The sequence below is a fragment of the Panthera pardus genome, unplaced genomic scaffold (genome assembly GCF_024362965.1).
Source record: "Panthera pardus isolate Hobbes unplaced genomic scaffold, ASM2436296v1 HiC_scaffold_2, whole genome shotgun sequence".
NCBI classification, from domain to species: domain Eukaryota; kingdom Metazoa; phylum Chordata; class Mammalia; order Carnivora; family Felidae; genus Panthera; species Panthera pardus.
The window spans coordinates 102751040-102880320 of NW_026526765.1; the positions used below are offsets into that span (position 1 = coordinate 102751040).

Here is a 129281-nt window from a genome sequence, read left to right on the forward strand (position 1 = left end):
CTTTTGAGTATACTGGTGCTACATGTGGCCACGGTAATCTTTTAAGTTTGAATGTTTAAACTTAAAAAGACCCCTTTTGGGGCGTCTGGGTGGCTCAGTCGGTTGAGTGTCCGACTTCAGCTCAGGTCATGATCTCGCGGCCTATGAGTTCGAGCCCCACGTCGGGCTCTGTGCTGACAGCTCAGAGCCTGGAGCCTGCTTCCGATTCTGTGTCTCCCTCTCTCTCTACCCCTTCCCCACTCATGCTCTGTCTTTCTCTCTGTAAAAAATAAATAAACATTAAAAAAAATAATAATTTTAGATGCATGAATTCTGTAATTATATTCTAATTGTTTAATTAAGCCTAAAGAAACCCCTCAGGTGGGTGTAGCCATAATAATTTCCTAACTACTGCTTAATTTTCTTTTTTAATTTTTTTTAACATTTATTGATTTCTGAGAGACAGAATGTGAGAGGGGGAGGGGCAGAGAGAGGAGACACAGAATCCGAAGCAGGCTCCAGGCTCCAAGCTGTCAGCACAGAGCCTGATGCAAGGCCTGAACCCATGAACTGCGAGATCGTGACCTGAGTCGAAGCTGGACACTTAATCAACTGAGCCACCTAGGCGCCCCTAACTACTGCTTCATGTGAGACGAATCTCAGTGAATTCACACTTATACTTTTCTTTTTACACTAAAATTGAATAAAAATAAACTACAGATTCTTCATTTACTTTAATTATAAGGCAGTAAAACTGTCATATCAATTTAATAATTGTAAATAACTTAAATACAATAATGTATAATGACTGAAAACATTGTTAACTCAAAATAATAGAAAACAAAATTGAGTAAAGTACTATTGAAATCTGGGCATTTCTATGACAAGACATAAATTTTAAAATGTAATAAAATCCTACATTTTATTTTTTACTTTTTTTTTTTTTTAAGTTTATTTTATCTTTTAGTAATCCAACATGGGGCTCGGACTCAGAACCTTGAGATCAAGAGTCTCATTCTCTTCCAACGGAACTAGCCAGGTGCTCCAATCCCTTATTTTTTCAGCAAAACCTTCTTAAATCATATTTTCCTTTCAAACTGGTCTTCATATTTTAACTGGAACTTCTTTTAAAGGATCATTTCATTTACAGTTGCAGATGTCCTTTTAACACATACAATGTGCACTATATGCTGGAATCAAATCCCTGAAGAAGTTGGAATCTTATGAATACAGCCAGGACAGCAGTGGAGAGAATCGTGAACAAAAACATCACAGTCCACACAGAAAACATTTTGGCACACAGCACAAACATAGACCTGCAGTGAAAAGAAGAAAAGAGATTTTAAAAAATAGTTTCCCAGAGTTAAGTGCAGCATAGCTAGAAGACATTCACACTGCTTTGCTCTTCCATTATCAATTTGCAATTATCCTTATCAATTTGCCCCGCCCACCTACCTATTATTTCCACTGTACTATTTATTCTCAAATCTCAGATGGTTATTTTTCCAAAAAAACCCTATTCCTTAGAAATCAGAAAATTACTTTGTTTTGACTCATTACAGTCTGTTGTATTGTAAGACACTGTCAATTGCTTCATTTTATGTAAATGTCTGGGGAAGACACATGAACTTGAAAGCAGTGCTGGTTTCAAAGGCTTAGAGTGGTCATTTCTCTGATGCGAATAAAAAGAAAAGCATGGGAGCACCTGGTGGCTCAGTCGGTTAAGTGTCCGACTCTTGATTTCAGCTCAGGTCATGATGATCTCACGGATTAAACACCCAGGGCTCTGGGCTGTCATGGCACAGACTGCTTGGGATTCTCTCTCTCCCTCTCTCCCTCAAAATAAATAAACTTAAAAAAAATCTTAAAAAAAAATAAAAAGAAAAGCACAAAATTGTAACACAGATTTAGTTATTGCTAGGGAATGACCTCACAACTGCACAAATTATATTCCCCTTTTACTTAACTATTGAACTACTTAATATGGGAAAAGACACCAATAAGATAAAATTTAAAAATCTATAATTCTATCAGTATTACATATAGGGATACTTGTGCCATGGAGTAAAATTGCCAAGGCAGCACCATACACAGATAAAAAAATTACTAAATCTCAAAAAGTATACAAGTAAAGATGTGTTCTTAAAAACAGTCAAGGGGCGCCTGGGTGGCGCAGTCGGTTAAGCGTCCGACTTCAGCCAGGTCACGATCTCGCGGTCTGTGAGTTCGAGCCCCGCGTCAGGCTCTGGGCTGATGGCTCGGAGCCTGGAGCCTGTTTCCGATTCTGTGTCTCCCTCTCTCTCTGCCCCTCCCCCGTTCATGCTCTGTCTCTCTCTGTCCCAAAAATAAATAAAAAAAAAAAACGTTGAAAAAAAAAAAATAAATAAAAAAAATAAAAACAGTCAAATGATGGCACAAAAATAGATGCTAAGATCAATGGAACAGAAGAGAGAACCTGGAAATGGCCCCACAAACGTATGGCCAACTAATCTTTGACAAAGCAGGAAAGAATATCCTATGAATAAAAACAGTCTCTTCAGCAAGTGATGCTGGGAAAACTGGACAGCGACATGCAGAAAAATGAACCTGGACCACTTTCTTACACCACAGACAAAAATAAACTCAAAATGGATGAAAGACCTAAATGGAAGACAGGGAGCCATCAAAATCCTTGAGAAGAAAGCAGGCAAAAACCTCTTTGATCTTGGCCACAGCAACTACTTACTCAACACGTCTCTGGAGGCAAGGGAAATCAAAGGAGAAATGAACTATTGGGACCTCATGAAAATAAAAAGCTTCTGCACAGTGAAGGAAACAATCAGCAAAACTAAAAAGCAACCAACAGAATGGGAGAAGATATATGCAAACAACATAGCGGATAAAGGCTTAGTATCCAAAATCCATAAAGAACTTATCAAACTCAACACCCAAAAAACAAATAATCTGGTGAAGAAATGGGCAAAAGACATGAACAGACACTTGTCCAAAGAAGACCTCCAGATGGCCAACTGACACATGAAAAAATGCTCCCTCCACATCACTCATCATCAGGGAAATACAAATCAAAACCACAATGAGATACCACCTCACACATGTCAGAATTGCTAACATTAACAACTCAGGCAACAACAGATGTTGTCAAGGATGTGGAGAAAGAGGATCTCTTCTGTATTGTTGGTGGGAATGCAAGCTGGTGCAGCCCCTCTGGAAAACAGTATGGAGGTTCCTCAAAAAACTAAAAATAGAACTACCCTATGACCCAGCAATTGTACTACTAGGTATTTATCCAAGGGATACAGATGTGCTGTTTTGAAGGGACACATGCACCCCAATGTTTATAGCAGCACTATCAATAATAGCCAAAGTATGGAAAGAGCCCAAATGTCCATCGACAGATGAATGGATAAAGAAGATGTGGTGTGTGTGTGTGTGTGTATATATATATATGATTACTCAGCAATCAAAAAGAAGGAAATCTTGCCATTTGCAACTACATGGATGGAACTAGAGAGTAATAGGCTAAGTGAAATTAGTTAGAGGAAGACAAATATCAATATGACTACACTCATATGAGGATGTTATGATACAGCACAGATGAACATAAGGGAAGGGAAACAAAAATAACATAAAAACAGGGAGGGGGACAAAACAGAAGAGACTCATAAATATGGAGAACAAACTGAGGGTTGCTGGAGGGGTTATGGGAGGGGGGATGGGCTAAATGGGTAAGGGGCATTAAGGAATCTACTCCTGAAATTAGTGTTGCACTATATGCTAACTTAGATATAAATTAAAAAAAAAAAAATTAAAAAAAAAAAAAGCACATTTAACAGCATAGTCTAAGTTCAGACCTTCAGAAGGACAGTCTGGTAGCATATATTAAAATGTCAAATATGAATGCTGAATATGAATACCCTTTGACCTAACAATTTCTGTTCTGAGTCCCCAGAGAAACCACTGTGTATATGCAGAAAGAAATATGTACCAGATGTTCCCTGCATCATAGCTTGTAGCAAAAAAACTGTAAGAATCAAACCCACTCCCTGTCCAAAAAAAAGTCAAAAGATTCAATGGTGGTTATAATGAGGATGAAGCTACCAATGTCAGAGGCACGCAAAAGTTAATAAAATTGTTTTATCAAATATGAGAGTAAAACAAGCAAGCAATCCTGCCAACTAATATTTTATATACTGTATAATATATATATATTATATATATAATATATAATATTTTATATAGTGTATAATATACAAGTACAGTTTTAAATATGGACACATTACCAATAAAAATAAAACTACACACTGATCTTATCTGCATCTTTACATCAGTGTATACATTCAAATTGCACCCTTCAAAATTTTTGAAAATATTTTCTAATTGGCACAATCGGGGAACAACCTCTGGTCTGAAACCACCTTAAATGGTAACTTCAAAGTACACTGTGACAGAGCCTAAAGCAAGGTATGGAGAAAAAACTTTTAATACTTTCCATCTAAATGCATTTTAGCTTGCAAACTAAAGACAGTTTAAAGTACTAAAATATTATTACAGGAAAATTAGAATGGAGAATTATAAAAAAAAACCTAATTTTTAAAAATTTTATTTATTTTTGGGAGAGAGAGAAAGAGAGCATGATTGGGGGGGGTGGGGGTCAGAAAGAGAGGGGGACAGAGGATCTGAAGAGGGCTCTGTGCTGACAGCAGCGAGTCTCATGCGGAGCTCAAACTCACGAACTGGTGAAATCATGATCCGAGCTGAAATCAGATGCTCAACCAAGTGAGCCACCTAGGTGCCCCTATTTAAACTAATTTACTTCCATTTACCCTCTACCTACTGTTATCCCTTCTGAGGGATAACCTGATAAGAGCCTGGTTTTTAATAATATATTGTAAACTTCTAATGCTATTTCCTCAGTATTTCTTAGACAATACTTAGCATTTAGAAAGCACATGAACTTACGTGCTGGTCTTTTAACTCCCCCTGACATCCATAACAAAATCTGAAAAAGAAAGTTTAAGAATTATTTGTTAGGAACTCACTTGTTAATACAGTTCGGCAAAATCTCAGTAACAAGAATCCTGTAATTAATAAGTAATTATCTTTACATATGACTTTTGTGAGAAAGACAGAATCAAGAATACCAATAACTTAAGAAAATTCTATAGTCCCAAGGTCATCTCACAAAGCAAAATTCTACCTTAAAAAATTTTTAATTTTTCAGATAAAGACAGGTATCATGTTTTCACTCATAGGAGGTAGTTGAGAAACTTAACAGAAGACCATGGGAGAAGGGAAAGAAAAAAAATATATATCTATATAGTTACAGAGAGGGAGGCAAACCATAAGAGACTTTTAAAGAGAACAAATGGAGGGTGGAAGGGAGTGGGGGATGGGGAATGGGTGATGGGTACTGAGGAGGGCACTTGTTGGGAGGAAGCACTGGCTGTGGCATGGAAGTGATGAACCGCAGGAATCTACAACTGAAGCCAAGAGCACACCATATACACTCTATGTTAGGTAGCTTGAAAAAATACATATGTACTTCATTATATTTTATACAATTATATACATAATTATATATAAACTGGAAAAAAAAATTGAATCACTATGATGTGCACCTGAAAATAACAGGATCTATGTCAATTATACGTCAATAAAAAATTGTTTTGGCTAAAAAATAAAAAATAAAGTCGTAAGAAATTTTTAATTTTATTTTCATCAAAGTTAAATACGAACACACCTTTCCTACTGGGATTCTGCCAGGGAATTAAGCCCTACAGAAAATAATCTGAGTGACTATTTTGCAACTCTCCTGAAGACAGCAGACAGCTGGTACAATTCTAGGTGGACAGAAGAGAAATTAATTTATATGTGGATGCCTAAGTGCTTAATTTTCAAGGAATGGTTTAAAGAGTTACAAGATCCCAAAACAGGGGCACCTGGGTGGCTCTGGCATCTGATTCTTGATTTAGACTCACGACCTCAGGGTTTGTGAGTTCCAGCCCTGTGCTGGGCACCATGCTCATAGCATGGAGCCTGCTTGGGCTTCTCTTTACCTCTCTCCCTCTGACTCTCTCTCTCTCTCTCTCTCTCTCAAAATAAATAAATAGACTTAAAAAAAAAAAGAAAAAGTTCTGGGCACCTGGGTGACTCAGTCAGTTAAGCAACTGACTTTGGCTCAGGTTATGATCTCGTGGTTCCCGAATTTCAAGCCCAGTGTTGGGCTCTGTGCTGACAGTGCAGAACCTGTTTGGTATTCTCTCTCTCCATGCCTCTCTCTCTCTCTCTCTCAAAATAAATAAATGAACTTAAAAAAAAAAAGAAAAAAAAAACCTGACTACAAAAAAATAGAGGCCCTCTCCCCATCCACCCCCACTTCATTTCCAGTTCCCCACTTGCAAAACTTTTAACTGTTTGATAGTTACCTACGCTTACAGTGAGATCTCGTTTTTTTCTGGCATTGGCTATAGACCTCCTACTATGGAAGATGAGAATTTAATTCTCTTTCAACCTTCTTGAACCAACAGCATGTATACACACAACAAATTCTCAATTCTTTCTACGTAAGGACATAATTTTGAATAGAACAATATTAAATGTTTGGTTTTATTATGACTACATAAACATATTCAGCTGAGTCATGTAATAAAACTCTTCTTTTCTTCAAAATATTTCTTGGGGCACTTCGATGGCTCAGTTGGTTAAGCCTCTGACTTTGGCTCAGGTCATGATCTGGTGGTTCATGGGTTTGAGCCCCACGTTGGGCTCTGTGCTCACAGCTCAGAGCCTGGAGCCTGCTTTGGAGTCTGTTTCTCCCTCTCTCTCTGCTCCCCTCCGCCCTTGCTCGTGCTCTGTCTCTCAGAAATAAACATTTAGAAAATAATAATAAAGTACATTAAAAAAATATTTTCTCACTGGAGGCATCAGGGTGGCTCAGTTGGTTAAGCATCTGACTCCTCTTGATTTCAGCTCAGGTCGTGACCTCACGGTTTGTGAGATAGACCCCTGCATGGGACTCTGAGAGCAGATTCTCTCCCTCTCCCTCAAAATAACTAAATAAACTTAAAAAAATATTTTTTTTCCTGGAGTTAATAACTATATTGTGGTCCACAACCTTAGTTTTCTATGTAATTATCACCAACTCAGCCCCAACCTTTCCCTGAGAAGTCTCAAAGCCTTCTCTATGTTCGCCTCCATCAGGAATTCATCCTCCAGGTGACATCTCTCCTGGCTGGAGCATTCAGACCTTCTCCAAATTGGATTATTTATTCTCCATATCTGATACACAAGTGTCATTCTGTAATCTCCCCTTAGCATCATCCTAGGGCTTTCTTTAGATAAATATTCCTAGGGCTTTCTTTAGATAAATATTCCTATTCTCTTCTGGTTATTCTCTTTCTCAGTTCCTTTGAACCATCTCTTCCACAGCTTCCCCAGAAAGTCTTGTTTTGCGGCCTTACAAGTCTGAAAATGTCTTTATTCTACCTACATTTACTTGATAGGTTTGCCAGGTATGTAATTTAGGTTGGTAACAATTGTCACTCCAAATTTTGATGGAAATTGCTCCCTGGCAGCATCCAGTATTGCTGAAAAGCAAAATAATTTTAATTCCAGATTATGTAACCTAACTTTCCCTCTCCAGAAATGCTTACAGTTAGTATTTTGTTGCATATTCTAAAATTTCACAGCAATAAATTTTAGTGTGGGTCTATATTTCCTAACTATGTTAGGCACTTGGCAATCCATTTCAATCCACCAAGTTCTGTCCTTCAAAAGTAGAAAGTATCCTTTAGGAAAGAAATAGCTAAAGAACATTAGACCACAGTATTAGACCTTCTGGATAAATCCTTTGGTTTTACACCACAGAAACTGGCTAAGGCTACAAATCAGGGCTCTTTTGTTGTTTTGGAGAGCTGATGTATCAGCATACAACTACACTTACTATATATCGATGGGTTTAGGAAAATTAATTTCTGGAAATCCAGATCTCTCTAATAATGAGTCATTTCAGTCATAACGAAGGCATTCTACCATCTTATTCTCTGTATCAGAAGTAATCTTGCCCAAATTAATATGACTATCTTTTTATATGTAGTGACAATGCATTCAAACATTACCACGTATAGTAGATACAAATTAATCAAAACTCATATACCTTTCTCCATTATGTTCTTCTAGAGGAATCTCTTGAAAAGCATCCAAAGGAAATAAATGATGATAAGACCGTGCCAAATGGGGAGCAGACACCAAAGTAAGACCTAACAAATAAAACACAGAGTCATATTTAATAGCCCAAACCTCATTAAGACAATGGCTGAGGGGCACCTGGGTGGCTTAGTCGGTTAAGCATCCAGCTTCAGCTCAGGTCATGATCTCCCAGTCTGTGAGTTTGGGCCCCGTGTCAGGCTCTGTGCTGACATCTCAGAGCTAGAAGCCTGTTTCGGACCCTGTGTCTCCCTCTCTCTCTCTGCTCCTCCCCCATTCACGCTCTGTCTCTCTCTCAAAAATGAATAAATGTTAAAAAAAAAAAAACAAAAAACAGACAACGGCTAAAATGTGAAATGATAGGCTAAATATTTTCAAGGTTTTTTTTTTTTTTTTTTAGGACTGCTGGTATTCATTTCTTTATTTACATGTCTCTTAAAAAGGAGATTCCAGGATGGAGTCTTACTTCTGTCACTAATTGTGTGGACCTCTCTTGGCCATTAGCCAACTTATAAATGAAACAAAATGCTACAATTCTATTACTTTTAATTCCTCATTCTCCATATATATATATATATACACATATATATACACACACATATATATACACATATATATACACACACATATATATACACACATATATATACACACATATATATATACACACATATATATACACATATATATATATATACACACACATATATATACACACATATATATATATACACATACACACACACACACACACACACACACACATATATATATTTTATGAAAGTAAGAGCTGCGGGGCGCCTGGGTGGCTCAGTCGGTTGAGCATCGGACTTCAGCTCAGGTCATGATCTCACGGTCCATGAGTTTGAGCCCCACATCGGGCTCTGTGCTGACAGCCTGGAGCCTGCTTCAGATTCTGTGTCTCCCTCTCTCTCTGCCCCTCCCCGACTCACGCTATGTCTCTCTCTTTCTCTCAGTCAAAAATAAATAAACATTAAAAAAAAATTTGTTTTAGTTTAAAAAGAAAGTAAGAGCTGCAAAAACGTCTACCAGATCTACTGCAATACCTTTAAAGAACATACTCATTTCAGAAAGAGAATCAGAAAACTGTTCTAGAATGCCATGGTTATTCTTAGAAATGAAGTACTGAGCATTCAATTAAAAGATATACTCTTCTCACAGATTAAATACAGAAACATAGGCAGAGCTTAATACTAACATTTACTTTAATAGCAATATATGTAAGAAGCTATTAAAGATTAATTTACTGGATAAAGGATAGTTCGTTTCTTACCACAGATTTTACATTCAACTGGAAGTTCACAGTACTTTGCTCGACACTGTGGGCAGAAATACCCTCCTAATGTAAGTCCTGGCTCAGTGTTGCTATCCAAGTGCCTGTGGGAGGAAACATTACTTTTAAAATGATATATGACAATGTGAATGGTTACAGCAAAAGAGAGTATCCTACCCTGTAAAATCTTGAAGTTGTTTCATAGTTTACTTACGCAAGGTTCATTCTTTACTTTTTTTTCTCTCTGCATTTGTTTTGAATAGTGTGCATTAATGTCTTTGTTTTCTGGGTTTTTTGAAAAGTAATCTCTACACCCAACATGGGGCTCAAACTCACAACTCCAACATAAAGAGTCGTATGCTCTACTGACTAAGTCAGCCAGGCACCCCATGTTTTCTTCTTCTCACTCATGTTTTCTTCTTCAGGGACTCATCTGCTGTTAATCCCATCCAGGGTATTTCTCATCTCAGACATTTGTGTCTAGAACTTTGATTTGGGTCTTTTTTGTAATAGCTGTTTTAACACCTTAACCACTAATTCCATCAACTGTGTTGTTTCTGGATATGTTTCTATTCAATGATTTTCTCCTTGTTATGGGTGATATTTTCATACTTCTTTGCAGGCCTGGTCATTTTTGATTGGCTGCCAGGCATTATGAATTTTATGTTTTAGGTGCTGGATTTTTCTGGTATTCCCTTAAATATACTGGGGCTTTTTCTAGAATGTACTTGGAAATGAAGTATAGAATATTCTAGAATATACTTGGAAATAGTTTGATCTGTTCAAAACTTGCTTTTTATTTCATTAGGCTGTCCATAATAGCTGTTAGTCTGGAATTAATTTGGTTCCATTGCTGTGAACACTGTTCAATGCCCATTGTTAAAAGGTTTCTCCACAATGACTGTGAGAACATGAAATATTTCCTGCCCCGTGTGAGCTCCAGTGACTATGCTGCCTGTTCCTCTTCAGTGGTTCTTTCCTGGGCCTCTAGTAGCAGTCATAGGAGTGGGATAACCATAACTCAGCTGATGACTCCAGGGAAGTCCCTGCAATCCTAAGAGTTCTCTGTACAGCCCTTTACTTTCTAGTACTGTGCCTAGAAAATTCTAGCCATTTCAGCCTCCCCAAACTCTGAACTTTGTTTCTTCAACTGATCAAGACCTCTAGGCTCTGTGTGGGTTTCCCCTCCTACAATGCAGCCTAGATATTTCTTCTAGGCAGTAAGCTGCACTCACAGGGCTCACCTCATTTGTTTCCCTTCTTTCAGGGATCATTTACCTGCACTGTCTGTTGTCCATGTCTGAAAATCATTGTTATATGTTTTGTCTGGCAGGAGGGAGAAAAGTAAATTCAGTCCCTATGGTACCTTTATAGCTGGGGACACAAGTCTTACTTGTGATTTTTAACAATTATTTTAACTTTGCTTTATAATTATGTAAAATATAAAGTTCTACAGTTAAAACAAGGTATGTTCAGAAAAGTCTAGGGGCCATCCCTTTGCCTTTCTCTACACACTGCTCAGGTAAACATTTTTTTAGTGTTTACTTTTTATTTCAATTAGTCTTTTTATCATTAATATAAACATACTGTATATCTAGTCAAATCTCTGCCTTCATCTTAGAGGACTGGCAGTATACTATACACTTTTCTCTACTTTGCTGTTTTACCTAATAATATATCCTGAAGATTACTCCACAGGAGTAAAGGAGATAGTCCTCACTCCTTGTTATAGCTACATAGAAGGTAACCTTTTACAAAAGCCGATACACTGCAAGCCCATATAACTTTAGCATTTTTTTTTTAACTTATAACTTATAGGAAGGAATTTAAAATGTAAAAACATCATCACTGACAGTTTCAAAGTTTTTACTTACGCCATGCTGAAAGAGGGTTTTGCATCTTGATCAGACAGAGAAGCAATGGTATGCTGAGGAAATCCTTCATAGAAGAAAATGTATTACTTTCTTTTTCCAAGCACATAGCAAAATTCTAGGACTAGGAAGCTAAAAATGTTCCTACCAGAAAGCCCACAAAGTTGTACAAAAGTTCTCTCTCCTGCCTTTTAGAATGGATTATAGTATGTATAGTAATACCAGGTTATAAAAAAATTAAAAGTTGAGAATATGGGGGAAAGATCGGTCCATACATATGGCCATAGATTCTAAAGTTTATAATTTTCTAGTTCAGTAACAACACGTGCTGCTTTTTAAAAAGAAAATGTTTGTAATTTTTAAATCCTTCTGACACAATTGAGAAGTCTATTACATAGCTGTCCACTTTCATTTTATATAAGAATATACTTCTATGTTTAAAATTTTGGAATGCCCAAACCCATGTAATTTGCTTTCCATACATATTTTTTTAAGGAAGTTCTTTTTTCTTTTTTTAATGATTATCTCTTTATTTTGAGAGAGAAAGAAAAAGCACGCGAGCACAAGCAGGAGAGGAGTAGGGATAGAGGGAGAGAGAAAATCCCAAGCAGACTCCATGCTGTCAGTGCAGAACCCGATGTGGGGCTAAATGTCATAAAACTATGAGATCATGACCCGAGCCAAAATCAAGAGTTGGCGGCTAACATGAGGCACCCAGGTCCCCCTCCATACATATTTTTAAATTCTGAAAACAAGTCCAAGAGAAGCAGAAACCATAAAAAAAATTTCATTACATAAAAAATTTAAGTCTATCTACAGATCAAAACAAGTAAAGGTAAAGGTAAATGGCCAAATGAAAAAATATTTGCGGCAGGTGACAAAAATGGGTTGATATTCCTAAATGGCTCTAACAAATCAATTTGAAGAATACATTACTATAAGTTTAAATAACTTTAAAATGGGCTAAAGAAATGTTATCAGTAAATTAAAAAAAATTAGCCAACCATAACATTTAAAATATATTAACTGTTTATGGCAAGTATTATTCTGTATGCTTTAAGCGTATTACGTTAATTGTTGCAACACACGAGATAGACACATCATTTTACAGATAAGGAAACAGGAGAGGTTGACCAGTACTAGAAATGGACTAAAAAAAGACAGAAAAGCATTCCATCTCACTAACAGTTAACAAATGTGTATTAGCAAAGAAAACAAGAGGTGCTTGGGTGCTTCAGTCAGTTGAGCAGCTGATTTCAGCTTAGGTCATGATCTCACAGTCAGTGAGTTTGAGCCCTGCATCAGGCTCTGCACTGAGCGCTCAGAGCCTGGAGCCTGCTTTGGATTCTGTGTGTGTGTCTCTCTCTCTGCTCCTCCCCCACTCACGCTGTCTTTCTCAAGAATAAATAAACATTAAAAAAAAATTTTTTTTTAAACACAACAAAATAAATCAAAGGGCACCTAGGTGACTCAGTCACTTAAGCCTCTGACTCTTGATTTCTCAGTTCATGATCTCATGGTTCCTGGGATTGAGCCCCATGGGCTCTGCGCTACAACACTGAGCCTGCTTGTGTTTCTCTCTCTCTGACCCTTCCCCAGCGGCATTTGCAAGCGCTTGCTTATGCTCTCTCTTTCAAAATAAATAATAAACATTTTTATTTTTAACTTATTTTTTAATGTTTGAGAGAGAGAGAGAGAGAGCGAGCACATATGCGTGGGAGGGGCAGGGAGACAGAGAATGGGTGGCTCAGTCAGGCATCCAATTCTTTATTTCAGCTCAGGTCATGATCTCACCAGTTCATGAGTTCAAGCCCCACGTCGGGCTCCATGCTGATAGTGCAGAGTCTGTTTGGGATTCTGTCTCTCCCTCTCTCTTCTGCTCCTCCCCATCTCGTTCTCTCTCTCAAAATAAATAAATAAACTTTAAAAAAATGTATAAAGAAATTCTTTCTCATACTTAAAAAGTTTATGCCTTTTTCCATTGTAAACATGATAAGTGTTCATTATAAAAGTTTTGGAAAATAGAAGAAAACGAAAAATTGTTTCAGACGATGCAAAACCCATCATTCTTCTTTTCTTGAAAAAAAATCCCTTTTAAAAAAAATATTTTACTTTATTTATTTTAAAAGATTTTAAGTAATCTCTACACGTACAGTGGGGCTCAAACTTATAACCCTGAGATCAAGACTCACAGGTTCTACCAACTAAGGCAGCCAGCTGCAACCCCCCAAAATCCCTTTTAAACAATGTGATGTACCTCCCTGCAACCTTCTGTGTTTGCAGTTTGTATTACATAGCTTTGATCAAACAGTACAAAGAATTTTGTAGCTTATCTTTTAAATTTCTTAACACAATAAGAGTTTTTCTATAAATGCAGTGTCTTTGTACCTTTCTAGCTTTAAAAATAAAACAAAATCAGTAATGGCTGTTGTGACAGGACAACAAATGGTTTTATTATTTTTTTTAATGTTTTATTATTTATTTTTGAGGTACAGAGAGAGAAAGAGAAAGACAGAGAGTGAGTGGGGGAGAGGGAGAGAGAGAGGGAGACACAGAATCCGAAGCAGGCTCCAGGCTCTGAGCTGTCAGCACAGAGCCCCACACAGGGCCCAAACCCATGAACTGTGAGATCATGACCTGACCCGAAGTTGGACACTTAACCGACTGAGCCACCCAGGCACCCCGGTTTTAGTTTTCTTTTAACTTCTTTGTACTTTCCAAGATTGCTTCAACAGGATAATTTTCTCTAATTATAAAATATTTAAGTTAAAAGAAATAAATTCTTAAGCATTAAAATAAATTTGTACAAATGAAAACAGCAAGTCTAATTTGACCCCAGTCATTTTTAAAAATCCATTTTACAACAACATAAAATAAACACTTACCCATACGAATAAGTGAGCATTCAGAACCTGAGCTAGCAGGTGGAGGACTGACATGATGTGTCAGCAATTCTTTGTAATGGCTTTCATCTAAGATAACATGGTATGTGCCTAGGAAGACGAAAAGTAAAAGAAAAAAAAATCAGCTTTCCAGATATGAGTATCAATTGTAATTTCTACATAATTATGTAAGTTATACCATCTGAAAATGTACATTTTCAAAATTAAGTATTTAAGTTAAATCATCATTTTTCAAAAACCTCGTTTAACTGACATCTCTAAATTGACTTCTCTAGGAATAACTATAACTACAATTTAATTAGAGCCAAGTTATAAGATCTTTATTATTATTTTTTTAAATGTTTTATTTATTTATTTTGAGAGAGAGAGAGAGAGAGAGGTTGAGCAAGGAAGGGGCAGAGAGAAAAGAAGGGAGAAAGAATCCCAAGCAGGCAAAGCCTGATGCAGGGCTCGATCCCACAAACAGTGAGACCATGACCTGAGCCAAGATCAAGAGTCGGACACTTAACCAACTAAGCCACCCAGGCGCCCCTAAGATCCTTACAAAGTATTACACGTTAGTGAAATTTCTAGCATTTCAAGAGTCATAACACTTCCTCTAAATACTGCCATAACTACTAAAAAGTTCTTGCATTTTGAGATGATATCTTACAGAATCAATAATACATTTAAGATGACTATCGGGGCGCCTGGGTGGCTCAGTCGGTTGGGCGTCCAACTTCGGCTCAGGTCACGATCTCGCAGTCCGTGAGTTCGAGCCCCGCGTCAGGCTCTGGGCTGATGGCTCAGAGCCTGGAGCCTGCTTCCGATTCTGTGTCTCCCTCTCTCTCTGCCCCTCCCCCGTTCATGCTCTGTCTCAAAAATAAATAAAAACATTAAAAAAAAAATTTTTTTTTTAATTAAAAAAAAAAAAGATGACTATACATATTACAGACTTCAGGACATGAAGTGATTCAAATTTAGTAGCTTGAAAATATCCTAATTTATAATTTTTTCCCATGTTTATTTATTTAATTCGAGAGAGAGTCAGAGAAAGAGCAGGGGAAGGCCAGAGAGAGAGAGACACAGAGAGAGACAGAGAGAGACAGAGAGAGAGAGAGAGAGAGAGAGAGAGAATCCCAAGCAATCTCCACGCTACCAGTGCAGAGCCCCACGCAGGGCTCTACCTCAAGAACTGTGAGATCATGATCTGAGCTGAGATCAAGAATTGGACATCCAACTGACTGAGCCACCCAGGCGCCCCGAAAACATCCTAATTTAATTAATCAATTGTTATTTCTTACATAGTAATTATGAATAAATACTGAAGATTCTAGATATATACCACCAGTTTCACGAGCAAGTACAGTGCAAACCCGAACCTCTGCAGACAATCCGATAACAGACACTCTAATTTTAGTTGCCTTTAGGGTCTTCATAAAATCCACGTAAATGGAGCATTTGGGGGGGAAGAAAAAAAACATGCAAGAATTAATGTGCTTGAAAAACAAGTTTCTGAAAACTAGTAATAAATTCACTACAGAATTCTCCTCTGGCTTTTATTATAAAGAAATGTACTGATTCTACCTTGATTAGATCATAGATATTAGATGGATCACAAGTTGTGAGGCTGCTAAAGATGATTAGCACTTCTCTACTTGTATGTCCAGGCATGTGTCTACAGAAAGATAAAACATATTCCAATTAGGAGATTAATTAATTAATTTACCTAGAAAAAACAGTATAGGTGGTTTATTTATTTAGACTACTGTTTTAACACCGCAAAGGAATGAATTGCGAGTATACTCTAAATACGTCAATGTAAATTTTTCTAAAATTAGCTGCACAAAAAATTGATTCATTCATTCATTCCATAAATACTGACTGAATACTGTTTTTAGGTTCTGGGGATAGAGTAATAAGCAAGACTGAACAACATTCCTGACATCATGAAGCTTACAAACTAGTAGATTCATTTCATACAAAGTCTAAAGTGTACATTGGAAAGTATGAAAATACCATATAGATCGACTTTAAGGTGTATCTTGACAAGAGTAACATACTTCTTTTTTACACTTATTGATTGACATATTGATCAATTTATCTATCTATTTATTTATTGAGAGAGTGCAGAGCAAGCAGAGGAGCTGAGGGAGACAGAGCATGAGAGAGAGGGACAAAGACTCTTAAGCAGGCTCCACACCCAGCACAGAACCCAGCGCAGAACCCAGCATGGGGCTTGATCTTAAATCTGAGCCAAAATCAAGAGTCAGATGCTTAACCAACTGAGCCACCAAGGCACCCCAACATACTTCTTTTTTAAGGCTATAATTTAACCTCATATTTGATTCAGACTCACAGTACTCACCAACAGTAGTTTTTGTGTATCAATTACACAATAATTCATGGGACTTTAAGATGTGATGAGCTGTTTTCCACTCTATTAAACAGATTTTTATGCTTTTGGGGGGCAATTTTGTCAGTTATTTCTAGCTTTCTTGCTTTTATCTTTATTGTTGGGCTGATTTCATTTGTGGATGTTGCTATTGTGCCTACCTTTAATATGGGTGTTACCTCCTCACCTACTTCAAAACTAGAAAAATACCTATTATATAAAAGTACAAAAACCAGGACGGACAATCCAGGAATAAAATATATGAGCTAATACTAACTGAATATTTCTATTAGGGTCTTAGCTACATTCCACATACTTGAACTTGCTGAAAAGTGTGCTATTGATTTGCAGATATACTACAAAACAAGAAACGTCAATAAATGTACAACAAGCTCACAATTAATTTCACATTAAATTCCATATATAATCAATTTTCAAAAAAACATTTCCCATCAACATTTTCTTTGTACTAATACTGCTACAGTTTTAGTTATATTTTTCTAAAATCTTTAAGAATCTATCTTACCAGCTAAAATGTAAAATAAAAATTACAAATCAATACCACACTAAACATCATCAATGACATTACATATTTCTCTTAATAAGAGTTTCGTTACAGCTCAGTTTATGGACACACATATCAAAACATTATCATCTCAATTCACTCAAAAAGCTTGAAATGAATTATAAATTAAAAAATGTAAAATACCAACTTTAGAGTTTGCATAGCCATGCTTAATGAGTTATAGAGAGATGGTTCTCCATGGCAGGTCATATCTACAGCTTTCTTCAAAGATGTAATGTGTTTCCTTGGGTTTCCTAAAATAGAAATGTAATAATCTACTTATAATAAAATTTTATTATACATTATAGAAATTTGTGTTTTCCCTAAATTTACTTATCCATGTTGTTAAAGAACAGAATCTCCTCAATTTACATTTTTATAGCAAGTTACTCTTTTATGAGGAATGTTTGTTATATAAACTTTTACTTCATATTGAAAAACAGAATAAAAATAACCTGCTTCTATCTATTAGCACACATTTTTTTTTCTTATAATTTAAGTAGGCTCCAAATCCAACAAGGAGCCCATGACCAGCCTGAACTCACAAAACTGAGATCAAAACCTCAGCTGAGATCAAGAGTCAGATGCTTAACCAACTGAGCCACCCAGGTGCCCCAACACACATTTCTTTTTAACATGGGGCTAGAACTCATGACCCTGAGACCAAGAATCGCATGCTTTACCAACTGAGCCAGCTTGGCGCCCTATTAGCACATACTTTAAATGTTATTAAAGTGCACAACTTTTTACTTTTTTCCCTATTTCATCATTTTAGAAACTCATACATTTTAACATTTTAACATCTCCGAAATCACACTGTGTCTTACAACCAGTGGCAGCCAGGCAGCATCACTGCCCGGTTACATGTGAACCTATGAATGGCTACTGGTATGTTGTACCAACTGCATTACATACACTGTCCTATTCATGTTCAGTTTAACTGCCATTTAAAGTGTTTCTAGGGCCCTGGGAGGCTCAGTCTGTTGAGCATCCGACTCTTGATTTTGGCTCAGGTCATGATCCCAGGGTCGTGGAACTGACCCCCACATCAGGTTCCGCGTGGAGCAGGGAGCCTCTTAAGATTCTTTCTCTCTCTCCCTCTGCCCCTCTCCCCTGCCTGTGTGCTCTCTCTCTAACATAATGTAATGTAACATAACATAAAGTGTTTCTAAAAAAGGTTATAATGCAAAAGGTGATATTTTTATGTAGAAAGGCAAAGAACAGAGCAGTGAAGTATAAATTTATTATTAGTGAAGCAAAAATGCATTGAAAGAAGAATGACTGTAATTTCCTATTTTTATTCAGGGGATAAAAAAGGAATTTTATATGACCTAAGAAAGGAAGATTTCCACAAATAAACATAGCTGTGTTATCTCCTGTTACTGAAGCAACATCTGAAAAGATGGTCTATTTCATACCAAGCAGTACATATAAAGTGAGGAGACATTGCCAAGTTCTTGAGAATAGGTATCAGACATGTCAAATTATCAAGGAGCTAGTGTAAAATATAATTTTTTTCTTTTTTTGGTATGAACAATTTACATCATCATCGGATACTATGTCAAAGTTTAACTGCTAGAGTGTTTCCTTCTTGATGGCTCATAAAATAAAGGCATCTTACAAATGATGTAATCTGAGATTCAATGAAATATAGTTAGACATTTTCTATTTCAACACGGTCTTCACTTTAATGAAAATCAAAACATTATTAAATTGATTTTACCATATACTTCATCCAACTACCTCCATACTGTTGAACAATTCTTCCCAATTTGTCACTAGTATATTTGTAAAATGAGGCTTTTTCTTCTTTCATAATGTTTCCTAAGTATAAATTACAAGGAACAACCATTTTTATGTCTTTTCCCAAAAATGTTAAAAAATTAATCAGCCCATAAGCACTATAAGTACCAGTTTCTCCGTGGTTCAACAAGCAGTATACTGCTTCTCAAACTTCATTCTCCTCATTGAAAATACATAAAACAACTAAATGTTGTTGAGTGGTTTTGCTTTGTTTTTTGATCATTTGTTTGTCTAAAAATTTTTTTAAAAAGTTTATTTCTTTTGAGAGAGAGAGACAGAGTGCATGTGGGGGCAGGAGGCAAAGAGAGAAAAGGAGTCAATCCCAACAATCCCAAGCAGGCTCCATGCTGCCAGTGCACAGCCTGACATGGCGCTCAATCTTATAAACCGTGAGATGATGACAGAGCTATTTAGTTTTTCTTTTTATTCTGGTATGAATTATCTGTCTTCTTTGTCCATTCATCTCCTTGGAGCTTCTTGGTGTTCTTATTTATCTAAACAGATTTTAAAATACTAAGCATTTGCCATTATTTAATATATTTTTCAAGTATTTATTCTTGTAATCATAAAATTTAAAAAATGAAAATTACCAGGGCATTGGGATGACTTAGTCAGTTAAGCACCCGAGTCTTGATTTTGGCTCAGGTCATGATCTCTCGGTTCCTGAGTTCCTGAGTTCAAGCCCTGAGGCAGGCTTTGTACTGTCAGCACAGAACCTGCTTGGGATTCTCTGTCTCCCTTTATCTCTGCCCCTCCCCTGCCTGCACACATACACACACACACTCTCTCTCTCTCAAAAATAAATAATAAAGATTAAAAAAAAAAAAGAAATAGTGGTACCTGAGTGGCTCAGTCAGTTAAGCGTCCAACTCTTGATTTCTGTTCAGGTCATGATCTCAAGGTCAAGGGATTGGGCCCCGTGTTGGGCTCCTTGCTGAACATGGAGCCTGCTTGGGATTCTCTCTCCCTCTCTCTCTACCCCTCTCCCTGATTAGCACTCTCTCTCCCCCTCTCAAAATAAATAGACATTAAAAGAAAGAAAGAAAGAAAGAAAGAAAGAAAGAAAGAAAGAAAGAAAGAAAGAAAGAAAGAAAGAAATGCAATGTAACTCACTAGGTCCAAATTCCTCCTTTCTTAAGTGAGAAACAAACCTAACAAGTTAAATAATTGGCCACAAGACAAACACCTACCCAGTGGCATGACCAGAACTTAAACCTACATTTCCTGGCTCTCCATCCACTTCTCATTCTACCATACCATACAAAAATATTTTGTTCATCTCCTACTATATTGTGAGTACAGGAAAAAAGCCTACTACATTACTGTCAGTGTGGTTTATAACAGTGATTCTAATCAGAGAGACAAAGGGTGCCCTCAAGAGGCCTATCAGAATATCGAGAGGATTTTTTTAATTAAAAAAAATTTTTAACGTTTATTCATTTTTTAGAGAGAGAGAGAGACAGAGTGTGAGCGGGGGAGGGGCAGAGAGAGAGGGAGACACAGAATCCGAAGCAGGCTCCAGGCTGTCAGCTGTCAGCTGTCAGCACAGAGTCCGACTCGGGGCTCAAACCCACAAACTGTGAGATCATGACCTGAGCCGAAGTCGGACGCCCAACCGACAGAGCCACCTAGGCTCCCCTCCTGAACTTTTAAGATGATAAAATTCAGTTAGGCATGCCATATAAGCAGAAAAACTGAGTTATTAACAATATCTACAATTCAATTTTTAAACTCTTTGTTCTTTAGAGGTTTAAATTAAAAAAAAAATTTTTTAATGTTTATTTATTTTTGAGAGACAGAGAGACAGAGTGAGAGCAGGGGAGGGACAGAGAGAGAGAGGGAGACACAGAATTTGAAGCAGACTCCAGACTCTGGGCTGTCAGCACAGAGCCCGACACGGGGCTCAAACCCACGAACTGTGAGATCATGACCTGAGTTGAAGTAGGTCGCCCAACCGACAGAGCCACCTAGGCGCCCCTAGAGGTTTAACTTTTAAAAAATTAATTTTAAGACTAAGTGGATTTTTAGAATGGTTACAATAATTTTATCTTAATTCTTTCGAGATAAGACTGTATGAATCTTAAACATTTACATTCACTGCAGTAGTATTCATTACTGTACAGAACTCAATTTAAAACAGTTCATCTTAAATACCAAGAGTTTAATGGAGGATTTAATGGAGGGTTTATTAAGTGTTTCACAATGAGAGTATAAAAGAAGTCTTCATTTTACTTATTAGGCAACCTTATAAACAGGGTTACAAACAAGGTTGAGTAAATAGAGCCAAGTCCTTGAATCCTATGAAGGTAATTTTATGCATACCTGAGAGTTCGGTCAGTTTTTCAGCTCTTTTACTCTTTGTTACAATTATTCCAATCTCAAAATAAAAACAAAAATGATCATTAATTTAACAATTTATTTTTTCTTGAAAAGAATGTACATAACCTAAATTAGTAATTACAAAAGAAATAAGAGAAATTTTTTCTCATGATGCTTTTGACATAAATTTAGCTATGATTTCACTGCACATTATTTAATTTCTAGAGTTACCTTACTTTTCATTGACAAATGTACCAGAAACTGGTACACAATCTGGATCACTTAATAATCCACAGAATGTATGCCCAATGTTCTAAAAATAAATTATAATTGGCAGTAATATCAGGAATCTAATTGTGAATTCTATCACTTATCTACATACCTGACTAATGGGATTTTGATCAAAATACTCTTCTACGAAGTATTCCAACAACTGTTTAAAGAAAACAAAAACACTAGTTAAGGGCAAAATAATAACCATACAGAACATGTTTGGTGAAACCTATTTATCAAGCATCACTTTATGATTTTTAAAAAATGCTTAGTAAAAACATTAAATGAGAATAAGTTTAAAAATATTAAAAATAAAAATCACAACACTAAATAAGCCTGAATTTAAAATGGTAGATGGTGAGACAGAAACCATCTAATCTAAACATGGAAAGATCCAATGAAGCCAAACACAGGAGAATGAGCAGAAGTGGGGATGGGTTTTGACAAATTAGGAATAATATGAATATGTTTATAAGCTAAGGGGACTGATTTGAATTAAGTCCAGAGACAGTGAAAATTCGGTAAGGAAAAGGGATAACTGACTGACAAAGCAAGATGCTGACTGGAGTAGGAGGATAGAAATTAAGAGCATAAATAATTAGCCATTTTGGCGTATCATTTTTCAAAATGATGTGGTAGCACTTCTACTTATAGTTTATAACTCAAAAAAAATTACATTCTTTAAAAAAATTTCTTCATGGGAATGTACGATATTTACTCAGGGGAAGAGGATAGAAAGAAAAAGAGTGACCAAGTTCCAGGGCACTCCAGCATTTGAAAATTGGAGAGGAGCCTGAGAAGCAAATCAAGAGACTATCTATAACCAAAGTCAAAAGAAGAATGGGTGGGGCGCCTAGCTAGCTCAGTCCTTAGAGAGTGCAACTCTTGATCTCGGGGTCAAGACTTCGAGCCCCAAATCAGGGGTAGAGTTTACTTACAGCACGCGCGTGCACACACAAACACACACACACACACACACACACACACACACACACACACACACACACTAACCAAAAAACAAAAGAGGGACACCTTTCTGGGAGAAGTGGTCAACTGTTTCAGTTTCTGATAAAGATAAAAAGGCACTGAATTTCACATCCTGGAGGTTATGGTGGACCTTTAAAATGTAGTCGTGAAGACAACATTCCAATTGGAGTATGTTAAAGAGAGAATGCTGTGGATATTAAACTGTAGAGAGCTGACTAATATTGGAATAAGCGCACACAAATTCACTAAAAGAGAAGGTAAAGGACAAATCGAATCTAGTAAATTTTAAGAACTTGTGTACAAAAAATGGAGCAGAGGATTCTGAAGAAGAATGGCTTCTCCCTCACCCTACTCCTCTGAAGCCCCATTCATGACTCATACAAGTCCCACAAAATTTCACCAATACACTTGCTTTTGGGAAAAACTAAAGAGAAGAAGTATTTTTATTTTTTCCCTCTTCTGCCAGAAATTATGAATGCATAGGGAAAGAAATCAAAAACAGACTTTCCTTGTCAGAAGATAACAATTCAAACTTCACGCTTAATTGGGGGGAAGAGTTCAAAGTATATCTCCTCATGGAAATGCATTACACCCTCCCTCCCTTGCCCATTAGTTAAGAGTAAACAAGAAACAGGACAACATAATCTCAAAAGAGAAAAACGGATCCCCAGAAACCCAACACAGCCTGCACGCCACCCAAGCTGAGCTCCCTCCTTGCATGCACACACTCCATCCCAGTTGCTATTCTCTTAGGTCACGGAAAAGTGCATGAAATACAAAACACCCAGGCTAAAATTAAGCATTAGAAAAGAAAAGATGATCCACATAAAAATCTGTTCATGAAGGTTCACAGCAGTATTATTCATAAAGCCCCCCAAAAGTGGAAATAACCCAGTGTTGTATATAATGGAATATTGTTTGCAAAAATAAAGACATGAAGTACTTGAAATGCTACAACACAGATGAATCTTGAAAACATTATACTAAGTGAAAGAAGTCAGTCACAAAAGATGACATGTTGTATGTTTCCATTTATATGAAATGTTCCAAATAAGAAAATCTATAGAGACAGAAAGCACATTAGTGGTTGCCTCGGCCTGAGATGGATTGGGGGAAAACAGGGGGTGACTGTTAAATGGTACAGGTTTTTTTTTCTTAGTAATAATAAAAATGCTCTAAAATTGACTGTGGTAATAATGTTGAATAACTGTAAATTTACAAAAAACTTTAACAGTATACTTGAAATAAGTTAATTTTATGGTATGTGAATTCCATCTTAATAAAGCTATTATAGTAAAAAAAAAATTTATTTTAGAATTCAGTGTCCTTTCCCACATTTAGTATAAATAAGAATGATTTTACTATACCTTTAAAGTACAAGTCAATCTATTTGGCTTTAAATCTTGGTCTTCCATTGTTCTTGATCCATCTACTACCACATAAAGATGACGCATCTACCAAAAAAAAGGTAGACAATTCAAAAATGAAGACAATTTTCAAAAACATTTTTGACCAAGAAATAAAAATGTCATTTACTATTTACATATTATACACACACACACACATACACACACACACTTTATTTTTTTTAAGAGTGGGGGTATGTGCGGGCGAGCGGGGGAGAGGGGCAAAGGGAGAGGGAGAATGTTAAGCAAGCTCCATGCCCAAGGTGGCGCCCAAGGAGGGGCTCAAACTCACAAACCCATGAGATTATGACTTGAGCTGAAATCAAGAGTCAGACACTCAACCAATTGAGGCACCCAGGGAGCCCTCTTAACTTATATTTTTAATATATCCTTTTAAAAGGTCTGTTGACTTAGTATTGTTTATTCTGTCAAGACAAAATGTTTCTGTAACCCAGCTAGTTCTGTCCTGGTAAAGAAAAAAAAAATAGGGGCACCTGGGTGGCTCAGTTGGTTGAGCATCTGACTTTGGCTCAGGTCATGATCTCACGGTTCATGAGTTCGAGCCCTATAACGGGCTCTCTGTGTCAGTGAAGAACCCGCTTCAGATACTCTGTCTCCCTCTCTCTCTGCCCCTGCTCCACTCGCTCTCTCTCTAAAATGAATAAATAATAAAACAAATTACATAAAAAAATTAACATACCATTCCAAGTCGAACCTGTCCATGGTGCTCAAACACTCTGTTAAAATTATGCAAACATTTTAATAGAATGTCCTTTATTACCCTGAAAATCAATATAACTTTTCAAGTAACCAGAATTTTAGTGAAATAAATTATTAACTTATGGGATCCACATAATTACAGGCATTTGGATAGTCCCTGAAGACCCAATTCCCTGCTGAGATGCTAGGTTGCTGGTTCCTTCCCCCTATTCAAGAGTTTAAAGGTCAGTTTCCCTGGAACACAGCTGTAATGAAATACTAAAGAGTGGGTATAGGTGGAGAGAAAGACTTAAAGGAGTCAGTTTTACCTTTTATAACACACTTACAAACAGTTTACATACCTTTTTCTCTTTGCTTTGAAGAGAATATCTTCTATTGTAGCTTTAAGTGATCCTGATTCATCTTCTTTAAGAATCTCCCTATAAGGAATAATGACTCATTTGAAAAGAAAAGCTAAAAATTTATTAATCCAAAAGAAATGAAAATGTGTATCTGCACAGATATTTGCACATGAACATTCACAGTGGCATTATTCGTAAAACCAAATGTTGTAATCAATCTAAATGTCCATCAACTGGTGAATAGAGGAATAAAAACATGGTATACAATATAATGCTATTCAGCAATAAAAAGGAAAGAATTATTACTACTGCTACAACATGGATGAACCTTGAAAATATTGTTATACGAAAGAAGCCAGACATAAATGACTACATATTATATGATTACACTTATATGAAATATCTAAAATGGCGAATCCATAGAGACAGAAAGTAGATTAGTAGTTGCCTAGGGCTAGAGGTACGAATGGAATTAATCACAAATGGGCATGAAGGATCTTACTGGGGTGGTGAAAACATGTGTTAAATATATTTTAATAAATGTGTTAGAAAAACCAATCACCAAGGAGTGCCTGGCTCAGTTGGTTAAGTGTCTGACTCTTGATTTCGGCTCAGGTCATAATCTCACAGGTTAGTAAGTTCAAGTCCTGCGTTGGGCTCTGCACTGACAGCCTGCCCGGGATTCTATGTCTCCCTCTCTCTCTGCCCCTCCCTTACTCATGCTTGAGCTCTCCCTCTCTCAAAATAAATTAACTTAAAATAAATAAATATTAAAAAAAAAACAGTCACTGGAAGAGAGATAAAGCCGTAAAACAACACTGAGAAACAATGTTTAAAAGAGAAAGAGAACAAGAACGCCCTACTCACCATGTCCTTTCATAGCCTCCTTCCCATCGCTTAGTTCTTTCAGGTTCGTCATCCATTTCTTCTCTTAAATGTATTATTCAATATCCTGTAAAAATCACTAGATCGTGAATTTTCTAAAAATATTTGCCACCAAATTCATACATTTCAATTTGAAAAGTAAAGAGAGGGAAGCAAACATATAAAGTAAAAAATAAATAAATAAAAACGGAGAATGCAAGATCATTGAATTCTTAGCAATTTATTCACTAATTGTTGTTGAAAATACTTCACAAAATTCTCATGAAACCTTTTCCCATTCTTAGGAAAAAATACAAACATTTATGCACAAATCTGGCACCAATGGAGATAAGCATCTTTTTACAATTTTTAAAAACAAAAATGCATTATAGATGTGTCATAGGATAAGGCCACAGAATTAGGGGAAGTGAGTGAAGGAGTAGATGAAACAAGATTAGCTGCAAATGATCGTTATTATAGCTGAGTGACGGATTCATGGTGATTCACTGTATTACCTGTCCACTTTTGTGTGTGTGAACTTTCTCATTATCAAAAATTTATTTTAAGTAAGCTCTGCACCCAGTGTGGGGCTGGAACTCACAACCTCAAGATCAAGAGTTACATACTCTATTGACTGAGCCAGGCAGGCAGCCCATCATAATCAGAAGTTTTAAAATGAAATTTATTGACAGATCCAACATGGCAGAGAAGGAGGGGGACCCGAAGATCCCTTGTCCGTCAAACACAGCAGTGTTTAGACCAAAGGACTTTGAATTCCAAGAGTCCCGGCTGCAGAGTGACAGAGCCATCTCCAGGGGCCCACGGGGACAACCTGGAGGGCCACAGGTGGGGCCTCAGGGAACCAACAGCAGGCCCATGGTGGAGGCAGGTCCCACCTACACCAAACCCCGCTCCTCCATGCCTGGTAATTGCTTATCTACTGGAGCAGAACTGATGTGCTGATGAACCAGACAGCCCCTCTTCCAGACCAGTGCTGCCACCAAGATTCCAAGGCACTCAGTGTTTTTGCATTTTCTGATTTAATTCTTGGACAATTCTTATTATATATATATATTTTTTCTTCCTTTTCTCCTTCTTATTTCTTCACTCCTCTAGTCTGGTTATTCTGGTTGTTGTTTTGTTTAAGCATTTTTTTTTTTTTTTTTTACCTTCTTACTTTTAAAGTTTTATTTTTTATTTTTTAAAATTTACATCCAAATTAGTAAGCATATAGTGAAACAATGATTTCAGGAGTAGATTCCTTAATGCCCCTTACCTATTTAGCCCATCCCCCCTCCCACAACCCTTCAAGTAACCCTCTGTTTGTTCTCTATATTTAAGAGTCTCTTCTGTTTTGTCTCCCTCCCTGTTTTTATATTATTTTTGTTTCCCTTCCCTTATGTTCATCTATTTTGTGTCTTAAAGTCCTCATATGAGTGAAGTCATATGATATTTGTCTTTCTCTAATTTCACTTAGCATAATACCCTCCAGTTCCATCCATGCAGTTGCAAATGGCAGGATTTCATTCTTTTTGATTAAGCAGACATATTTGATCTATTCTCTTTATACTTGTTCTATATCTCCTTTTTTGTTTTCCTCCCTCTCTCTCTGGATTAACCCATATAGTTTCTCTGACTGGTCAATTTTATTTTCTCTTCTTTTTCTCCGCCCCTGTTGTTTCTCTCTTTGTATGGGATAAGGCCTCTTCCACCAACACCACCCCCCCCCTTTGATATTTGTTGTTGTTGTTGTTTTGTGGTTTTTTTGTTTTTGTTTTGTTTTGTTTTTTCTCCAGGGATACTTCAACGAACAAATCAAAGCACACCTGGTGGAGGGCCCAAAACATCACTATGAGTAGGAACATAAAAAAACCACAGTCACAACAACAGAGAGTAAGTAACACACTCCAAAAAACACCTCCTGAACGGCCAGGCCCTGGACAGTGCAGCACCACTCTTTAATACAGTAGTGCTCACAGGTGCAGGACACATAACAAGCTTTTAAAACACATAAGAGACAAAAAACTAGCCTTAATGACAAAATGGAAGACTTATGCTCAAAAGAAATTCCAGGAAAAAATGACAGGTAAAGAACTGACCAAAACAGATATAAACAATATATCTGACCAAGAATTTAAAATAATAGTCATAAGATTAATCACTGGGCTTGGAAAAAACCATAGAAGACAGCAGAGAATCTATTGCTGTAAAGATCAAGGAACTATTTCTTAGATGAATTAAGAAATGCTGTAAATGAGGTGCAAAATAAACTAGATGTGGTGACAGCAAGGACTGAAGATGCAGAGAGGAGAGTAAGTGAAATAGAAGATAAAATTATGGAAAAAGTTGAAGCTGAGAAAAAGAGAGATAAAAAACTCTAGACCACGAGGGGAGAATTAAAGAACTAAGTGATTCAATGAAAATGTAAATGTAATAATATCCATATCATAGGAGTTCCAGAAGAAGAAGGGAGAGAAAAAGGGGCAGAAGGTGTACTTCAACAAATCATAGCTGAGAACTTCCCCAATCTGGGGAAGGAAACAGACATTGAGATCCCGGAGGCACAGAGAACTCCCTTCAGACATAACAGGAATCGATCTTCTACACAACATATCATAGTGAAACAGGCAAAGTATAAAGATAAAGAGAGAATTCTGAAAGCAGCTAGGGACAAACGGGCCTTAACCTACAAGGGTAAGCACATAAGGGAAGTAGCAGACTTATCTACTGAAACTTGGTAGGCCAGAAGGGAGTGACAGGAAATATTCAATGTCCTGAATAGGAAAAATATGCAGCCAAGAATCCTTTATCCAGCAAGGCTGTCATTCAGAATAGAAGGAGAGATAAAGGTTCCTCCAGACAAAAACTGAAGGAGTTCATCATCACTAAAACAGCCCTACAAGACATCCTAAGGGGAACTCTGTAAGTGGAATGTTGCAAAGACTACAAAGGACGAGAGACATCACCACAAGCATGAAACCTACAGATAACACAATGACCCTAAATCCCTATCTTTCAATAATAATGCTGAATGTAAATGGACTAAATGCTCCAATCAAAAGACCTAGGGTATCAGAATGGATAAAAAAATAAGACTCATCTATTTGCTGTCTACAAGAGACCTATTGTAGACCTGAGGACACCTTCAGATTGAAAGTGAGGGTATGGAGAACAATCTACCATGTTACTCGAAGTCAAAAGAAAGCTGGAGCAGCCATACTTATATCAGACAAACTAGATTTTAAACTAAAGGTTGTAACAAGAGATGAAGAAGGGCATTATATCACTATTACAGGGTCTATCCATCAACAAGAGCTAACAATGATAGATGTTTATGCACCCAATATGAAAGCACCCAAATATATAAAACAATTAATCACAAACATAAGCAATCCTATTGATAAGAATGTGATAATTGCAGGGACTTTAATACTCCACTTAACAACAATGGACAAATCATCTAAACAGAAAATCAGTAAAGAAACAATGGCCCTGAATGATACACTGGACCAGATGGACTTAACAGATATATTCAAAACTTTTCATCCAAAAGCAGCAGAATACACATTGTTCTTGAGTGCACATGGAACATTCTCCAAGATAGATCACATACTGGGTCACAAAACAGCCCTCAATAAATATAAAAGAATTGAGATCATACCATGCACACTTTCAAATCACAATGCTATGAAACTTGACATCAACCACAGGAAAAAAGTTTGGAAAACCTCCAAATGCATGGAGGTTAAAGAATATTCTACTAAAGAATGAATGGGTCAACCAGGCAATTAAAGAAAAAATTAAAAAATATATGGAAACAAATGAAAATGAAAACACGACAGTCCAAATTCTTTGGGATGCAGCAAAGGCAGTCCTAAGAGGAAAATACATTGCAATCCAGGTCTATCTCAACAAACAAGAAAAATCCCAAATACAAAATCTAACAGCACACCTAAAGGAACTAGAAGCAGAACAGCAAAGAAACCCAAGCCCAGCAGAAGAAAAGACATAATAAAGAGCAGAGCAGAAATAAACAATATAGAATCCAAAAAAAAAAAAAAAAGTAGAACAAATCAATGAAACTAAGAGATGGTTTTATGAAAAAATAAAACTGATAAACCCCTAACCAGACTTCACAAAAAGAAAAGAGAGAGGCGCCTGGGTGGCTCAGTTGGTTGGGCGTCCAACTTTGGCTCAGATCATGATCTCACGGTTCATGAGTTCAAGCCCCACATCGGGCTCTGTGATGACAGCTCAGAGCCTGGAGCCTGCTTTGAATTCTGCCCCTCCCCTGCTCATGCTCTGTCTCTCTCTCCCTCAACAATAAATAAACATTAAAAAAACCCAAAAATTAAAAAAAAAGAAACTTCAGGGGCGCCTGGGTGGCGCAGTCGGTTAAGCGTCCGACTTCAGCCAGGTCACGATCTCGCGGTCCGTGAGTTCGAGCCCCGCGTCAGGCTCTGGGCTGATGGCTCGGAGCCTGGAGCCTGTTTCCGATTCTGTGTCTCCCTCTCTCTCTGCCCCTCCCCCGTTCATGCTCTGTCTTTCTCTGTCCCAAAAATAAATTAAAAACGTTGAAAAAAAAATTAAAAAAAAAAAAAAAAAAAGAAACTTCAAAAAGAAAAGGAAAGAAAAGAAAAGAGAGAGGACCCAAATAGATAAAATCATGAATGAAACTGGACTTATCACAACCAACCCCTCAGAAATACAAGCAATTATCAGAGAATACTATGAAAAATTATATGCCAATAAACTGGACAACTTGCAAGAAGTGGACAAATTCCTAGATATCCACACAGTACCAAAACTCAAACGGGAAGAAACAGAACATTTGAACAGACCCATAACTAGCGAAGAAATTGAAACAGTTATCAAATATCTCCCAACAAATAAGAGTCCTGGGCCAGACGGCTTCCCAGGGGAATTCTACCAAACATTTAAAGCAGAGTTAATACCTATCCTTCTCAAGCTGTTCCAAAAAATAGAAACAGAAGGAAAGCTTCCGTACTCATTCTATGAAGCCAGTGTTACCTGATTCCCAAACCAGACAGAGACTCCCACAAAAAGAATTACAGACCAATATCCCTGATGAACATGGATGCAAAAATTCTAAACAAGATACTAGCAAATCGAATTCAACAGCATACAAAAGAACTATTCACCATGATCAAGTGGGATTCATTCCTGGGCTGCAAGGCTGGTTCAATATATGCAAATCAATCAATGTGATACATCACATTAAAAAGAAAGGATAAGAACCATATGATCCTGTCAATAGATGTGGAAAAAGAATTTGACAAAATTACAGCATCCTTTCTTAATAAAAACCCTCAAGAAAGGATAGAAGGAACATACCTAATATATGCTTATATTACCTTATATATTATAAAAGCTATATATGAAAAGCCCACAGCTAACATCATCCTCAATGGGGAAAAACTGAAAGCTTTCCCCCTGAGATCAGGAACACGACAGGGATGTCCATTCTCATCACTGTTGTTTAACATAGCGTCGGAAGTCCTAACCCAAAGACAACCAAACTGGCAAAGAAGTCAAACTTTCACTTTTTTGCAGACAACATGATACTCTACATGGAAAACCCAAAAGACTCCACCAAAAAGCTGCTAGAACTGATACACGAATTTGGCAAAGTCACAGGATACAAAATCAATGTAGAGAAATCAGTTGCATTTCTATACACCAATAAGCAAACAACAGAAAGAGAAATCAAGAAATCGATCCCATTTACAATCACACCAAAAACCGTAAAATACCTAGGAATAAACCTAACCAAAGATGAAAAGGTCTGTATGCTGAAAACTATAGAAAACTTATGAAGGAAATTGAAGAAGACACAAAGAAATGGAAAAACATTCCATGCTCATGGAAGAATACATATTATTTAACGTCAATATTACCCAAAGCAGTCTACACATTCAATGCAATCCCAATCAAAATTGCACCGGCATTCTTATCAAAGCTAAAACAAACAATCCTAAAATTTGTATGGAACCAAAAAAGACCCCGAATAGCCAAAGCAATGTTGAAAAAGAAAACCAAAGCAGAGGCATCACAATCCCAGACTTTAATCTCTACTACAAAGCTGTAATTATCAAGACAGTATGGTATTGGCACAATAACAGACACATAGGCCAATGGAAGAGAATAGAGAACCCAGAATAGGACCCGCAAATGTATGACCAACTAATCTTGGACAAAGCAGGAAAACAGTATCCAATGGAAAAAAGATGGTCTCTTAAGGAAATGGTGCTGGGAGGAATGGACAGCAACATGCAGAAGAATGAAACAAGATCCCTTTCTTACACCATGCACAAAAATAAACTCAAAATGGATGAACGACCTAAATGCAAGACAGGAAACCATCAAAACCCTACAGGAGAAAACAGGCAACAACCTCTTTGACCTCAGCTACAGCAATTTCTTGCTCAACACGTCTCCAAAGGCAAGGGAATTAAAAGCAAAAATGAACTATAGGGACCTCATCAAGATAAAAAGCTTCTGCACTGCAAAGGAAACAATCAACAAAACTAAAAGGCAACCTATGGAATAGGAAAAGATATTTGCAAATGACATACCAGATAAAGGGTAAGTATCCAAAATCTATAAAGAACTTACCAAACTCAACATGCAAAAAACAAATAATCCAGTGAAGAAACAGGCAGAAGACACGAATAGACACTTTTCCAAAGAAGATATCCAGATGGCCAACGGACAGATGAAAAGATCCTCAACATCACTATCAAGGACATACAAATCAAAACCACAATGAGATACCACCTCACACCGGTCAGAGTGGCTAAAATGAACAACTCAAGAAACGACAGATGCTGGTGAGGATGTGAAGAAACGGGAAACCTCTTGCACTGTTGCTGGGAATGTAACTTGGTGTAGCCGCTCTGGAAAACAGTGTGAAGGTTCCTCAAAAAATGAAAAATAAAACTACCCTATGACCCAGCAATAGCACTACTAGGAATTTATCCAAAGGATAAAGGAGTGCTGATTCATAGGGGCACATGTACCACCATTTTTATAGCAGCGCTTTCAACAATAGCCAAATTACGGAAAGAGCATAAATGTCCATCCATTGATGAATGGCTAAAGAAGATGTGGTTTATATATACAATGGAATACTACTTGGCAATGAGAAAGAATGAAATCCTGCCATTTGCAGCAATGTGGATGGAAATGGGAGGGTATTATGCGAAGTGAAATAAGTCAGTCAGAGAAAGACAGATATCATATGTTTTCACTCATATGTGGAACTTGAGAAACTTAACAGAAGGCCATGGGGGAAGGGAAGGGAAGGGGGAAAAAATAGTCACAAACAGAGGGGAACCAAGGGAAACCATAAGAGACTCTTAAATACAGAGGACAAACTGAGGGTTGATGCGGGGGGGTGGGGTAAGGGAGAGGGAAAAATGGGTGATGGGCACTGAGGAGGGCACTTGCTGAGATGAGCACTGGGTGTTGTATGTAAGCGATGAACCATGGGAATTTACCCCAAAAACCAAGAGCACACTTTACACATTGTATGTTAGCCAATTTGACAATAAATCATATTAAAAATAAATAAATATGGGAATGCAAGCTGGTGCAGCCACTCTGGAAAACAGTATGGAGGTTCCTCAAAAAACTAAAAATAGAATTACCCTACGACCCAGCAATTGCACTACTAGGCATTTATCCAAGGGATACAGGTGTGCTGTTTTGAAGGGACACATGCATCCCCATGTTTATAGCAGCACTACCCACAATAGCCAAAGTGTGGAAAGAGCCCAAGTGTCCATCGATGGATGAATGGATAAAGAAAATGTGGTATATATACACAATGGAGTATTACTTGGCAGTCAGAAAGAATGAAATCTTGCCATTTGCAACTACGTGGATGGAACTGGAGGGTATTATGCTAAGCGAAATTAGTCAGAGAAAGACAAATATCATATGACTTCACTCATATGAGGACTTTAAGAGACAAAACAGATGAACATAAGGGAAGGGAAACAAAAATAATATAAAAACAGGGAGGGGGACAAAACAGAAGAGACTCATAAATATAGAGAACAAACTGAGGGTTACTGGCGAGGTTGTGGGAGGGGGGATGGGCTAAATGGGTAAGGGGCACTAAGGAATCTACTCCTGAAATCACTGTTGCACTATATGCTAATTTGGGTGTAAATTTTAAAAAATAAAAAATAAAATTAAAAAAATAAAAATAAATAAAAAATAAAATGAAATTTGTTATTTATAATTTTTTTAATGTTCATTTTATTTTTGAGAGACAGAGCACGAGCAGGGGAGAGGCAGAGAGAGACAGAAACACAGGATCCAAAGCAGGCTCCAGGCTCTAAGCCGTCAGCACAGAACCCGATGGTGGGCTTGAACCCACAAACCATGAGATCATGGCCTGAGCCAAAGTCGGTGCTTAACCAGTTGAGCCACCCAGGCACTCCTGAAATTTATTATTTATAAATGGTAAAGGCTTATGGCTCAAAATTCAAAAAAGGACACAATATTAAAACTATATTATTATCTCAACTATTGAAAAAAATAAAGAGTGAGCGCACATGCACGCGAGTGGGGGCAGGGGCATGGAGGGGGCTAAAAGCACAGAGCCCGACACGGGACTCAATCTTACAAACTGAGCTCATGACCTCAGCCGAAGTCAAGAGTTGGATGCTTAATGGACTGAGCCACCCAGGCATCCCCATATTTTTGTATTTTTCATATAAGCATGTATTTCTTTAATAATCAGGGATAAAACAGGTAATAGGGGGGTAATCTATTAACCATAACCAAGTAATAAAACATCCTAGTCACTTCTACACTCCCTTCTTCCCCAGTGGAATCTCCATGCCTACCCTACACTTTCACTATCAGCTTCCTTCTTTCATAAATGAAAGATCAAAGGAATCCTAAGGGCCAAGAAGACATTAAGGACAAAACAAATCCCACCACTGGCAGAGGAAAAATTAATTTCTGTAATAAGGATCATATGCAAGACCTTACACCCCACTCACACTATATATATTATATATATATAATATATATTTAAAATTTTTAATGTTTATTTATTTTTGAGAGAGAAAGAGTGTGAGCGGGAGAGGGGCAGAGAGAGAGGGAGACACAGAACCCCAAGCAAGCTTCTGGTTCTGAGCTGTCAGCACAGAGCCCCAGGTGGGAATGGAACTCATGAACTGACAGATCATGACCTGAGTGGAATTTGGACACTTAATCCACTAAGTCACCCAGGCGCCCCTCCACTTACACTATAGAAAAATACATTTTAAGATCTAAAGAACTGATCTATAAATGGGTTTCTGGAATTAAAATCTATTGACAAGTTGCAAACTGCTTTTGTGGCATCAGTGCTTTCTGAGGCATCTGCTATTATCAGGTATTATTTGCTAAAATTCTGTATGTCTCTCATTTAAGTCACAAACCACTCCCTGGCATTGGAAGAGATCTACTTGTTTCATGGAGTCTGGTGATCTACTATAGTATGAACTTAGGTAGACTGCATGAAATGACAAGTGACTTAATTCTAACATTTGTGTTATTCTAACACACTATGCTGGTGCTTGTAAACTTAATGGTCCATGTAGAAACAGCATATGGCGACTAAACTGAACATTTTGATCCTCCATCAAAGTTTCTGAATTACTGTGAATTACAAAAATCGAAGTTTACATAGTGTTCTTGATGTTTTCAAACTCAAATTCTTAGAAATGTCACTATTGCCAACCGTCCTATCAATATTTAAACTGTTATCTTATTCTTAGTTTCTACTTTTAATTCTCTGAAAGCTGAGAAACAGAACTGACAAGCAGAAGACTGCAAACAGGAACACTTCTGGCTCATTGGATACAAGGACTTAGAGTTGTGTGCAATGGGAAATTACAGAGGTATTAAGCTCCCTGATATTTGCTGATATTCCAAGGGAAGCTGGATGTTTATAATGCATGTTATTCGTAAAGAAAGAAGTTATGCATCCTGGCAAAAGATGTACTTAGTGACCTCTTCGGTCAGCATCTCCAAAAGTTGATTCGTTTCATGGGAATCCAAACCCAGAAGAGCTATTTCTCCTAGGGTAAGCCTGTTGGTGTGATTCCAGGCACATGAGCTCAGAATGCTTCCAAAAACAAATGAGATCTGAACCAAACGTCCCAATTTATGAAGCTTTTACTCACACCTAACTCTGCCAAGCGCTTCGAGCCAGGCACGGGTGATCACTGCCCTGTGTTCAGACTCGGAACTCGAAGAGTCAAAAGGCTGGTAAACTCTGTCGAGGTCACATAGCTGGAGGTAGGTCAAACTCGGACCCAGGACCACAATTCCCAAAACTCGCGTTCTGCCTTAAGGAAGGAAAGCCATTCCCTGGACTACAGACCCACACGCTTCTTTGCAGCTCCCACACGGAAGTTGCCCTCCTCCCCCTCCATACGCTCCCTCCCACTCACGAATCCCTACGAGGCTGCTCGGAACCATTCAGCCTCCGCGCCCGCACGCGAAAGCCTTCCAAGCTGCCGCGCTCCCCAAACAGCCGGTGCCCACCTTGGCTCCTCTAGGAGCTCTAGCCGCGGACTCACCGGTCTCGTAGAAGGCCGCTCTACCCGGAAGCCCCGCCCAGTCCGCTCCAAGGACGATGCGGAAATCCTTCCCCTGTGCGCGGCGGCGACGGACGAAACGTTCCGGTTGCTTCGAGCCGGTGCTGGTGCTGGACCCTCGTGGGCGGACACGTAGCTGGAGCTGACTTAGGGTGCGAGGAAGGTCCTCTTACCCCATTTCCAGCGGTTATTCACAAAGAGGTGGGAAGAGTGATCGCCGTCTACCAGGATCTGACGAGCTTGATTTTTGTTATATTATTTCTAAAAGGTTGGCGTGAATGACTCTAATAGCAGCAGCAGCAGCAGCAGCAGCAGCTGGGCCAGAACCTTGATGGACAACGGTTTTCTGGGAAGACCCCGCTGCTCCTGCTGTTCATGGAACAAGTATTATTGAGCACCTGCTGTGGGCCTGCGACAGTTCTAGGCACTGAGTAAATAGCAGTGAAAAACTAACAAATCCTTGCCCTCCTGGAATTTTGCTTCTACCATGAAAGTATTTATCAAGAAAAGCATACTGTATCAAATGGCGATAGCGCCAATAGAAATTAAGCATGGAAGGGGGAAAGGGTGGCAGCTTAAAATAGTCTAGTCAGAGGAACCCTCGCTGAGAAGATGGTTGAGCCATGACCAGAATGAGAAAGGGAGTTAACCATGCTGATACCTAGAGAAAGACCTCCCCAGACAGAGAACTGCAAGTGCTAAGGTCCTGAGGTGGAAACACAATGATGTGTTTCAGGGACTGGGTGAGGAAATGGTTGAGTGATCGCTGCTGAAATCTGGTGGGAGTGCTGAACATTTTAATAACTTTTGGAGGAATGTTAGTGGTTTGGACTAGTATAGTATGGCAGTGCAGCTAGTGAGAAGATTGGATTCTGGAATCTGTTGGATTCTGCTCCAACAGAGCAGATGGGTGTTAGGATCCAATGACCCAGTTTTCAGTTGAGGTGTTGTAAGGTTAGAGTTGCAGTTACTGAGAGGGTGAAGGGGTGGTAAGGACAGTTCAGTTTTGGACAAGTTTGAGATGTTTGAGATGCCTGCTAATACATCTGGAATTACCAGTGTGCACGAAAACTGCAATACCTTAAAAAAGGCAGCTGATGGGGCACTTGGGTGGCCCAGTCGATTAGGTGTCCGACTTCCCCTCAAGTCATGATCTCAGGGTGCGTGCATGAGGTAGAGCTCCGCATCAGGCTCTGTGCTGACAGCTCAGAGCCTGGAGCCTGCTTCAGATTCTGTTTCCCTCTCTCGCTGCCCCTCTCCCCTTTTCAAAAATAAAGAAACATTAAAATTTTTTTTTTAAAAAGACGACTGATGTCAACCTTCTCAAGGAGAAACCAAAACAAGAACAGGAAAACCAGTTAAGCAGAGGCATACAGTCAATATTTTTGAACAAATAGGCTAGAAACACAATGTATTAAGATGACCTAAGGGTTTTTCACGTGTCTATGTGGAAATCCATAAACCTTAATTTTTACAACCGAAATGATTATACCTTGTGACACGTAATTACACATCAGAGAACTGCTCGCAAGCGTGTAAACTCCTTACCCTTTTTATGTATAATCTCCGGTAAAGCTAAAAGTTTCAGAGCAGTTCTGAGCCATCTGAAACACTTTCCTGGGCTAGGGTCCTCAGTAAAACAACATATAATACATTTAGTAACCTATTTGAGGTTGGCTTTTTTTTTTTCCCCCAGTTGATTCTAGCATTTCCCACACTTGAGAAATGGAGAGGCAAGGCACATCTAGAGCATTGGAAAAAGGTTACCGCAGGAGAGGAATAATAGAAAGGAACTGTATGTGCTGGGGCTTCTTTACTTCCCCATCAGTATATGCTTCCCCGCTGTTGCTTTGTTGGTACCAAAATCTTTCCTTGTGTTCTGGCCCCTCAAAAACATAAATACAAGGCATCCTGCATAGTAGTGGAAAGAACAGACTTGGATTTAAAATCAGTCTCCGCCACACTAGCAGGGTGACCACAAGCAAGTCACAACCTAAGTTTGACCTATAAAATGGGGATACCTTTACCTACCCTACAGGGCTTACACATCACACAGGGGAAACTCCGTTACCAGCATTTTTACTTACCCCCAGAAAACAAGGCCTTACCGTTTATTTTCGGTACTGGCTTTAAAAGGGGGAGGGGCGCCTGGGTGGCTCAGTCTGCGGAGCACCAGCCTCTTGGTGTAGCTCAGGTCAGGATCTCCGGGTTCTTGAGTTCAAGCCCAGCATTGGGCTCTGTGCTGACAGTGCAGAGCCTGCTTGGGATTCTCTCTCTCCCTCTCTCTCTGCCCCTCACTTGCTCACCCTCTCTTTCTCTCTCTGAAAATTAATATATAAAAACTTTTAAAAAATTATAAAAAGGAGAGGAAAAGGGGTGACTGGTTGGCACAGTTGGTAGAGCATGTGACTCTTGATCTCAGGGTTGTGAGTTTGAGCCCCACATTGGGTGTAGAGATTACTTAAAAATAAAATCTTTAGGGGCACCTGGGTGGCTCGGTCGGTTAAGCGTCTGACTTCAGCTCAGGTCATGATCTCACAGACCGTGAGTTCGAGCCCCGCGTCAGGCTCTGGGCTGATGGCTCAGAGCCTGGAGCCTGCTTCCGATTCTGTGTCTCCCTCTCTGTCTGCCCCTCCCCCGTTCATGCTCTGTCTCTCTCTGTCTCAAAAATAAACGTAAAAAATAAATAAATAAATAAATAAATAAATAAATAAATAAATAAATAAAATCTTTAGGGGAGCGCCTGTGTGGCTCAGGTGGTAAAGTGTCCGACTCTTGATCTCACCTCAGGTCATGATCTCCCAGTTCATGGGTTTGAGCCCTGCTCTCGGGCTCTGTGCTGACAGCACAAAGCCTGCTTGGGATTTTCTCTCTCTAAAAGTATTTTTTCATGTTTACTTATTTTTTGTTTAAAAAAGATTTAATGTCTTATTTTATTTTTGAGAGAGAGATGGAATGCAAGTGGGGGAGGGGCGGAGAGAGAGGGAGACACAGAATCTGAAGCGGGCTCCAGGCTCTGAGCTGTCAGCACTCAAACTCGAGAACTGTGAGATCATGACCTGAGCTAAAGTCAGATGCTCAACCGACTGAGCCACCCAGGTGCTCCAAAAGTAAACATTTTAAAACAATAAATTTTTTTCAAAAAAATTAAAAGGAGAGGAGAAATTAGCACTGCTGATCCTAGTGCCATTTTTGCATCCCCCACATCGTTGACTCTCCTCAGGACTTTTTCTTTGCCCTTCTTACTTTTCCCCTATGCTCCCTTCCATTAACTCCACTTTTTCCTTTTTCTTTCCCTCCATTCCGGTTGGCCATCGTATTCCAAGACGGGATGCATTCCTTTGGGACAAGTGGCCACACCCCCAAGTCCCAAGTATATATCCTGTGTATGTTCACTATCCATCAGTCTGGGAACAACTTTTTTTTAATTAAAAAAGCATTTTTAAAAAATTTTAAGTAGGCTCCACACCCAATGTGGGGTTTGGACTCACGACCCTGAGATCAACAGTCATATGCTTTACGGACTGAGCCAGTCAGGAGCCCCTAAGGAAGGCCTTTGTTTTTAATGAAAAACTAGGAAAAGAACAGGAGTTCCCAATAAATTTAAAGCTTATTGGTGGAGAGGAGGCTGAATCATTTAAACAACTGTATAGATGTTATTCGTAGATCTTGACTCAAGTAGGAGTGGTACTAAGGCAAAACAAAAAATGCATAAATCCATGGATTATAATCTCTTGCCATAATTATGACTGACATAATATTCTAATTGTGTGCAAATGGGTAGAATAAAGAAATGGATCTAACCTAGCCTAATGTTTCAACTAGTAAAACTCGGGGACAACTGTGAAGAATGAAACAGTTCTTTGCCCATGGGTAGCTGGACTCAGTCCACTGAGTTAAGAAATTTATGAAGAGCTCAGCCCATGTTATTAACCTGAAATTCAGGGTGTACAACTTTGGAGAATGGGAGAGGTGAGCCTGCCTATTCCAATGCCTTTATTTTTTATTTTTATTTTTTAATGTTTATTTTTGAGAGAGAGAGCACAAGCAGGGGAGGGGCAGACAGAGAGAGAAAGAGACTGAGACACAGAATCTGAAGCAGGCTCCAGGCTCTGGGTGTCAGCACAGATCCCAGGACAGAGTTTGAACTCAGGAGCTATTAGATTATGACCTGAGCTGAAGTCAGACACTTAACTGATTGAACCACCCAGGCACCCCTCCAATACCTTTAGATAGAACCTAAATCATTCCAGAGAAAGACTCACTGAAAACCTGCACAATTGCTTTTAACAGTACCTAACAGTCCTTATTTTGATGTGTAAATCCATCTTTTAAAGCACCTGTTCATTATCCATGAAGTTGTGGCTAAGCCTAATGCAGCTGTCTAGAATTCAAAAGAATTTATAGCCTAAGTTTATAAATTCATAGCCTAATTTATAGCACCCAGCACTGACCAAGCATATAGGGATTGGGACAATACATACATTCTTAAAACACTTTTTGCTTTTTAAAAGCTTGTTTAAAGCATCACCTTCCAGCTTTGGGAGATAAGAGCCCTCATTTATTACTGCCCGACAAGGACTGTGGCTAAGTCCCACATGAACCTTAATAACAACTATGAGATCAGGTACAAATAGCTCTCACACAAATAAGCAAACTGAAGGAGAGGAAGGGTAAATAATGTGTCCAAGGTCAAGTAATTGCTGGAGGGCAAAGCAAGAACACAACAACCCAAGCAGGGAAGAGCGAGCTGGTCCTGTGGCAGCAATTAGAAATCTTGGGGAGACGCCTACATTTTGTTGCAGTCACACACACACAAAATCAGTTATGTTTCCATGCTTTTCTCTAACCACAAAGTGGCATTATTTTAAGTGTTTTCTAAAAACTACCCAAGTTACTTGGGCATTTTTATGAAAACTATTATCATTAAAAGAAATGTTAATATGAGACACAGAAGGGATAATAAACCCCTGTATCTAATTCGTCTTTTTTTTTTAATGTTTACTTTTGAGAGAGAGAGAGAGAGAGAGAGAGAGAGAGAGAGAGAGAGAGAGAGAGAGACAGCGTGAGTGGGGGAGGGGCAGAGACAGAGGGAGACACAAAATCCGAAGCAGGTTCCAGGTTCCAAGCTGTCAGCAAAGAACCTGACTCAGGGCTCAAACTCATGAACTGTGAGATCATGACCTGAGCCAAAATCAAGAGTTGGACACCTAACCAACTGAGCCACCCAGGTGCCACTGTTCTTACCCTTCTTTACACACACACACCCACTCAGATCTTTACAGGTACTTCAGATATTTCATATGAAGCATTTTACATTAATTCAAAGTACTTAAAATGCACTTACAATTAAAATACAAAATTTTATTAACACCATACAGACCAATCTCTTCTTACCCAAAACATTAATTTAGTGACAGTCAACCTAGAACAGGAGTACAGAGCCTATTATTTTCAACAGATCAAGCTTCCAATCCTAGTTTAATCACTTGCTAGTACGTGACAGTGGACTAATCTACCACATTATTTTTCTTTCCTGTAAAATGAGAATGAGAAATGATAACGTCAATAGAATGATATAAGGAATAAGTGATAATTTCACGTGTGTATACAATGTAACTTTTAGTATAAGTACCAATAGACTTAAATTTATTTCACAAAATAAAAGGCATATATGACAAAACTAACACCTGTCATTTCTTGGTGGTGGATATATGTGTTTAAGTTTATTCATTTTTGAGAGAGAGAGCAAGCAGGGAAGGGGCAGAGAGAGGGAGGGAGAGAGAGAATCCCAAGCAGGCTCCATACTATCAGCGTGGAGCCTGACGTGAGGCTCAAACCCACAAATCGTGAGATCACGACCTGAGCAGAAACCAAGAGTTGGATGCTTAACCAACTGAGCCACCCAGGCACCCTGGATATTTGTATTTTTCATTTTCTATACTTCTTTAAATTTTTCAAGATAAAGAGAAATTAAAATATTGATTTTGCCTTTTATCACAGAATCACCTACGTAAGGGAATCACTGTATGCAATTAACCTTTACTAACGACCACATCCTTTCACAACAGAACGTATGGAATGTTCTTTATAGAAGACAGAAGCACACATAAGAATCTCAGGTCAGAGGGGCACCTGGATAGCTCAGTTCAGTGTTGCCTCTTGATTTCCGCTTAGGTCATGATCTCATGCCTTGAGGGTTCAAGCCCTATATCGGGTTCTGAACTGACAGAGTGGAGCCTGCTTGGGATTCTCTCTCTCTCTCTCTCTCTCTCTCTCTCTCTCTCTCTCTCTCTCTCTCTCTCTCTCTCTCTCTCCCCTCCTCACTCCTCACCCATTCTCCCTCCCCCCACTCACACATGCTCTTTTTCATTAAAAAAAAAACAACAAAAAAACTTAAAAAGAATCTCAGGTCAGACATGGAAGAGTGGAAGAGACTTCTGACATCTAACCTAAATCTCCTTTTTCCAAACTAGAAATATGCCTGGGTGCTTCTTTAAAGTTACATCCAGCTGGTTAATACCAAGCAGTCTTTAAGTACATTTGAAAAATGACTTTCTTGTTTTTTTATTTCAAAGTTCAACCTTATGACACAAGTTTACAATGGAAACTCATGCTATTTGGTTTTCTGCATTCAGGTGAACTGAACAGTACTATTTTGTCAGAACACTGGCAATTTTGCCATCTTCATAATCTAAGTACACGAACTTCCAAGAACAAAGAGATTTATATTTTAGCATGCATAAAAATGAGTTAAGTTCCTCAAAAGAGTCCTTGCCATTTGGTGTGAATCCAAAAGGCATGAAAACTATAAACTACTACCTTTTGTAGTAAGTATGTACAGCACACGGAAAATTAAGAATTTCTTCAATTTGAAGAAATGAACAATGTTATAAAAGAAACATTATTTTAAGGTTTATCTTTGGAAAATGATTCAGACTTGTATATAATGTCTGAATTGCATACTAATGATTAAAGGTTATTCTTCCAAAATTTTCACAAAAAGCACTCTAAACTGGCGGGGGGGGGGGGGATAAAAACAATCAACTTGGCTAGCTATATGCCCACTACTATCAGCTAATTTTACTTTACTAATAAAAATTTTAATTAAAAAAAAAAAAGTGGTGAGACCAAGGGCACCATCTGAAATAATTTGATGTTTTGTTGTATTGTGCTGTATTCTCAGACAAATCAGCCTTCTTATAACTGAAAGACTGGGAAATTCAGCAACCAGCACAGCAACCAATATAGTTTAATGCAATAAACTATATACTCCGATAAAACTGAGTGTAATTTTCCACATCTTCATATCAACAGCACGAATGATGTCAAACAAGTATATGAAAGAAAACACCAGGTTTAATACCTTATAAAATATGTACAGAACTTGAATATTCTCTTAAGATACAATCCAAGTCACAACCGAATTAGCAATGTAATGAGATATTCTGATAGAATGAAAAAGCCTAGTTGGTTTAAAAAAAGGAAACAAACACACATGTAAACCATAAAAGATTTAAAAGAATTTTAAAATACACAACCAAATTCTAACCAGGTTTAAACTGTGATTTTTAAAAAGTGAATACCTGTATGTATTTACAATCTTTAAGTTTCACCATGTGTTATTTTTACATGATCTTTATTATCTGGATAGCACACAACAATGAAAAGCTCTTTTAACCACTTATACACAGAAAACAAAAAAATGAATAGGGAGGTTGAGAGAATGCACTAGCCACAGGAGCTAAGGGAAAGGCCAAGGGACTTTAATTAATGGAGTCAAGTCGTAACACAGACTTAACCAAAACTATAAGCCAGGAAACAGGCAGATTCACTTCAGAGCCTTCACTGCAGGGACCCAGTCTCCCTACCTGAAAAGAAATGATTATAAATAACAGTTCTGAAGACAGATTTCTGGGAGGAATGGATGAGATCACCAATGTGAACTAGTGAGTGCACTTAGGTGTTAAGAAAACACTGCCTGAGTGTGCAAGTTCATAGCACAGTTCACCATGGGACCTGCCTTCAAGGTTTAAAAACCTCAACCTATAGTCAGTCCTTAATATAAGAGCCGAAGTTTAAAGTACAGAATCCTTAATTGGAGTGTTCAGCCCAGTTGATTATCAAAAGCTATTTATAAAATGCTTCAATACTGATGATATTAAACTGATGATAGTAAAGCCACCAAAAGTATGTAATGTGACAAAGGTTTGTCTTCCTGGGTTAGAATCCAGTCATTTTGCCTTCTGACAACATTGCAGAGATGTCAAATAACTTCTTAATCTCTCAAACAATGTGGTATCATCTGCCTTCTATGTCTTCTGTCTGTCATAATCTCCAACCATCTTCTTGATGTGCGACAATTTACTCTTCAACTGCTTGCAATAATTCCTCTTACTTTTGTAATCTGCAGACTTGGGGCAAAAAAAAAAGCCAAGTAAACTTAACAAAATAAAAACAAGTTGTGTTAGCTGCTAGGAAGGCAGAGGTGAGCCAAAAAACCACAGAATATTAGTCAAATGAAATTGCTGGGGTGTTGAATAGAGTAATATGCACAGTGATCTGGCAGTTTCTCTGACCATTCTGACCCAACAGGCAATGGATTCTTTTTGCTTAGTCATATCTTCTGAGTTTTACAAACATATACTAATTTCTAGTGATTTATAAAGTGACCCCAAAAATTGACTCACCTTTCTGCTAACACATCATCTAAAAAAAAATCAGTACCTGTTTCAGATTCTGTGTCTCCCTCTCTCTGACCCTCCCCCGTTCATGCTCTGTCTCTCTCTGTCTCAAAAATAAATAAACGTTGGGGCGCCTGGGTGGCTCAGTCGGTTAGACGTCCGACTTCAGTCCAGGTCACGATCTCGCGGTCCATGAGTTCGAGCCCCGCCTTGGGCTCTGGGCTGATGGCTCAGAGCCTGGAGCCTGCTTCTGATTCTGTGTCTCCCTCTCTCTCTGCCCCTCCCCTGTTCATGCTCTGTCTCTCTCTGTCTCAAAAATAAATAAACGTTAAAAAAAAAAATTAAAAAAAATAAAAATAAATAAATAAACGTTAAAAAAAATTTTTTTTTTAAAAATCAGTAAAACAGGGGTGCCTGGCTGGCTCAGTGGATGGAACATGTGACTCTTGGTCTCTGGGTTGTAGGTTCAAGCCCCATGTTGGGTGTAGAAATTACTTAAAAATAAATAAAATCCTTAAAAAAAAAAAATCAGTACAATAAAAACTGACGATATCAGTTGACTTGGAAAAGGAGGAATGGGTAAAGAGACAGGAAATTTTAGTATATATTCTTTAATTTTATTTTTTTATTTTTTATGTAATCTCTATACCCAACATGGGGCTTAAACTCACAACCCCGAGATCAAGAGTCATGTTCTACTGACTGAATTAGCCAGGCGCCCCACTATATAAAACCCTTGCATTTAAAATTACAGTGTTTTGTGACTTCAAAAAATTTTAATATAAAATCCTTTAAAAACAAAGCTTTAAATCAAGAAAGATTAATAACGCCAAGTGTTTACAAGGATATGGAGCAAAAGGAATATGCACACTTCAGTGGGAATATAAACTGGCAATCCAGGAAAGCTGTTTGACACTATTTAAGCCAAGGTTAGACAGACAGACCCAATGACCCTGCAATTCCACTCCCAAATATATCCTTAACATACGTGTGCAGATGTGCACAGACACATTCAAAAATGTTTTAAGTTGCATTAATTATAAAAGCCATAATCTAGGAATAACCCAAAGGCTCACTAAAGAAAGAATGGATGAATCAGTTGTCTTTTATTTACCAAGTAAAAATAAATGAACCATAGCCACACACAAAAATATGAATGGGTATTCAAAAAGAGCAAAAGAAATTACACATGAAAAATACATACTATAGATGCCATTTACATCAAGTTCAAAATAGGCAAAACTCATTTATGATGTTAGAAATTAGGATGGTAGTTATCTGTGGGGAGAGTAAAAATTGGAGGGGAGTTCCAGAGGGGGTTGCCTAGGAAACTAGGAAATATATTTCTTCATCTGGGTGCCAGGTACAAAGGTATATGGTGGTTGGTGAAAATTTACCAAGTTGTGCACTCAGAATTTGTGCAAGTTTCTGTATGTATACTTCAACTTTAAAAAAAAAAAGCTTGGGGCACCTGGGTGGCTCAGTCGGTTGAGCGTCCGACTTTGGCTCAGGTTATGATCTTGTGGTTTGTGGGTTCAAGCCCCACATCGGGCTCTGTGCAGACAGCTCAGAGCCTGGAGCCTGCTTCGGATTCTGTGTCTCCCTCTCTCTCTGCCCTTCCCTTGCTCGTGCTCTGCCTCTCTCTCTCTCTTTCTCTTTGTCTCAAAAATAAATAAACATTAAAAAAATAAAATAATCTTAAAAAATCAGTATTGGCTATAGTTGCAAACAACTGAAATTAAGGTCCTAACTTCTCAGGTACAGTTTTCACCTTGTAATGATAAGGCCTTTTGTCATAATCAGTGCTTGTGTGACTAGGTATTCACAGTCATTCCAAAGGTTAAATAAAAAACACATACTAGAAACATTCTCTCCGAAAGAATCTTACAATCTGGAATACTTACTCCCTTCACTTGCTTCAGTCTATTGTACTCATCAGCAGCAGCCTATCAAGGAGAAACACAATAGAATATGTTCAGGGGGGAATCTTCTCTTTCAAAAATGACATTCCTGATGTTATATTCTGGAGCTAAAACTGCCAACAATACCCCAAATACAGGAAATTAAAATAATGAAGTCTTTAGGTCCTTAAAGCTATTATTCATATAGTCAGCAAGAGAGCCTGGAGGAAGCCAGGACAGAGGAATTTAAGACCTATTCCTCACATTCCATTCCCATAGACAGGTAATGGTTCTGCTGCTTCTCATCACTCCCCATGCGGGTCCATGGGCCGTGCTGACCCCACGGAGATCTTCTGTAAAGTGTAGCTCTCATCTGGTTATACCCCATTATGAAATTGGTCTGAACTCCCAGTAACTACCCCGTGTATGCATATTACATACATCGTTAAGTGAACATGTTATATTATAAATAATTTGAGCAACAAAATAAAGTAGTATTGGATTATAACCCAACGTATAAAATAGATATATTTATGAGTCAATACTGGTATAAGTGAATGATTAAGTAAATGGGAGGAAGTAACCAATTTCTCATGCACAAGAATTCCAAATAATTTGTGTAGGTACACAGTCTTTAAAGAGCTGGAACATAATTCTCCATTCCTTAGGTGTGATCTATGCATAGTGACTTCCTTCACTATGAAAGTATGGAAAGGGGGATTAAAAAGGAAAGAGTAACTTTCATGGACAAACGTAACCTCAGCCGGGGGGGAAGAAAAGATAACTTTTTATCAAAGACGGTATGTGTCTAGGTGCACTTTTGCATGAAGGGGATATTTAAACAAACATTTTGGTGACAGTCAGGAGGCAGAATTTAAGGTAGTTTATCTTTCTGTACCCAATTCTGTAATGTTTAATAGTTTACAGAAAGAATGAACAGTGTTTTAAAATAGAAAAAATAATCCAGCTATTTTATTTTTAAACAGGAAGGGATATATGTACATAGCCTTTTGTTTTCTATTTCTTACTTAACTACATTAGTACACTCTTCAATTTGGAAAGACTTTCATCTGAGACTGGACTTCAATTATTTCTCAATGAAATCAATTTAAAAATTACTAGCAAAATCTGAATCAACATTAATAGAAAGGATACTGTATCTTCATAAATTAGAATGACATCATATATAATATACAATTATCAGGTTTGAATTTACCATGTAGTCTTCACTGTCTTCTCTATAGTCATCCAACTCTTTATCCAGACGAGAAAGTTCTTTATTGATTTCATCAAGTTCTGCCTGTAAGCTCTTGTATTCCTGCAGGCCAGTGTCAAAACTTCTCTTGTAGAGTTGTCTTTGTTGATCTGAAGTGATAGGTGGATATTCCCTAAAAATTCAGTGAGAAAATGACTACTTTTGATTCCAGCAGACATAAAATCCAGTATTTCTTCAGCCAAGACAATAAAGCTGGTGGGATGTGAGAGTGACATTCTCCTGTTTTCTTTTTCTTGCTTATGAGAGGAAGGTGAGAAGCAAGTGAGTTCTCTTAAGAATGATTCTACTTAGAGGCGCCTTAATGGCTCAGTGGGTTAAGGGTCTGACTCTGGCTCAGGTCATGATCTCATGGTTCCTGAGTTCCAGCGCCCGCACTGAGCCCTCTGCTGTCAGCGAGGAGCCTGCTTCAGATCCTCTGTCTCCCTCTCTCTCTGCCCCTCCCTTGCCCGCACTCGCCCCCTCTCTCTCAAAAATAAACATTAAAAAATGTTAAGCGTCCGACTCTTGGTTTGGGCTCAGGTGATAATCTCATGGGTTGGGAGTTCGAGCTCAGCATCCGGCTCTGAGCTGACAGCATGGAACCTGCTCAGGATTCTCTCTCCTCTCTCTCTGCCTCTCCTGTACGTGCACTCTCTCCCTCAATCAATAACCAAATAAACTTAAAAAAAAAAAAAAAGAATGAATGATTATATTTCTACATCACTGGTTATGGTTTTAAAAATACTATGCTTAGGGGCGCCTGGGTGGCTCAGTCGGTTGAGCGGCCGACTTCAGCTCGGGTCATGATCTCGCGGTCCGTGAGTTCGAGCCCCGCATCGGGCTCCATGCTGATAGCTCAGAGCCTGGAGCCTGTTTCAGATTCTGTGTCTCCCTCTCTCTGACCCTCCCCCGTTCATGCTCTGTCTCTGTCTCAAAAAATGAATAAACGTTAAAAAATAAATAAATAAATAAATAAAAAATAAAAATACTATGCTTAGGGGCACCTGGGTGACTCAGTTGGATGAGTGACGGACTCTTGATTTTGGCTCAGGTCATGATCTCACAGTTCCTGAGTTTGAGTCCCGCATTAGACTCTGTGCTGACAGTGCAGAGCCTGCCTGGCAATCTCTCTCTCTCTCCCTCTCACTCCACTCCTCCCCTACTTGTGTTCTCTCTCTCTCTCTCTCTCAAAATAAATAAACTTAAAAAAAATTTAAAAAGGGGCACCTGGGTGGCTCAGTTGGTTAAGCATCTGACTCTCGCTCACACACTCTGTCTCAAAAATAAATAAAAACATTAAAAAATTAAAAAAGAAAATACTTTGCTTAGGGGTGTCCCTGGGTGCCTCAGTCAGTTGAGCACCTGACTTGCTCTCAGCTCAGTCTTGATCTCAGGATTGTGCCTCATGTTGGGCTCTGCATTGGGCGTGAAGCCTACTTAGAAAAGAAATACAATGCTAATATAATTTTCAGAAATAAAATTGAAAATCATTTATGAAATTTGAGGTTCAAGTCATAGGAACTTATTTATTCTGGAAATACAACACCATGTGACAATAGAATATGTCTAAAATCTTACTTTTTTTAAATGTTTATTTATTTTTTTGAGACACAGAGCATGAGCAGGGATGGGGTAGAGACAGACAGAAACAAGAATCTGAAGCAGCCTAAAAGCTCCAAGCTGTCAGCACGGAGCCCAACGCGGGGCTCAAACTCACGAACCGTGAGATCATGACCTGAACCGAAGTTGGACGCTCATCCGACTGAGCCACCTGGGCACCCCTAAATTTAAAGTGTGAAAACTGGAATACTGGAACACAAAGTGCGTTCCCATCACTACGGCAGCAGAAGAACTGGCTGGTAGCTGGTTGTTTTCTGCCACCAACTACAGTCTTCAGATTCTTTTTTCTTTTTCCAACTTAACTTGTTTTCCTCCACAGAAATGGCTTTTTAAAATCCTTTGATGGTGAGATCAGACATTAAAATGTACATGTACAAAAATGCATGCTCCTTGTACAAATAATCTGGCGATGCATGCAATTCTGTATCCCTTGCATCTCTCAAGAGACTAGCCATTCTTTACATTTCCAGGTGATGCTCTTCACTAATAATCCACTGAGGAAATACTCTGACTTGTTCCACATGATGTAGGAACTTCACAGCAATATGGAATTTCAATTTTTACACCAAAATTGGCCTCCTATCTTCATTTTACAGAGGGGAGAAATTAAATGATTGCTCAAAAGAGAAACAAGAAAACAGTTTCTTAAAACTTTTCATTTAGATGTTCCATGAAACAAGTTAGGAAAGTATTTTATAGCTAGATGACTGAACGTGGCCAAGAACTCTGTTTTTTTGTTCTGTTTTGTTTTTTAAGTCCACCCATTTATTTTGAGAGAGAGAGAGAGAGAGCACGTGAGCAGGGGGAGGGGCAGACAGAGAGAGAGAGAGGAGAGAGAGAATCCCAAGCAAGGCTTGATCCCACAAACTATGAGATCGTGATCTGAGCCAAAATCAAGAGCCGGACACTCAACCTACTGAGCCCCCCAGGTGCCTCTTGACCAAGAACTCTTGTGGGAAGAAGGAAGGTGTGGTATGAGAACCACCAGGGAGGCGATGTCAGGCTATGCTACACCACCCACCTCTCACAGCTCGAGAAGCAACGCTGTGACTGACCACCATCCAGACCACAAATGTTTCTGATTCGTGTCCCATTTCTCAGGACACTTGGGCATAAAAGGGCTACACACCATACATGAGGATAGTTAGTGATGATGAAGTATAACTAAACCACCAACACACAAAGGAACTTAACCACAACCTTGGCCAGAACACTAAATTGTTAACTTAATTGTTTACAAAACCGTTTGCCAAAGTCCTCTGGATTAAACTTTTAAAAGAATCTCTGGTCTCCCCATGAAACCTTAACTTAAAAGTAAATGCCAAAACAAAGCCATAGCTCTGGTCTGGGAATTATATAATCAGTAACAAAAGTTCCTCCATACCTGTGTTTTATTTATTTGAAAGACCTTTCTTGGGTGACTACTGGTACAAGTGAAGAGTGAAGTTCATCAGTCATTTTGTGAAAGACACTGAGAGTGTTCTTAAGACGCAATGGAGCCAAACATATCCCCTCTACATCAATCTTTATTACAAAAGAGCACTAAAGAAAAGAACCTCCTGAAATACCATCTCCAGTCCTGGCTGTGCAGGAACGAAATCCTACCACCCAACTCCAATTTGGCAGGCAAAACCCCAAAGCTGACTGGCCCAGGCGACCCATCAGACAGATGTGCGAGTGGTTCCAACACGAGGTGACCCCGTACCTGATCCAGTCCTCCTCCAGCTCGTCGCAGGACTCGCCCCCGGTCGTGTAGTCTGTTTCATAGTGGTCCTGCTCCGGCCTCTTGGACCTTCCCGCCCTTCCTTTCGTAGGTGCCCTTTTTGAAGGCGTCTCAAAGTTACCACTGCCGCTGTAGCGAGGCTGCCTGAAGTCGTCCACCGGTGAAGTCACTGGAAGCTCCTGCACCACCTCAGGCACCCTAACAAAACAGCCATCGTTTTTCAGGGGTCATAGGTACACCACAGCTCTTTGCCAGCAAGTGCGCTGTAATCACAAGGAGCAGCCACAGTAAGCAGTAAGAGACATCTAAACGTAAGTGCATTCATTCACATAAGCAGCTCATGTTCCCAACACGGAGCAGATCCCCAGTTTCCCGTGTTCAGTTTCGCACCAGCTCAGATCCTCTGAGACAGACCAGTAGCTTTAAGGTTCCGATGTAAGGGGAGCCCATGTGTAAACATTCCTAAGCAGGATGGATCTAAGATTGCACTTGAGGAAGCCCAGGCTGATCTGGAAGAGGTGTTCACCCGACCTGTGCCAGGGACTTACTCCACAAAAGGCAGGCAGGAAAATAATGCTCAGGATTCTTTTCTACAGGTTCTTCCAGTTTCACGGAATGGTAAGCAGTCAAGAGAAATGCACGTACATATCTACTTTCAGAAGCTGATTCTCAGAGGTAAGCATATTCTAATACTAATTTTAGACTCCTGTGTATCAACTTTCTTTTCAAGATACAATCTTGAAAAAACTAAAGAGACTAAAAATTTAAACAACTGCTATGATAATCCTGCAGCCACATAGACTGAATGGCCTGGAAGTGTTATCATTAGACTTATTTTCCCAATTGCATCAGTTTTGTTTTTTTGTGTGTGTGGTTTTTTTTTTAATTTTTTTTTTTTTAACATTTATTTATTTTTGCGACAGAGAGAGAGCATGAACAGGGGAGGGTCAGAGAAAGAGGGAGACACAGAATCTGAAACAGACTCTAGACTGTGAGCTGTCAGCACAGAGCCCGACGCGGGGCTCGAACCCACGGACCGTGCGATCATGACCTGAGCTGAAGTCGGACGGTCAACCGACTGAGCCACCCAGGCGCCCCTTGGTTTTTTTTTTTTTTAATGCTTTTTATTTTGAGAGAGAGTGCACACATGCAAGAGTGGAGGAGGAGCAGAAAGAGAATCCCAAGCAGGATCCAAGCTGTCAGCACAGAGCCCAACGCAGGGCTCGATCCCACGAACCGTGAGATCGTCACCTGAGCCAAAATCACGAGTCTGAAACTTAACCAACTGAGCCACCCAGGCACCCCCCACATTGGAATTTTAAGTGCAAATGTTTGTGCCACAAGCATAAATATGAAGCCAAACGTGGAATAAAACACCAAGAGCTGTGGCAACAGTAAAGCACTTCTGAGTAACAGCAATGCGAAACTTAACTTTCCCTGATAGCAAAGCTAAAGAAGGTCAAGAAGAACAATGAAAGAACACAAAGGTCATGCCTGAGACTTTCCACCATTGGCCTGCTATTCAAATCAACTAGTAAAAATGTCTTAAGACTTTTGTTTTCTTATTGCTTTTCCACTTACAGAAACTATAATCTTTTTTTTTTTTAAACATTTATTTTTGAGACAGAGAGGGAGAGAGAGAGATGGAGAGAGACAGAGAGTGAATGTGTGTGTGTGTGGGGGGGGGGATGTGGGGGGTGGGTAAGGGGCAGAGAGAGAGGGAGACACAGAATCCGAAGCAGGCTCCAGGCTCTAAGCTGTCAGCACAGGGCCCAAAACGGGGCTCAAACCCACAAACCATGAGATCATGACCTGAGCCGAAGTTGGACACTTAACTGACTGAGCCACCCAGGCACCTTGACAGAAACTATAATCTTGAGCTTTATCTATGAGGTGTACTCTATTTTCTAGGTGATCCAGAACTGCTTGATTCTAACTGTTGTCAAAATCTTCAGATTTTTTTAAATGTTTATTTTGAGACAGTCAGAGTGTGTGTGCATGTGAATGCATGCACAAGTGGGAGAGGGACAGAGAGAGAAGGAGAGAGAATCCCAAGCAGGCTCCAAGCTGTCAGCACAGAACCTGACACGGGGCTCAATCTTACAAACCGTGAGATCATGACCTCAACTGAAACCAAGAGTCAGACACTTAACCGATTGAGCTGCCCAGGTGCCCCAAAGTCTTCAGATTTCTAATCACACTTAGTAATTTCTTGTAGAATCCTAAAGCTTTGGGATGTGTGTGCATAGTTGGGAGTGGTGGTGTGATTTATTCCTTCTGTTGGAATGTATTCAGTTTCCTGAGGCTTAGGGTGCTATATTAACGCTACATCTAAAGGAGGGAAAATGTGACTTTCTCTATAAGTCAATGAGTAACAGGTTCCTAGACACTCTGCCAAAACTGCCTGGTTTTATGCTCCTCGTTTTGGGAATGCAGAAGGCTTATTTCAGGGAGTAGGGATTAGAGGAGGAGAAAACTAAAAAGCAAAACAAATTAGAAAAGAACAAAACCTAAAACATTAAAATGGGCATCCTCTCATAATTGTATTAGATACTTATATTATAAATCTCGACTTTGGGAGCTTTCCACCTCCCATTCTCCTACATACTTTGAAACTCTAGAGGATAACTTACTTGATATGGCATAAAACCTAAAAACAAAATGCTTAGCAAATATATAAAATTCAAGAGTTAGGGAATTTTTTTTTTTTTTTTTTTTTTTTTCCAACGTTTTGTATTTATTTTTGGGACAGAGAGAGACAGAGCATGAACGGGGGAGGGGCAGAGAGAGAGGGAGACACAGAATCGGAAACAGGCTCCAGGCTCCAAGCCATCAGCCCAGAGCCTGACGCGAGGCTCGAACTCACGGACCGCGAGATCGTGACCTGGCTGAAGTCGGACGCTTAACCGACTGCGCCACCCAGGCGCCCCAAGAGTTAGGGAATTTTTGTACTGCCAATAATCTTTGAGCCTACTTTTATTTCTTTTTTATTTATTTTATTTTTTAAGTTTATTTCCAGAGGGAGAGAGAGCACAAGCAGGGGAGAAGCAGAGAGAGAGAGGAAAAGAGGCTCTGCACTGTCAGCACAGAGCCTGATGTGGGGCTAGAACTCACAAACTGTGAGATCATAACCTGAGCTGAAATCAAGAGTCGGACGCTTAGGGGTGCCTAGATGGCTCAGTCAGTTGAGCGTCCGACTTCAGCTGAGGACATGATCTCACAGTTTGAGTTCAAGCCACACGTCGGGCTGCTAACAGCTCAGAGCCTGGAGCCTGCTTCGGATTCTGTGTCTCCCTCTCTCTGTGCCCCTCCCTGACTCACACTCTGTCTCTCTCTCTCTCTCTCTCTCTCAAAAATAAATAAACATTAAAAAAAGAAAGAAAGAGTCGGACACTTAACCAACTGAGCCACTCAGGTGCCCTTGAACCCACTTTTAGATACAAATCCTGTTAGGTCATAATCTGCATACCCCAGAAGAGGCAACCAACTGTATACTTTCCCTGATATCCAACTCAGTATCCAAGTCCAGGAGTTCACCCTTTTGTATTGTCTTTTTTATTCATTTGTTTTATTCACACACACACACACACACACACACACACACACACACACACACCCTCACATGCATTTGGTGTTCCTATCTTGTCCTGACTCTCAGTGTAGCTACTGTGCACTGTCTTCTGTCCCTGATAGATTGCAACCTCCATGACAACAAGGATTTGCTATTCCAGGGACAGCTACCCTACTGTGTAGCTGGCAGGTGTTCAGGATCATTAATGAATTGAAAACACCTTCACAAGAATTCTGATGACACCCAGTATCAGCGAGGGAAGAGAAACAATGCATGATCAACATCAGTGTCCTATGAGCATAATGTCCATGATGTACATGGTACTTCAGAACTGTCACCATTATCGGGGGGAATATCTAAGCCTTGTCCATCAGAGAACTCCATCTCTGTGGCCTCAGGAAAGACAATGATCCAAAAAGGGCTAATCAAGAATCTTTCAACAGGTTGTATATGTAAGCTTTGGAAGAGGGCATTCCATTTTCCAAATCCTATGCTGAAAGTTCAGTTAGCGTAGCCTGGAAAATGTGGATGACCATTCTGCTCTACCGACAATAAAGCCCACAGAACAACAGGAGCCTTGCTAGCCTCTGAGTTTCTAGATCATGCCATTCTCTTTTTCTTTTTTCTTTTTTGATGTTTATTTATGTTTTGAGAGAGGGAGAGGGACAGGGTGCAAGCGGGGGAGGGGCAGAGAGAGGAGACACAGAATCTGAAGAAGGCTCCAGGCTCTGAGCTGTCAGCACAGAGCCTGACGCGGGGCTCGAACTCATGGAACACGAGATCATAACCTGAGCCAAAGTTGGACGCCCAACCGACTGAGCCACCCAGGAGCCCCTATGCTTGTATTTTTTTAAAGGAAAATATAAGTAATGTACATTTTGGCCAGCATATTTATTTTAAAATAGCCTCTGGAAGGTTATATAAAAGAAACTGGTAACACCAGCTGCTCCTAGGAAGAGGAACTAGGTAGCTGGGGACAAAAGCTATCCTTCTGTCCATTTAAAATTTTACATTACAAAGGTACTGGCTTATTCAAGAATTGAGCTAAGATTTTTCAATGGTTCCAAATGAACTTGTGAAAATATCTTGGGTGTCATGAAAAGACAGCATGTGGAATGCTATGTAACCATTCAGGCTTTACAATTAGAGACACAGCTGGCCACAAGATGCATTATAAATATTTCTCATGTATGCACAGAAGTCACGCAACTCCTAGCCTGAAACTTTTAAAAGGACTGTGTCTCTACTGGGTATACCTTTGCCCCTCACAGCCTCAAGTATTTTAGATTTTTGTCAAAATCCACACAGAAGGAGAACACAGAAAATGCTCCTCCTCCAAATCATTCACAACTGATAGCAACAGGAGGGTCAATTGTGAAGACCAAAACAAAACATGTGTGGAGGGTAAGGCAAACTGACAGTGTGTTTCCCACATTCCACTCCAGGGTAATAATAAAACCTACTGTCTCAAACTGAGTCCATAATTAACTCAGCTGCTGGTGTCACCTTAAGGGGTTCCAGGCACCCAAACTACTGCACACTCAGGGTTGATCTCTATATTAACTGGCCCATTAAAAGGAGGTGGGGCAGGGAGCTGTGGATAAAACTTTAAAAGTTTTCCAGCAGATACACCTTTAACGTAAAACAATCAAAGCAATTAAAGGAAAGGTGTTTTTTTTGTTTGTTTTTTTTCAGTCTACAAAGGAATTTGGAGTTCTAGAATTACATATATAAGAAGATGGGGTGCCTGGCTGGCTCGGTCGTGGAGCATGCAACTCAGTCTTGGGGTTATGAGTTTGAGTCTCACGCTGGGTGTAGAGAATACTTAAAAATAAAATCTTTAGGGGCGCCTGGGTGGCTCAGTCGGTTAAGCATCCGACTTCGGCTCAGGTCATGATCTCGCGGTCCGTGAGTTCGAGCCCCGCGTCGGGCTCTGTGCTGACAGCTCAGAGCCTGGAGCCTGTTTCAGATTCTGTGTCTCCCCCTCTCTGACCCTCCCCTGTTCATGCTCTGTCTCTCCCTGTCTCAAAAATAAATAAAACGTTAAAAAATAAATAAATAAAATAAAATAAAATAAAATCTTTAGGGGTGCCTGGGTGGTTCAGTTGGTTAAGTGTCTGACTTTGGCTCAAGTCATCATCTTGCAGTTCCTGAGTTCGAGCCCCACATGGGGTGCTGTGCTGACAGCTCAGAGTCTGGAGCCTGCTTGGGATTCTTTGTCTCCCTCGGTCTGCCCCTCCCACATTCTCATTCTGTCTCTTTCTCAAAAAATGAATAAACATTAAAAAAAAATCTTTTTAAAAAAAATTTTTTTTTAACGTTTATTTATTTTTGAGACAGAGAGAGACAGAGCATGAACAGGGGAGGGGAAGAGAGAGAGGGAGACACAGAATCGGAAGCAGGCTCCAGGCTCTGAGCCATCAGCCCAGAGCCCGACGCGGGGCTCGAACTCACGGACTCACAGACTGTGAGATCGTGACCTGAGCTGAAGTCGGATGCTTAACCGACTGAGCCACCCAGGCGCCCCTAAAAAAAAAATCTTAAAAAAAAAAAAAAAAAAAGAAGAGCAATTTATCATCCCCTGGCAAAAATCACATCCAGTCAGTAACAGTCTCTCCAAACCCCCTCCTTCACTAGTCATTAGGATGAATTAGAATCAGGCTTTAGGGTAAACTAACACCACCATGGAGATACCATTTCAGTAACCATAATGGCAGCTACTCTGGGCCAGAAACTCACTGTGAGGTTTTTTACGCTACTTGTAACTCTAAATTTTTTTTTTTTTAACGTTTATTTATTTTTGAGACAGAGCATGAACGGGGGAGGGTCAGAGAGAGGGAGACACAGACTCTGAAACAGGCTCCAGGCTCTGAGCTGTCAGCACAGAGCCCGACACGGGGCTCGAACTCACAGACCGCGAGATCATGACCTGAGCCGAAGTTGGCCGCTCAACCGACTGAGCCACCCAGGCGCCCCTACACTACTTGTAACTCTAAACGTGGAGGCCTCATCAGTTTCACATCCTCCAGGACATGAAGGATCTAGCACAGCAAGTGAGATCTCATTATTCCTGAATTCAAACAAGGTCTGCTCCTTTAATAAAAATGTATGTGGCTAAGGGTAGATCAATCAGCAATCTTCCCTTTCCATTAAATGAGCTCTAACAGTGACAGGCAAGGAGAGACACAACCACACACAGTTCCACTATCAGTAACGTCCTTGACCCTCACCTCAACCTCAAAACCAGAATCAGAAAGAGAACCATGTTTTTAGAGTGGAAAAAAACCCAACTTACCCTTTCTCTATTAAACCAACGAGAGAAAAAAGAACCACTTTCAGCTTAGATGGGGAAAAAGACCCCACCAACTCACATCCCCTCTCCCCTCATCTCCCAAGTAGCTGCAAGCCTCCACCAACAAGGCCAACATCAGTCTCCAGTCTTTGGGAAAGTGTTTTTCTGTTTTGTGTTGTTTGTTTTTTAAGGCAAATGGCACAACAAGAACTGATTTATCAACACCAGCAAATATTCATTTTTGTTTAGACTCATTCTACCTGAAGAAGGAAGCTGCTACTTACGGTGTTGATTTATAGGAAGACTCTGGATATGACCTCCTGTCATTCACTTTACCGTTGGAGGAGTAGGCCATGGGGCTGTCCACTCTTTCCACATAGTCAGAAGGGGGAGGAGGCATGTCTTGTGTGCCAGCAGAAATATTTTTAACCTACAGAAACAAACCCAAGAGATACAATTATCATTGAGCCTGCAATTTAAAGGGGAAAGAAATGGAAGAAAAATATCAGATATAAAATTACCTAATACTTATTGGGCTCATTAAACACTATTAACCTGTAATGACTACCTTGTTAGTGTAAACAATCAAATCAGTATTGTTACCAACACACAAATGATGCCAATTCGTTAGCTTAACAAGTCCAGAATGAATTACAAAAAAGGAAAAAATATCACAATGACCTGACTCTTATCCTGATGTGATTAGGCAGAATCATTACCCATGGTAATTGTTCCACCCCACATTAGAAAGATTAATCTCATCGTTTTAAGTTTATTTATTTATTTTTGTGAGACAGAGAGCATGCTCATGCACAAAGTGGGGAAGGGGCAGAAAGACAGAATCCCAAGCAGGTTCCTCATTGTGAGTGTGGAACCTGATGCACAGGGCTCAAACCCTTAAACTAGGAGATAAGGACCTGACTGAAATCAAGAGTGCTATGCTTAACTGACTGAGACACCCAGATGCCCCTAATCTCATTTTTTCTAGGCTAGGTCTGGGTTAGGCAAGAATTTTCATTTCTAACAAGTTCTAAGGTAATCTTTATGCTGTAGTCTGGGCACCACACTTGGAAAACCACTAATATAGGACAAAAGACACTGGATCTTTTTTTTTTTTTTTTTATTAACGTTTATTTATTTTTGAGACAGAGAGAGACAGAGCATGAACGGGGGAGGGTCAGAGAGAGAGGGAGACACAGAATCTGAAACGGGCTCCAGGCTCTGAGCTGTCAGCACAGAGCCCGACGCGGGGCGCGAACTCACAGGCTGCAAGATCATGACCTGAGCCGAAGTCGGACGCTTAACAGACTGAGCCAGCCAGGCGCCCCAAAAGACACTGGATCTCTTAACCCATCCACACTAAATATGTAATGTTAAAACCACAGAAGAAATTAAGAAGCTTAAAGTGATGATTTCTGCTATAGTTCTTTTTTTGTTTTGTTTTTTTAATCTTTATTTTTGAGAGAGAGAGAGACACAGACACACACACACGTACACACATACGCACACACAATCCAAAGCAGGCTCCAGGCTTTGAGCTGTCAGAACAGAGCCCGATGCAGGGCTCCACAGCCAAAGTCGGATGCTTAATGAACTGAGCCACCCAGGTGCACCAGGTGCTACAGTTCTTTAATAAGACATTTATTTTCCTTTAACATACATTCTCAATGCCTCTATTGTTAATAGCCTACACAGTAGAGTCCATGATCACTGCCTTCCTTCTCTACTTTACTACCTATTCCATTCTGATGTGTAAGTGAATTTGTCCTAGAAGGTAACACACATTGAGTTATGCACTGTTAACGCGAAAGATTTCCCAAAGGATCTGTCGGAGAAAAATTTAAATATCAGTAAGCATTGTCAATTAGAGTCACAACATTTTTTACAAAGTTTATTTATTTATTATTTTTTTAGTAATCTCTATATCCAGCATGGGGCTTGAACTCATAACCCTGAGATCAAGAGTCACATGCTCGTCTGACTGAGCCAGCTAGATGCCCCTAGATTCCCAATATTGACTGTTGGAGTTCAGGTGGTAGATCCAACACTTTCTATTTCATTTCCAATCTTTAAGTTGTTATATATTACTCTGCAAATAATAACTGAGAAACCCAGGTAAGTCACTTAGTTGTTACAAAGTAATAGAAATAAGGTGTGGGAAAAATTGAAAGTTAACTCCACAAAAATTAGTAATGTGAAAAAGAGCAACTTTTCAAAAATAAGGAGGAAATTACTGGTTTAGCTTGGTAATGAAAACAATGACATGAGATTAACTTGGGCTCACTCTAGATCTGCCAACGACAAGTTCTAGAAAGTCTGTCTCTTTTCTTCAAGAAATAGGGAAACTACCACTTTTATTCAACATAATACTGGAAGTCGTAGTGGCAGCAGACAAGAAAAAGAAGTAAAAGGCATTCACATTGGTAAGAAGTAAACTTTCACTATTCGAAGGTGACATGATTGTACATATAGAAAACCCTAAAGACTCCACCAAAATACTACTAGAATAAATGAATCCAGTAAAGTTGCAAGATACAAAATCATTATAGAGAAATCTGTGGCATTTCTTTTTCTTTTTTTAAACACTCCTTTTTTTAAAAAAAAAAAGTTTATTTTGAGAGAGAGACAGAGCAAGCAAGTGAGCAGGAGGGGTGGAGACAGAGGGGGAGAGAGAAAATCCCAAGCAGGCTCCACACTGTCAGCGCAGAACTCAATGTGGGGCTTGAACTCACAAACCATGAGATCATGACCTGAGCTGAAACCAAGAGTCAGACGCTTAACAAACTGAGCTACCCAGCCACCCATGTTGCATTTCTATGCACTAATAATAAAGTAGCAGAAAGAGAAATTAAGAAAACATTCCCATTTACAATTGCACCAACAGGTATAAAAAATACCTAAGGAATAAATTTAACCCAAGAGGTGAAAGACCTGTACTCCAAAAACCATAAAAAAATTGATGAAAGAAACTGAAGATGACACAAACAAATGGAAAGATGTTACATGCTCATGGATCAGAAGAACCAATATTGTTAAAATGTCCATACTACTCAAAGCAATCTATAGATGTAATGCAATCCCTATCAAAATATCAACAGCGTTGTTCACAGAACTAGAATAATACCAAAATTTGTATGGAAACACAAAGACTCCCGATAGTCAAAACAGTTTTGAGAAAGAAGAAAGCTGGAGGTGTCACAATTCCAGATTACAAAATATACTAAAAAGCTGAAGTAATCAAAATAGTACGGTACTGGCACCAAAACAGACACATAGATCAATTGAACAGAACAGAGTCCAGAAACAAAACCAAACTTCTATGGTCAATTAATCTACGACAAAGGAGGCCAAAATATACAATGGGGAAAACATAGTCTCTTCAACAAATGCCACTGGGAAAACTGGACAGCTACGTGCCAAAGAATGAAACTGGGCCACTTTCTTACAACATACACTAAAATAAACTCAAATGGCCTAAAGACCCAATTGTGAGACCATAAAACTCCCAGAAGAAAACATAGGCAGTCATCTCTTAGGCATCAGCCACAAAAACATTTTTCTAGATATATTTCCTGAGGTAAGACAAACAAAAGCAAAAATAAACTACTGGGACTACACCAAAAAAGAAAGCTTTTGGACACCAAAGGAAACGATTAACAAAACAAAAAGGCAACCTACTGAATTGGAGATTTTTGCAAATGAGATATCCAGTAAGGGATTAATATCCAAAATATATAAAGAACTTACACAACTCAACATCAAGTAAAACCAAATAATCTGATTAAAAAAAATGGGTCGAGGACCTGTTAAACATTTTTCCCCAAAAGACAAACAGATGGCCAAAAGACACATGAAAAAAGGTTCAACATCACAAATCATCAGGGAGATGCAAATCAAAACCAGAATGAGGTATCTCCTCACACCTGTCAGAATGGCTAAAATAAAAAAGAATGGCTGATGTATCCTCTTTGAAAAACAGTATGGAGGTTCCTCAAAGAATTAAAAACAGAAAGGCCATATGATCCAGTAAGTTCCCTAGTGGCTATTTGCTCAACAAAAATAAAAACACTAATTTGAAAAGACACATGCACCTCTACGTTTACTGCAGCATTATTTACAATAGCCAAGACACGGAAGCAACCAAAATCTCCACTGACAGATGAACGGGTAAAGAAGATGTGACATATATGTACAATGGAATAATATTACTCTGCCATAAAAAAGAACGAGACCTGGCCATTTGCAACAACATGAATGGACTTGATATTACACTATGTGAAATAAGTCAGATAAAGAGAAATAACTTATCATTTCACTCATATATGGAATTTAAGAAACAAAACAGAGAAAAAAGACAGAAAAACAGGCTCTTAAATACAGAGAACAAACTTCCGGTTGCTAGATGGGAGGTGGTTGGGGGGATAAGTACATTCAAGAGGAATAAGGGGTACAAACTTCCAGTTACAAAATAAGTCACAAAGATGAAAAACACAGCATAGAGAGTATAGTTAATAAGACTGGAAAAATCTTGCTTGGTGACAAATGGTGATTTCACATCATGAGGAGCATGGAGTCAAGTGCAAAATTGTTGAATCATTATGTTGTACAATGTAACACTGTATGTTAATTATACTTTGAGAAAAAAAGAAACTCGGGGTGGGGGGAAAAACTACCTTCTTCACAACATTCTTTTGACAATCAAATCGGATGACAAGGTCTCATATTTAGCACAGTACCTTGATGAGCATTGTAAAAACTCACAAGATGCTGGATTCTGAAATTAAAGCTACTGGATCTAAACAAAGAATTTTTGTAAGTGTTTGAAGGTGACAGCAGACTTTTAATGGGATTATTTTGCTATTATAAATCCTTGCAATTAGGTTCAGCATCAATGCAGTGTATTTCCCTGAAACACACACACTTTATGCTTTGTTTTCCATTACGCATAGCATCAAAACATGACCTCCTCCTTTCCTACCAAGGAAAGGTATGTATTATTGCACCACTTTAAGTATATGAGGTATTCTTTTTTTAAAGTTTATTTATTTTTGAGAGAGACAGACAGTGTGAGTGGAGAGGGATAGAGAGAGAGGGGGAGAGAGAATCCTAAGCAAGCTCTATGCTGTCAGCGCAGAGCCTGTTGCAGAGCTCGAACTCACGAAACGATGACATCATGACCTGAGCAGAAACCAAGATGCGGATGCTTAACCGAATGAGCCACCCAGGCGCCCCAGAACACAAGGTATTCTTGATTGTTTAAAGATAAGAATGGAATTATTTTCTTCTGAAAGTGGAGTCTATCTGCAACGGGGAAACCAGTGGGTAGGTTGCAAGGGAGTGTGCTTAGATGTCACCACAGCAGGGACAGGGACAGGTGGGAACCACTCTTGGCTCCCACTGAATTCCCTAGGACTTCACACCATCAGCCAAGCTTCACAGGCACATGCGTTGCCAAGTCAAAGGTCTATTCTTATTCTGGACACTTCATCAAAATTTAAAACGACCTCCTTTTCTTAAAAACCCATTTAACCCTTTTCCAGGTTTTCCCCCTTTACAACCTGAACGGAGACTGCAAAGCTCTACTGACTCTGGCAAAGCTGAAACCAAAACTTTATTTAAAAAAAAAAAAGATGCCTGGGTGTCCTTGTAAACTTCTTACAGCCTGGAATGGAATGTCCTTCCCCTTTCTTTGCCAGCTAATCCTTAATTGGGCTTCAAGTCTTGGCTCACTACTCCCTGGAGGCTTTGTACACATGTCTCTGCTGGGAGAGGCACCCACCTGTCCTCCTAGCTCCCTGAACACCTGTGCACACAAGCCTCCCACCAGAGCACTCGTGCACTGCGGAACAACTGCCCCCACACAGTATGATGGCTTGCTCCCATGGTCTCTAACTCCAGGGGGCAGTGTGCTTTCTTAAAGCCACCGCTGCCTGCCTGCTTACAATGTGCCAAACAATGAACTGACAGATGGTTTAGTAGGCTCAGCCTTACAGGTAAGTACTATTTTTCCCTTTTTAGAAATGAGGAAACTATGAGAACTTTCCCAAAGACCTACACCTAGTAAATGGTCATGTGGGACTTAAATACACCACTCACGTGAAAGCCTCTGTGACAATCCACCATCGCAACCTGGGCAGCCTCCTACCTTCCCCTTCGGGTTTCCAGAGCCCAGCACGGTACCTGGCACAAATCAGGAGCCCAAAGTTGTTGCCTAAAGGTTACCTTATTTATTACTGCTGTACTTCTACACTGTGTATATTCGAATGTCTTATCAAATGCAGCTGCTCTGAGCTGACCTTTATCTCTTAGAGTCAGCAGAACTGGACTAGCCTGACCAACTTCACCCTCCAGCACAGGGCTCCCATTTCTTAAACCTTTTTTTACACACATGCACAAAAAAATTCCAAGGCAGCGCGCTTGTTTTGCCAGAACACATATTCAAGTTAGAACAATGGAGGGAAGATTAATTATTAATATGGCCGCTGGAAGAAGGGCATGCAAATTTATGATGCATTGCAGATTAAAAAAAAAAAATCCCCAGCCAGGCCCAAAGATGAATAAGCAGCAGTCTTTGTCTTTAAAAAGGAGCTTAAGAATCTAGAGGCTGAGGTGAAATGTATTTGTAAAAACAAGGAGTAAGGTATTTGTTTCCTGTTTATACTTCATTTTTCCCAAAGAAGCTAAAATACAGCATTCCTCATATTACCAATGACAAGTGAGTATAAACCTGCTGCTTTCAAAGGACAGAAGGGGGGAAGCCCCAGTAGGGCCTGACCAGGTGATAGTGATTTACACAAGGAGTCTTCAGCCTGTGTTCCTGGGGTGAGCAAATGGATTTCTGAGCTTCACTGTATTACGGACAGGTTGCCCAGCCCACCCACAAAACTTGATGATGTGACTTGCTTTTTTTTTTTTTTAATGTTTTATTTATTTTTAAGGGGGTGGGAGGAGAAGGGCAGAGAGAGGGACAGAAGATCTGAAGCAGGCTCTGCACTGACAGCAGCAAGCCCGATGTGGGGCTTGAACTCACAAATGGTGAGACCATGACCTGGGCCAAAGATGCTCAATGGACTGAGCCACCCAGGTGCCCCTAGCTAAAGTTCTTTAAAACAAGCAAACAAAACCAATCATTCTAATGACTGTAGCAAATTTTTAAAGCTTTAGAACCAGAGAAAAATGAGGCTTAATGCTATAGAGCAAACGGTGAACAATTTTCCTCCAATAACTTAAGAAAAGCTCTGTCTCCCTCTCTCTCTGCTCTTCCTCCACTCATGCTGTCTCTGTCTCTCAAAAATAAAATAAAACATTTTTTAAAAATTAAAAAAAAAAAAAAAGAAAGAAAAGGGGGGCCTGGATGGCTCAGTTGGTTGGGTGTCCGACTTCAGCTCAGGTCATGATCTCACAGCTCGTGAGTTCGAGTCCCGCGTCGGGCTCTGTGCTGACAGCCAGGCAGGAGGGCTGATCCAGCAGACTCCCACCCAGGGCCCTCCGGTGGGGAGGAGACCTAAGTGAAGGGGGAGGGACACAGCAGGCAGCAGAAACCCACCCAGCAGGGCCTAGCTGGCTTCCCTTAACTGGTTTCTACTTGACGAGGTGCTGGCAGTGGCACCCCACCCCACCCCAGACTTCCAAAAAGAGAAAAACAACTGGGGTGGCTCAGTCGGTGAAGCATCTGACTTCGGCTCGGGTCACGATCTCACGGTTCCTGAGTTCGAGCCCCGCACTGGGCTCTCTGCCATCAGCCCAGACCCCCCTTCTGATCCTCTATCCCCTTCTCTCGCTGCCCCTCCCCCACTCATTCTCGCTCTCAAAAATAAACATTAAAAAAAAGGGAAAAACAAGACACCAGAAAGAAACACAGACACGCTAAGAGGCTGAGGAGAAAAAGCACACCTAACCAACCAAAAGAATGACTCAGACTCACTATTGAGACTAACTTCAAAAAAGGACAAGTACTCACAGAGACCATATCTACAGAATACAGTGAATTAATTTAGTGTGATACACAGGGCAGATTCACTGAGATTCATATTCCAATCAAGAAAGAACTAAAGTGCTTGTGAAATGTCAAAATGAAATACACTGAAATCAAATAATTTCAAAAGATCTTCACAAGAGGTCATTATAATGAGGACAAATTTTTATTCCAAATGTAATTATCAGAAGAGTTCTGATCACACACTTGTGAAAAAAAAATCTCGGTAACAAATGACATCTAACACTCCTTGGAGAGTTCATGAAAACATCCTAAATCCCCATGGGGTGTCAAGAGGCACACCAAGAGCCAGGCTCCAGAACAGCTGAGCTCCAAACACCTGTCCTCCTCACTGTGACTTCCTCACCTCACAAAGCCATCTCCACCCTCATTTGTGCCTATTCGGACTCCTGAGCAGCCTCCTGATCCCGAATCCTTAAAGTCAAAGATGGCATAAAAAGGTCAAAAAACTTTTAGGTCACTCTGAAAGAAAACTTTCTAGGGACAGCTGGGTGGCTCAGTCGTTCGAGCACCCGACTTCAGCTCAGGTCATGATCTCGATGTTCATGGTTTTGAGGCCCAGGTCGGGCTCTGTGCTGACAGCTCAGAGCCTGGAGCCTGCTTCAGATTCTATCTCTCTCCCTCTCTGCCCCTCCCCCATTCACACTCTGTCTCTCTCAAAAATAAATAAAACATTAAAAACAATTTTATTTATTTTAATGTTTATTTATATTGGGGGGGGGGGAGAGAGACAGACAGCACACAAGCTGGGGAGGGGCAGAGAGAGACGGAGATAGAATCTGAAACAGGCTCCAGGCTCTGGGCTGTCAGCACAGAGCCTGACATGGGGCTCGAACCCACGAGCTGTGAGATCATGACCTGAGCCGAAGTTAGACTCTTAACTGACCGAGCCACCCAGGTGCCCCCAAAATAATATTTTTTTAAAGAAAGAAAACCTTCTTCTCTCAAAAGTAAGTTTAGGGAAACACTTCTCTCCATGCAAATTAATGTCATTTGGGATTAGGACAACCCAAAAGGCGCAATGACAGCCATCCCCCACTTTTCTCTTCGTCCTGTCTTCATTCCTTGATCACATAACACAAGAAAATATCAGGCTAGACCTGCATCCAGCTGGTGGTAGCAATGTGACAAAAGTCACCTACCTCTAAAAACAAAAGGGAAAGTTCTGCATTTAAGTATCGATTATGTGCCTACGAAACCTGACATTGTTTATTACTCACCACCGCCTGGTGAGATAGGGTTATCTCCATTTTCAGATGAGGAAATTGAGACTCTAAGGTTAAATTAATTTGCTCATGGTCACATGGTAGAGACAGGATTGGAACCCTCGTCCACCTAACTCCAAAACCAGCTCTTTCTGGCATAACACACTCATGTTCTCGAGGTACTGACTATTCCCTGTAACAAAAGGAACCATTCTTCTCAATGCCTTAACTCCTCACCACACCCTAATGGGATATGATGTGAATCCATTTGAAGTTTTACTCACCAATTAGACTAACACTGTTAGAGCAGCTTTCGACACAAAATTACTATGGATTAAACTGACTTGAAAATTAAAAACAATACATGCTGGGGCACCTGGGTGGCTCAGTTGGTTAAGCATCCAACTCCTGGTTTCAGCTCAGGTCATGATCTCACAGTTCATGGGTTCGAGCCCCACATCGGGCCCTGTGCTGACAGTGTGGAGGCTACTTGGGATTGTTTTTCTCTGTCCCTTTCTCTCTGTCCCCCCTCCCCCTGCTTGCTCTATCTCTCTCAAAAAAAACCAAAAAAATAAAAAAACAAAAAAAAAAACACACAAGAAACACAAAATACAACCTAAAATGAATACGTGCTTTATCACCAGGTGCCTTTGTTTAGAACAGAGCGTAGGAACACCACCCTCAAAAAGGGAAACAGAAAGGCTTTTCCTGCTTGGTAATTAAAAGTGGAGAAACACATCAGACATCAGAGAGAAGAGCACTGTAATCTCAAAGTACTATCGCCAGTCTTTACAACCTGAGGTCCCCCTTCCCTTGCACTACAAGTTCTCAGAACAGTAAGTGGTCCAACTCGTTTTTCCTGTTTGCTGTTACTTTATACTCACAGATGCTCCCTCCACAGGAACCTCAAAATTGCCTCGGGAAAGTACCCTCAAAGGTTTTTCCACTCTTGGTTGCCTGAAGGCGATGCTCCCAGATGTACAAATCCCACAAACAAAGAGATCACGGATGGACGAGGCTCGAGCACAGTCTGATTAACGTATGTTAATCACACGGCACTGAGGATTTAGCAAGCACAAGGTCCCCTACCCAAATGCACGCTGCCCACAGGGAAATATTAACATATACCAGCCAAGATGAATTCTGCAGCTCCCTCAGAGTCAAGGAGTTGTTCGAGCTTCGGCAGGGGGTGCAGTGGAGAAACTTTACACTCAGTCTGTGATCTCCTTCTAGGCCCTCTTGTTTTAGTAACAGAAATCCTGGCGCAGACTGTATTTTAATAGGCACGTAGCTTGTGCCAGCACACGGCAACAGGTGTGCCACAAGGCACAGAACACCTTGGTCCTCACAGCCTGTGGTCAGTCCACGTCTGGGGATCCAAATCCCTTTCAGTTTACTCTATTGCTCTGTACGACAATACCATTTTCTAAGTATGCCATGGGTTGGAAAAGGCCTCACCTTAACTCAACAGCTCTCTGGGCTTGCAGTGTTCCGGCTGCAGCTTTGGTTCTCAAAGTGTGGTCCCCAGACCAGTAACATCAACTTGGCCCGAGAACTTATTAGAATCACCAATTCTCATGCCCCAGTCCTGAAAATGAGAAACCACGGGGGGGGGGGGGGGGGGTCCAACAGGCTGTTTTCACCAGCCCTGCAGGTGATGCTGATGCTTGCTAAGAACAGCTGAGGGAAGACACAACTTTCCTCCAGCCATGGACAATACCTGCTGCTAACTGAGCATTAACAGCGGGGCTGGAAACCTAGGAATCTCTGCTTTCAGACAGCCACAGACACACCCACTGGCGAGAGCACACACTCTACCACCTACCTCGCCATTCATTACAACTCTCTAAACCGGCTCTCCAGGATGCCTTGGCCCATCCGCCAACCCGTTTCCATTGACGGTGGTGCTGGGACAGACAGGGCTTTCTGTACTCCACCCTGTTGAGTGCTAGGTCAGTAGATGGATAGGCCACTTCCACTTTTGTTCCATTTTGTCCCCTGTAAGGCCACAGGTAACAGCACCATCCTTCCCACAGTGAGAACCTAATGTCCTGATAGTCGGCAGCCCATAGGACTACTGGTACATTAAAGAATGCTGGCACTGGTTGAAAATTAAAAAGGCGTTCAAGTTTCTTTAGATGTCTAATGCTGATTACCACCACCAGCTAGTCCCAGCCACCTGCCCCACACCCACCTGCCTCCCCACTCGGTGTGCAGGGACATAACAAGCAGAGCCCGCCTGTGACCTGTAGGAAAGCCGTTGTTATTTTATTTGTGGCAAGCTTACAAATAAGGAGAAGATTAAGTTAAAGTGAACCAACATTAAAAGTATTTATATTTTGGGTACTCTTACCCAAGCTTCCTTATTCCAGCTCTCCATGCAAACACTGACAATTTCACTCCAGCTAAAATTTACTGTGTGTTAATAGACTATGTGCTGGTCCTGACCTAAACCCTTTAATCATGACCGCATCAGCTTGTCTGCAGATGAAACCTTTATTTTCATTTACGTATGAAGAACCCATTAAATGAACAGATAAAACCACCTCAGGGCAAAGTGATTTCCTTCATCAGAGTCCAAGGAAACCAAAAGCCACCCAATGCTGACCATAAAGGACAGGGGCCAAGATGAACATCGGGATCCTGCCCCCTTTCTCTACACCCAGCCAGATCATCCTCTCTATCCTGACGGGTGAAATGCTGAAAACAAGGCTACATAGATGTTGCATCACCATGTCAAAAACCTTAAAAATTTCTAGAAATAAAACTACCCAGATAACAAAGTTATTAGCCTTTAGACTTAAGTATTTCCTACTTAAAAACAGGATCTTGTTTAACAGACTTCATTTACTACTTGATAACAATGGAGAAATGAGTCAATGGCATGTTCTCTCCAAACTTACTCTATTCTTGCTTCTGAAACAGATCAAGTGACGTGACAAGAAAAAGGGTGCAAATTAGGAGCCGTGCAGGAACTACTAGCTGAGAATGGATAAGCTGGTTGGTAGCAGATAAGCACCTTACACATATACACCTCATTTTAATCTGTCAGTTTGACTATCTAAGTGGTATCTTCCCCAGTTCTGCTGGCAAAGAAAACTAAAGCTCAGAGGTTTTCAGAGGAAAAACAACAGACCCCAAAACACAAGTTATAAGGCAAATACAATCCTTGTCCTGCTGATTATGATGTCAGGTTTGAGTCAAACTGCTGGAGCCCTCTGCAAACCTCAGTCTCTCCTTCTGCAAGAAGAGCGCCCACACCGTCAGGATTGCAGTTAGGATAATAATCATGTGTAAAGTGGCTAGCCTATAATGGTTACTTAGGAAATGCTGGTTCCTTTCTTTCTTTTGCTGTGATTTTTTTTTTTTTATAGCTTTGTTGCCAAAATTAAAATGTGAAGCTCAAACCCGAGTCAGTTGATGTACTACACCGGCGAGAGCCCTGAGAAAGTCGTCTAAACAAGAGCGGCCTATTCCTGACCCACTAAGTCACCACCCTGGCTGCCATCTAATTAGCGTGTCCGCCTGGCAGACCCACAGCTGCCTGCAGGTAAGGTCACTGAGGCAGACTGGAGGACCTCATCCTAAGGTCCCAGACCTCCCTCAAATTGTTTCACTTTACCAAAGCCAAATCAAAAGTCATTCCCAGGAGCGCCTGAAACTGAGGTTCTTAACTTTGTTACTATTGCACCGGAACGCTGTAGGTATCAATGAAAACTAACCTCAAGTGCACACCTCTTACAATCAACGCTTTAATAATTACCACTGGCGTATGCTTTTCCAAGGCCAGGCCCCGTTTATGAGTATTTACTTAAAGAAAAATGAGTCTGTATGTCTTGGTATTTATATCTATGACCTTCAGAAAGTGTAGGTGGAGGAAGAGGGATCTGAGCACAAAGAGCAACAGGAAATACTGATCTTCACAGGCTAATGAATATTAGTCCTTCCCGTGGCTCTGGCACCATGGCCAAACAGTGCGCCCCCATGACACTGTCCCCTGCCCTGTGGTAAGAATCCCAGCTCAAGCAGGGGCCCAAAGGGATCTGAGCAGCACGACACCCTCCTGGGAGGAGCCCACAGAGCACAGAGGGGCACTGGAGTGAAGCAGGCACATTCAAAGCTGCTCAGGAAGTCATCCTAAGCTCTTCCAAAGGCACTCTGAATGTGAACCTGGCTACATGTCCAGATGTTATCAAAAATAAGAGGGCAGTTACAATTAATTCATGTAGTACGTATTGTTTCCAGAGTCCTGTTTCTCTAGAAACCATCTCCCTATGCCACACAGTAACTGTGGGAAATGCCATCTGCCATATTATGTGATGAGGGCCCTCCCTGGAGCACAGCAGGCTGGTGTACAGATGGTGACCCGACCCAGGCCTCATCAGGGCCCTTCCCTGGCCCGGTCTTAGACGAAGCATTAATATGAAAAACTCCAGAGGAAACATGCTGGATCACAGAATTTTTAAAGTTAAAATACAACTCAATCTTCACTTAGGATATTGGTAAACGTTAGACTGGTAATGTCCAGGGCAGGGCAAAGATGCTGAGAAATGAGCACTCTCACATCACATACTGTCAGGAGAACTAAACAGCCTTTCACAATGAGGCAATTTCGCAGCACCTAACAAAATACAAAACTTGTACACTCGACGAACACTTCTAGAAATCTATCTTATACGAGCAAGGGCACATGAAGACACGTTTAAGAATGTTCACTGCACCGTTAACTCCAAGAGCAAACAACCAGAAGCAATCAAAATGTCCATCAACAGGGGGGATGAATCATGGTATCCTCATACGGTGTAATACCCTACAGCTGCTAAAAGCAATGAGGTACATGGGTTCTGTACCGACAGACTTAGTTATTTTAAGGATTTTACAAAGTTAATTCACTGTAACAAACCCATGAGGTGGATGCAATTACCATCCCCATTTTAGAGATGGGAAAGCTCAAGCACAGACACGGAAGACCCTGCCAGGCCTCACAAAATCAACTGGCAGGGCTGGACTGGGACCCAGGCAATTTGGCTCCACACTTCACACCCACTCTACTATACTGTACTGGTTTTGTGTCTGCGACCGTACACATGGAGGGAGTCTAAGACGAGGACTTGGGGGAGGAGAAGCATCCACACTACAACAGTAAGAAGTCCCTAATCTCAAAAAAATTACATTGGAGGGAACAAAGGAGTGTCTTAGAATGTATGACATCAGTAACAATAAAAAAGGATATAAATCTGTCTGTTAAATGTCACTGCCCCAATGGGAAACAGAGGGAGAGGGGTGGGAAATTCCCCCCCTTTTTTTTTAAATTAAGTAGGCTTGGGCCACCTGGGTGACTCAGTGCGTTAAGCATCTGACTTTGGCTCAGGTCATGATCTCATTGTTCATGAGATGGAGCCCCGTGTCAGGCTCTGTACTGACAGCCAGGAGCCTGGATCCTGCTTCGGATTCTGTTATATAAACAAAGATTTTAAATCATATCATTGTTGGTAATACTAAATAGCAAATGTAACCATCAATGACTTTGGTGACATAAAATCATGGTACATCCATACCAGGATGAGGCTCCTTAAAAACTGGGAAGAAAGTTCATCAGGATACACTGTAAAGCAAAAAGGGCAAGGTATGAGCAGAATGGTGTGATCACTACACTAACTTTTGCGTAAATAAGCAGGGAGTCTGTTTTTCTTTGGTTTTATTTTTGCAAAGTAAAACCATGAAACGCATGATAAAAAAGTAAGAGGAGTACCTAGAAGAGTGGGGGGGGGGGGGGGTAGATACCTAAAAAAAAAAAGAAAATGGGCACACAAGGATGGCAAGGAGACATTTCCCCAAAAACCTGTTTTTAAATTTTTATTATTTTTTAAGTTATTATTTTAATTCTAGTTAGTTAACATATAGTATTCTATTAGTTTCAGGTGTACAATATAGTGATCCAACACTTCCATACACACCCGGTGCTCATCACAAGTGCCCTCCTTAATCCCCATCACTTACTTAACACATCCCCCTACCACCCTCTCCTCTGGTAACCTTCAGTTTGTTCTCTATAGTTAAGAGTCTGTTTCTTGCCTTGCCTCTCTCTTTATTTTCCCTTTGCTCATGTTTTATTTCTTAAATTCCACATGAAATCATACGGCACTTGTCTTTCTCTGGCTGAATAACTTCACTTAGCATTATACTCTCTAGCTCCATCCATGTCATTGCAAATGGCAAGATTTCATCCTTTTTTGTAGTTGAACAACATTCCATTCTATAGATATATATATACCACATTGTCCTTATTCATTCATCAATAGACACTTGGGCTGCTTCTGTATTTTGGCTATTGGAAATAATGCTGCTATTAACATAGGGGTGCATGTATCCCTTTAGAATTAGTGTTTTCTTATCCTTTAAGTAGGCAAACACCCAGGAGTGCAATTGCTAGATCCTAGGGTAGTTCTGTTTTTAACTTCTTGAGGAACTTCCATACTGTTTTCCTCAGTGGCTGCACCAGTTTGCATTCCCACCAACAGTGCACAAGGGTTCCTTTTTCTCCACATCCTCACCATCATCCGTTGTTTGTGTTGTTGATTTTAGCCATTCTGATGGGTGTGAGGTGATGGCTCATGGTAGTTTTGATTTCTTTTTCCCTGATGATGAGTGATGCTGAGCATCCTTTCAGGGGTCTGTTAGCCATCTGTATGTCTTCTTTGGAGAAATGTCTGTTGATGTCTTCTGCCCATTTTTAAATTGGATTATTTGTTTTTTGGATGTTGAGTCTTAGAAGTTCTTTATGTATTTTGGATACTAACCCTTTATTGGATATGTCATTTGCATATATCTTACCCCATTTCATAGGTTGCCTTTTAGTTTTGTTGTTTCTTTTCCTGTGCAGAAGAATTTTATTTTGATGTAGTCCCAATAACTTATTTTTGCTTTTGTCTCCCTTGCCTCAGGAGATATATCTAGAAAAATGTTCCTATGGCCTATGTCAGAGACATTGATTCCTGTGCTCTCTTCCAGGATTTTTATGATTTCAGGTCTCACATTTAGGTCTTTAATCCATTTCAAGTTTATTTGTGTGTATGATGTAAGAAAGTGGACCAGTTTCATTCTTTTGCACGTAGCTGTCCAGTTTTCCCAACACCATTTGTTGAAGGGACTATCTTTTTCATATTGCATATTCTTTCCTCCTTTGTTGAAGATAAATTGACCATATAATCATGGTTTATTTCTGGGCTGTCTATCCTGTTCTGTTGATCTATGTGTCTATTTTTGTGCCAGTACCATGCTGTTTTGATTACTACAGTTTTGTAATACAATGTGAAGTCTAGAATTGTGATTTGTATACAGTCTTTTCTTTTTCAAGATTACTTTGGCTATTTGGGGTCTTCTGTGGTTCCATATACATTTTAGGATTGTTTGTTGTAATTCTGTGAAAAATGCTGGTGTTATTTTGATAGGGATTGCATTAAATGTGTAGATTGCATTGGGCAGTATAGACATTTTAACAATATTAATTCTTCCAATCCATGAGCATGGAATGTCTTTCCCTTTCTTTGTGTCATCTTCAATTTTTATCATCAGTGATGTCTTTCACCTCCTTGGGAAAACGTTTTTTTTTTCCACTGTAATTCTGACCAAGAGATCTTTTTAAAGGGGATACTTAGGAAAGTTTCTATTTTGCCAAAAAATACAAGAATTAAAACAGTATCATACTGATAGATGCAACAATATAAATGCATCTCGGGCACCTGGGCAGCTCAGTCAGTTAAGTGTCCGACTTCAGCTCAAGTCATGATCTCATGGTCCGTGAGTTTGAGCCCCACATCAGGCTCTGTGCTGACAGCTCAGAGCCTGGAGCCTGCTTTGGATTCTGTGTCTCCCTCTCTCTCTGCCCCTCTCTCCACTCACACTCTGTCTCTCTCTCTCTCTCAAAAATAAACATTAAAAAATTTTTTTAAATGAATCTCACAGACAATATGTTCAGTGAGCACAAAAGTACACAGTACATAATTTCATTTATATGAAATTTAAGAATGGCAAAACCAATTGATGTGACAGAAATGACAGAGGTCACCACCCTCTAGAGGATACTGAGAAGAGGCATGAGGAAACCATGGACACTGGAATGAACTATGTCTTTATCTCTTTGATCACGACCATGATCTCATGATCATAAGCCACACAATTAGTGTACCTGCTGTACTTTACTCTGTGTAAGATATACGTTGTACTTCAATAAAATTAAGAGTATCAAAAATGTTTTTGAGGAATATTTAATGATGTCATAAAAAGCCTACAATATAATGTTAAATCAAAAAATAGGATTTTAGGGTGCTTGGGTGGCTCAGTCAGTTAAGCATCTGACTTTGGCTCAGGTCACGATCTCGAGGTTCATGAGCTCAAGCTCCGCATCAGGCTCTCGGCTGTCAGCACAGAGCATACTTTGGATCCTCTGTCCTCTTCTCTCCCGCTCCTCTGCTTCTGCTCTCTCTCAAAAATAAATAAATGCTTTAGGGGTGCCTGGGTGCCTCAGTCAGTTAAACGTCCGACTGTGGCTCAGGGCATGAACTCGCGGATCCTGGGTATAAGCCCCATGTCAGGCTCTGTGCTGACAGCTCAGCTGAGCAGCCTACAGCCTGCTTCGGATCCTGTGCCCCTTCCGTGCTGGTGCTCTCTCTCTCTCTCTCTCTCTCAAATAAATAAATATTTAAAAAAATAAATAAAATAAAAAAATAAACATTAAAAAAATATAAGATTTTACATAGTGTACCTGGATGGCTCGGTCAATTAAGCATCTGACCCCTGACTTAGGCTCAGGTCATGACTTCACAGTTTGTGGGTTTGAGCCCTGTGTTGGGCTCTGCTCTGATAGTGAGGAACCTGCTTGGGATTCTCTCTCCCTCTCCTGCTCGTGCTTAGGCTCTATCTCAAAATAACTAAACTTTTAAAAAAATTCTATTAAAAAAATAGGATTTTACACTGATGGGGAACATAGTCCTACTTCTTCGGATTCAGATTAAGAAGGTGCAGGAGAGGCTGGGTATATGACAGAAAATACATGAGAACTGTAACTAAGGGTGGAAGAATTTTCTTTATAGCTCACTGTATTTCAAAATCTCTAGTTACCAATCAGATAAAATAAATTTAAAAAATACATACACACACACACACACACACACAAACACACACACACACATATATATATACACACACACACTTTAATTCAGAAAAAGTACCAACTACATCTGGAATTTGAGGACATAACAGAAAAAAATAAACACCTGCAAATTTAATTAAAAGAACCTTCAAATATTTAATCTACAACGTTGGTACAAACTGAAGTGACTGACTGACTACAAAGGACCAGGTTAACACCCAAAACAATGTGCAAACATGGCCTGCTTATTTTACAAAGTACAAGATATCCAGAAGGGGAAGGGAAAAAAAACAACTCGAAAATTCCCTAGGAAGGCAGAGAAACCATTGCACTGGAGATTCAGAGACAGGAAATTAGCGAGTTGCACATTTTCCCCACACATAATACTTAAGAGCTGAAACCTGCTTACAACTCTTAAGGCTCAACTTTTGAGGCATCTTTGCTCAAAGGTTCCGATACTACAGATTTTAAAATCCAGGAAAGGCAGTAAGATCTAATAAAATAATGAACATCTAATAAAATAATGAATAATGAATATGTTAGGGTAGGGAATAAACCTACCCTAACATATAGGGAAGGAGTAAACTAATATTCAGTAGCTAATTAATTGTTCCTCTGGTAAGTTTTTCTTCCCTTCTCCCCCACCAAAAAGAAACAAAACAAAACAAAAAACATTAGTAGCTATATGGGGAGTATCTGGTCTTAGTTCTCTACAACGAGAATTCAAATTTTAATCCTTAGTACAAATAATCAATGCTAGAGTTTTTTACCATTATTTTAAGCAGAGATTATTTTTATATTAAAAATACATAGACCCTTGGGGCACCTGGGTGGCTCAGTCGGGCGAGCGTCCGAATTCGGCTCAGGTCATGATCTCACAGTTTATAAATTCGAGCCCACACCAGGCTCTGTGCTGACAGCTCGGAGCCTGGAGTCCGCTTCGGATTCTGTCTCTCCCTCTCTCTCTGCCCCTCTCCCACTCATGCTCTGTCTCTCTCAAAAATAAATAAACATTAAAAAAAATTTTTTTAAATAAAAAATAAATACATATACCCCAAATAATGCTTTTTTAAAAGTAAAGTGCTGGGGCACCTGGCTGGCACAGTCAGTGGACCATTCGACTTTTGATCTCCAGATGGTGGTTCGAGCCCCACAATGGGTGTAGAGATTACTTAAAAATAAAATCTTGGGGTACCTGGGTGGCTCAGTCAGTTAAGCACCCAACTCTTGATTTGGGCTCAGGTCATGATCTCATGGATGGTGAGTTCAAGCCCCGAATCGGGCTCCAGGTGGCCTCCACATGGAGCCTGCTTGGGATTCTCTCTCTCTCTCTCTCTCTCTCTCTCTCTCTCTCTCTCCCTCTCTTTCTGCCCCTCTCCCACTTGCCCACAGGTGCTCTCTCTCTCAAAATAAACAAACTTCTTAAAACATTAAAAAAAATAAAAAATAAAATCTTTATGAAAATAAAAAATAAAAAATTAGATTAAAATTTTTTAATAAAAATCTAAAAAATAAAGTGCTTTCTGCTTCACCATCATTATCACCTCCATAAACTGTTAAGGCTATCTTTTGCCCAATTATCAAAAGCACCCAGAACTGATTAAAACCTCCTGACAGTAAGATCAGATGAGAAGCCAAAGTTCACTGGAACTCTACTATTACCAGCACTGGCCTCTCTTAAGTCAGTTTTTTTTTTTTTTTTTTTTGTTAGGCTCTCGAAACCTTAAATAAACAAATCCAACAGCCAGTGAAAACTGACACGCCCAGAAACTCCCAGAAACTCCCAGCGAAACATTTACTTCACAGTTCACAATAGACAGTCCTATTCCATCTACAGGTGGCCTTGCCTGGAGCTAAAGGTCGAAAGAAAACAGTCCTTAACACCTGCACACTTTTTGGGGGTGGGAGGGAAGGAGGAGGAAAAAGAGAACAAGCAGGCTTCAAGGAGAGTTCAGGAACACAGGAACCCTACCACACCCGCTGATTTTCAAAAGAGTTTCGTTGTGGCTCCTTAACTAACCAGAAGAAAATCTCATCTACGTTTCTTCAAATCAGACAACACAGAACGCCAGAGCTAAAGAGGCCTTCGAGATGAGCCATGTCTTTATCCCTCCCCTGACCAGCAGAACCCAACCTGAGCCCTCTTTACTCCACTCCCCCTATCCAGAACACATCTACCCTGGAACCCGTGTCCAGGATTCACACCTCACCTTCACGGCAAAACTTCAATCTGCTCCAGGAAACCTATGATGGAGGTTTCTGAGGATGCTCCCAACTGCATCCTAACAGGACTTCTGAGAAATAAAGTCTCACTGCAGACATCTCTAAAGACAGGTCAGGTATCAGGAACACCTATTTCCGAGATATTAACACATACTCGTACGAATAACAGTACAGTATACACAAAAAGGGAATCGCTCCAGTCTCTCTCTGCTTCATGGAAGTATCTCTTAGGTAAGTATCCATGCAGAATCAGTCACTGTAATTTGCTAGGCTGTTATCCATGGAAGAAGTTTAAACATATGCCACTTGCTACGACTCCAAAACACCACTGCCAATCCTGAGCCAAAAGACAGCAAGCATCCCACCCAAGTGTTTCCCTCCAAAATGACAAGAAGGAAAATAGAAGGGGAGGGGAGAGGTGTTTTGTTTTGCAAAAGCCAAGTCCTTTCTGCACAATTCTTTAGAAGCCATTTGGTTTCAGGGCCTAGGTACACTTCTTTAAAACGGAAATCTGATTTTCACCTTGTAGTGAAACAATTTCCAGTTATCATACCACCTTCTCAGAGGTCTGAGCAAAACATGAGAGCACAACTTTTGCAACATATACAGACAATAATTCTAAGAACAGAGTTTCACAAAGCACTCAAAGTCAAATTTAGAGACAGAAACCTGGGGGGTTAATAAAATACCAGACATATGCTCTTTTTTTTTTTTTTTTTTTTTTTTTTTTAAACAACACTTACCCATTCTTCGACATTGGGGGGTTGCTCATCATAAATATGTTCCTTGTCCCACAAAATATTCGACTTATCATACCGGTCCATCTTACTTCGAGTTTTCACAGCAAAGAAAATTATTAAAGCAAAAGCCACAATAACCATGAATCCCAGGACAATGGCAATTGCCTAAAAAGAGATTAAAGATATTGACACAGTTAGATTTCAATTGTTTACTTTATCCTAATGCACTATCCAAAAATACCTAAGGCCCTGCACTTATATATCTGTGGTGTGATATAAAACTGATACAAATAGTTACATTTTAGAAATATAAAATGTAGCCCATGTCAGTTGGGCGGAGGCTAGCAATACATATGCGACTTGATTCAATACTCAGAACAGGCTTAAAGTTAGGTACTTTCATCACTCCGTTTTAAATTATAGAAATCTAGTTCCAAAGCTTGAGCACTAAGTGGCCTTTTTACCAACAGATGAAAATGGCCAGTAAATTAACTCAATCACTGGTATACTTCTAAAGGGCTTTAGGGGCGCCTGGGTGGCGCAGTCGGTTAAGCGTCCGACTTCAGCCAGGTCACGATCTCGCGGTCCGTGAGTTCGAGCCCCGCGTCAGGCTCTGGGCTGATGGCTCGGAGCCTGGAGCCTGTTTCCGATTCTGTGTCTCCCTCTCTCTCTGCCCCTCCCCCGTTCATGCTCTGTCTCTCTCTGTCCCAAAAATAAATAAAAAAAGTTGAAAAAAAAAAATTAAAAAAAAAAAAATAATAAAGGGCTTTAAATTTTTTTTTTTAATGTTTATTTATTTTGAGAGAGAGACAGACAGAGTGTGAGCAGGAGAGGGGCAGAGAGAGAGGGAAACACACAGAATCCGAAGCAGACTCCAGGCTCTGAGCTGTCGGCACAGAGCCCGACACGGGCCTAGAACTCAGGAGCTGTGAGATCATGACCTGAGACGAAGTCGGCGGCTTAACTGACAGAGTCACCCAGGCGCCCCTCTCAGAAGTAGCTTTAAATACCCAATCATGTTTATAATCTTGTTCATAACACATGCTTGGCAAATCTTTTTATACTGAATTTAACTTCCAGTCTATAGAGGATCTACCTTACCATAAATTATGCAGACATGATCTAACCAAGCTATAAATTAGAGAAAATGATTCATTTAGTCTGGCAGGTGGTTTCTGTTGGGAGTCTTCTGTGCACTTACAAGAAAGGGCCCTGTGACAAGGAATCCCTCCCCGTGACAGTTCTCCCAGTGTCTGATAAGCATGTTGAGTGGTCTACTGGCCTGCAGACGCTTGAAATTAGGCAGGTACCTGGACCCTGGCCTGGATTCTGCTAATGGGTAACAAGTGGGTCTCTTTGCAGCCATCTAACAGTGATATCCTTTTTCAGTGAATACAAGTTTGGGGCATTCAGAGGACTAAGAGAGACGGGGGGTGTGGTAAGATAGGAATATCAGCCCTCAGGTCTATTTACCAGACATACATTTGCAAGTCAACAAACATTCTGAAAACCTATATTTGGGGTGAAAACATTTCAGTCTTCAAAATAATGATAGTTACTGGAGATGATCTAACCCCAAAAGAGTGACTCATTCAGGTAAAAGAATGAGAATTACTGAGTCAGTGTAAGGAGGGGGAAAACAAAACAAAACAAAAAGATAAGGGAAAAAAAGGTAAGAAATCCATCAGGAAAAAAAGATTAGCAACTTCACACCCATCAGCATGGACAGAATCAAGCAGACAAAACACAATGTTGGTGACGATGTGCAGAAATTGCAATCATCATACGTTTCTAGTAAATGTAAAACAGTGCAACCTGTTGGGAAAACAGTTCCTCAAGAGATTAAACACAGAGACACTGTCCATGAGTGGCTCAGTCAGTTAAGTGTCTGACTCTTGATTTCAACTCAGATCATGTTCGTTGAGATATAGCCCCGTGTTGGGCTTTGAGATGACAGTGTGGAGCCTGCACGGGATTCTCTCTCTCTTTCTAAATAAATAAATAAACATTAAAAAAAAAAAGGAAAAAAAAGACCCAGAGACAACATAAGACCTAGCAATTCTATCCCTAGGTATATACTCAAGAGAAACTAAAACATGAGTTCACATAAGAACTTGTACACAAATGTTCAGAGCATTATTCCAAACAATCAATGTGAAAACATTCCAAATGTCCATCAACTGATGCATGGATAAACAATGATACAGGCATACAATCAACTATTACTCGGCAACAAAAAGGAATTGACACAACATGCTACATAACATGGATGAACCTTGAGAATTTTACATTAATGTGAACTGGAAGGAGCCAATCACGGGGACACCCGGCTGGCTCGTTCAGGGGAGTATATGACTCTTGATCCCAGGGTCTTGAGTTCAAGCCCCACATTGGGTGTAGAGATTAAATAAAACTTTAAAAAAAGAAAGAAGGTTGGGTGCCTGGGTGGTTCATTTGGTTAAGCCTCCCACTTTGGCTTAGGTAATGATCATGGGGTCTGTGAGTTCAAGCCCCACATCAGGGTCTCTGCTATCAGGGGAGAGCTCGCCTCAGATCCTTCTGTTCTCCCTCTTTCTGCCCCTCCCCTGCTAAAATATTTTTCTCTCTCTCTCTAACATAAACTTTAAATAAATAAGGTCTTAAAAAAAGCCAATCACAAAAGACCTCATATTGTGTGACTCTATATATGAACTATCCAGAATAGGCAAAACTATAGAATAGGATTAGCGGTTGCCTTGGTCTGGGAAGGGTTAGAGAAGTGAGAAATTACTGCTAATTGTGTTATGGGGTTTCTTTCAGGGAGAGCGAAAATGTTCTAAAACTGATCATGGGGATGGACACACAACTCTGAATATACTAAAAATTACCGAACCAAACTTTAAATGGATGAACTATATGGTATTAAAAATATCGTAATAATGACACCAGACCCTCTCCAGATTCTGACTTCAAAGGAAGTGAAGCCTTGTCATAAATACCTTTTAAAAGGTCCCAGAGTGATTCTACTAAGCCTCCCAAAAGCCTCTACCCAAAGCAGGGCAGGGAGGAAACCACCCATACCTCTTGGGGATCTACCACACAGTAGTGATACAAATACTGATCCACGTAGAGTCCACCAGCTGCAGGCGTGTAAAACTGGTTGCAGATGGCATATATCTGTGAACTGTATAGCGACCCAGAAGCCTGGGCAGTTGGATTGACTCCCATTATGTAGACAATTGTGGCAATAAACATCATGATGCCCAGGATAGCACTCAGTATTATCACGGTCAAGTAGTATCTTCTCGTTCTCGAGATTTCAGATCTGATAACGCTGGTAACAAATATCACCAATGCAGCAATGAAACAGAAGGCCACCATGGCCAGGAGGAAGCCCTTTGCGGCTCTTGGATCTGTGTAGCCTCCGTAGCCATAGCCATAGCCATAACCATAGCCGTAGCCGGTTCCGTAGGTACCAAAGCCACTTCCGTAAGGGTAGCCTATACCACCTCCTATTAAGCCAGTTCCATAGCCTCTATCCCAGGCAAGCGTGGAGGCGACACAGGCAAATATGGCAATGCACATCACGATAACAAGCATAGACAGAATCCGAATCACTCCTGGAGGAGAGGTCCATTTGTAGAAGTGAAGAATTTCATCTTCCGGGTAAAAAGAATAGGCCGGTTGAGACAGCATTGGTCGAACGTGCATGTCTCCACCATACATATCATTGCTTGGTGCATAATGATTGGGTTTGCTGAAATACACATGAAAACAGTTTCAAGTTAGTATAGTTTGGAGGTAAGTAGAAAGAACATATCGTGTACTCGGAATAATTTAAACTATCCATTGGCAAATAAAACTACTATTAGTACCACCCCACTACAAGCAACAACACTTTATGCCTCCCCCCACCCCCTGCCGCAAATTCAAATGCCAACACCTTAAACTCCAATGTGATGCTATTAGGAGGTGGCCTAATTAGGTAATGAGATGGAGCCCTCATGAATGGAAACAGTGCCTTTACAAAAAGAGACTCCTTCTACCTTGTGAGGGGATACAACCACAAGCTGGCAGTCTGCAACCCAGAAGACGGACTTCACTAGAACCTGACCACAATGGCACCTGATCTTGGACTTTCAGCCTCCAGAACTGTGAGAGATAAATTATGTTGTTTATAAGTCACCCAGTCTGTACTGTTGTTTATAAGTCACGAAGTCGGTTAAGCGGCCAACTTCAGCTCAGGTCATGATCTCGCGGTGAGTGTGAGCCCCGCATCAGGCTCTGTGCTGACAGCTCAGAGCCTGGAGCCTGCTTCACATTCTGTGTCTCCCTCTCTCTCTGCCCCTCCCCAATTCATGCTCTCTCTCTCTCTCTCTCTCTCTCTCTCTCTCAAAAATAAACATTAAAGGGGCGCCTGGGTGGCTCAGTCGGTTGAGCGTCCGACTTCAGCTCAGGTCACGATCTCACAGACCGTGAGTTCGAGCCCCGCATCAGGCTCTGGGCTGATGGCTCAGAGCCTGGAGCCTGCTTCCAGTTCTGTGTCTCCCTCTCTCTCTGCCCCTCCCCCGTTCATGCTCTGTCTCTCTCTGTCTCAAAAATAAACGTTAAAAAAAATTTAAAAAAAATAAAATAAAATAAAATAAAATAAACATTAAAAAAATAAAATAAAATAAAAATAAACATTAAAAAAATTTTTTTAATAGAAAAAATAAGTCACCCAGTCTGTACTACTTTGTTACAGCCGTCTGAAGCTACTGAGACACCCAGTGAATAGTAAAAGTTTCTGTGCATCAGAATCCCCTGGAGGGCTTGTTAAAACAAAGACTGTTGGTCCCCAACCCCAAGGTGCTGATTCTGCAAGAAAGACAAGCTGCTGCTCATGCAGCCAGTCTGGGAAATGTGCACTGAGAATCACCACTCTATGGAGTGGATTTCTATGGAGTAGAGGTTCTCAAATTTTTGGCATATTAGAATCACCTGGGGAGTGGGTACAACCCCTAGACAGAGCATTCCACACCAGTTAACTGTAATTCCTGGGGAGGGAAGCCCAAGCAGTTTAGAATAAGGATGTCAACCCTACTGCTTGTGGGATTTGAGACCAGTGCATTCAAATAGGACACCGAAGGTGGCCTACCCAGGGTCATGTCCAATTCCTGGCAGCTTCACTCTCCTACCTGAGAAAGCACATTCATTCATTTATTTACATGATAGCTATTTACTGGAGCCACCAGGCTGATGTGCGCTGGGCACTAACCTAGATACTGAGGATACAACAACGAACAGCAGTGCCTGTTTAGGATTCTCTCTCTCTCTCTCTCTCTCTCTCTCTCTCTCTCTCTCCCTCTGCCCATCTCCCCTGCTCTTGCCCTCTCTCTCAAAACAAAAAACAAAAAAACAAAACAACTACTTTGCAAACTTCAGTAATACAATCATAAACATCACGGAAGACAGGCACATTGATCTGTGGACACGCTGAATGTAAGAAATGTGGGTCCTGCAGGAACAAAATTCAATTGCTCAACTGACCTCACCCCCTTTTGTTTTTGCCATTATTTCCTTGGTCCACTTCTCTCATTGCAAAGCAAGATATCTCACTACTGGGTGCTGCTAACCACTTGAATGCAAGGAAATGCAAACTAGAAAGAACACTGATAAGATGGTCTTTGAAACGTCACATATGAAAACTCCATAACTCATTCTACTTGGATATTTGGGATGTCTCCATCTGGGGCTGTTGTGAACAATGTAGCTCTGAACACGATTGAGCATGTGTCCTCATACACAAAAGCACTTATTCTTTTCTTTTGTAAAATAATTTTTAACATTTTTATTTATCTTTGAGAGACAAAGCATAAGCGGGGGAGGAAAAGAGAGAGAGGGAGACACAGAATTCAAAGCAGGCTCTAGGCTCTAAGTTGTGAGCACAGACTCTGACTCAGGGCCTGAACCCATGAATCGTGAGATCATGACCTGAGCCGAAGTCCGATGCTTAACAGACTAAGCCACCCAGGCACCCCTGAAAAGCACTTATTTTTCTAAGGTATATATCCAGGAGAATTTTTGAGTCAAATGTTTCTTTTTTTTAACTTCAGCTCTATAAGACAATGTCAAAGTGTTTTCCAAAATGATTATATCATTAAAAAATTGTTTAAATATTTATTATTTATTTTTGAGACAGAGAGAGAGAGAGCAAGCAGTGGAGGGGCAGAGAGAGAAGTAGACACAGAATCTGAAGGAGGTTCCAGGCTCTGACCTGTCACAGGGCTTGAACCACAAACTGTGAGAACATGACCTGAACCAAAGTCAGACACTTAACTGAGAAACCCAGGCACCCCCCCAAAATGATTATATCATTAAAAAAAAAAAGATGATTACACCACTTAAAATTCCATTAACGTTGTAACATTCACAAAAGCATTGTTGAGAATAACCCAAAACTGGAAACAGTGTAAATTTCTACCTAGAGTGGAATAGGTAACTGTAACATATCCACAGGATGGAATGCTACAGGGCTGTGTCTAACATGGCAGCCACTAGCCACACGATCCACTGAACACTGGAAATGTGGCCAGTCCAAACTGATCATAGTGTAAAAAAAGAAACGTAGCACCATCAAGAGAAAACCCAATATTAACTACGTACTTTGGGTGACAATGATTTGTCAATGAAGGTTCATCAATTATAACATGTGCGCCACCCTGAAGGGAGATACTGAGACAGGCTATGTACGTATAAGGGCAGGCGCCATATGGGAAATCTCTGTACCTTCCTCTCCATTTTGCTGTGAATGTAAAGCTGCTCTAAAAAATAACATCTAGTAATAACAAGGAATATAAACTGCCTCATGAGTCAGTGTTTACATCACCTGTTGAAATAACATTTTAAATATACTGGGTTAAGCGAAATATTATTAATACGTTTAGAAAAAAAACAAAAAATTACATATATCATTCACATTTTATTTCTGTAGCATTGCTCTGAAGCAAAAAAAAAAGGTTAAAAACAAGTAAAGCTAAAATGTACTGTTTAGATGTTAAAAAAAAAAAAAAAGAAAGAGAGAATATATATCAAGTGATAATCATGTCAGAACGGTGGTTTCCAGGGGAAGGAGAGGAGACAAGGATGCACTTGGAGGTGACCTACGTGATGATTTTGCTTTATCTTTATCTTACTCATCATCATCACATGTTCTGTGCCCTTTTCTGTGTGTGTGTTATATCTCACCCATGTTTATAGGGGCAATGTAATAGGAACACAACTCCTACTACACTTATCAAAGACTTGAAGCTACAAACTACTTACAGGAAGAAATCCCTATCAAAGTCTGATAACAAATTTAAATTTTTTCATAGTTAAACCCCCAAATGAATAGGGATGCAAGAACCCTCAACTTTGCTTCTTGATTTTATTAATGGCAAGAATCACTCTAATGATGTGGATGGGGTGCCTGGGGAGCTCAGTCAGTTAAGTATCCAACTCTTGATCTTGGCTCAGGTCATGATCTCACAGTTTGTGAGTTCGAGCTCCACGTCAGGTTCTGCGTTGATGGTGCGGAGCCTGCTTGGGATTCTGTCTCTCCTCTCTGCCCCTCCCCAGCTTGTGCATGCTTGCTCGCGCTCTCTCTCTCTCTCTCTCCCAAAAAATAAACTTAAAAAAAAACATTTTAAAAGAAAAAAACTAACGATGTGGAAAACATTATGCCAAGTGAAAGAATCAGCCACTGAGGATCACATATTGTGTGATTACATTTGTATGAGATGTCCGACATGGAACAATCTAGAAAGAGAAAGTGGACTGCTGATGGACTAGTACTAGAGGGAAATGAGGAATGGCTGCTGATCGGGGAGATGAAAATGTTTTAAAATTGATGTGGTGACAGTTGCACAACTCTGTGAATATATTAAAAGTACTAAACTGTCCATTCTAAATGAGTGGATTATTTGGTGTGTGAACCGTATGTCAATAAAAGTTATTACTACAAAATTGACAAGGAGTCAAGTTTAGGGTTAGTCACCTAAACAGGGCATTAATAAAGAAGCTTTATACCATTTGTGAAAAAACAAAAAGGAATAAATATACCCACAAATATAAGCTTAAACTATCTAGAAGCAACCATTAGAAAGAGATAAGGGTGTCTGGGTGGCTCAGTCAGTTAAGTGTCTGACTCTTCATTTCAGCTCAGGTCATGATCCCAGGGTTGTGGGATCAAGCCTCAAGCTGGACTCTGCACTCAGTGTGGAATCTGCTTGGGATTCTCTCTCTCCCTCTCACTCATTCTCTTTTTCTCCCTTGCCCACTCACGTGTGTACCTGCTCTCTCTTGCAAAGAAAGAAAGGAAATAAGGAAAAAAAGGAAGGGAAGGGAAGGGAAGGGAAGGGAAGGGAAGGGAAGGGAAGGGAAGGGAAGGGAAGGGAAGGGAAGGAAGGAAGGAAGGAAGGAAAGGAAGGAAGGGAAGAAAGAAGGAACAGGTGACAATAGTTGCCTCTGCAGAGAAAAACTGTCATCCTGGAAGTTAAGCGGCGGAGGGAAACTTTCACTTGATAACCTTTGTTTCAATTTAAATTTATAAACACATATATATTTTTTAATGTTTATTTATTTTTGAGACAGACAGAGAGAGAGACAGCGTTGAGTAGCAAGACACAGAATCTGAAGCAGGCTCCAGGCTCTGAGCTGTCAGCACAGAACCTGACTCAGGACTCGAACCCACAAACTGTGAGATCATGACCTGAGCTGAAGCTGGATGCTTAACCAACTGAGCCACCCAGGGGCCCCTAAACAGACATTTTTAACAGCAAACACTTAACAGATGAAAATTTCAACCATACATATTTTTTACATGTGACAGTTTAAAAAAAAACAAAACTAAAGAATTACTTACAATTCATCAGGTCTATAAGGAGGTGGACTTTCGAAAGGCCTCGATGACATGGCTGATACCAAGGATCACCTGATCTTCAGGATGAGCGCTGCCCCGTAGCTTCCAAGATAAGGCAATCTAAGCAACGTAAGTAGGGTAAGGGTGTTACTACTGAGCTCAGAGCTTCCTTGCATTGCTAAAAAAACTAATGAGACCAATCTCAAGTAACTTGTCATACCATGATTATTTCTCTTGTCCTTCTAACTGCCATCTTTATACAATGGATCATTAATTCCTTGAGTACAGAAAATCACTAAGCATAGGCATCATTCAGCCTGGTCATCCTCACAGCACCAAGCACCAAGCACTGCATATCACTGGCTTACAAATATTAACTTTCATTGCTAAGTTGTAGTAATAAAAATTTCACAAAGCTTTTACAGCACAGGTAAAAATTGGTAATTTTCTACTGGCACAAAAACAGACACTCAGATCAATGGAACAGAATAGAGAACTGAGAAATGGACCCAAAAATGTATGGCCAACTAATCTTTGACAAAGCAGGAAAGAATATCCAATGGAATAAAGACAGTCTCTTCAGCAAGTGGTGCTGGGAAATGCAGAAGAATGAACCTGGACCACTTTCTTACACCATACACAAAAATAAATTCAAAATGGATGAAAGACCTAAATGGAAGACAGGAAGCCAACAAAATCCTTGAGGAGAAAGCAGGCAACAACCTCTTGACCTCGGCCGCAGCAACTTCTTACTCAACACGTCTCCAGAGGCAAGGGAAACAAAAGCAAAAATGAACTACTGGGACCTCATCGAAATGAAAAGCTTCTGCACAGCGAAGGAAACAATCAGCAAAACTAAAAGGCAATGGACGGAATGGGAGAAGATGTTTGCAAATGACCTATCAGATAAAGGGTTAGTATCCAAAATCTATAAAGAACTTACCAAACTCAACACCCAAAAAACAAATAATCCAGTGAAGAAATGGGCAAAAGACATGAATAGACACTTCTCCAAAGAAGACATCCAGATGGCCAACCGACACATGAAACAATGCTCAACATCACTCATCATCAGGGAAATACAAATCAACACCACAATGAGATACCACCTCACACCTGTCAGAATGGCTAACATGAACAACTCAGGCAACAACAGATGTTGGCGAGGATGTGGAGAAAGAGGATCTCTTTTGCACTGCTGGTGGGAATGCAAGATGGTGCAGCCACTCTGGAAAACAGAATGGAGGCTCCTCAAAAAAATCAAAAACAGAACTACCCTATGACCCAGCAACTGCACTACTAGGTATTTATCCATGGGATACAGGTATGCTGTTTCAAAGGGGCACATGCACCCCAATGTTTATAGCAGCACTGTCAACAACAGCCACAGTATGGAAAAAGCCCAACTGTCCATCAACGGATAAATGGATAAAGATGTGGTGTGTGTGTGTATATATACATATATACACACACACACACACACACACACACACACACAGAATGTAGTATTACTTGGCAATTAAAAAGAATGAAATCTTGCCATTTGCAACTACGTGGATGGAATTGGAGGGTATTATGCTAAGCGAAATTAGAGAAAGACAAGTATCATATGACTTCACTCATATGAGGACTTTAAGATACAAAACAGATGAACCTAAGGGATGAAAAGCAAAAATAATACAAAAACAGGGAGGGGGACAAAACATAAGAGACTCTTAAATATGGAGAACAGAGGGTTACTGGAGGGGTTGTGGGAGGGGGGATGGGCTAAATGGGTAAGGGCCATTCAGGAATCGACTCCTGAAATCATTGTTGCACTATATGCTAACTAACTTGGATGTAAATTATAAAACAAATTATAGAAAGAAAAAAAAATTGGTAATTTTCAAAACAGTCCCTTCCAAGAACAAGAAACATAAAAAAAAGAAAACTTCTTAAAACTTATTTTTTCATATTACTTTTGAAAGGCCATATCAGAAGAGAATGCATAGGAAAGTGGATACAGAGCCACGTCTAGCACATACTAGTCCCTCAATGTTGAAACGTAATCTGGTTTAAAAGTATGCCTTTATCATTACCAATTATTACACAATACATCTATGGATAGTAGGATTGTAGACACTTTTTCCTTTTCATTTTCCAAGTCTTCAAAATTGCGCATAATGTTTACAAAAAGGGGGGAAACATTAATTATGTGTTATATTAAAGAGTCTTCTGCCCTACGAGAAAAGCAGTATGATTTTGTTCTAAAATTCCTCAGAGCACAATCCCGACATACCTGAGAGGCAATTTCATTCAATCGACAAGTACTTATTAAGTGTCTACACTACACCATGGGAGTCTGTGGAAGTACTACAGAAGGTCACACACAAAGAAAAAAGCAACCACAACAGGCAGTTATCGAGTTATTAGGGTTGACTACATGATCGAGCCCAAGACGGGACCAAGCAGAGAAGAAAGACCAAGACCCGAAGAAGAAGGGCAGGAAGTGGGAGTGGGAGGGGTCACTTGAGCAAGATCTACAATCTGAGTATATTAAAGGGTCTTCTAGTATTGTTTTTCCTTTCCAAAAACGCAAGTCCAAATAAGGTATTATGTTAGTCAAGTAAATAAATTCAAACTCTCTAAATTTTGTTCTTTAATATCAATGGCAACTATCTTCCACATCCTTAAGGACAGTCAATTCCACATTTCTCAGAAGAAAATAATGCCCAAACGTACATCAGCTAAAAACCTTAAAGACGGAAATAGAGTGAATGTTAGGAACACCAACACAATTAGCATGATTTTCCAAACACAGTGAGGGAAGACTTCGCTATGTTTTTCCTTTAAAAAACTGTTTTTACTGAAGTATTCACATAAAAAAGGTACACAAATCCTAAGCATAGAGAGACCTATAAGTAGTACCCAAATGTACATAAAAATGGGCAATTGAGGACACTAGCACGTTACAGTGTTATGGGAGAGTGAAAGTCCAGATTGGCTTCTTAATGGATGTTCAGAAAAATAATAAGAAAAACTGAATTTAAACACTATTTAATGTAGGACTCTAGCTGTGAAACTGAACGTCAAATACTGACAAACTGACCTTCGAGGATTCTTACCCCTTTCATAGCCAGGGCTTACTCCTTCAAGACTAGGCCAAAAATTCCAGGCTCCACGGTAGGGTAGATTTTTGTTTTGCTTTGGCTTTTTTAAGTATCCTCTATGCCCAATGTAGGGCGTGAAGCCAGGACCCTGGAGATCAAGAGTCACATTTTCTACCGACTGAGCCAGCGAGGCGCCCCCTCCATGGTAGTTTTTGAAACTTCTAAATTAGTCCAGGCTCAGGCTGAAGTTTACATTTTGTCAGAAACGGTGACAACAAAAATCCCTTTCCAAACTGCCATTTTCTGGATTCAGAGTTCTGTTATCAAATATCCTCTGATACCAGAGATTTTACATTGTGAAGCAAATAATTTTAGGAAGTTTATCAAGGACAAATCATATCAACTTCATTTACTTTTTTGAGAAGGTCGCCAGATTGGTAGATGAAGCCTGAGGATCTTGAGCACATCCCTATGCACAGACAGCACCCCCAGGCAGATGCCTCTGGGACTGAAAAACAGAATCTAAATAGGATGAAAGAATGGAGCATTTAGGTCCCCTAGAGGTTTTAACAGCTCACAATCAGAGAGGACAAATTCTACTTCTCTTCCTTGAACTTTACTACCCCCCTATGCCAAAGGGCTGGGGACAAACTTGACCTCTAGGGTGTTATAATTAAGATAATATATTAAGGAAGATGAGCAAAACCATTCACAGCAAGATGGTTACCTTGAAGTTGAGAAATTTCAGTGTTTGGGCATTTTAGGTACTTTGTCTCCATTTTCAAATATTAGTGGCATGAATAAATCACTTTACAAATGTAGACTCAATTTTTATTTTATTAAAAAAAAATTTTTTAGGTTTATTTAAGAGAAAGAGCACATGTGCACATACAAGTGGGGTAGGGGCAGAGAGAGAGGGAGAGAGAATTCCAAGCAGGGCTCCACACTATCAGTGCAGAGCCCGATGCGGGGTTCGAACACATGAACCGTGAGATCATGACCTGAGCTGAGATCAAGAGTCGGACGCTTAACCAACTGAGCAACCCAGGCACCCCTAGACTCAATTTCTGGAAGTGTGTTTCCTTAGGGAGAATTTCAACAAAATTAACAAGCCATCCCAAACTTTGGCAGTAGGTACAGACAGTGCTTCGATCTAGGAATGATGCAGTTATGAAAAAGAAACAAACCTCTGCACAACCTTCAAATGTGTACATCATGTTCCCAGCAGGTGCCTCTCCAGGAGGTGACTAAGAGTGTTAAAGAACTAGAAAAACCATGTCTTAAGACAAATGATTGATAAAACAGGAAATGTTTGGCCTGGACCAATCAACATTAGAAGGACCACTTCAGCAGCCTTCAAATATCTGCACAGCTGTCTTTGTAGTCCTAGAAACCATTCTTTGAAGAAAAGATACCACAGGGTCAGATTTCATGTCAATGTTAGGAAGCCTCTCCCTTACCCTGACTTCACACACCCTTCAAAAATAACAAATAACAATGTGATCTCAAGCCATGTATGCAAAGCTTAAGTTGTTTGATATTGTAGGGGGACTGGACTGGAGGAATTCTAATGTCTCCTTCAAGGCAGTCGGGACTGTGCTTTAAGGCCACAGCCAAAGAAAAAAAGGACCAAGAAGAGACTGTTTACCCAACGCCCAGCACAACAATATTAACATTATCTGCTCAGTAAAAGTATATTGAGTGAAGGACAAAATGAATGAAAAGGACACAGGATCTGGCCTAAGGGGCTCATCGGTCACCATCACAGAACCCGTACCATGTGAATGATAGGGACATAAATCAAACAGCTGAGTAAAAGTCGAAAGCATAAGGCAAACAGCAGACTCTTACAAAATATGTAAAGCTGATTAATGTTAAAATATTTAAAAAGTTCTCCGCTTGAAAATGGTTACTGCCCAAAGCTGTCTTCATAGAAACCTAAGCATAAGAGGAAGAAAAGAAAGCCTGAAAATGCTATCCCCCTGAAAAATTATTTGAAGCAACTGTCGGTAAGTAAAAGATAAACTTTATCATATTTTAGGAGAGCCTATTCCTTTTCAATCATATGCAGCAAGAGTTAATTTGCCTTTAAGAAGTTTTTAAAAATTGTGCCTGGTATTAAATTATTATATTTTGGCATACAATTAGTAAACTGTCTAAAATTTTAAAATTAGGCATATTTTGAAACAGACTAGCTCTGTATCAGAAGTGGCATTTTTAGTAAGATCTACAGATGATTTTTTTAAGTTTATTTATTTTGCAAGAGAGAGAGAGAGAAAGAGAGAGAAAACACAGCGAAACGAGGCGGGGGTGGGGGGTGGGAAGGAATCCCAAGCTGTCTCCGCACTAATGCAGAGCTCCATCCCATGAACTGTGAGATCATGACCTGAGCCGAAATCAAGAGTCGCCCACTCAACCAATTGAGCTACTCAGGCACCCCTCTCCAGATGATTTAAAAACAAAAACTTTTTTTAACGTCCATTTATTTTTGAGAGAGAGAGAGAGTGAGAATGTGGAGGGGCAGAGAGAGAGGGAGACACAGAATCGGAAGTAGGCTGCAGTCTCCAAGCTGTCAGCACAGAGCTCAATGCGAGGCTTGAATCCATGAAATCTAGAGATCATGACCTGAGCTGAAGTCAGACTCATAACCAACTGAACCACCCAGGTGCCCCTACAGGTGATTTAAAAAAAAATTTGGGGGGGGGGGCACCTGGGTGGCTCAGTCGGTTAAGCATCCGACTTCGGCTCAGGTCATGATTTCGCGGTCCATGGGTTCGAGCCCCATGTCAGGCTCTGTGCTGACAGCTCAGAGCCTGGAGCCTGTTTCAGATTCTGTGTCTCCCTCTCTCTGACCCTCCCCCGTTCATGCTCTGTCTCTCTCTGTCTCAAAAATAAACGTTAAAAAAAAAAAAAATTAAAAAAAAATTTTTTTAACGTTTATTTATTATTGAGAGACAGAGACACAGCGTGAGCAGGGAGGGGCAGAGAGAGAGGGAGATACAGAATCCCAAGCAGGCTCCAGGCTCTGAGCTGTCAGCACAGAGCCCAATGTGGGGCTCAAACTCATGACCTGAGCCGAAGTCGGACGCTCAACCGACTGAGCCACCCAGGCACCCCCCTTCCAGGTGATTTTTAAGCACACCATGTATTTTGAGCATCACTGCCTCAATTAAAGGCATCAATCCAAGGAGGGCCTTGATCTTGTCAGTTTCCTGTCTATAATGTCTAGATCTGTACATGGTGGGCACTAGCCGTCCAGCTTTCAACTCAAATGTCACCTCTTCAGAAGCTCCTTCCCTGCTATTCACTCCACCCACCAAGCCCGTTTTATTCTCAGAGCGAATTTCCCCCCTAATTATTATTTTTTCTTCTTTGTTATTTTTTAAATAATCTCCACCATCTCCACCTCAACTGGAACACCAGCCTTACAAGCACCCAGATGTCTGTCATGACCATCACTCTTCTTCCAGATCCTTACAGTCCCTGGTACAAAGTGATGGTCAATCAACATTTGATTTATAAAACCAACAACCCATATCAGAGTTGGGATTTCAATACAGCTGTGAATGCCTTCAAGTTCACAATGCTAACAGCCACTAAATATAATCCTTCACATTCAACCAAATTAGTTAAGTGTTTACAGTCTGAAGGAAAGGGAGAGTAAAGGGTCAAACATTTAACCATGGACATCATTTGTAGCTTGCTGAAAAACAGAATTCCAGGCCCCACATCTGACCTAAGAATCAGAATCTATGTTAATAAGATCCCCAGGCAATTCGGACCATATTCGAGATTAGGAAGCACTAAATCACACAGCAGCTCTAAGCCTAGAAGCTAAAACAAAAAGGGTAACAAAAATCCTCATTGTCTTTTTACCCCAGTACATCCATAAATAATAACTTGGAAGAAAAAAGCCCACTAGGGAATCTAATCCAGTAAGCCTTAAAATGCAAGTGAAGAAAACTTCCCTTCTGGCAGGCTCCTAGGCAGGTGAAAGGTTTTCTATCAGTTAATTTGTGTGGTTAAAAGTGATCTCCTAATTTTTAAAGGGCAGTAATTCCAACACTGCCTTTAAAAGAAAACAAGAAGTTTATCTTCACATCAAACAAGATGTGGAAATATTCTATGAGACCATAGGGACCAGTCAAAGGTAGAGAGTTCCAGAAAAACCCCAGAGCGTTCTGGTGCTGGAATATCCAGGACTGCTGCTTGTCCACTATACCTTCCCCGATTTGTTGAAGCAGGTTTCAAGCCACAAACTTTGCAACATGTTTCCCCTACCGGTGTTTCACCTTTAAAATGGAGTTCTAGTAAGACTTGCCTTCCAAAGTTGATAGTATCATTAAAGGATACAAAGCACAGAACTCTTTTTGGCCCAGCATTTAGGAGGCACTGCCCATCATTTCCCTGAACAGCCTGGAAGCTGCACAAATCTCGCCATCCTCCTCTCCATCATTTAACCAAAGAGGCACCTGGTAACTACAGAAATGCAGAACTACACAAAAAGGCGGCTTGGAGGAGACAGCCATTACTGTGGCTCCACCATTTACAATGTCTATTTTAAAATACCAGAAAGAGAAAATATTCATTTGTACCGTGCCAGAAAAGCACTGTTATACTGGGAATTGACAGCTTGAGAAATGCACCTCCGCCTGGAAGGAACTAGCTTCCAATCACAGCAGGGCTCACTCGAAGTGCCTTAAAAGGAAGGTTTCACCTTTTCCAGGGATCCCAATAATACACCTGTTGTGCGTGAGGGCCACACACTAACCTGGAAGGCTGCCTCTTCCCCCGCCCCGGGTCATTTCCCAAATGGGCAGTGTGCCCAGCCAGCCCGAGGATGCCGTGGCTTCTCGGGGTTAGTCGCTTCACCTGGGGCACAGGGGCTCGGAGGTGCTCCTCCAGCCCCAAGGAGCAGAGGCCATTTTGACCCCTCAACCCTGCTCTCCCCGCACACTTCCTCCGACGCAGGGAACATGTCGGCAGGCAGCGCGCGCGCCGGCACTTCCCTGGAGGTCTCTAAGCCCGCGGCAGTTCGTGTCCGTGCGCCCTGGCCGGTGCGCGCAGCGCGCGGTCAGCAGGGACCGCCCGGAGGCAGGTCCGCCCACCTGGCGGCGGCCTGCGGGTCACGGGTGAGGATCCCAAGCGCGAACAGCTTCCCTCGAAGTACAGCCTCGCTCGAAATTAAATCCCCGCCCCCAGGCTTAAATCGACGCGCGCTCGCACCGCTCGCACTAGCTGGATTCCAAAGAGCGGATCGGCCCACCCCAGGGCTCTAGGAATACTTCACGGATTAAACCCGTCACCCCTCTCCCCGCTCGGTACCCAAAGAGTGAACGGGGCGGAATCGATGAGGTCCCTCCCCGCCGCCGGGATCCAAGACCCCCAGTCTCCAGCCCTACACTCAGGACCCCGAGGAGCCGGGCGCACGCCCCACTCCCTGAGGACCTCCTAGCTCTCCGTTCGGGGAGCCGCGCTCTGCGCTCCCTCAGTTCGGGAACCGCCCGCTCGCCCCCCTTTAAAGCGAGAAGGTGCTCGCGCCGCCTGGACTCGAGGAGCTGTAAGCGTTTCCGCCGAAAGAGCTGATCGGCGGCTCCAAGTGGCCCTTCGCTGGGGGAGGCAGCCGCCAAAGTAGCCCAGGGCTGCTCTCTCCGCGGACCCGCGCCCCTCCGGCTCCCGCCGGTCCCAGCCCAGAGGCGAAACCGCCACCGAAACTGGCGCCGGGCGTCCTCCCCCGCCGCGCCTCCCCTACCAGACCAGAGCCACGATCCCCTGGGGGACTCTGGGGCCACCGTGAGCCCCCGGCGCCGCGCCCAACTCCCATCTACTCACTGCTGCCCCGCACGACCCACCAAGGGCCGTAGGAGCCAAGGAACGCGCTTACCTGGCGAGCGCACCTGACGAGGTGCGGGCCGCCCGCCAGCAGCCTGGGACTAGACTAAGAACTCTGTCGGTCCTCCACCTCCACTCCTCCTCCACTCCTTCTTCTCCTCCTCCCCCCCCCCCCCCCCGCGGTCCTGCCCCCGGGCATGCGCACCACCGCCTGGCCGGTGCTGGAGGTCTGGGGCCGCGCACTGGCCAGTCTCACCTGTTACACCAAGCGCGGGCTCTTGGGCGCTCTGGCTAGCTTTCCCCGGAGTCCCGCAGCCTCCAGCCGGGGAAGGACAGGTTGGGGGTGTGGGTGGACGCCAGCGAGGAATTGTGTGTCGTGGCCGTCTCCTCCCTCGGTGACCCATTCACCTGAAACTCGGATGGGAGGGGGAAGGGAGCGGTGGAGAAGGAGGCGGGAGGAACCAGCCCTTCCCCGCACACCCTCCCAGCGATCCCAATTAAAGGCACAGCGCAGCTTTGGCGACCGAGCGCAGAGGAGGGGCCCCGGCTCCCAGAAGGTGGGGGTGGTCCTGGACCGCCCTGCGGCGCGCTCCGAGCTCCTCTGCTTGGGGTAGAACAGCCGACGGGAGGCGGAGGGAGGTCTGGAGGGGACTGTTTTACTCTGAAGGAGGTCCCAGGGTGCTCACACGCTGACACGAAAGGCATGTCCTTACCCAACAATTTTCTGTTCCTAAAATTTGGTTAAAATTTTGTTGGAAAGCAGCCAGAAATGGGAGATTTGCAAAAGTCACTTGTAAATTAAGGAACCGGTTCTGAATCTCTGGAGCCAGATAAAAGACCATAACTCAAAGTGTGGTAGGATCTCGTTGGTAAACTTGCTGTAAAAATAAAGTGCATGCGGTAGTGTACATGATTACCAGCTCAAGGTCCTTTGCACCCCCTCCCCAAGGGATTTAAACTATTTTAATGTTTTTTTAGCTTAAAAAAAAAGGGGGTACGCCTGAATAGCTGAGTCCTTAAGCTTCTGACTTTGGCCTCGGTCATGATTCGAGCCTGGAATAGGGCTCTGCACTGGCAGTGGGTAGCCGGTTTGGGATTTTCTCTCTGCCCCTCCCCCACTTGCACTGTCTCTGTCTCTCTCAAAAATGAATAAATTTTAAAAAGAATAACAAATTAAAGGCCCTAGTTCTGTGTACTATGTTCTATTTCTTGATCTGGAGGCTGGTTCCAAAGGAGAGTTCCCTTAGGAAAATTCATAGTCTACACAAAACTGTGTATCCTTTTATGTATGTATATAGCATATCTATATCTATATATATTTTTAATTTAAGTTTATTTATTTTGAGAGAGAGAGCCTGCAAGTGGGGAAGTGGCAGAGAGAATCCCAAGCAGGCTCTGCCTTACCACTGCAGAGGCCAATGCAGGGCTTTACCCCATGAACCTGTGAGATGGTGACCTGAACCAAAGTCAGACCCTTAAATGAGTCACCCAGGCGCCCATCAATATATATATTTTTCAATTATACTCCAGAATATTGCAATTTTAGTTCTTGCAATTTAACCTACATTGAAGGCTAGAATTCAGGTTTCCTAAATTCCTGCTTCACTTTGTGTTCCAATCTGGAATGTCAGCATTACTAATTAATTTTTGTCCAATCTCACCCACTTCTCTGCCTTTAATTAAGTGATTAGAGATGTGACTCTCCCATACATTAGATCTTAAGGCACAATTCAATACTTAAGGAAGTAAAAGCATTATATAAATATAAGGTATTTGAAATGATGACAACCTTAATGGATAATTACTCTAATTGGGGTGTGTGTGTGTTTGTGTGTGTGTGGAAGTTATTGCTACAATTATTTTAGCATGAGCATGTAGTTTTTGAATGATGCAGTTTAAATTAGTGGTGTTAACACTGGGGAAGTCAGGTTAATCCTCTTAATGTTCGCTGTCAGATTACTGAAATCGCCAAACATTCCATTCAGTTTATAATTAAACAAGGGAACATTTCCTAATACTCTCAGATTTATAAACACACATCTATTATTTTATAGTGTACTTTGATATGTTCAGAAAAGAACCTAGAGGTTTTTTTCCCCCACTTTTTAAAACTTGAAATATATTTCATATACCATACAATTCACCCTGAATTTTAAAGTGTGCATACAAGTCAGGGGTTTTTAGTATATTCTGAAGGTTACACAATTACCACCACTTTCTAACTCCAGAAACCTTGTGTGTCCCTTAGCAGTCACTCCCCATTCCCTCTTGCCTCCAGGACCCTGGCGACCACTACCCTACTTTCTGTCTCTATTGATTGACCCATTCTGGACATTTTATATGAATAGGTAATACGATATGTGGACTTCTGTGTCTGCTTCTTAGCATAATGTTTTCAAGGTTTATTCGTGTTGTGGTACCTACCAGTACTCCATTCCTTTTTGTGGCTGAATACTATTCCATTGCATGGATATACCACTTTTTGTTTAAACTTTCATCAGTTGATGGACATTTGGCTTATTTCTACTTTTTAGCTATTATCATAATGCTGCTATGAACATGCATTGTACAAGTGTTTGTGTGGGCATGTTTTCCATTCTCTTGAGTGAATTAGGTGTTTAAGCATTTTATCATTTTAAGAGACTTATGCATCGAATGCTATTTTTCTTACTCCCACACTAAACTGAACGCAAAGGCATGTGTTACGATGGAAGGTTAGTTGCCGTATTTCATTTGCTTCCCAGATTCATTCATTCACAATCATTTCCTGAGGGCCTACCATGTGAACAGTAGTAACAAAACCTGAAAATCACTGTCTTAGCGGAGCTTACATTCTAGGTACTGCTGTACTCACACAGATGAAATAATCAGATTTATTAAATTGAACTACATGAAATTGGTAAGTTTTATCTACATTTTTAACTGCAAAATGGCAATTTCATATGGTTCAATTTAATACTAAGCTAAATTTCTATTGGGAATGTTGTATGGCATTTTTAATGCATTCAGGTTAATTTTCCAAACAATGCTTACAACACTGAAAAATCTAAAAACTTTGTTCTTTTAACTGTTTCCTAATGGTGTGCATAGTACGTAGTAGTTGAAAAGGTTCAGAAAGAAAAGCCAGCCTGAAAAGCTAAATGTATCATTCTTCAATAGAAAAATAGATTGTTGAATGTTTCATGATGCCGTGCTCAATGTAATCATGTTATATAATCCTAAATTGTATTAAAGCTTTAATTAAAAATAAAATTTAAATTTAATTTAAATTAAATTTAATTTAATTTATTAAAAATTTTAATTAAAATAATTAAATAATATTTTTAATCAAATATTCATTCCCAGCACCTCAGTCTTTTTGACTATGGTTACACTGTTGAACATATTTGATGAAAATTCTCATGACTCAGAAACAAAGTAAATATTATTTTCGGAAGACCTATGATTATAAGTTTGTTGATCTTACATGCAGTCAAGTGAATGATAAGATTTTTAAATTTTATTTTTCTTCCTTTTTATATGTAAAGAAGAAAGTTCAGAGCTCAGAATATGGTGTCAGAAATTTGGGTTCAAATCTCACTGTTGCCACATAGCAGCCAGATAAGATTGATCCTTGAGGGAAATTAAACTACATCAGTCTCATTTTTCTCCACTGTAAAGACGGGATGATGGTAAATAGTTATCTCTTCCTAAGATTGTTGAGCAGTACATGGTCTGTTCACCAAGACGGTCCATATGCTGGGCCACATGTTGAGTCTCGATAAATTCAACAAGTCACTGGGGAGCCTGGGTGGCTCAGTCAGTTAGGCATCTGACTCTTGATTTGGGCTCAGGTCATGATCTCACAGTTTGCAAACTCATAGGCACAAAGCCCCCTTGGGATTCTGTCTCCTGCTCTTTTTGCCCCTTCTCTGCTTGCCCTCTATCTCTCTCTCAACATAAATGAAAATAAACTTTGAAAAAAAGTTTTAAGAAGTCATTGCTGTATCCTGTCTGCCTGAAACAGTCCCGGTCACATGGTTGTTCCAAAAATATGTGTTGGATGAGCAAATGAATACAACCCTGATTCCTCATTCCAACATGCCTGTGGAGCCGTGCCCATCTCTCAGATAGCTTGTTACTGTAAAAACAGCATATTGCTTCACAGCATTTTAAGGCTTAGATCCCTAGTACTAGGTTTCAAAGGAGAAGAGAGTAGAGGTTAGAAAATTTCCTCTCTGCCTCACCTGCTTAGTGAATGAATTCAGTGATTGGTATTTGATTAAGGGCAGCTAAGGAGTTGCTGAGGGCCTGGCCTGAAGGGCCTCTAGGCTCCCCACCCAATCAGGAATGGGGAGGATCCTAGTCCATGGAGGGTGGATTCCTTGGACAGATTTATGGAGAAATTCATGGGAAAGTCACCAGGAAGGCAATTTCTGAGAGGATGATGACACTTGGTGAGTAAAACTCTATCTCCTCAATTCCTATGTATTAAGCAAGATCCTTCTGGATGGATCAAAGATTAAACAGAGGGAGCACCAGAAAGGGAGCTTCTAGTAGAACGAGAGTAACTGCAAACCCCATCATTCCTGTGCCAGGCTCTGTGCTGTGTTACGGACTTTTTTATCCTTAAAACAATCTTAGGATGTACTATTGTCTCCCTCATTCTGGGAAAAGTAAAGCTCAGAAAGATTTCTTCATTTACTTAAAATATCTGCTAAGAAGTTGTCGAGTCAGGATTCAACCCAGGCAATCCAAGCCCAGAACTAATATCTTAACAGTTTCACTGTACTCTAGGACTGCCTTTTTCTCCAAAAAATACCCAAACTCCTTTAAACTCCCTGCCCATAGAAAGATTTCATGGTGCTGTTATAAAAAGCAAGCAAACAAACAAACAAACCCTTAAAAAATGGAGTGTTTATTGGGGCGCCTGGGTGGCTCAGTCAGTAAAGCATACAACTTCAGCTCAGGTCATGATCTCACGGTTCGTGAGTTCGAGCCCCATGTCGGGCTCTGTGCTAACAGCTCAGAGCCTGGAGCCTGCTTTGGATTCTGTGTCTCCCTCTCTCTCTGCTCCTCCCCTGTTCGTGCTCTGTTTCTTTCTTTCTCAAAAATAAACATTAAAAAAAAAAAAGAGTGTTATGGATGAGAATGAACCAATTAGAGATTCTTCCAATAACATGGTGAATCTTTCAAACATATTGAACAAAACAAACAAGCCCACCCCCACTAAAAACATACAGTATGATTCCATTGATATAAAGTTCAAAACCAGGCAAAACTAAGCTATATCACTTGGAGATTCTATGCATAAGTGGCAAAACTACAAGGAAAAGCAAAGAAATCATCATCTTTCTTAAGAAAATAAGAGTGGAAAAGGGTGCCTGAGTGGCTCAGTCGGTTAAGCCTCCGACTTTGGTTCAGGTCATGATCTCACAGTTCGTGAGTTCGAGCCCCGTGTCGGGCTCTGGGCTCACACTTCAGAGCCTGCAGCCCGCTTCAGATTCTGTGTCTCCCTCTGTCTGCTCCTCCACGATTTGCACTCTGTCTCTCGCATTGTCTCAAAAATAAACATTAAAAAAAATTAAAAAGAAAATAAGAGTGGAAGAAAAGAGCAAGATGTACCTGGGGTGCTGGCAATATTCTGTTCTCTTCACTTGGATGCAGGTTACATGGCTGTTAGCTTTACAACAGTTTATTAAACTGTACATGTATGTTTGATGCACTTTCTATGGGAATTTTATGTTATAATAAAAATTTTATTTAAAAGAACAGAGATTTGGGGTGCCTGGGTGGCTCAGTCGGTTGAGCGTCCTACTTCAGCTCAGGTCATGATCTTGGCGTCTGTGAGTTCTAGCCCCGCGTCGGGCTCTGTGCTGACAGCTCAGAGCCTGGAGCCTGCTTCGGATTCTGTGTCTCCCTCTCTTTCTGCCCCTCCCCTGCTCATGCTCTGTCTCTCTCTCTCTCTCTGTCAAAAATAAACATAAAAAATTTAAAAATAAATACATAAATAAAAGAACAGAGATTAGAGCCATTTTTTAAAGTTGGTTGGAGACCTATGTTTCATTAGTTTTGTTTTGTGAATAAGATTCCTCAAACACAAGCAGAAAAGAACTTCCTAGGATCAAAGTTGAAACCATCATCTAAGAGGGAGGGTTTCAGTCTGGGACAGAATGCTGCCACAATTATGTAGGTGATGCAGACAGAGATTTGGGGTAGGATCAGAGGAAGTCGAGACTATCATCTGGAAAAGGAGAGGGAGGGTTTCAATCTGGGACAGAATGCTGCCACAATTATGTGGATGATGCAGAGAAAGAGATTTGGGGCTGATTTTTTTTAACTGTAGCAGTCATCCATTGCAGTGGAAAATTGGCCTTGCAGGGTTTTTCAGAAACTGATCTTCCTGAATCTTTTAAGCTAAAAAAATTTTTTAAAAAAGGAAGAGGAAAAAGCAAACATTAACCAAATACTGCAAATACTGTGTTCTTATATGTCATTTTAACTTCATAGGGCTCTTGACCTTCTAAGTCCCCAAACTTTGAAAAGTACTAATAATAATCCTGTTACTTATCACAAGGAATCCTAACCCTAGAAAAATCACTTGAACAGGGTTGGTTTGAAACTGACATACTCTTACCAGACCACAAGCTTCTGTTAACATTTTGTTGGTTATGAGTTACAATTCTTTTATCCGTGACAGGGGCTTCTGCCTGGCAGCTTTTCTGACTTCAATTTAGAGATGATTTAGGAGAACCTTCAGGAGCTACAAAGGGAAACTTAGTGCAGCTCCTGAAATGTTTACACCAACCCACACAGGGTGTGGTCTGAGTGGCACATTTGCGAACTGTACCCGAAAGGGAATATTGATTCACTCAAAAAATATTTACTCAGTACCAGGCTATACACCAGACCCTGTTCCAAGCCCTGGAGATAAAATGGACTCGAGAGAAGAAAGGGTCCCTCACGGAGGCTGATACTTTAGTTGGGAGAAGACTTGCAACAAAGACGATTGAGCTGAAAATGAACAAGATACTTTCGAATAGTGATGAGTGACTTGAAGTAAAAGCCCGTGGGGTGCCTGGCTGGCTGAGTCGGTGAAGCGTGTGGCTCTTGATCTTAGGATCGTGAATTCGAGACCCACGTTGGGTGTAGAGCTTACTTAAATAACTTAATTAATTAAAAAAAAAAAAAAAGAGAAGAAGAAGTGAAACACGCTAAGGAGACAGAGAGGGCTGGGAGAGGCAGCCGGCAGGAGCTGTCTAGAATAGAGTGGACACCCATGGCTGCTCCAAAGAGGCGACATTTGAGCTGAGACTTTAATGAGAAGGAGCCAGCTGTGCAGAGATCTGGGCCAAGAATATCCTAAGGCAAAATCTAGGGCCACTTTAGACATTCAAAGAACAGGAGGCCAGGAGAAGGGGACCTGAAGCCCGTGGGAGGTGAAGTCTGAGGAAGGCGGAGGTCAGTCCTCAGAGGCCAGGTCACCTGAGTGTGTGTTTTCATCTAACCAAACGGGAAGGCTTTGGAGGGTTTTAGGCATTTCGTAGTAACGAATTTATGTTTTAGAATCCTGTGGAGTTTTAAGTGTCCTCCTAAGCATTCTCCTGTTGTTGTTGTTGTTGTTGTTGTTGTTGTTTAATAATTTTGGTAACACTTGAGTTATTTATCTTTGAAGTGTTAGCTTCTGAATAGACAGGATTAAACCTGAGAAAGAGCCAGGGTGATCTGAAACCAGTTGATAGTATCTTGAGAAATGTAAACAACTCCTGTTCATCTTCCTACGTGCATCTTAATTAGAAAGTCTGGCCCCTGTGCCTGAGCGGTACAAGATGCTTCCCTAGAAGGGAAGACGGTAAGGGAACTTCTGCAATAATCACGTGATTACTTTCTTTTTCATGCTTTTTCCAGGTTTTCTAAAATTTCTCAATGATCAAGCATGTAGTCTTTCCAATGATTGGGGAAGAGATAGGTTTTCATTTTTTCCTAACTTGCTGTGTTGGAAAATTCAGACCTACAGAAAAGCCCAGAAAATAGCACAGTGAACTCTATCCTTCACCTAAATTCACCATTTGCTAAAATTGTTCACATTTGCTCTCTCGCGTGCTCTCTCTCTCTCTCTCTCTCCATGGCACATGCGAACGTGAGCACACACACTAAATTTACACATGGCATTTTTTAACTCAATCACTTATACTCGTTGATACTTTTTTTTTGGTTCAGCCATTTAAAAGTTACTTCCAGATACAGTGACACTTCACCGCACATACTTTGTAGCATGTGTTCCTAAGAACTAAGACATTCTCCTACACAACCAAGGTCAGTTTGTGCTGCTATAGCAGAATATCATCCACTGGGTGGTTTATAAACAACAGAAATTTATTTCTCAGTTTGGAGCATGCAGGTCAGATCAGGGTACCAGCACGGTCAAGTTCTGGTGAGAACCTTTTTCTGGGCTGCAGACAGCAGTTTCCTCTTTGTGTTGTGAAGAGGGTGAGATCCCTCTCTAGGGTCTCTCTTAGAAGGGTGCTATTCCCAGCACTCTCAACAATAGCCAAATTATGGAAAGATCCTAAATGTCCATCAACTGATGAATGGATAAAGAAATTGTGGTTTATATACACAATGGAGTACTATGTGGCAATGAGAAAGAACGAAATATGGCCCTTTGTGGCAACGTGGATGGAACTGGAGAGTGTTATGCTAAGGGAAATAAGCCATACAGAGAAAGACAGATACCATATGGTTTCACTCTTATGTGGATCCTGAGAAACTTAACAGAAGACCATGGGGGAGGGGAAGGAAAAAAAAAAGAGATTAGAGTGGGAGAGAGCCAAAGCATAAGAGACTCTTAAAAACTGAGAACAAACTGAGGGCTGATGGGGGGGGGGGGGTGGGAGGGAGGGGAGGGTGGGTGACGGGTATTAAGGAGGGCACCTGTTGGGATGAGCACTGGGTGTTGTATGGAAACCAATTTAACAATAAATTTCATGTATTTTTTTAAAAAGACTCATTTCACACACACACACAAAAAGAAGGGTACAGGGTACTATTCCCATTCACAGAGGGACTGCCCTCATGACCTAATCACCTCCCCAAAGGCCCCCACCTTCTAATACCATCAGGTTGGCTAGGATTTTAACATAAGAATTTGGAGGGACACAAACATTCAGACCATAACAACCACCATACCATTAACAGACCCCCCTACCCCATGAACATTAATACATAATCCTACCTAATATGTAGGACATACCCACGTAGCTCCAGTTCCAAAAATGTCATTTATGGTTTGTTGTTGTTTTAAATCTAGGAATCAGTCAAGGATCATTCCTTGCCTTTCATTGTCATGTCTCTTAAGTCTCCTTAACTTTTCAACAGTCCCATTACCATTTTTGTCTTTCATGACATTGTCATTTCTTAAAAATTTTCTATAATGTTTATTTATTTTTCAGAGAGACAGAGACAGAATGCGAGTGGGTTAGGGGCAGAGAAAGAGAGACACAGAATCTGAAGCAGGTTCCAGGCTCTGAGCTGTCAGCACAGAGCCTGATGCAGGGCTCGAACTCACGAACTGTGAGATCATGACCTGAGCTGAAGTCAGACGCTCAACCGAAACACCCAGGTGCCCCAACACTGTCATTTTTTAAAAGAATCTGGTTGTCGTGTTGAATGTCTCACTATCTGGCTTTGTATCCCTCTTCCCCACTGCCAACTATTAGATTCAGAGGAAACACCACTGGCACGAATACTATATGGGTGATGTTGTGGACTGCATTCTCTATCACATCAGGAGGCTGACGCCATGAAGTTGTCCCAGAATGAGTGGTGCTAACTTTGAATCAGGTGGTACCTTCCCTTTGTAATCAGTAAGTATTCCATGCAGTGATGCTTTGGCCGTCTTATTCTCCAACAACCTTTCATCCAAGGAAGGCTTTCAGGGTCCACTGCTGATTCTTGCCTGACTCCAGTATTGCACCAGTCGGTGCCTAATGTTATCTTCTAGTATCATCAAGTATTCGTATCAACACTATCTGGTGCCATCAAGAAAAAAAAAAAAAAGAACTTTCAAGTGTGAGAAAAAGAAGGTGGAAAACATTCTATGTCATTGGCATACTGACCTCACATGAAGAAAAGTTTATTTATTTTTTTAAATTTTTTTTAACGTTTATTTATTTTTGAGACAGAGAGAGACAGAGCATGAACGGGGGAGGGTCAGAGAGAGGGAGACACAGAATCTGAAACAGGCTCCAGGCTCTGAGTTGTCAGCACAGAGCCCGACGCGGGGCTCGAACTCATGGACTGCGAGATCATGACCTGAGCCGAAGTCGGATGCTTAACCGACGGAGCCACCCAGGCGCCCCAGAAAAGTTTATTTTTTATGATACAGTTTTTTTTTCTGTATTTTCTTTAAAAAGTCAACCAATGCCCTTACCTGAATAATATAGCTGATTGTTTATTTACTAGGGAGGGCAGGGGATGTGGGGAGAAAGGAAAGCATACTTCTGTATAGCCCTCTTCCCTCACATAGCCCAGGAGATGAGGTGTACCTCATAAAAATAAATAATAATAATAAAAAAAGGACAGATAAGTGCTGTGTGAGTGGTAAAGATAAGAACACTCTCTTTTCTGACTCACTGCAACTCCTCACCTGCCTGCCCATGTGCTTCCCACTTGTGTGTCTGTGACTTGCCCTTTGCTCACACTAATTCCCCTACCTGGAATGTTCTTTCACCTTTGCATTCAGGTTCATATATTAAAATACTGCCACTGCTTCAAGACTGAGCAACCCCCTCTCCTATTAAAAACAACAACAACAACAACAACAACAACAACAACAACTTCTTTAATTTTTCCTCTTGAAAAAAAAAAAAAAAATTGGCCTCAGGGCACCTGGGTGGCTCAGTGGGTTAAGTGTCTGATTCTTGATTTCAGCTCAGGTCATGATCTCACGGTTTGTGAGTTCCAGCCCAAAGTCTGGCTCTGCACTGACACGATCCTGCTTGGGATTCTCTCTCTCCCTCTCTCTCTGCCCCTCTACCTCTCTCAAAATACATAAATAAACTTAAAAATTTTTTTCTTTTAAATTTTTAATGTTTATTTATTTTTGAGAAAGAAAGAGAGACAGACAGAGCACAGCAGGGGAGGGGCATAGAGAGAGAAGGAGACACAGAATCCAAAGCAGGCTCCAGGCTCTGATTTGTCAGCCCAGAGCCCAACATGGGGCTCAGACTCGTAAACCACAGGTCATGACCTGAGCCAAAGTCAAATGCTTAACCGACTGATCACCCAGGCACCCCCCCTAAATTTTTTTTTAATTAAAAAATAAAAAGGTTGGCCTCTCCCAATTTTGCACATATTCCAAAATCAATTTATCAAATCTTTTGGCTGCTCCGTGTTAAATTACTTTCTAACTTGGATTATAGGAGGGTGTGGGTCCTCTAGACTGCGCACTGAGGGTGGGCTTGCCTTCTGACTCGCCTGGACTCCCAGTGGGCCCCTCTTTCTGGTACTTTGCACTTTTGTTACTTTTAGTAAATGAACAACAGTCAATGCATCAATAAACTGTCCTTAAGTTTATTGAGGTTGAATTATGCCGGTAATAATCTTGATGAGAAACTCTACTCTTGCCCTCCGGGCTTATTTTTTTTCCAAACATGTTCCTTACAGTAGTAAGTTAACAAGGAAGTTTCTTTTACTCTCTTCCTCTAGACAGAGGGAAAAAAATAACAGGAAACCAACCCACAGCAAACAATGAAGATGGATATCAAATATTTGTTCCTTTCCATACAAGAGGAGTTATGCACAATATTAGGTCATCACAGCACCACTTGAAACAACCAAAGTTGCTTTGAGCTTTAAGAATTTTCAGTGTAGCAATTTGGCTGTTTTTATTGAAACGAGGTCAAGTTCAAATACAGCCTTACAGGGGAAACTGGGTGGCTCTGTGGATTGAGCGTCTAACTCTTAATTTGGGCTCAGGTCATGATCCCAGAGTCATGAGATCGAGCCCCGTATCAGACTCTGCTCTGAGCATGAAGCCTGCTTGAGATTCTTTCTCTCGCTCCCTCTGTCCCTCTCCACTGCTCATGCTTGCTCCCTTTCTCTTAAATTTAAAAAAAAAAAGCAGAAATAAGTAGATATTATTCCAAGTATCCACAATTGTCCCCTGGAAGCTGTGCTTGGTGTCAAACTGTGACTCAGGAACTCGGAACGCGGCTGCAGGTAGATAACTTCCTTTCTTTCTGTGCTCCCGTACGTTTTGTAGATTGTAAGAAAAGAAATAGAAGGTACTATCAAGTAACACAATATCACAAGTTAAATATTAACTCCATTTTATAGATAAGAAAACTCAGTTTCATAAATGATAAAAATTTACTTCAGATTACACAGCTAGAAAAGGATAAAGCGGGGATATAAAATATGTGTCTTTCTGACCCAATCCATGCCGTCATAGGGCTGTGTCTTTTAGATGCCTGCCCTGATAGCAAAGTGTGAGGTCCTTGTGTCCACAATAGTTAGTGCAATGCTTGATGCATGAATACTGAATATAACCAAATATCTCCCAGTTTCCTCTGTCTCACCGAATGTCAATTTTAGTCTTATATTCATCCTCCCCATACAGCCAAAGGCTTCCGGAGAAGCTGACTCCACCCCAGTTCCTGGGGAGTGGCTTAGTGGCTAAAGATAATCCTAGTCCCTTTGCCAGTGATTGACTCAGGAACTCACATCTCAGCCCATCAACAGGAAGCTGGACACACTGCCCCCACTGCTGTTGGCGGCCATCTTTACAACCACAAGAGGAATCAACCTAAAGATCAAAGTTACACCCAGATAAGGCAGATCCAGGACCACCAAGGAAACCTAGAGCCTAGAGCCCACTCTGGATTTCCAGTCATGTACAATAAAACATTGCCTTTTATTTAAACCACTTCACAATTGCTTGTTGTTGTTGCATTGAGCTGAAATTCTCCTGATATAGACAATATGGGCACTTAGTAAATGTCCACTGATGAATATTTCTTTTGTGCCAGGAATAAGGCTAGCCACTTTATGTGCAACCCTTCAAAGGTGAGTATTATTACCCTCATTTTCTAGATAAGGAAATAAAGCCCCAGCAGTTTAAGTGATTTGATTAAGGTCACAGAACTGGTGAAAAGTGAATTGGGAAATCAGACTGGGATCTTTTGATTCTGTGGCTTCCTTGCCTACCATACAAATGATGGGATGAGGGGCCTCACTCTGTGACACCCTTTTCCTTAAGGAAGAACTCACAAAAGTGATAAAACCATTACTTGGCAAGATTAATTTCTTTTGTCTCCTTTACTGAACAGACATGTCCACAAACTTTCCTTGACACTGACCAAAAAATCCATGTCCAAAATGGCCAAGCCAATCACGGTGATTCAATGAACAGAGTCTAGGTTATGCTGAAGTAACAAAACCCTAATAAAATCTTGGTGTTTAAAACCAGTGGTTTATTTTTGCTCATGCTCCACATCTAAAGAGAGTTGGCTAGGGGCACTGCTTCAGAGTTTTCTTACTCTAGGACCCAGGCTGTCAGAGAAGCCACCATTTCTTTTCTTCTCTTTTTTTCTTTTCTTTTCTTTTTTACGTTTTATTTAAGTAATCTCTATACCCAACTATAGATCTCTATAGTAATCTCTATACCCAATCTCTATACCCAATCTCTATACCCAACCCAACCCAGTCTCTATACCCAATCTCTGACGTCAAGAGTCACATGCTCTTCAAACTGAGCCAGCCAAGCACCCAAAGGAGCCACCATTTAAAAGGTTACCAAACAGGGGCGCCTGGGTGGCTCAGTCAGTTAAGCATCCAACTTTGGCACAGGTCATGATTTTGGCACAACTCATGGTTCATGAGTTGGAGCCCCACATCAGGCTCGCTGCTGACAGCCTGGAGCCTGCTTCAGATTCTGTCTCTCTCTCTCTCTCTCTCTCTCTCTGTCCCGCCCCTGCTCACACAATGTCTCTCTTCCTCAAAAATAAACATTAAAAAAAATTTTTTAGATGCATAAAATTTAAACATAATAAAGGAAAAGAAAATTCTAGAGGGTCTCACACTGACAATCAAATGCTTTAACTCAGAAGTGATGCAAGTCACTTTCATTAACAATATAAGCCAGAACGAGACATGTGGTCCCACCCAGCCACAGTCTCCCATGTGCCTGGAAGGGGAAGAAAACTAGGTATCTAACCTGTGAACAGCGGTAATGACCACACAACTGGTTATACAGATACCTGTGTTACTGTTTGTTGTTAAAATAAGACAAAATAATGTGAAATGTATACCTTACAAATTTCACAGAGCCCTTCAAAACACTTTACCAAGGTACTTGCACTAACAGAACCTCATTTTATCTTTACCACAACCTGTGAGGTAGGTATAGCAGATAGATGTTAGTATTAGCCAATTTTATGGAACAGCGAGGCTCATGGAAGTTTCCCGGCTTGCCCAAGATTGTGAGTACCAGAGTTGGGAATCAACGGCTTGAGTGTGCATCACTTCGTTACTTCCAGTACACTGCACTACTTTTAAGGAGCCATCTTCATGACAAAGTGTTAGCACATCAAAATGTCATCAAACACAGGGACAAATATTAGCCTTAGAAGCAAGACGATAAGTGAGGTTTTCTCTGGCAGATGCCATAACTCAATAAATTAATAGTACACATACGGCAACAGTCATCCACTCTACCTACCTATAATTAGGCTGAAAGAGGTAGTCTGGTCACCTACCACCATCATGGCCTTCTAGGGACAAAACCGCATCAAGCCTTCTAAAAAGTGTGACACCATGACCAAAATGTCCCTCTCCTCTTTCCTTCCCCTTTGTCATCAGTTATGACAGCAAGAGAGAAGAAGAGAGGAAGACCTCCTCAGGGAACTGGACTAGAAGCCAGGGGACCCAGTTATAAACTCAGCTCTGTCAGAAACCAGCTATGTAACTTTAGGGGTGCCCGGGCAGTCGGTTGAGCGTCGGACTTAGGCTCAGGTCATGATCTTGTGGTCCGTGGGTTCGAGCCCCACGTCGGGCTCTGTGCTGACAGCTCAGAGCCTGGAGCCTGCTTCGGATTCTGTGTCTCCCCCTCTCTCTGCTCCTCCCCTGCTCGTGCTCTCCCTCTTTTTCAAAAATAAAGATTAAGAAAAAAAGAAAAGAAAAGAAACCAGCTGTGTACCCTTAAGTGAGTCATTCAATCTGTCTTTACCGGTGACAATAAAATAATGTCCATGAAGAGGTTTTGAAAGTATAAAGTGCTCTAAGTAGTTATTCACTCAACATTTAATACTAAGTTGGTTCTGTGCGCTTGGTCTCAGGGGGAATACAAGAATAGTTAAGGCATGGCGAATGTCATGGACATCTATTGTTTTTGCAAGTCCAGCCTCTGTTAAGAACTCGCAGCTTTTCCTTTGAAGACTTACCCTTCCGCCACTTTCCTGAGGTCTGATAGGGCTCTTTGTCACAGTGCTGTAGCCCACAGGGGGGAGTAGGACAGCGAGGCCAGCCAGCTAATTAGGGGTGGTCATTGGTTCAAAGACGGACATATGGCCCAATCAAGGTCTCTCAGAGGCTTCCCAGAGATGTGGTAGAGGATGGCTGGAAGACAGTCTCCTCCTGTGATCCCTCAACATAACTGTACTGCATACAGCAGGGGAGCCATCTTCCTCATTGCACACAAGTGTGTAAATAGAAGATGAGACTAATATGCTGTGAGAAACAGGGAGGACAGAGGGATGGGCTGAGAAGGAGCCCTGAAGCCAAGTCAATTCCTGGACTGTTCCGTTCTCTTAATCAGTAGATTCAGTCAGTCTTAACTATCTCAGAGGTGAGACTTAACACATCCTGTTTTGTAAACCCAACTCAGGGCTCAATTCCAACCTTACCTCTTTCTCCGAAGATTCTCGGGCCGTTTCAGCCTAGCGCAGCCTCTCTGGAACTCCCTTCTCCTCCCCAGAATTCTTGACTCTGTTGGGGTCTGTCGGTCCTGAGATAAGCTACGTGAAAGTGCTTAAGAAAGGATAAGGACTGCATGCACGGAAAAGTATCTGTTGTGAAGGTAAAAATGGTATCTGTTGAATTGTTAAACATATTCCCTCATCCCCAGCTCAGGAGAACTAAACATGCTTTTCAAACTGCTATGAATCCCAAAGAGCGCTCCACTTGCTAATACCAGCACATGCATCATTTTCAAACCCTGCCTAGCCTCACATCCTCCCAAACTTGCCTCAAAAGAGCTCTGTTTTTACTGAGAAAATGTAGGTCACTTCACCTTTCTCAAAGGGTCTCTAGAGTCAACCCTCTTCTGTCCTCCCCTCCCACCCCCTCTCCCCACATTATACACCCTTTCAGGGTGCGCTCTCATTCTCCAAGCGCACCTCCTATGGGGCCGTCCCCTAATCCCAAATTGGAAGCCCTTTCCTTGGTTCCTGTGTTCAAAAATGCAGGCGTTCCTTTTATCTTTTTAAGGAGTAAATTTTTGTATAATGCCAAGCACTACCAATAACCTTCTACAGAAGTTATTAAAGGTAACTCATCTTTGCTATTCATAAAGTACTGGCCCTTGACTCAGGTTTTACACAGTAATCGATTCAGCATTATACTGAGAAGTTGAGCGGCCAGCAACTTTGCCGAACTCCCACTATGCAATTACCCAGATAGTTGGAATTCCTTCGTTTTCCAGCTGGAAGGCTTTGTTAAGGTTGCATTATCAATATTGACTCAGGTTGATCTTTAGGTACTAGGTTGGCTTAGTCTTTCCCGTAAATGTCAATTTTGGTTAGTCTCGCTTTATTATTGTCAATTTGCTATGTTGCTTTGCTAACCATATTGTTTTTTAATGCTTTTTTGTGTCAATAGGATTTTGGAGCCACAATTTTCAAGAACTAGATTTTAAGATCTGTATGGTTTAATATTCTAATAGAACTCTTTTATACCCCTGTGGCTGAATCAGATGTTTTTTGTAATTTCCTAGAAATGTGCCCACACTATGACTCTTCAGTGTTTATGTGTTTTTCATGAGTTTGTGCTATTTGTATAATTTATGACCTGAAATCCAAATTAAGTGTAATGAAGCCGCTGGGTTATTTTTAAATTTATAAGATATTATTTGACAGTATAAAATCATGTGAGCAAGCTCAGATTCTTCTGTTATCAAGTAAATACTGAGTGATTTTATGTTATGTACCCAGCAAATATCTACCTCAGTTTCTGTATGAGGAAAAGCATATTGATGATATCACTAGTATATTATATGGTATCATGTTGTGATATAATATTGACATTTATTGTTTTGTTTAAAATATATTGCCATTTTATTATTTTTAATGTTTATTTATTTATTTATTTTGAGAGAGAGAGAGAGCACATGCAAGCAGAGGAGGGGCAGAGAAAAAGGGAGAGAGAGATTCCCAAGCATGCTCTACACTCAGCAAGGAGCCTCCCACAGGGCTTGATCCCACAACCACGAGACCATGACCTCAGCCAAAATCAAGAGCCAGTCACCCAACCGAGTCACCAGGTGCCCCAGGAATGTGCTGGCATCTTTTTCCTAGAAATGAAAGTATGCACTCAAAGAATAAGTTCATTTTTAACTTTCATAGGTATTGTCAAATTGCCACCTATACTGGATGCAACGATTTACACTCCTTTTGCTAAAAATGTAAGTGACGGTTTCCCAAACTCTGGTCAAAGTGGGTTATCAAATCTTTGGCACTCTGATACATGACAAAATAGCATTTTGACATGATTTTAATTTGCATTATCTAATATCAATGAGCTCAGCATCCTTCCGTATGTTTAAGTATTCTTTTCCAGTGAACTATCCCAATCCTTTGCAAATTTTCTATTGTATCATTCATCTTTGGTGATTTATAGGGACTCTATGTATTAATGACACTGGCTTTCAAAATATACTTTGCATTGCGCGTCACAGGTTGTTTTCCTGGTTTGTCATCTGTCATTTTTCTTTTGCTTTTTTTGTGTCTGTTTGGGGGGGGCCATAGTGGACATGGGGCATTGCTGTGAAGACAGACATATGTCAAGATACTGTACACTCAAATTTCAGACGGATCAAAGAATTACTCATAAAAAATGACGACAAAAACATGAAGCCATGGAAGCATTTTCCCTTAGTCTCAAAGTAGGGAGTGCCTTTCTGAGAAAGAATTAAAACACCCAAAAGACCAATAAATCTGACTCTATGAAAATAAAATATGTCTTCATGGTAACAGATGATGTGCTAACCCCAGTGCCTTGGAATGCAACCCTGTTTGGGAAGAGAGACCTTGCAGATATAGTTCAGTTAAAATGAGGTCACAGTGGAGTGAGGTGGGCCCTAGACACAGCATGACTGGTGTCCTTATGAGAAGAGCAGAGACACCGAGATAGAGACGCAGACACATAGATTGAAGTGCTGCAGCAGCAGAGCCAAGAAATCCCGAGGACTGTCACAAGCCACGAGAAACGAGGAGAGATACAAAGAAAGATTCTCCTGTGCAGGTTTCAGAAGGAACATGGCCCCGCTGACATGTTGATTTCAGATTTCCAGACTCCGGAACCTGCAACAATAAATTTCTGTTGTTTTAAGCCCCTGGACTTGTGGAACTTTGTTGCAGTAGCTGAGCGAAGCCAATATACCAGCTTCCTTTCTTGCTTGATCAGAAAACTGGTCTGATCCTACGAAAGGTTTTGCTCTTAAGCACTCTGGGAAAACGAACAGAGGTAGAAAACACAAGGTAAATTTACAGAGGTTACGGAGACTTAAAAAGTGGCCTTCCCTAAAAGTACACTTATTGTGATGCACACAGAGTAGTGTATAGAATCATTGGATCACTATATGTACACCTGAAACTAATATAACACTGTATGTTAATTACACTGTAACTAAAAAAAGTAAATAAGTAAAAATTTTTAAGTGGGCTTGCCTCACTCCCATTTCTAAGTACCCATGCAGCTACTCCCTTGGACAATCCTTCTCTGATACTATTGTTATTTATTACTTGCTTCACCTAGAATACAAACTGCATACAGCAGAAAACTTTTTCTTTTCTGTTCACCACTATACCCAGAGGATACACCTAACAGAGGCAGATTGATGGTAGACCATCCATACTTTGTGGATGGAGAATGGATAAAAATCATAAAGAATTCTAGCCCTTCATGACTCTGTGACCTAAGGCACGTTAGGTAGCTGTTCCAGCCCTCTGTGTCTTCATCTGTAAAATGGGACACGTGCGTGCACTGCAAGTTAGGAGGGGAAATGATCAGTGCTATGGGAAGTGGTGCGGTTGTTTGGTTTGTCTTCAGTGGGGAGGAATCAACCAGAGTGTAAAGCTCTCCTGGGTTCTCCACCAGAGTCTGACTTACTGCTGTAACCCCAGGGGTAGCCTGACACACAGTAGATGGTCAATAAATAAATCTGGAGGCAAGGGTTTTGAGAAATATTTAGAAGGGAATACCCGGTCCTGAACTGGATGTGGGGGGGAGAATAAAAGTAGTGACGTCACATCCTCTCTTTATCCTTGGGAACTGGTTGAACTGCCCGTAGATTTTGAAACTTGGGAAGAAAAGGAAATAACACCCCTCCGGGTCTTTTGAACTGGTAGGCCATAGCCTCCAATTTCTACCACCCCAGCCCCTCAGAAAAGAAAAGGCAGACTTTCAAAGCTGGCAAAATAGCAAACTTTGGTGTTTTAAGTGGAAACAAAAACAAACATTTACAACCCTTTTTCCACTTGTCAGCCTCCTCCGGGCAAAGATTTAATAAGTAAATATTTGCTTTCTGTTCCCTCTTGTTTTTCTATAAGAAAAATCCACACCACTTTTCTCTGAATGTAAATTGTATATTTTTTACAATTTAATGTATTAAATTAAATGTATTTATGATATTCAAATATATTATATGATTTCAGTCCCTTCTTAATAGTTATTTTATAGGTTAATAAAACCCAGAAATTTAAAAAGCTATTCATTCATTCACATTATCTAAAAGCTTTATTAAGTTTATTTTGGTAGAATTTTTAAATTGCTTTCCTTCTTGTTTGGAATATATGTTGAATAATTATTATGAAATAGCTAGATAAAAATTGCTTTCTATAAAATTAGATGTAACCAATTTTTGTGTTGCTATTTTGAAAAGGTCCATTTTTGTCAGCATGGTGCTTTAGCTATTTGTAATATTCATGCAACTATCTAGAAACGTAAGTGCTTGTCTCTTGGCTTAAACTAGACTACAAACAAGGCAAAGGTTATAGCACAAAAGTAAATATTTACATTGCCTCTTAAAATAACTCTGTCGGCTGCAAAATCCCCAAAAAATAGCATTTCCAAAACCAGTTCCAACGGGTAAAAGCATCATTGGGTGTTTTTAAATTTAAAAAAATTTTTTTTTTTTTTTTTTGAGACAGAGAGAGACAGAGTGTGAGCGGGGGAGGGGCAGAGAGTGGAGAGGGAGACACAGAATCTGAAGCAGACTCCAGGCTCTTAGCTGCCAGCACAGAACCCGATGTGGGGCTTGAACTCGCGAACTGTGAGATCATGACCTGAGCTGAAGTCGGACACCCAATGAACTGAGCTACCCAGGCGCGCCAAAGATAATTTTTTAAGTTAAACATTTCTTATTACAAAAATAAATGGATATTCAAGGTAGAAAATTGGAAATTATAGAAAGACATAAATAGAAAATGAAAATAATACAGTGTCACCAACTCAGAAGAACCAATTACCTACATGCTTCCTTTTTTTATCCAATATTATTTCATGAGCATGCTACCAATTGACTTAATTTTCCTCAAAAAACTTTATTTAAATCACTGTGTAACATTCCATGATACAGATATGCCATAAGTTATTTAAATATTCTATTGTCAGACCCTTTGGGTTGTTACCAGTTATGGAAATAAATGAAGACCACCCAAACGAGAACAAAGGCTATTGATTCAGAACTTGTTGCAGCGAGGAAGTCATCCACCATCGTCTGTGTTTGGCAGAGGTTCAAAGGCAAGCAAAGGAATTGAAGGCTTTAGAGTGGAAAGAAATGTCTCAGGCATGCCCTGATCAGAGGTCGTTGGCATGGGAAACTGGAGGTGGACTAATTAGAAGCGGGCACCATGTGATTGGTTAGGGGGAATGGATTTGGCTTTTTGTGATCGGTCCTAAATTGGAACGTGGGGGAGGGATGGCAAAATTATGGAAGCTGGCAGTCATTGGTTCAGTCCTTGCTGTTTGGGGCTGATGGCTATGGAGGTTGTAGCTTGTCTTCCTGAAACCTTGCTCCCAAGTTGTGGGGCAGAGTTCCACTACTCTGCCTGCTCTGAGCATTGACTGATTATCAGTCTCCCACAATATATATGCACCTGGATGTGTACCATTATAAAATTTTCTTAATATTTATTTATTTTTGAGAGACAGCAGCAGAATATGAGCAGGGGAAGGGCAGAGAGAGAGGGAGACACAAAATTCAAAGCAAGCTCCAGGCTCTGAGCTGTCAGCACAGAGCCTGACGTGGGGCCCGAACTCACAAACCTCGAGATCATGACCTAAGGGAAGTCGGACGCTCAACCAACTGAGCCACCCAGGCGCCCCGGATGTGTACTATTATAAATAACATCGAGGTAAACATACTTGTCCGTAAATCTTTGCACATATCTGTCAATTTCTTCTTCATATGAACTTCCAGAAGTGAGATTGCCAAGTTAGAAGTTAATGCTTTATTTATTTTTTAATTTTTTTTTTAACGTTTATTCATTTTTTGAGACAGAGAGAGAGACAGAGCATGAATGGGGGAAGGTCAGAGAGAGAAGGAGACACAGAATCTGAAACAGGCTCCAGGCTCTGAGCTGTCAGCACAGAGCCCGACGCGGGGCTCGAACTCATGGACCGCGAGATCATGACCTGAGCCAAAGTCGGCGCCCAACTGACTGAGCCACCTAGGCGCCCCAGTTAATGCTTTTTTTAAAGAATTGTATTAAATTTTGACATTTTGGCTATGGGCATTTTGACAGTTTATCAACTTCTACTCTAAACAGCTATGAATGAAAATATTTGTTTCTCTCTACCTCTAGGCCAGAAGATTCCAATGCTAAAATAGCTTATCTGTTATTCAGCTAATAATCATTAACCAACCAAACCAATCAAAATGAACTTGTTGTTGGGACACTTGGGTGGCTCAGTGGGTTAAGGGTCCAGCTCTTGATTTCGCTCAGGTCACGATCTTAACAGTTGCATGAGTTTGAGCCCCGTGCAGGGCTCTGCGCTGATGGTGTGGAGCCTGCTTGGGATTCTCCCCCTCTCTCTGCCCCTCCCCCACTTGCACTACACTCTCTCAAAATAAATAAATGAACTTTAAAAAACCAAACCGAAACAAAACAAAACGAATTTGTTGAGTATCGGCCATGTGTTCTGATCTGCTAAGGGGTGTGGGATACAAATCATGTAAGACTTTGTTTCTGCCTTCCTACAGCTTAACAGTCTAGCCAGGGAATGGAAAATGAATACATGACATAGAACTTGGGCTGCTGATTACTCTAGAGAATGAGAGAATTGGGTGGTGCTTCCTTGAATGACCCCAACATTATATATACTTATGGAACAAGCTGTGACTATAAATGGGGAAGGAGAAGAAGGGTGAAGATGTGAAGATCAAGGAGCTAAAATGAGCTGGGCATTCAATGGGAGCATTCAGACCCTATGAGATTTGGTGCAAATTCTGTAATGGAATACTACCCTGTAGGTAGAAGTGAACATTGCTACTGAGAAAAACTTGAGGATCTGCCTCTGTGCCCCAGGTTCCTCAGTTGTAAAATGGGACAATAACAGAGTTGATGTTGGTTCAGGTTCAGTGAGTTAGCACAGGTGCTGGATGCCTTCCCCAAAACCCACTCTCCATCCTTGGGCACCAGGGCCCAACGGGCTGACCTGGGAAGATGACATCATCAGGCTCCTTGTCTTGCCTTCCGGTTGGGATCGGCCGTTGGGAGGCACCAGCAAGACACGAGAGCAGGGAGAGGAGTTTGGAGTATCTGGTCCCTGGGTTTCTCCCCTGGGTATCCTCACAGACTGGACATAACACGTACAAATTCGTGGTCCCTACTCCAGACTAGTTGGAAAATCCCGGAAAGGAAACTAGGAAATGAAATTAATAACAGCATCCCTGGCAATTCTGATTATTAGACCAACCACTATAGAGGCCCAAGCAGACGCACAAAAATGATGGAGTCAGGGTCCCTATTCTCTGAGAGTTTAGAATTAAAGGCATTGGGCTTTAGGGAAAAAGAAAAAAAAAATAATTCTATTCTGACTTATATCACCATTGCTTTGTTTTGCCTCTTCTGGACTCTATATGAATGGGATTGTGTAGTATGTATTCTTGTCTGGTTTTTGTTCAATGCTATATCATATTTTGCAGGTAGCAGTGGTTCATTCTATTTCATTGCTCTGTAGCATTCTGTTTTATGGTTATCACAAAATAGGGAAGGGCTGGTGTCTTTCTCACATTTCCTTTTTTTTTTTCTTTTACGATTTTTTTAAAGTAATCTCTGCACCCAACATGGGGCTCGAAATTACAACCTCGAGATCAAAAGTTGCACGCTCCACTGACTGATCCAGCCAGACACCCCTCTCACATTTCTAATAAACTGCATTTTACCCACCTGCTATACATCCCTCAGTCTCCTGCCCTATCACAAGCAAAGAGAATTCGTTACCATACATACTTTAGAAAAAAAGCATGTTTTATGAAAAATTGCTAATAATTTGCAAATGTTTTGTCGGCTACTGTGTGCTAAGACACTGCCCTAAGTGTGTTTTACATGTTTTAGTTCAATTAATCTTCACAAAAGCCTCAGGGGGTCAGTGGTGTTATTCCCATTACACAATAAGGAATCTGGGGCACAGAGAGGTGAAGTCACTTGTCCAACGTTAAATAGCAAGTAGGTGGCATCACCAGGATTTGGACCCAGGCAGTCTGGTTCCACAGCTAGTACTCTCAGTCATCAGTCACTCTACTCTACTTTGTTGCTTCCAACAAAGTTCATGAGCAGATGGCACACGAATGACTTCTGTGAAAGAAAAATCCATGGTTTTCACAAGCTGTGTAAGCAAAGCATCCACTTTGTGTATGGGAGGTGCTCAAGTCATATTCAACGAACATTGCAAAATGGAGGTGGAAAGACAAGGGAGGCAGCTGTTCCAGCCCAGATGTGAGCTGATACAGACTTGAGTGTCACAAAGACGAAGAGGAGTTTCCACAGTCCAATCGTTCAGTACCAATTTCTCATCGTGAGCATAGGGGAAAATCAAAGAGCAACCTATAGAGGAGGTGTCATACTGTGCAAGTGACTCATGAGAAATACTTACTGACATTGGCATGTTGACATCAGACACCTACAATAACATTTGTGCAGTATGTAATCTCTCCATATTCTCTCATTTCAAACTCTTAATCCCGAGGATTTCTAAGAAAATCCTGGATATCACCACTCATCGTATAAACAGCAACAGACTGTTTCCGTCACACTGTTGCATCTGGGTGGCTCGATCACATGGCAGGCACCGTCCACATACTTTTGAAGGTAGTTGTGCATACATTTGTCCCACTGTTTAACTTGGGCTTGCCCTTCAGTAAGAACAATCTGCAGAGTACCCTTGAATATTAACCACATTGGCAGGCTTCCTGATCACAAATAAGATTTAAACAGGGAAGGGCTGCTGTTTTTCACACATTACTGAGAGACAGTATTTTCCCCACCACTCATAAATCCTTCAGCCTCTTGCTCTATGCACAAAGATAATTCGCAGGCATGAACACGTTAGAGTGCAAGCTTTTCAACAGGTAAAAATAATTTACAGGTTCATCCGTTTGTAACTTTCTGTGTTTGAGCTGCTCATAAAGGAAAAGGTAAAGAAAATGGTTATAATCCGCCATCTCAGACGTGGGATTTATTTCAAAGTCACAAACACAATCTTGGATTTCAAGCAGGACTCATTAAACCAACAGTTCTAACACTGTTGTGTTGCCATAGCTATAAATACTCTCCAGAGACCACTAGAACACTAAGCAGTTTTCAATGTATGAAAGGACTGTGTTCCTAAATTTATACTGATGCTTTAAAGTGGGAACAAGGACGCCTGGGTGGCTCAGTTGGTTAAGTGTCTGACTCTTGATTTTGGCTCAGGTCATGATCTCATCGTTCATGAGTTTGAGCCCCACATCGGACTCTGCACTGACAGCATGGAGACTCCTTGGGATTCTCTCTCTCCCTCTTTCTCTGCCCCTCCCCTGCTCACGAATGCGCGCGCGCTCTCTCTCAAAAACAAAGAAATAAACCTTAAAAGAAATAAACTGGAAACATACTTTTCTTCAAACATATTATCAAAAATTAAGGAGTTATAGGGGCACCTAGGTGGCTCAGTTGGTTAAGTGTCTGGTTATTGATTTGAGCTCAGGTCATGATCTCATGGTTCATGAGATCGAGCCCATTGGGCTCTGCACTGACAGTATGGAGCCTACTTGAAAATTTTTCTCCCTCTATCTCTGTCCCTTCTCTGCTCACATACTCTTTCTTTTTCTCAAAATAAATGAATAAACTTAAAAAATTTGAGGCATTACATATGTACAGTTAAAAAGAACTAACTTTTGGGGCGCCTGGGTGGCTCAGTCGGTTCAGTGTCTGACTTCAGCTCGGGTCATATCTCGCGGTTTGTGAGTTCGAGACCCGCATCGGGCTTTGTGCTGACGGCTCGGAGCCTGGAGCCTGCATCGGATTCTGTGTCTCCCTCTCTCTCTGCCCCTAGCCCACTCGCATTCTGTCTCTGTCTCTCTCAAAAATAAATAAACATTTAAAAAAAAAAAAAAAGAAGTAACTTTTAAGTGTGCAGCTAGATGAATTTTTATCTATGTAGATACCCAGGTAATCAACCAGATCAACATATAACCCCTAGGGAGCTCCTTCGTGCCCCTTCCCAGACATAACCATCTCTTAGAGGTAACCTCTATTCTGAATTCCACCAGCAGAGATTAAATTTTTAAAATAACTTTTTATTGATATAGAACAAATATTAAGTACAAAAAAGTGAAGGAATCTCAAGGGTAGAGTGAAATAAATATTTAAATACGTATACACCCATGTACCTACCATCAAGAACAGTATATAGAACATTCTCATACCCCAGAATGCTTCCTCATTCCCCTTTCCAGTTACTAACTGCCTCTTCTGATGTGATCCATTTTTGTAGGTCAACCTTGCTTAATTTTGCATGTTTGGAGGCTTTATATAAATCAGCTTGTGCAGTATGCATTCAGGTCTGGCTTTTGTTCAACACTGTGTCATGTTTTACATGTAATACCAAGTTGTTCTTTTTAACTGCTCTGTAGTATTCTATGACTATATCATAATTTATTCTCATTTCTACTACACTAATGTTGATGGACATCTGGGTTACTGCCAGTTTGGGGCTATTATGTGTAAAGCTGCTAAGAACATTCTTGTACGTGTCTCTTGGTAAACATTTATACTCATTTCAATAAGAGGCACAGGTGTTTAAGAGCGTATAATAGGAAAACCTGACTTATTTTGGTAAGACCAGGAAATTACTGCACTGCAGTGTTTTTTGGGTGATAATGCTTTCTGAATCTCAAGACCGGAGTGAAGGAACACACCTCCTATGTCTAGGAAATTAGTGGGGACCCTCTCTGCCTTTTCTCTCAGAAGTGCTAAGGCTAAAGATGTTTTGGCATTGGCTGTACCTGGACTATTCATAAGTGAGTAATTTAAATCCCTAACTACACTCACAGTTAGGACAACTACTATTGGGTAGGTGATATTTGTTTTCCTTTAGCTGTCAGCATCCAAATCCCTTCATACTTTTGGGGAATTCCCCGAGTGATGAATCTTGGTTGGAAGGCCCAGCTCTCGTACTGAAGCTCAAAGGCCCTTGCCATCCCAGTCTCCTTTGTAACCGGAGTGGGGCAAGTGACCTAGTTGCCTCAATCCACTTCTCGCTCTGAATCATCTGAATCTGAGTCATGAGTGCTTCCAGCAGAGTTGGTGGTACATTTGGCACGGAGAGCTATTCTCAGCAGATGGGGTTTTAGGTGTCATTGTGGACAATGCATAGGCTGTCGCATAGCGTCCAATGCAGTTCTACAGCCACCCCAGCAATGCTGTAAGCTAGACAGCAGGTGCTAATAAACCCCTCTTCTCCTTAAATCAACCAGCTTTGCTTTCTGTGGCTTCTAACTAAGAACTCTGACTGCTGAATCCTCCTATTCAAATCTTCCCATAAATGATGATTACAAATATGTGTTGTTTTTACACAACCAGAACAAAAAAACCATAAAAACTGTATGGAGTCACAAAAGGCTTTGAATAGCCAACACAATCTTGAGAAAGAAGAACCAAGCTGGAGGTATCACAATACCATATTACAAAGTTATAATAATCAAAACAGTATAGGGGCACCTGGGTGGCTCCATAGGCTGAGCATCTAACTCTTGATTTTGGCTCAGGTCATGATCCCAGGGTCATGGGATTGAGTCCCAAGTTGGGCTACATGTTGAGCGTGGAGCCGCTAAAGATTCTTTCTCTTTCTCTCTTTGCCCTTCTCCCCAACTCGCACTTTCTCTGTCTCTCTAACACAAACACACACACACACACACACACACACACACACAGTATGGTACTGGAACAAAAATTAGATATATAGATCAACAGGAAAGGATACAGAGCCCAGAGAGAAACTCATGCTTGTAAGGTCAATTAATCTACAACAAAGGAGGCAAGAATATGCAACTGGAGTAAAGAGAGTCTCTTCAACAAATGGTGCTGGGAAAACTGGACAGCTACCTACAAAGAATGAAACTGGACTGCTTTCCTACACCAAACACAAAAATAGACTCAAAATGGATTAAAGACCTAAATGCGAGACCTGAAACCATAAAACTCCTAGAAGAAAACATAGGCAGCAAACTCACGAACATTGACCTTGGCCATATTTTTCCGGATATGTCTCAGGAAATATATTTTCCAGGCAAGGGAAACAAAAGCAAAAAAGAAATCATTGGGGCTACATTAAACTAAAAAACTTATGCACAGCAAAGAAAACCATAAGCAAAACGAAAAGGCAACCTACTGACTGGGAGAAAGATATTTACTAATGATATATCCAATAAGGGGTGAATATCCTAAATATGTAAAGAAATCATACAACTCAACAGCAAAAACAAGCCCAAATCATCTTATTAAAAATGGACAGAAAGCCTGAATAGACATTTTTTCCAAAGAAGACATACAGATGGCCAATAGACACATGAAAAGATGCGTAATATCACTACTCATCAGGGAAACGCAAAGCACAATCACAATGAGCTATGACCTTACACCAGTCAGAATGGCTAGTATCAAAAGGACAAGAAAGAACAAGCTTTGATGAGGATGTGGAAAAAAGAGAACCCTTGTGCCTTGCTGGTGAGAATGTAGATTGGTGCAGCCACTGTGGAAACAGCATGGAGGTTCCTCAAAAAACTTGAAATAGAAGTACCATATGATCTAGTAATTCTATTTCTGGGTATTTATCCAAAGAAAGTGAAAACACTAATTTGAAAAGATATATGCACCCCTATGTGTGTTGCAACATTATTTACAATAGCCAAGATATGAAAGCAACCTGGATCCACAGATTGATGAATGGATGAAGATATGTTTATAGATATACAATGAAGCTATTACTCAGCCATGGAAAAGAATGAAATGTTGCCATTTGCATCAGCCTGGATGGACCCAGAGGGTATTATACTAAATGTACCAAGTGAGAAAAAGACAAATACCACATGATTTCTAAGAACAAAACAAGCAAACAACAAAAACGAATAAAGAAAATAAATTGGTGGTTGCCAGAGGAGAGGGGGGTGAAGGGATAGGCAAGATAAGTGAAGGGGATTAAGAAGTATAAACTTGGTTATAAAACAAATAAGTCACTGGGAAGAAGAGTACAGCATAGAGAATGTAGTCAATAATATTGTAATAACTTTGTATGGTGATAGCTGGTGACTACACTTATCATGGAGAGCACTCCACAATGTTTATAACTGTTGAATCATTATGTTGTGCACCTGAAACTAATATAACATTTTATGTTATGCTTCCTTTAGACATTTAAAAATATATATACATATTTCTCATTTTAATTGGTAGTACAAAAGGGTGTTTGTTGTAAAAAGAGAAACCTTGTGTGCTACTTATAATTCAAACTGTCCTGTTAAATGCCTACTATGGGACTAACATGTTGCAATAATTGTAGTTTCTCCAAAGCAACTAAATGGCAGGCTTAGCCATTAAACAAATTACAGGGCAAACAGAATTATGTCTTTCAATACATAGCTGGAGGTGGGGTCTGTGATAAGCTTCTCCTATCTGGTAGCCTTTTTTCCCTTTCTTTATACAGAAAGGGGGTTCCTGGGTGGCTCAGTCAGTTAAGCATCCAACTTCAGCGCAGGTCATGATCTAGCAGCTCGTGAGTTCGAGCCCCATGTCCGGCTCTGTGCTGACAGCTGGGAGCCTGGAGCCTGCTTCAGATTCTGTGTCTCCCTCTCTCTCTCTGCCCCTCCCCTGCTCATGCTCTGTCTCTCTCAAAAATAAATGAACATTAAAAAAAATTAAAAAAAAAAAAAGTAAGGTGTCAAGTCTGTATCTTGTTAGTTGGAAAACGTATTCCCTGGTCTCCAGCCTTTCTTTCCTCCTTTCGCATTGGCATCTGAATGCATCAAAAGCCATTGTGGAGATAGTAGTCTGCACTAGAATATACAGACTTCCAAAGAAGCCCTGGTTATATAAATGTACTCATTAATAGCTCAAGTTATTAATAATGAACTGTACTTCTGCTAATGAAAAGTTCTTATCAGTTATATTATCAGAGCCAAAAAAGTCAAATTAAATGTAAGCATTTTCATGGAGAATTTTCGTTTATACTAAGATTTGAGGTTATTTTTTTAATCCCATCTGCTCTCATTGCTCAGAGGAGTTTAGTGACTTGCCCGAGGCCACACAGCTTGAACCTAGATTTAACTCCCATTCCATGCTTTTTATAATATGAACATCAATAACTTTAAAACAATTATGTAACTGAATTGTATTAAAATGAAATAGAAAGCATAAAAACCCTAAATTTAGAAAAATAAATGATCTAGTTTATTATGCTAAAACACAACATAGTAGACAATAAAAATTTTTTTGTAAATACTAAAGCTCTCTTTTATATACGTATATAAGTACATGCCTCAGTAAGATGGGGGGCTATGCTCCAAAATGTTAACAGGGACTATCTCTTGGGGGTAAGCAGGGGTAGAATTATGGGCAATTTTATTTGTGTGTGTTCCAGAGGAAGAGTATAAGCTTACCTTCATCTTGTACATTTTCTACAATACATGTAGCACTTACATCCTTCCTGAAAAAGCCTTTTATTATTGTTATCATTAAAGTTACTTTGATATTGTACCTTTAAAATAGTCAACTCATCATCTAACACAACGAAAAGTGTGTTTTGAATATCCAGCCATTTACTGAGCAAGCATGTTCCTAATATTTCACATATATTATTCCATTAAATTTTCACATTCGTTTCATTAAGCAGTAACTGTATCCCCATGTCACAGGTAAGGAGGAGGATGCTTAGAGAGGTTCAGTGGTTAAGATCACACAGTCAGTAATGGAGTCTCGGTTGTGGCAAGCTCAAAAGTCTACCTTCTGCATCTACTGCGCTGCACCCTCCTTACCTTGAGACCACTCCCAGCTTCTCTAGTATAGGAGAGTCGCTCTATCGTTTGCTGGTGCAGCCTTTCAGATACTCCTCTTATTTATTTATTGATTGATTTTTTAATTCTTTTTTAATGCTTATTCTTGAGAGAGAGACAGAGCATAAGCAGGGGAGGGGCAGAGAAACAGGGAGCCACAGAATTGGAAGGCTCCTGGCTCTGAGTTATCAGCACAGAGCCCGACGCAGGGCTCGAACCCACAAACCGTGAGATCATGACCTGAACTCAAGTTGGACGCTCCACTGACTGAGCCACCCAGGTGCGCCTTTCTTTTCTTTTTTTTAATGTTTATTTTTGAGAATGTGATAGCTGAGAAGGGGAAGAGAGAGAGGGGGGGACAGAGGATCCAAAGTGGGCTCTATGCTGAAAGCAGTTTGAGCAGCGGCTCAAACTCCCGAACTGTGAGGTCATGACCTGAGCCAAAGTTGGACGCTCAACCGAGTCATTTAGGTGCCCCTCAGATACTCCTCTTTAAAAACGCATTTAAAGTATTAACGTAGACAATGTAAAAATGATTTTATGTATCATAAAAAGACCGGAGGGGCACCTAGGTGGCTCAGTCAGTTAAGTGCTCAACTCTTGGTTTCAGCTCAGGTCATGATCTCACGTTTCATGGGTTTGAGCCTGTGTCTGGCTCTGTGCTGATGGCACGGAGTCTGCTTGGTATTCTCTCTCTCCTTTTCTCTGTGACTCTCTCAAAAAGTAATAAACATTGGGGCGCGTGGGTGGCTCAGTCGGTTAGCATCCAACTTTGGCTCAGGTCATGATCTCACAGTTCGTGGGTTCGAGCCCTGCATTAGGTTCT

At 40.6% G+C, this 129281-nt stretch overlaps 2 protein-coding genes across 4 annotated transcripts; both read right to left on the bottom strand.

Annotated features, from left to right (window-relative positions):
- Positions 1–697: 697 nt before the first annotated feature.
- On the bottom strand, positions 698–36600 carry LOC109275038 (general transcription factor IIH subunit 2). Of its 2 annotated transcripts, none has more exons than XM_019463079.2 (16): positions 36512–36600; positions 25908–25992; positions 25041–25118; positions 24680–24716; positions 23941–24027; positions 21696–21746; positions 21317–21371; positions 17340–17445; positions 15819–15909; positions 15577–15664; positions 14235–14342; positions 11353–11416; positions 9479–9582; positions 8135–8237; positions 4939–4978; positions 698–1295 (listed from the first exon to the last, which is right to left on the bottom strand). In XM_019463079.2, the coding sequence occupies exons 2-16, from the start codon at positions 25961–25963 to the stop codon at positions 1176–1178; spliced, it is 1188 nt and encodes a 395-aa protein (XP_019318624.1). In that variant the 5' UTR covers positions 25964–25992; positions 36512–36600; the 3' UTR covers positions 698–1175. The 2 variants fall into 2 exon arrangements, with proteins under 2 accessions (XP_019318624.1, XP_019318623.1); XM_019463078.2 differs by having other exon boundaries at positions 36477–36564.
- Positions 36601–41872: 5272 nt separating this feature from the next.
- OCLN (occludin) lies at positions 41873–98311 on the bottom strand. Of its 2 annotated transcripts, none has more exons than XM_019463082.2 (9): positions 97928–98311; positions 88754–88870; positions 82951–83626; positions 79894–80055; positions 58860–59005; positions 51695–51910; positions 48331–48502; positions 47118–47159; positions 41873–44943 (listed from the first exon to the last, which is right to left on the bottom strand). In XM_019463082.2, the coding sequence occupies exons 2-9, from the start codon at positions 88801–88803 to the stop codon at positions 44842–44844; spliced, it is 1566 nt and encodes a 521-aa protein (XP_019318627.2). In that variant the 5' UTR covers positions 88804–88870; positions 97928–98311; the 3' UTR covers positions 41873–44841. The 2 variants fall into 2 exon arrangements, with proteins under 2 accessions (XP_019318627.2, XP_019318626.2); XM_019463081.2 differs by lacking the exon at positions 97928–98311 and adding an exon at positions 97724–97833.
- Between the last annotated feature and the right edge of the window lie 30970 nt (positions 98312–129281).

Bases quoted from the DNA above. Each gene is read 5' to 3' on its own strand.
- OCLN (XM_019463082.2), bottom strand. From the start codon at position 88,803: ATGTCATCGAGGCCTTTCGAAAGTCCACCTCCTTATAGACCTGATGAA. The intron at 59,006-79,893 runs GTAAGTGTTGTT...TTGTTTCTGTAG, and splicing joins CCCCCAATGTCGAAGAATGG to GTTAAAAATATTTCTGCTGG. The intron at 47,160-48,330 runs GTAAATTCAAAC...TCTCCTTGATAG, and splicing joins AAGACAGTGAAGACTACATG to GCTGCTGCTGATGAGTACAA.
- LOC109275038 (XM_019463079.2), bottom strand. From the start codon at position 25,963: ATGGATGACGAACCTGAAAGAACTAAGCGATGGGAAGGAGGCTATGAA. The intron at 25,119-25,907 runs GTGAGTAGGGCG...TATTCCTTATAG, and splicing joins GGAGGCTATGAAAGGACATG to GGAGATTCTTAAAGAAGATG. The intron at 11,417-14,234 runs GTAAGTGTTTAT...TCTTCTATGAAG, and splicing joins ATGCTCACTTATTCGTATGG to GATTTCCTCAGCATACCATT.